At 51.5% G+C, this 121896-nt stretch overlaps 3 protein-coding genes and 1 non-coding gene across 6 annotated transcripts; 2 read left to right on the top strand and 2 right to left on the bottom strand.

Moving 5' to 3' along the window:
* Positions 1-18903: 18903 nt before the first annotated feature.
* RTL10 (retrotransposon Gag like 10) lies at positions 18904-23455 on the top strand. Its single transcript, XM_045459364.1, is given in 5 exon segments — positions 18904-19000; positions 21113-21813; positions 21815-22256; positions 22259-22295; positions 22297-23455. Coding segments are annotated over 4 exon segments (1200 nt in total). The 5' UTR covers positions 18904-19000; positions 21113-21351; the 3' UTR covers positions 22556-23455.
* GNB1L (G protein subunit beta 1 like) lies at positions 18910-87658 on the top strand. 2 transcript variants are annotated; one of them, XM_045459365.1, is made up of 8 exons: positions 18910-19000; positions 46017-46162; positions 46656-46781; positions 52321-52483; positions 56574-56672; positions 61278-61493; positions 77985-79057; positions 80052-87658. In XM_045459365.1, the coding sequence occupies exons 2-7, from the start codon at positions 46038-46040 to the stop codon at positions 78300-78302; spliced, it is 1047 nt and encodes a 348-aa protein (XP_045315321.1). In that variant the 5' UTR covers positions 18910-19000; positions 46017-46037; the 3' UTR covers positions 78303-79057; positions 80052-87658. The 2 variants fall into 2 exon arrangements, with proteins under 2 accessions (XP_045315321.1, XP_045315322.1); XM_045459366.1 differs by lacking the exon at positions 18910-19000 and adding an exon at positions 21475-21571.
* TRNAK-UUU lies at positions 34005-34077 on the bottom strand. The gene has a single exon. It is a non-coding gene; the product is annotated as a tRNA-Lys (tRNA).
* Positions 87659-97403: 9745 nt separating the features above from the next.
* On the bottom strand, positions 97404-106015 carry TBX1 (T-box transcription factor 1). 2 transcript variants are annotated; one of them, XM_045457687.1, is made up of 9 exons: positions 105818-106015; positions 105133-105252; positions 103477-103846; positions 101382-101483; positions 100352-100523; positions 99618-99773; positions 98934-99001; positions 98749-98849; positions 97404-98377 (listed from the first exon to the last, which is right to left on the bottom strand). In XM_045457687.1, the coding sequence occupies exons 2-9, from the start codon at positions 105164-105166 to the stop codon at positions 97893-97895; spliced, it is 1488 nt and encodes a 495-aa protein (XP_045313643.1). In that variant the 5' UTR covers positions 105167-105252; positions 105818-106015; the 3' UTR covers positions 97404-97892. The 2 variants fall into 2 exon arrangements, with proteins under 2 accessions (XP_045313643.1, XP_045313642.1); XM_045457686.1 differs by having other exon boundaries at positions 105133-106015.
* Between the last annotated feature and the right edge of the window lie 15881 nt (positions 106016-121896).

The following is a 121896-nucleotide window of genomic DNA, read 5'->3' as shown; positions in this document are numbered from 1 at the left end:
GGTGAGGATGCTTGCATACGTGGCAACCTCTGGGGCCTAAGCTGGGCCTGGCTCTTAGGGAGCGGCCCTCCAGCCTCAGAGGAAGATGCTCACTCCTGGCCCCAAACGCACAGGCTGTGGACTCCAGCCTTACGTGGGGTCAGTGGCTTTTCCCTCACCTCAGGCCAAGCCGTACTGGCACAGAGGCCAGAATCAGGGACAGGGCAAGGGGTGTAGTCATCCCAACGCAAGACCAGGTGTCTCTCCCCTGGAGCCACCTGCAGGACTGAGCCTTGCCAGCCTTTAGCCTTATGCCACGAGGGACCCCACTGCCTGCCCACCCATGGCCCTGACCCTCAGCTGACAGGCCACCCAGTGTAGGGAGCCACCAGAGGTTGCTCCTGCTGCTGTTCCAGGATCTGCCACAGCCCCAAGCCCTCTTGGTGGGGTCACAAGCACTCTGGGCTGAGAAAGTGGCCCCTACAGTCTTTGGGCTGGAGGCCTGCTTCTATCTCCCCCTTCTCCTTCCCCTCCTCTCCTTCCCCCATCTTCCCTCCCTTGGCCTTCCTCCTCCCCATCCTCATCAGGTTTCCCTTGATGCTAGTGCCAAGCAGCTGCCTTGTAGAGGAAGCTCAGAGTCAGACGACAGGCCTCATGGGGGCAGCACTTTATGCCCCACCCTTGTTTCTTCCTCTGCCACCATCTTAGACCTGGGCTTTCTTGCTGGATGCCAAGTGTTCCTAGGAACTGCCTTAGGTCATCCTGTACCAGGCAGGGGTATCAATAAATAAACAGATACGCCTTGGATGCTGCCCTCCTGGGTCAGGGAGGGGCGGAGGAATGGGACACAGGCTCTGCCCACCCCAGGCCCCTCTGCACACCCAAGCTGAGGGACGTGCTTGACGCTCCATGTGAGCGGCTTCTCTACCGGGCTTTTTCACAGGTGTGGGGGTGGGGGGCTTCCCCCAAAGTTATGCAGACACCAGCTCTGTGCTGCCCACGGCCCAGGCTAGGCATCCCAGCTCCGACTGGGCAGGCTGATGGGGTGGGCAAGCTGCTGGGTGCCCCCTCAAACAGGCTGGTGAAGGAGGGAGCTGCACAGGTAACTTTGGGGAAGACCCAGCCACAAGCTGTGGAGATAACGAGGCTAGTCTCTTAAGATCCTTCAACAGGCAAGAACTGTCAAGATAGATAATTGAGAGAACTGAAAGAGACAGCAGTTCACGCATACAGGCCAGGTCACACCTGTGAGTGTGGAGGGGCTAGTGCCCGTGCTCCCCCCCCCACCCCTCTCTGCTGGAGGACCCACACCCAGCACTCCTTGGGCCTCACCTTAGGCTGAAGGGCCAGCCTCCCGCCCAGCAGCTGTGACTGGTGTCACTACTTCCTGTTTCCAGATCCCACCATGATGGCGAAAGTTCGCCAAAGGCCAAGGACATGCAGCAGACTCCCTGGGCTCCCAAGGGCCACAGACAGCACCCACCATAGGCTAGCAACATGACTGATGTTCAGGGAGCAAGAGTGACAATAGATGTGCCACCCACTGCCAAGTAGCCAGGGTCCACCAGGGGGCCATACTTTCTCCAGTTGATGCTCTGGATCTCTGGGACAGCCCTGGGAGGGAGGACACAGGACTTGGGGACCATTTTACAGATGCTGCTTCTTGCACTTCCCCGCAGAATCCCTCTGAGCAGGTCGGACTCGCCACCCTTTCTTGCCTGTGCCCACTCCTCCCCCATCCACCAGCCCTTGCTGCGCAGCCCAGCCACTGCTAAGCTCTCAGGTTACTGGTCCCTCCACCCGAGGGCTCTGGGAGCCCTGCATGGCCTGGTTCCCGGCCAAGCACCTGTGCCTTCAAGGGCAGTGAAGAGGCCGTTGCGTCAGCCCATGGGGCCCAGCAAAGCATCTTAGAGCTGAGCCCGTCTAATCCCAGCCCCAACGTGGTTTACGGTGCTTGGGTTTCCCTAATCCCGAAATCCAAGCCAGGGTCCCAGCAGCCATCCCAGCGCCATCTGAATGGGCAGCACGAGGACCCCCTCCCATGTGCCTACCGTGTTTGGGGCTGACCTTCTGGGACAGTGCAGAGAGCTGGGCACTCAAGGGTAAAAATCGAACTCTGATAAACTCAGGGAAGCTCAGGAAACAGCCAAGCCCTCTGCTGCCTGGCTGGTCCTGCTCCGGCCTCTTCCCAGGCAGGAAATGCAAAGCCAGCAGCGACAGCAGAAAAGACTGGCAAGGCAGGCCCAGCTCAAGACTGCTGAGGTTCTGGCCTCTAGAGTTTCACAGGACAGTGATCCGGCCTTGCAGTCCCACAAAATTAAGGGCTTTTTTTTTTTCCTAATAAAATCAGGATATCTGGCTTATAACTCATGATCAAATAACACCAAATGCTTGGGAAGAAAGTGGGACCATAAACAAGAGACGGTGTGACCTTGTTACACAGCAGCTGGGTGTCAAGAGCCAAGTGGGCCCAGCTCCCTGCCTTCACCACTGGCCACTTGCCCAGCCAGGGCTCTCAGGCACTGGACACCAGGCACATGGGTGTGAGCACCCCAGCAGAGGGCACCCCATAGTCTCCCTTTTTATAATTTTATTAGTGAGGCATGCAGGCCACGTGTGGTGAGAACAGCTAATGGTGCCTCGTGGTCTTTAGCATCTTTGAGGAATTTTCATACCCATAAATTTCCCAAAGCAGATGTAATTAGCTCCTAAGCTACCAGGGTCAAGATATGGGACAGAATGTGAGGAGATCAAAGTAACGTCCAGATGTGTTTTCTTGGGGCCTCCCACTTGATGAGTGAGACCGATGCCTAGACCCCCCAGAAGTCCCCATGGGGTGCAATGGTGCAGCCAGGACACAGGCATGCTGCCATCCTCCTCATGGAGGCCTCAGCGCCCGGTCCCTGCCGTGGGAGAGAGTGGATAGAAGGCAAGACTTCCGTGCGGCTTCAATGGCTCATTGTTCTGCCCTTGGTGGCTGGAATTGGGCTGGGTGATTATAATAATAAAGTCTTAACAATCAGCCAGTGGTTGGGTTTCCATAGCTTGGGGAGTATTTGATTTTCAAAGTCTTTGGCAGGGGAGATGGTATATAAATGGAGTGTGTTGTTCATGTCGGCCTGTTCTTTGGAAGTCAGGGTCCCATCCAGCACCTTATTTCCCTCAAAAGATGCTTACCTGTCAGCTCCCTAATGCCCAGGCACATCAAGGAGGGAGGCTTACTAGGAGGCCCTGGCACAGTGTGAGTGAGTCCTGCCTTCACCAGCTCAAACAAGCCCGACCCCCATCCCACCCTCGGTGGGGGGGGGGGGTGGCTGCTACTAAGTACAAATGGCGGCAGTGGAGGCACTCAATAAGTTGGGTGGCTCATCTTACTCCTGCCTTGTACCCTCTCCCACAACACACATCTGGCCCTTAAGCCTTTGCCCATGCTGTTCCCCCAGCCCCAAACCAGGCCACCACCCTCTGTCATGGCTAATTTCCCCTCCTTAGTTAAGATTCAGTGCAGAAAGGCTTCCCTAACACCTGGCAAGGGGCCTGCTTAGGGCTCCCATGAAATGCTGTTTCTCTCTCACCCCTAAGAAGCCTCCCTTATTCACATCTTTGTTCCTAGCACAAAGCCTTGCACATAATAGGTGCTCAGAGCATGGCTGTCAAATGAACATTAGCATGAAATATTTATGTTATATTTTCAATATCAAAATTTCCACAATGCCCTGCTCTGTAAGATCTGAGGACATGTGCTTCACACACACTATGCATCCATGGGAAAGAGGTTATGGCTTAGAACCTGACCCAACTTACTTCAGCTTACCTCCTCCTGGTTCTGACATTCCAGGGCTGCAAGAGATAAACAGAACACCAGATTTTCTCCAAGCATTTCATCAGGCACCATGTGCCCACAAAAGCAGGCACAGCAGGATTGGTGCCTATAATATAAATGTAAGGAGGGGCTGGCCTGAGTAGTGACTGGTAAGTTTATATAGGGCTTACTTGCTACAGTTAATAATGATCAACTCTAGACAAAATAGAAAAGATAACTATCTGAAGGCACTAAGCAACAAATAAATAAAAGTGGCAGAAACTAGAGGGAATCCAACCTTTGAAAGGAGAGAAATGCACTGGGTGAGGTCCATATTTATACTGCTTTTCCCTGGAGGGCCTTCTCCAGGGCATAGCATCAGTGACTGAAATATGAGCAGAAAGCCATAACCCTATTGGCTTGATGTTCCAGAGAACAGAGTTTGGATCAGCCAGAGAATCTCGAAATGAGGAAGAAAATCCATAAAAATGTGCATATAAACTCCCCTCAAATCCTCGGTTGAGTCCTGGACTGCATATGTATGAATGAGACTCAAGGGGTCCAGTAGAAAGATAACAGCTGAGCATAGATTTCAGCATTTGCCTACCACAAAGGAGAGAGTGTGTGGATCTCAAGATCTGCCAAGCTACGGAGACTGTGCAAACACCACAGGCTCTCCATAGAAACCTCAGGAAGTCCATGCCTTAGGAGAAAAAAATTATGTTCCAGGATGAAAGGGTTTGTGAAATTAGGACTAAGGGCAGAAGTGCAACAGATCTATCCTAACAAATATAAAACTAAGCTTTCAAAAGTTCAAAATGGAACAAAAACAATGTCAATATGCTTCAGAAGAAAACAATCCAAAGCCCCTACCAACTGCCATTTGTAATGTCCAGAATGCAATAAAAAATTACTAGATGGGCAAGAAACATGAAAATGTGATTCCCAGCCAAGAAAAAAAGCAATCAATTGAAAACAGCCCCAAGATGATTCAGATGTTGAATTAAAACGTAAAACAGTTATTGTAAATATGTTTAAGTACTCAAAGGAAAAAGTGGTCACAATGAATAAATACAGGGGATCTAAGCAGAGATCTCTTGGTAAAGAGAACCAAATGGAAACACTAGAGCTGAAAACTACAACAAATGAAACGCAACTGGATGGACTTTAACTGACCTTAAGAACAGATTGGAGATGACAGAAGAAAGGGTCAATGAGCTTGAAGACAGAGAAAGAATTCTCTGATCAAAAGAATAGAGAGTGACAACAGAAATAATATGGACCAGAGAGACCATATTAGAAAGTCTAATATAATGGTGGCTTAGAAGGAGAAAAGAGAGAGAATGGGGCAGAAAAAAAAATCTGAAGAAGCAATAACCTAAAATGTAATGAATTTTGGATCAACTTACAGATGCAACAATCTCAGCAAATCTCAAGCAGTATAAACATGAAGAAAACACACCAAGGCACATCATGGTCAAACTCTTGAAAATCAAAGATAAAGAGAAAATCTTGAAAGAAGCCAGAGGGATAAGGACACATCACACATCTGACTTTATGTCAGAAAAAAAATGTAGATCAGAAGCAATGGAACAAAATTTATGTGCAGAAAAAAAAAAAGCCAACCCAGAAAATCTATGTGCAGTAAAAATATTCAAAAATGAGGGAGAAATGAAGACATTTAAATGACAGCTGAAATAATTCCTCAGCTGACTCACACTGCAACAAATGCAACAGGAAGTTCTTCAGGATGAAGGGAAATTACACCAGATGGAAGCTTATAATGACAGAAAGCAAAAAAGAGTACCGGATATGGTGAATATGTAGGTAAATCTAAAATGCTATTTTTTTCCTTTTCTTATTTTCTTTAAAAGACACTGATTACTTAAAACAAGGATTGTAACAATGTGCAATTGGGTTTATATGAATGAAAAACATGATAACAGCAAAAAGATGGTTGCAAATGGACTTATACAGTTGCAATTTCTTATACTTAATGTGAAGTGGTACAATATTAACTCTAAGTAGACTACAGTAAATTAAAGATGCATATTGTAAACTCCTAGAGCAACCAGGAAATACAATACAAAGAAGTACAACTAAAAAGCCAATAAGGGTGCCTGGGTGGCTCAGTCTGTTAGGTGTCCAACTCTTGATTTTGGCTCAGGTCATGATATCATGGTTTGTGAAATAGAGCCCCTGCATCGGGTTCCATGCTGAGTGTGGAGCCTGCTTAAGATTCAATTTCTCCCTCCTCCTCTGCCCCTCCCCTATTCATGCACACAGGAACAAGTGCTCTCTCTCTCTCTCTCAAAAATAAAAATAAAAAGCCAATAGAGTAGTTAAAATGAAATACTAAGAAAAACAATAAACTAAAAAGGAGACAGAAAATGAAGAACAGAAAAAAAAAGAAGGAAAGAAAGAAGAGATGGGACAAATAGAGAACAAATAGGAAAATGGTAGGCCTAAAACTCACCAAACCTAATTAATATCAATAATTATATAAATGGAGGGATTAAACTCTCCAAGTAAAAGGCAAGGATTACCATACTTGATATTAAAAAACAAAATCTACCTTTATGTTTTCTTTTTTTTAAATTTTTTTTTTTTCAACGTTTATTTATTTTTGGACAGAGAGAGACAGAGCATGAACGGGGGAGGGGCAGAGAGAGAGGGAGACACAGAATCGGAAACAGGCTCCAGGCTCTGAGCCATCAGTCCAGAGCCCGACGCGGGGCTCGAACTCACGGACCGTGAGATCGTGACCTGGCTGAAGTCGGACGCTTAACCGACTGCGCCACCCAGGCGCCCCGACCTTTATGTTTTCTACAAGAGATATCTGTATGTAGAAAGAAACATCCAGGCTGAGAATAAACAGATGGAAAAGAGATACACAATCCAAAAGTCAAGCATTAGAAAGCTGATGTGGCAATATTAATATCAAACAAGATAGACTGCAAGAGAAGGAATTTCACCAAAGACAGATGTAGTTATTCATAATAATAAAAGACTCAATTCATCAGCAAAGCATAACAATCATAAATATGTATGCAACCTATGCAACCTGTATGCATATGTATGCATAAATATGTATAACAGAATTCAAAATTAAAATGAGAAATGGACAAATCCATAATCATAATTAGAGATTTTAACATCTGTTTCTCAGCAATTGACACCACAACTAGAAATATTTCAGAAGAGTTGAACAACATTATCAACCACTTAAAACTACTTGACATTTATAGAACACATGCTCAATAACTATGGAATAGACAGTCTTTTTTTTTTAATTTTTTTAAATGTTTATTAATTTTTGAGACAGAGAGAGACAGAGCATGAACGGGGGAGGGGCAGAGAGAGAGGAAGACACAGAATCGGAAGCAGGCTCCAGGCTCCAAGCCATCAGCCCAGAGCCTGACGCGGGGCTCGAACTCATGAACCGCGATAGCGTGACCTGAGCTGAAGTCGATGCTCAACCGACTGAGCCACCCAGGCGCCCCATAGACAGTCTTTTTTTAAAGAGAAAGCCACTTTATTGGCTCCTATACTCTAATGGGTAGCTTTATTAAAAATTTTAATAACATTTTAAAGATATAATTTAAATATAATAAATTGCACCCATTTAAAGGGTACAATTTCATATGTTTTGTCATATGTATATACTCAGGAAGCCACCCCAACAATGAAGATATAGAAACTTCCACTCCTCACAAAATATTTCTTTATGCCCCTTTCCACCTTTTCTGTCCCTCTACTTCCTGCTCCAGGCCACCACCGATCAGCTTTCTGTCACTATTGGTTAGTTTGCATTTTCTATTAATGGATTCATACAGTATATATTCCTCTGCTCTGATTTCTCTCACTCAGTTGTGTATCAGCAGCTGGTTCCTTTTTTCTTGGAGACTGTGTTCTGTAGTATAGATGTACCACATTTTGTTCTGTAGTATAGATGTACCACATTTTGTTCATCCATTTACCTATTGGTGGACATTTGGGTCATTTTTGGCTGTTATTAGTGAAGCTGCAATGAATGTTAATGGACAGCTTTTTGTGTGGATATATGTTTTCATATCTCTTGGATATGAATTTAGGAGTGAAATGGCTAGGTCATATGGTAGGTATATGTTTAATATTATAAGAATGCTGGGGCGCCTGGGTGGCTCAGTCATTTGAGTGTCTGACTCTTGATTTTGGCTCAGGTCATGATCCCAGGGTTGTGGGGTCAAGCCCTGCATAGGGCTCCATGCTGAGCATGAGCCTGCTTAAAATTCTCTCTCTCCCTCTGCCTCTCTCCCCTTCACTCTCTCTCTGTCTCTTTCTCCCATTCTCTCAAACAACAACAGCAACAATAAAAACATTATAAGAATGCTAAAGAGTTTTTCTGAAGTGATTGTACCAGATTCCCACCATCATTCTTCACATTTGTTTTATTCTTCACATTCTTTGCAAGCAAACATGGAATTTTCACCAAGTAGACCACACACTGAGACAAAACCACATTTAAAAAATCACAAAAAGATATCTTGAAGATCCCTCAAATATTTAGAAATTAAACAACATACTTTAAGTAATCTGAGGACCAAAGAACTCACAAGAGAAATTGGAAAATATTTTGAACTAATGATAAAAACATAACACATTGGGGTGCCTGCGTGGCTCAGTTGGTTAAGCGGCTGACTTCGGCTCAGGTTATGATCTCACGGTTAGTGAGTTCAAGCCCCGCGTCGGGCTCTGTGCTGACAGCTCAGAGCCTGGAGCCTGTTTCAGATTCTGTGTCTCCCTGTCTCTGACCCTCCCCCGTTCATGCTCGTCTCTCTCTGTCTCAAAAATAAACGTTAAAAAAAAACAACAACACGTTGTTTCTGGGATGCAGCTAATGAAGTCATTAGAGGCAAACGTATAGCTTTAGAATTTGTGTTAAAAAGAAAAAATACTTGTGTAAAAAAGAAAACTACTTGTGTTTAAAAAAATACTTGAGGGGTGCCTGGGTGGCTCAGTTGGTTGAGCATCCGACTTTGGCTCAGGTCATGATCTCACAGTTCGTGAGTTTGAGCCCTACATCAGGCTCTGGGCTGACAACTTAGAGCCTGGAGCCTGCTTCAAATTCTGTGTCTCCCTCTCTCTCTGCTCCTCCCCTGCTCATGCTCTGTCTCTCTCTCCTTCAAAAATAAATAAAAACGTTAAAAAAATTTTTTTTAATAAAAAATAAAAAAATACTTGAATTCATGATCCCTGACTCATGCAACCTCCTAAAGAAAGCAGTAGCAGCAGAAGAGCAAATTCAGATCACAGGAAAGAGGATGGAAATAATAAATATAAAAGTGAAAATCAACATAGAAAACAAATGATAATCAATAAAATAAAATGTTGATTATTTGAAAAAAAAATACCAATACCAGGGATGAGAGAATAAGCATTGTTACAGAGTCTATAGGCATTAAAAATAAGGCAATATTATGAACAAATTTAATTTGCTAAATTGGGCAATTTAAAAATGGACAGATTCCTTAACTTACACAGGAAGAAGTATAAAATATTAAAAGCTCCACATCTATTAAAAGAATTAAATTCTTCATTACAAACTATTCCATACAGAAAACTCCAGGCCCAGAGAGTTTCACTGATGAATTTTGTCAAACATTTAAGGAAGATAATAATAATGCCAACATCACACCAATTATTTCAGCAAATAAAGGAGGAAGAAACACTTCCCATCATTTTATGAGGCCAGTGTTACCCTGATATCAAAACCTGACAAAGACATTCTAAGAAAAGGAAATTACAAATCAGTATCCCTCAAGAACTTAGATGCAAAGGTCCTCAACAAAATATGAGCAAGCTGAACCCAGCAATACATACAAAGAATTCGTTATTGCCAAGTGAGACCTATCCTAGGAATGCAAAGTGGTTTTGCATTCGACACACCATCAATGTAATTTATCCATTAACAGAAAAAAAAAAAAAGAAAAATACTGTGATCATAGCAACAGATGGAGTAAAAGCATTTTACTAAATTCAACACTTGTTTATGAGAAAACAAAACTCTGAAAATTAGGACTGAAAGGAAACACCCTCAACCTGATAAAGAGGCATCTATGAAAAACAGCTGCAGCTGACACCAGACTTGATGGTCAAAGACCAAACATTTTCCTTCTAAGATTAAGAATAGGTTAAGGAGACCTACTCCTACCACTTTTACTGAACTTTTTTACTGAAAGTCCTGGCCACTGCAACAAAGAAAAAAAATCAGAGAGGTATATGTACATATATGTGTGTATGCATATACACATTATATATAGATGTAAATATGCAAGTGTCATATACGTAAAAAAGAAGCACAATTGTTTTTATTTGTAGATGACAGGGTCACATACATAGAAAATCCTAAGGAAATTATAAAACTACTAGAACTAATAAGTGAATTTAGCAAGAGCTCAAGATAACATGTCAATTTCAGTTTTTGCATACTAGCAAAGAAAAACTAGACATTGAAAAAATGTTAAAGTACTATTTACAATAGCATGAAAAGCCATAAAATGCTTAGGGATAAATTTAAGAAAATATATGCAAAACTGTGCACTGAAAACTGTAACAATTCCTGAAAGAAATTAATGAAGACGTAAACAAGCAAAGAGATATAATATGTTCGTGAATTTGAAACTTCATATCGTTAAGAAGTTCCCTATCTCCAAATTTACTTACAGATTCAACACAATCCTAATAAAAAATCTCATTAGAAATTGAGAAGCTGATTTTTCACAGAAATTGACAAGTTGATTCTAAAACTTGCATGGAAGTCTTAAAAGAACTACAATAGTTAAAATAGTTTTGCAAACGGAACAAATAACTGGAGGACTTAACTATCTGATTTCAAGTCTTACTCTAAAGCTAATACAATAAGCAAGAGAGTGTGTTTCTTGCCTAAGGACAAAGATCAGCAGAACAGAGTAGAGGGTCCAGAAGTAGAACCACACAAATGTAGTAATTGGAAAAGTGCCAAGGTAATGTAGTTGGGAAGAGGATAGTTTTGTTTTGTTTTGTTTTGTTTAACAAATGGTGCTAGAAAATGGAATGCCCATATGGATAAAAATGAATTTCAACTTGTAACTCACATCATACACAAAAATTGATTCAAAATACCCACAGATTCACATGTAAAAGCTAAAAGAATAGAACTTCCAGAAGTACACATAGGAAGAAACTTCATGATGTTAGGGTAGCTAAGTTTTTAGGGTACAAAAAGCACTAGCTGCCAAGATGGGAAATTTCTGCTTTTCAAAGGATACCTTTAAGAAAATGAATAGGCAAGTGACAGACTGAGAAAACATATATATAATACACATATCTGACAAACATTTTTAAATTCAGAATGCATGAAAAACTCTTATAAATTAATAGAAAATGACAAGCAACCACATAAAAGCATGGACATCATTAGTTATCAGAGAAATCAAAACCACAATGAAATACCACTCCATTCCTGCCAGAATGATTACAATTAAAAAGACTGACAATACCACATGTTGATGAGGATGTGGAGCAATTGAAATTGTCACGCATTGCTAGAGGAAGTGAAAAGTTCCAGATATTTGTCGGGGGCGGGGGGCGCCTGCGTGACTCAGTCAGTTGAGTGTCCAACTTTGGCTCAGGATGTGATCTCACGGTTCATGAGTTTGAGCCTCATGAGCAGCGTGGAACCTGTTTCGGATTCTCTGTCTCCCTCTCTCTGCCCCTCCCCAACTCACACTTGCTCTCTCTCTCTCTCAAAAATAAATAAACATTTAAAAAAAATTTTAAAAATGTTTCAGATACTTTGGAAAACTTTTGACAGCTTCTTATAAAGTCCACTCCTAGATATCACCCCCAAATGAAATGAAACCCTATGTCCACAAAAAGAACTTATTCAAGAATGCTCATGCTTTATTCATGATAGCTCCAAACTAAAAACCATGTGAATGTCCATTAACATGAGAATGATTGAACAAATTGCATAGTCCTGCAATAGCATGCCATACAGCAATAAAAAAATGTGAGACACATGCAACCATAACATAGATGAATCTTGCAAATACTAGGTCAGACACAGAGTCCATGCTATAGGATTCCATGTGTAAGAAGTTCCAGAATGGGGGGGGGGAGGGTGCCTGGGTGGCTCATTTAAGCATTAAACTTTTGATCTCAACTCAGGTCTTGATCCTAGGGTCATGAGTTTGAGGCCCATGTTGGGCTCCACTCTGGGAATGAAACCTACTTAAAAAACAAACAAACAAACAAACAAACAAACAAAACAACAACCAAAAAAACCTTCCAGAACAGGCAAAATAAAGCTAAGCAGTAGAAGTCAGAACAATGTCTATGAGGAATGGAAGCACTTTCTGGGTAACAGAATGTTCTATAGCTTAATTGTGTGTGGTGGTAGCTTACTGTGCAAAATTTGTGTGACTATGCTTTTCAAATCTGTATATTTTATTGAAGTAAATCTTACCTCAATTTAAAAAGAAAGAGAAAGAGGGGCACCTGGGTAGCTCAGTTGGTTGAACATCTGACTTCAGCTCAGGTCGTGATCTCACAGTTCTTGATTTCTTTTAAAAAAATTTTTTTTTCAACGTTTATTTATTTTTGGGACAGAGAGAGACAGAGCATGAACGGGGGAGGGGCAGAGAGACAGAGGGAGACACAGAATCGGAAACAGGCTCCAGGCTCTGAGCCATCAGCCCAGAGCCCGACGCGGGGCTCGAACTCACGGACCGCGAGATCGTGACCTGGCTGAAGTCGGACACTTAACCGACTGCGCCACCCAGGCGCCCCTCACAGTTCTTGATTTCTAGCCCCACACCAGACTTTGCATTGATAGTGCAGTGCCTGCTTCTTCTGTCTCCCTCTCTCTCTGCACCCCTCCTTCCCCTGTCAAAAATAAATAAACATTAAAAAGAGAGAGAGGGAGGGAGGCAGGGAGGGAGAGAGAGAGAGAGAGAGGAGAGGGAATGTAAAGAAATGGATAGGGGCACCTGGGTGGCTTAGTTGGTTAAGCATTCAACTGTTTGTTTCAGCTCAGGTCATGATCTCATGGTTTCGGATTTTGGCGCCCTGTCAGGTTCTGCCCTGACAGTGTGGAGCTTGCTTGGGATTCTCTCTCTCTACCTCTCTCTCAGCCCCTCTCCCACTCATGCTGTCTCTCTCTCTCAAATAAATAAACTTTAAAGAAAAAAAAAAAGAAATTGACAAAGACAACAATGGGTTCCAAAAGCTTGTTTTAGTTCAGGCTGCTCTAAGAGAATACCATAGACTGGGTGGTTTATAAACCACAGAAATTAATTTCTCACAGTTCTGGATGGGAAATCCAAGATCAAAGCACTAGCAGATTTGATGTCTGGTGAGGACCCACTTTCTTGTTTATAGACAGCTGACTTCCCCCTGGACCCTCAAATGGCAGAAGGAGTGAGGGAGCTGTGTAGGGCCTTTTTTATAAGGGCATTAATCTCATTCATGGGGGCTCCAAAAGCCACATCTCCTAATACCATCACTTTGGGGGTTAGGATTTCAACATGTGAATCTTAGGAGGACACAAATATTCAGTCCATAACAATGAAGCACAAGGAACCCCAGGGACACCAGGCTCAGGTGCCCAGCTGCCTGGCTAAGTTGGAAGGGTCTCTGAGGCATCTGTGCTAATCACTTAGGGCACAGCCCTACCAACAGGACAGGAAAGAGACCCTTCTCTGGAAAGTGGGACCTTTGAGAAGGCACCAAAGGATTCAGCTCTATATTTTTAGGGAAAATGTTGGTAGAATGAAATGAGAAAGGTGATGGCTGAATAGAGAGACACTGGCATTCCTGTTTCTGGGCTCACACATCTATCAGCAGGCTCTAGGTAAAGGCCCCTGATGAAGGTCCAGGTGCCAGGAGCACAGATAGGCTTCAGAGGCTGACAGTCCTCAGGCAGCTGGCATCACCTTTCTCAGGTAGCTGGTCCCTGCTTCCTTGTTGCCTTCCTGGTCTGGGGATGCAGTGCCAACATCAACCCTCAACACTTTACAGCCAAAGTCCTTGTTCCAATGCCCCTTGCCTGACCACTGCTTTGGGGCTTCCTAATTCAAACATTCACATCCAGCACCCAACACAAGGGGGTGCATTTCCAAAGAGGGGCTGCTAGTTGGATAGGGACTTCAAGTGTACCATCCCTCAAGTAAGTCTTGGCCTTCATGAAGCCTAGCTTCCCCATCTGTGAAATGGACTGACTCCTGCCTCATCATCCAATGAAACCTTGAATTGACATGTTGCCCACTTGGTGGATTCAGCAAAGTTAGCTCGCCTCATTGTGTGGGTGAAAAGGCAGCAATTGGTCCTGTTAAGAACCCAGCCCACAGAGAAGTTAAAGTCATTAATATATGTGTGTGTATATATATATATTTTTTTTTCAAGATCAATGTAGTATATTGTATCAATAGAAAGAAAGAAAGAAACATGGTCATCTCAATTGATATAGGACAAGCATTTGACAAAACTCAATACTTTTCCATGATATAACATTTAATAAAACTAGGAATAGAAGGACACTTCCTCAACATGATAAAGCCATATGCAAAAAACCCACAGCCAACATCACACTCAATGGTCAAAACAGAAAGCTTTTCCTCTAAGATCAGGAACAAGGCAAGGATGCCTGTTGTATTCAACTTGTATTCAACTTAGTGCTAGAAGTCCTAACCAGAGCAATAAGGCAGGACAGAGAAATAAAGGAATTCAAATTGTAAAGGAAGAATTGAAATTATTTCTGTTCACAGATGACATGATCTTCTATTTAGAAAACTCTAAAGATTCCACAAAAACACTGCTAGACTTAATAAATGCACTCTCAAAGTTGCAGGATACAAAATCAATACACAAAAATAGGCTGTATCTCTATACACTGACCACAAACAATCTGAAGAGGAAATTAAGAAAACAATCCTACTTACAGTAACATCAAGCAGAATAAAATATAAGAGAATAAATTTAACCAAAGAAGCAAAAGACCTGCACACTAAAACCTACAAAACATCACTGGAAGACATTATAGAAGACCTAAATAAGTGGAAAGACATCCCACACTTACAGACTGGAAGATTTAATATTACTGAAATATCTATAGTATACAAAGTGATATAGAGACTAAATGCAATCTCTATCAAAATCTCAAGTGTCTTTTTTTCTAGAAATAGAAAAACTGATCCTCAAAATACAAATTTTTGGAATCTCAAGATCCCCAATAACCAAAATAATGTTGGGAAAAAAAGAATGAAATTGGAGGATTCACACTTCCTGATTTAAAAACTTGTCACGAAGCTACAGTAGTCAAGACTGACATAAAGAGGGGCGCCTGGGTGGCTCAGTTGTTTGGGCTTTGGGCTTTGGCTCAGGTCATGATCTTAAGGTTCGTGAGTTCAAGCCCCACCTTGGGCTTTGTGCTGACAGCTCAGAGCCTGGAGTCTGATTCAGAATCTGTGTTTCTGTCTCTCTCTGCCCCTCTCCCGTTCTCTCTCTCTCTCAAAAATAAATAAGCATTAAAAAATTAAAAAAAAAAAAAAAGAGTTGGACACTTAACTGACTGATCCAGGTGTCTCTCAATTCCATTTTGGGGCACCTGGGTGGCTCAGTCGGTTAAGCGTCCGACTTTGGCTCAGGTCATGATCTCATAATCTGTGAGTTGGAGCCCCGCATCAAGGCTCTGTGCTGACAGTGCAGAGCCTGGAGCCTGCTTCAGTTTCTGTGTGTGTCTCTCTCTCTCTGCCCCTCCCCTGCTCGTGCTCTGTCTCTCTCTCTCAAAAATAAATAAATATTAAAAAAAATTTTTTAACATTTGTTTATTTTTGAGAGACAGAATCTGAAGCAGGCTCCCGGCTCAGCCCAACGTGGGGCTTGAACTCACGAACCGCAAGATCATGTCCTGAGCCAAAGTCTGGCGCTTAACTGACTGAGGCACCTAGGCGCTCCTAAAAAAAATTTTTTTTAAGACTGACATAAAGACAAACATAGACATCAATGGAATAAAATAGAGATCCCAGAAATAAACTATTGCTTATGTTATCAGTTGATTTTTGACAAGAGTTACAAGACTATTCAATGGGAAAAGGACAGTCTTTTCAACAAATGGTACTGGGAAAACTGGATATGCACATGCAAACAGAAGAAGATGGACTTTTATCTTGTATCAATTTATATATAAAATAACTCAAATGGATCAAAGATGTAAGCATAAGGGATAAAACTATGAAACTCTTAGGAAAAAACAGGCAGAAATTTCCACAACATTGTATTTGGCAATGATTTATATATGACACCAAAAGAAAAAGAGAAAAAAATGGGTAATTTGACTTTATCAAAATTTAAAAATTTTGTGTCTCAAAGGAAACCAAGAGAGTGAAAAGATAAACCACAGAATGGGAGAAATATTCACAAATCATATATCTTATAAGGGATTAATATATAAAATATGTAAAGAACACCTACAACTCAACAACAACAAAACAAAAAACCCAACAGGCAAAGGACTTGAACAGACATTTATCCTAAGAAGAGCTACAAATGGTCAATAACCAAATGAAAAGATGCTGGGAGTCACTAGTCACTAAAATTAAAACCATGTGATACCACTTCATACCCATTAGGATGGCTATTTTTGAACAACAACAAACAAACAAACCCAGAAAAGAATAAGTGTTTGTGAGGATGTGGAAAAATTGGAAAACTTGTGCATTGCTGGTAGGAACATAAGATAATGCAGATGCTCTGGAAAAGTTTGGCAGTTTCTTAAAAAAGTTAAACATAGGATTACCATGATTCAGCCATTCCACTCCTAGATATATAGCTAAAGAACTGAAAGCAGGACTCTAATAGATACTTGTACACCCATGTTAATAGCAGTATTAGTCACAAAAGCCTAGACTGAAGCAACCCAAGTGGCCATCAACAGTTGAATGGATAAACAAAATGTGATGTGTACATATTATTGAATATTACTGAGCCTTAAAAAGGAACAAAAATTCTGACAGGTCCTACAACATGAAGGTCTTAAACATTCTAAATGAAATGATAATGTATGGTTCCACTTATGAGGTACCTAGAATAAGCAAATTAACATAGACAAAGTGGAATAGAGGTTACCAGAGGCTGGGGCAGGGGTAGTGGTGGGGAGCTAGTGTTTAATGGGTACAGTTTCTGTTTGGGGTGATGCAAAAGTTGGGGTGGTGGTGAAGGTTGCACACAGCGTGAATATACTTAATGCCACCAAATTGTACATCTAGAAATGGTTTTAAAAGGGTAAATTTTATGACATGTATATTTTATTACAATTTAAAAAATATATACATAGAACATGGCCTGAATAAAAAAAAGCAATTGGAACCAAAAAAAAGTGGTTTCTGATGGCCTGGCCCAGTTGGATTAGTTTTTGACACGAGCATACTGCCTGCTCTCTGCTGACCAGCCTGGAGTTGGCCTGAGCTGCCTAGTGCCTGAGGTAAGCCAAATTGTCAGGAACTCCCCCTCTCCTTTGAGGCAGGAAGTTTAAATTATCAGGTCAATTAGGAAAGATACAACCGAAAAATACAAGTTTCATTCACACTTCAAGGAGGCGTTTCCTGGCTGGGTGCCACTTTTATTATTTTTGGCCGAGGTGGCTGGAAGCCCCACAGACCCAAGTAAAGGTACAATGTGATCTTTGATTCGCGTTTCAAAGATCAAAGAGAGTGAGTTTGGGTGTAAATGCAGATAACATTTCAGAGATAGTTTCATGAAAGGAGTCACTAGACCAGGGCAGAAAGGGAGCTGGTCTCTTAGGCATGTGTTCGCCTTGAGAAACATCTCTTTCCAGGGGATTCGGCTGCTGATGGCTCCAATAACTCCTGGCCTGCATCCAGGTCCTTGGCTCACAGGGCATTAGGTATCCGAGGGGCAGATACCCTCTCCCACTTCTTGTCTAGGCACCGTAAGCACTGGAAGAGGAAGCGTGGGGGTGGTGCACATGAGGAGCACCCAACCTCATGCTCTGCTCACTTTCCCAAAGTCTCTGGGTGCTGAATGAGCATGCCACTCCTGGGGAGCAAACTTGGCCTTGGCAGCCTGCCCTCATTGTCCTCTCAGTCTAGCCTCCACCCGGGTAGGGCAGCACAAACACACCCCCTAGAAAACCTACAGGCCCCGGTTTACCAGCCTCTAGGCACCCAGGTGGGGCGTCCTCACGGCCAGCCCAGCCTTGCCCTCTGGCTCCCCGCACAGAACGTAGGCAGAACCAGGCCCCACTTTCAAGCATGGGGCGCTGGGTGGTGAGAGACACTTTCCACCAAAGCGCCGAAGGCCCTCTATGGCCAAACCCTCCCTGGTGGGCTCTGCTCCCAGCAACCCTCCAGATGTTCGGTAGCGCCCCAGGGCCCAGCTGATTTGAGGGCAGTGGCAACGGCTCCAACATCCCTGGGAGAGCCAGTTGGGTGCCCCGTCCCTCCCTCCTGCTATCCATTCCTCAGCCCCAGTGCGTTTCGCGCGGGCCCGCTGAACACCGCCGGCCCTGGCCACCCCACGCCTGCCCGCGCAGCCGGGTCTGCTCCAAGCACTTGGCGCGGCGTCGCGGGGCTGAGCGCTCTCCCATCACCCCCCGCGCCTCACCGCCGCGCTGGCAGGGCCTGAGAGCGCCTGCGCAGCTATGGGCCTCAAGGCTCACAGCGCAGGCGCAGCCCTACAGGGAGACTAGTGTGGGACGCGCCCGGTACCGGCGCGGGGACGTATGGGGCGGCCACGCGCACGCTGGGGGCGTGGCTGCGCAAAGTGGTTAGGCTTGGAACTTAGCCCCTGCTGGAGCGGGTGTCGCAGACTTTGGACGGAGGGTCAGTGGGGCGGCGGGAACCCGAGTGCCCGGCGGGGGCCCCGCCCCTCCGTCCTTCCCAACTTCCTGTCAGCGGAGAGGCGCTCGGAGCCCTCGGACTGGGTCCCTGTTGCCCTTCGGAAAGGCGGGCCTCAGTTTCTCGGTCCGCGCCATGGGCGGGGGAGAGCCTGGAGTCATTTTCTGGTGGTTCCAGCTGTGTTCGAAGGTGTCCCCCGCGCCCTTTCTCACCTCACGGCGGCCGATCTTGTTCTGCGCTTTCTAGGTGGCACTTGGGAGTCTCGCCCTGGGAGGGAGACGGGTCCGTAGTCTCCGGTCGCAGATCCGTGGACCCTCTTCGCAGACGCCTCGTGGAGCCTCAGGTCGGTCGGCTTCTTTTTGCAATGGGACTTGTGAGCTCATATCCCCGCGGTTTCCTGCATGGCGTTTAAGAAGGGGGTGGTGCAGTGGTCTGCCCTCCACTTGCTGCGAAGCTTTGGGCAAGTTGTTCTACCCCCCGGGGTCCCTGGTCTCCTAGGAGCCGAGAACGCTCCAGCGTTGTAGGTGCTGGCTTTTGGCTTTGCAGAGGCAAATGCGTGTGCGTCCCGGTACCTGTTCCTTGAGTAAAGCGCTGTGCAGTCCAGAAGGGCCCAAATTCCTCAGTGTTAGGGTGGGGAGAGAAGGAAGAGGGGTCAACAAACTAATAGCTGTGGGAGGGCTAAGGTTCTCAAAAGTGTTAAGAGACCCAAGCTTAAGAAGGTTCACGGCCAAGCAGGGCTGGCTGGTTGGCGCAGGGGAGCCTTCACCCTGATGCTACAGGGGTACACAGACATGCTGATGAGCAGGCAGGGGACAGCTAGGGTTCTGACCGGGGGTAGGAGTTTGGGACTATGAGGAAGCCAGGGCAGAGACTTGGGTAGTGCACTGTGTATTGGGCATGGGATGTGGTTTTTGTGCGCAGCCTGGCACTTAACCTTAGATTGGTGGCAGGAGCTTGGAGTGTGGTTCGTGGTCACTGGCGTTCATCGTCATTGGTTTTCAGAGCTTGATGAGGAACTGGACTGGAGTCCCGAGTGGATTGCATTTGTGTGCTGCCACTTGAGCCACTGCTGCTGGCAGGCTCTGTTATATTGTTTTTCTCTGTTAGGATGGGAAGGCTTTCAGGTGGAAGAATCATCCCCCAGAGTGGGGGCCATACCTGAGAGGTTCCTGCATGCTTAGGTGGCAGAAGTAGGTGCTGGTGGCCCTAGCAGCTTCAGATGCTGCAGGCCACCCTGGGAGGTGCTCAGCAGAAAGATCAGCAGAGCTGTGTCTCCCTGGAGGAACTCACTCTGATGGGGGCAGGGGTAGATAAACACATAGGCAACTGTGCACAAAGGTGTGTGCAGACCGTGGTGCCCCTGGATGTGAGCAGATGGAACATTGGGATATGTGTGGAGGGGTTGCAGAGTGTGTTCTGTGGCAGCTGTGAGTGGACCTCCCTTTGCAGAGATACTTGGGAAGTGGCCACTGTCAGGTTAGGCAGTGGGAGAGCCCTGAGAGAGGGCTGTTGGCATTGGAAGGGAACTGTACTTGGTGATGGTTGCAGCCTCCTTTCCCACTTCGGGGCTCTTTGGACTGCTCAGGGTTGATGACCACTGCCCTCCAGGCCCTTTACTGGAGTGACTTTGAGGTGGTGAAAGAAGACACAGCGAGTGAGATTAAACTTGAGGGATTGGATCCTGTGCTGTTGACAAGGATGAGGACAGGGAGGTGGTGTTCAGGATGAGGGTGGTGTTGTCAGCACGCTGGACTCTGAGTGGTGAGGTAAGTCTGGAAAGCATGGGTGGAGAGGCTGGTGGGCACCAGAGAATAGTGGGACCCCAGGCTTCTGTCTGGCATGCAGGTAGCCCCTTCCAAGCTCCTAGTGCTTTGATGTAAAAGAATCTTGTGACCTGGTCTGCTTACTTAACGCTCACAGTGTTTGGGGTGACTGGGGGCTCCTTCTCAGTGGATTGAAACGTAGTTCATAACCAGCATGGTGATGTGTGGTGGTTAATCATATGGTCTTTAGAGCCAGGTTCACCTGCCTCGGTCACTTACTGATTGGTGAGTGGCTTCACTCACCACTTTGCCTCTGGTACGATAAGAGTATCAGCCTCATCAAGGGGTCAGTGTTTGCCATAGATAGAGCACTCAGTTAAAGGTTGCTTTTGTTGTTCTTCTGAAAATCCCTGACAGCCAGCCAGGCTGTCCAAGGAAGCCCAGGGGCTTCTGATCTGGCCCCTTTTCCTTCTCCTGGGACTGATAGCATCTGCCATCACACCTTGCCCATGAAACATCACAGGTGGCATTTGCCCACCTTCTCAGGCCTCTCAGGCCTGCCTCTTGGGCCCTCCTTCCAGTCACAGCTCCTAGTGGGGTACCTGGGGTTTGCCTGCGTATTGCCTCCTTTTGCTGCACGGTGGAGATGGTTGGGCCTAGTTCCCGCTCTTCCCCACCTTGTTTTTGGACAGGATTGCCTTGGATGGTGGCCTGCATCTGACTGTCCCATCAGCTCTTCTCAGCTCTCCTGAGGCCACAGCTGTCAGCTCCTCTGACCCTCAGCACTTGTCTGGAACATCTGGGTTTGCCAGACACCTCTTCAGCCCATCTCTGTCCTGCTGTGTCCTGCCCACCCTCCCCACTGCACCATCTCTTCCTTTCTTCCCCCTTCCTCTTCTAGTTGGTGTGGCAGCTCCCCTCTGCTCCCAGCATGCCCTGTTGCTGGCGCCATAGGCACGGCCCTTGCAATCCCATCCCAGCAGCAGCCAGTTATGCCAACACACACCCTTGGCAGCAGATGGACCAGGTCTCTCTTGGGGTCACATATGCCCCTCTAGTGAATCCCTGGATTGAGCGGCCCTGCTGTGGGGACCCCGTATGCGTGCATACGACCATGGAGCAGAAGAGCACAGCCAGCAGTGCTCCTGGTGGTAAGCCCACAGAAAGGGGACCCCTGGCTCTGTGCATGCCCAGCCCATGGCCCCTCAGCGTGGACTTCTACTAGGTGCCAAGCTTGGACCCAGGCACCTTTGATGACTCCCCATGGCTTGTGGACCGATTTTGGGCTCAGTTGGGTGATTACATGTCGTTTTGCTTTGAGAACTGTCAGGACAACCTCAGTCACATCTGTGAGATCCTTGGGCACCCGACCGGCCAAGCCCGGGCATGAGCACCCCCCCCACCTCGTCGGGGACCTGCCCCTTCCTGACGATTATGAGCCCTTCTGCCAGGATCTCGAGGATGTCATTCAAGACCTGAACAGTTTTGCTGAGTACCATGCTGCAGCGCCTTGCCCCCTGGCCCCTGCCTCAAGCCAGTCACCAGTGGCCCCGCAGCTGCCTGTGGTGAGGCAGTACTTAGCTAGGTATTCGGAGGTCCTGGCATTCAACGTGGGTGCTGTCCCAGTTGCTGTGGCCACCTTTGCTGTTTATACTTCCAACTCTACATCCAGAAATGGTCTCCCTGAGTAGCAGCTGGCCAAGGAGAGCAGCCTTGGGTCTGTGGAGTCCCTCACCTTGTCTAGTTCCGCATGCAGGGCTGATGCTGATCCTGTGAGGCCAGCCTCATCCCAGCCAGGGTAGGCGGTCCCCACACCTGTCCCTGCACTTTCAGGATCTCTAGCCCGCCTACCCAGAAACCAGATCCAGTTCTGCCAGGGTCCAGAAACCCAGAAGACAAAGGAGGAAGTTTCTAAGACAGAGGGAGACCAGAAGGCATCCTTAAGTACCCCTCAGCAGGTTGCAGACACCCCAGAGACCCCAAGAGAGCTAGCAGTTTCTCTTGCTCCCTACCCCACAGCCCTGGATTCTGAACACAGTCCAGGCAGATTCAGTAGTGCCCCTTGTGATGAAGTGGCCTGCGTAGCTGAAAAGCCCCACAGTGCCCCAGCAGGACAGAGTGGCATTGCCAGATGACTGTAGCCATAGTGTGCCAGGTATTGCCTTATCCACTTGCTTTATTGCTGGGCCACTTGTTTTATTGCTTTATTGGAGGTGCACCTGTTTGGGCTCTGCCCTGTATGAACACAGACAGCCCCCTTGTCCTCACCACCCCACATCCTCTTATAGCAGAATATTGGGCTCTACCATGTGCTCCTCATTCTCTGACTTCTCCAGTCACCCAGAGGCTGCCTCCCTGTGCATTGCCAGCTGCATTGCCATTAGTTGGACAGAGTTCCATACAGCAGTCCCCATTCAGATATCTGTATGTCTTCATAACCACCCCCTCCCCAGATCCCTCATTCAGTGTTGGCTAGACTGGACTGGGTCTGCCATGCCAGCCCTGTTTAGATCTGTCCCTGGATGGTATCTGTACTTAGGCCCCCTTCCCCATCTTGGCTCTCTGTGACCTTTGTCCTCTGGGCTAGAATTTAAGGAAGGCTGCATGGAGGAAGTGGCCACTTTGATCATTTAGTACTAGTGGGATGGCAGAGAAAGATGCTTCCCTTTGGGTATACCAGCAGCCTGGGACAGCTAGGGAGATGGGATACAAGCCTCCTTGCCAGTCTTAACTAAGTTCCAAGCATTTCCCCCTTCTGTATATTAACATTGTAGTTAACACCCGGTGTTTTCAGAAGTTGGCATGAATTTCTGTGTCTCAGTGCCTTTGCCCATTGTTGCCTTCCCACTTTCTGCTATTCAGCATTCCCTGCCTCCCTGCCCACTGTTGGGCATTGCTGACTCAACACTTAAACCATAACACTATAAATGACTTGTATCTTTGGGTAGATTGTGAGCCTCTAGGGCAGGAGCTCCATCCTAATCAGCTTTGTGTCCCTGGTACACAACTGGTGCTCATTAAACATGTTAAATCCATGGCTGATCCTGTGGTGTGGTGGTAGCTGATGAGCAGAGCCCTTATTTTGTTGGCAGAAGCACTGTTGTCTTCTGTTGAGAACAGGCTAGGCCCTAGCCATGAGCACTCTAGGTTCAGTGTTGCAGGTTTCTGGTGGGTGGGGCTTTGAAAATCGAAGGATCTGGTTGAAGGAAGGAGTTGGGATGAATAGGTGGGAATGGGAGTCTTGGCAGGTGGAATGTGGCCTTGAAAACTGACTTCCTAGAGCTGGAGTGAAGGAGCAGGAAGCAGACCAGAGCTGTGAGGCCAAGGGGCCAGAGGATTGGAATGAAGAAAGATCCGTTCTGCACAGGATGGGTTTTCTAATAATGAGAACTGAGCTCAGAAGCTCCCTCAAGCCAAGTTTAACACAGGATGGGTACAGTGCACCTACTCTGATGAACAATTAGGCAAGAGTGTCAAGCCCCTTTAGTTTTACAGCTGGAAACAACACTTTTCCAGGAAAGTGGGAAGAACAAATAAAGTGGAAGCATGAACTGCTACTAAAACTATTTTAGAGAAAAAACAGTAGTAAGCAAACATCTGGTAAAAATTTTTAAGTAAAATAGACACCATTGGGATTATTTAGTAATTATCACTTTAAAAGTCTCTGGGTTCACATGGTTTTAAGCGTGAGCTATTTTAAGGCACAGTTGGCTTGTAAATAAAACAGTTGAAAATCTTAGAAATAGGTGGGAAGCTGATACAACCTGAAAAGCAAACAAGCAAGCTCACAGAAGAAATGACTGTGCAGCCTGGTTCTGATCAAGTGTGGGAAATCCCTGCACATTGTAGCCCAGCCCCGGTTACACTGCTGCCCCTCTACTATTGCTCATGTCTGGACCCTCCTTTTGTAGACCCAGGTCAGACTGCTTCCCACTCCCTGGCCTGCCAATGGGTCTGATATTGTTGGCGATATTGTTTGAGCTGGTAAGATGCCTCTGACAGTAGAACCTGGAGTTGCTCTCTGGGATGATGGCCGAGTCACTTAGTTGACACTCGCACTATTGCTGGCATCTGTGCAGGCCACCTTTCTCATCTACATTTAGTGGACCTGAAATGAATCTCGTCAGCTCAAGATTGCCATTTTCCTTTGGCCCCTCTGGCCCTGTGGACCTTTTCTCCCTTGGGCCCCAGACAGCTTCTGCAAGCTTGGTTTATAGTCTGGCATACCTCTACTGAGGGCCACCTCTCCCAAGGCAGGCCCAAGAGGATGTGTGGAGAGCCTAGGTGACCTATGTTTTAATTTGGAAAATGTCTCCTGTTGTGGTTGAGCCCTTGCCACAAAGGAAAAGAAAGGAGGTCAGGGTCTCAGTGGCAATGGCCACGTGAGGGTGGGATCAGGAGAGGGTGGGAGGGCTCTGGCCTGGCCTTGTAGATAGGCAGTGCATATGGTATTGCAAAGTGATAGTTTCACTGCCAGCCAATGCTGTGCCGTCTTTGGCCATATGCAGTGACCTAGCTCCTTTCCCATTCTGAGCGGGGAGAAGGAGAAGGCCATGCCATGCATGATGAGAGGAGGATCCTTGGGCCATTCGCCACTCCTGGCTCTCACACGGGAGATGGAGGAAGGTGCTCCTGGGTGCAGGACAGTCTGAAAGTGTTTGCTGGATATGCTCAGGGTCCAGCTGATGTGCTTGGGTCTACCTACCAGATCATCAGGTCTGTCCTTTACTTGCCTTGGAAATACCTGGGGATTTTATTTCCTAAAGATAGGATATTTGTGAGCTCTGTGGAAGGGTTTTTAACATACATGTCTCCAAGGAAAACTTTAACACCAGAAGTATTAAGGATAAGGTCCTATGAGATACAGAACTTTTTATAAAGCTGCAGCAATGAAGTTACTTGAAATTTGGTGTGGATGGACAAACAGAGAAGAATAGAGAACTTTGAAATAAAGCCAAATAAATGCAGGAATTTAGTTCATGCTTAAGGGTATTGTTTCAAATTAATGGGGCTGAAATGGATTATTCACTAAAAGGAGTTGGAACAACTGGTTAGCCATCTGGAAAATGGTAAAACTGGATACCCACCTCACTCTGCCAGGCTCTACTCCAGATGGACTAAAGATTTCAGTATTTGAAAAATCATAAAAGTACTACAGGGAAGTATGGTGATTTTTTTTTTCTGCCTGTGATCCAGGACTTTAAAAGTTCTAGATATCCAGAATTGTTGAAGACATGGAGAAATAGGCTTTTTCTTGTTGGTGAGAATATCAAATACTACAATACTACAATTCACCCACATAACGTTTCTAAGCGTGCAGACCCTGATCACTTGCCTACACGCAGATGGCTGTTGTTTATTCCTTGGTGTAGGGCTTCAGAGCATGGACTTGAGCTCCACTTGCAAACTCATGGTCCTTGCTGTCACCTGACCTCATAGGGTAGTGGGAGGATTGAGATAAAACCCACGCAGTGGTCTGAGTCCTGTTGACTGCCTAGTGGGCAGTCACTGCATTAACAGCAGAACTGCAAACAGCCCCATGGTCCTATAGTGAGGAACAAGGTAAATAGAGCTGTTGTCCTGTCATAACAATCAGGATGGGCCAGATTGTGCTGCAGTAAAAACCTCCCACATCTCACCACTTACCTGTCACAGATCAGCTGGGGTGCCCTCTGCCTGTTACAAAGGAACCGTGTTGATAGGAGCTCACTGGACACATTTTTCCAAAACCACCAAGGCAAGGGAAAGACCACAGCGAACCACAAGTGATACTTGTCCCTCCTTTTCCATTCCCATGCCCAAAGGAAGCTGCCAAACCACACCTAAGTTCGAGGGATAAGCAGCTAATCCCCCCGTGAGGTGGGGCCGTCAGCATGGAGAAGATGAACAGGACGCTCAGTGGTGCAGCCATCACCGAAGTAGGGCCAGCCTTTGTCAATACCCACGGGAAGATGCCTGTTTACTAAGGCTGCATGGCTTAAACTACAGAATGTATTCCTCACGGTTCTGGAGGCTGGAAGCCCAAGATCAAGGTGTTGGCAGGGTTGTTTCTCCTGAGGTCTGTCCCCTTGACTTATGATGGCCATCTTATCCCTGTGTCCTCAAATGGTTGTCCGTCTGTGCTCTAACTCCATCTTATAAGGACACTAGTCATATGGGATTAGAGGCCACCCATGTGACCTCATTTAACCTTAATTACGTCTTTGAAGACCCTGTCTCCTAATAGAGTCACCCTCTGAGGTAGTGGTGGTCAGAACTTCAGTGTGAATTTGGGGGTGGGGGGAGGGGGAAGCACTATTTGCCCATAACAATGGCCAAGATGGATTTCTTGTTTTTCATTTTTGCTATTGCAGACAGTGTTGTGGTGAACACCCTTTGAGCATCGCTGAGTGCTGAGGTGCAGAGCCCCTCCAGGCCACAGCAGCAGGATATGCCCAGTAACGTCTGGGAACTTTTTCTTCTTCTTTCAGAAATCTTTGTGTATCTGAAGGTACAGAGACATTACCCTATACTTCCCAGTTTTAATGTTTTACCTTTTACATCGACTCTTGAGTTAGCTTGTAACTAATGGCGTGGCTCTGCTGTGGCCATGAGATGGCCAGTGATGAGCAGGGCTCCTCTGCCCACCTGTGCTGGACATGTAATCTGATGTGTGGAGCTTCTGAGTTTGGGGGCTTGTGTTTTCCACAGTGTGACCTATTCTGCCCTAACCAGTAGAGGATCCCATCTTACCTTTTCCCACGGGCACGGACCTGCCAGCATCAGGTTCAGGATGCCGTGCTGGCCCAATGTGTCCAAGGTTCCATCTTTCTCATACATACCTGGCTCTCTGGTCCAGTCTGTCCCCCACCAATTATCTAGTTTTATAGTGAGTCTTCATTATTTGGTAGAGAAACATTCCCACTACCTCCCCACCCTGTTCTTTAAATTGTCTTGTCTAATTTTAAAAACACATATTATCGTAAACACAGAGGTGGTGTGTTCCTTGCTTGGCTCCAGCAGTGGTCATTTCTTAAGCCGGGGGCGTCATGTTGGTGGACTGCCTGGCTAAGCATGCTGTCCTGGACGGCGGGAGTCTTGAGCTCACTTTCTCTTCGGGCTGTGCTTTCCTCATTTATAGATGGGTGACATGATCTCTGTTACAAGGGTGTTGACAGCCTGGGAAGAGCCCCTGGCCTGCAGGGTGCCCTTGGCAGCCCATTCCTTCTCTCCTGGCCTCAGGGGTGCACAGCCAGGGTTGGGGCCTGTGTGTGATGGGTGCTCATCCACTTGCCAGGTGGGGCCACCATACAGTGGAGAGGAGTATCCCGGGCTGCTCTCCCTCTATGTGCCTGAGCAACAGGGGGCCTGGGCTGACAGTGAGCCCACACTCTGCCACACAGGTGGCGAAGTGCAGGTGCTGTGTGGTCAGCGCAGGGATGCCTCCTGGCCACTGGGAGTGCCACATCTCAAGCCCCATGAAGTCCTGAGTACACAGTGTTGTTCACCTTGACACTTTTGCACCATAGCCAAGGTTTTCTGAAGGCCACGAGTAGGGAGGTGGGCAGCCTGTGAGGGCCTACAGGGTAGGGGAAGCCAGGAAGCATGGAGTTGGCCAGGTATCCAATCCAGGGTGCTGTCCCCTGGGAGATGGCAGCCTTTCCACCACCAAGACCCTATGTTCCTCCCCTGAAAATCAGAGTGCAAATGGGAGCCATGCATAGTGGTGGCCAGGAGGATAGCCCAGGGCCAGCACAGCTCTGCCCCTGTGCTTCCACCCTGCTCTAGGTGTCCACTTCACAATGCCCACTGTGGCCTCCTGGTCCCTGTCATTGTGTCCTGCATCCCATCCCTCTCTGGCCCGCACAAGATGCTGAACTTTGGCAAGTCTCATTTTGCTACCTGTGTAATGGAGAGAATTTCTGCCTCACATGAGCTTAGAGGCAGCAGGCCCCTCAGGACTGCATTCACTGTCCCTGGTCCTTCCCTGTCCTTCCCTTCCCTGTGAATGTGTGCACGTAGACACGTGTATGTGCACAGAACCCTACAGCCCATTCTGAGCATGCGGTGCATCTGTAGGCATGTTATTTGCACATCTGTGAGTTGGGGGGGGGCGGGCAACCTGTCATAGGAGCCTCTGTCATAGGAGCAAACACATGGATCCCTGTCAGAAAATGCATTACCACCATTGTGTTTAGGGACCCCCTCTTCAAGTGGAATCAGGTTCGGAGGAGCTGCCTGGGCATAAGCCCATGGGGGTTGGCCCCCATTCCATGCCTAAGGATGAGCGTTGTCTGGGTGCTGTTGTCAGCCCTGGGCAGCTTGCTGCTGCGGACCAGATCTCTTGGTGGAAGTGGGCCCCAGAGGCTGGCACTGGTGCATGGGAATGGTCACACTTACTGTAAAACAACAAGCTTTTCCGTGTGTTCACCACGGACAAAAATGCTGCTGGCCTTTCGTTGGCTGAGTTCCCACCCCTGCCTGTAAGTTCGTGGGGGCAGGCTGGCTGAAAATGCTTCCGAGTGGGACTTCCTTCCTGCTATCTTGCCAAGCTCCCTGGACTTGCTCCTGGGGGTGACAGGCATCCTCAGCTGCAGCTTGAGGTGCCTGTTTATGGAGCAGCCTTGCCTGCCCAGCCTGCCTGCCCTGCAGCCCCGCAGCCACCCTCCCTGGCGTTTCCTTTCGGTCCAGCAAGATTGGCCTGTCTCTCGGTCCCAAGGAGAAGTGTAACTGCTGGCCTCAGTGGCCTGGCCTCAGGAAGCCTCTGCTGGCCTTGGGGCACACTGGTCGTTCACACCTCATATACTGCAGCTGCTAGTCTGTTAGATATCACTGTGCCTTTGTCCATAAAGCTCACTCCTGCTGCCCCAGCCAGCCCAGCCTGGCCCTGCCAGTGTGGGAGCACTGGCAGAGCACCCAGCAGGGACTTGGCTGTGCTGTGGCAGGGGAGAACATGCACGCTGGTGGGAGGGTCATGCTCACCTCTACCTGGTCACCCATCATACCACGTGGGCCTTGACCCCAGCAGAGGAGCCAGGTCCCACGGGATGTGGCTGTAACTTGGCTTCTGTTGCCTTCTCCTCCAAACACGGTGGGGCCCTTCCAGAAGGGGTGCCTGCGGACCTGGGGGGAGGGGAGTGGTGAATGTCCAGACACAGTGTGGGACACTGCTGTGGTTGACTGCAGGCAAGGAGCTCCCATGGGACCTGGCACACTCCTGCTTGAGGGGGTAAATCTTCCCCCTCCGAGGAGCCAGGAATGCCTGAGCTCTGTGGGAGCAGAAGGTTTCCAGTTATGGAGCAAGTGACTTGCTGCTTTTGGACAGAACGAGAAGCTTCAGGCAAAGGATGGAGGTGGGTCAGTGTATCTCCCCGGGCCTTCAGGAGTGCAGCACCCTTGACTCTACCACAGAAGCCTGTTTCTACAGCTGTCCCCCAGATCTTGTTTGTGGACTTTCTGGTCCATGGGGAGATGTCCTGGCTGTACTTGAAGCTCAGAGGGGGTTCCTGGCCCCAGGGCTTGGCTGTTTTACCTGTGCATTCAAGAAAAAAGCCAGCACAGGACCCTGCCGGGCCTCAGGCCACCACCACCTCCTGCTCCTGGGAGATGGCTATGCCAGAGGCAAGCAGGCCTGGGACTGGCTTTTGGTCCCCTAGGGGAAGGGCTGCTGGAGGGCATGCCTTACACCCCCCTACCCCCACACCATACACACAGTGTTCCCTCAGTCGCCTGGGGAGGTGGAGATGGCCATGTTTGCGGTGTGCACTTGCTGCCCAGGGAGAAGGAGGGTGCAGGGATGGTGCCTGGCTCCCACCTCCCCCTGGACTCCGAGGCCAGGGCTATTCGTGGCTGTGTCCTCCCTCCCCTCAACCCTCCCTCCTAGGCAGGGCTGGCCGCACTGCGTCCCCGGAACCCCTCCCCAGGATCTGCATCTTTGAAGCCACGGATACTGACAGAGGATTCAATGAATCCAAGGTCACCAGTCGGGCGTTGACAGATGCCCGGCCACGATACTATTTCTGATTTAATAACCGAATGGGAGGCTGGCCCTTGGTAATAATTAGGGCTAATTACTGAGGAGGTGTTGACAGACGGGCTGAGAGGAAACAAACTACCTTTATCCCCAGGCTTAGAGTCAGATTACCAGCCCGGTGCTATCTGCCCCTCAGAAAGTAGATGCTTCAATCACTCACCGAGGCTTCAAAGGGGAAAGGGCCCTGACAATGCATAGGGTTTGGAAAGAAGCTATGAAGTGCGCCTTTGACTCCGAATAGCCAAACGGAGCCCCATTCCAGAAATGGTTTCTTTGTGAAGTTTGAGTTACCCCAGCAAACCTGCTTCCCTGGCTCGGGGCCGGGGAAGGTTGCTGTGGGCGCAGGCTGGGTTGGTGCCGGGGCTGGCCCAACCCACCCAGGTCCCTTCTAGGCTGGGCCTGTGCCTGGCAGCCCATGGGGCCCAAGCAGGGAGGTGCAGCATGCTTTCTTTGGCCCAGGGAGTGTGTCCAGTTCTTTGTGGCCATGAGCTGTATGTAATGGGATAGAGATCTTACTATCCCAGCAGAATTGCTGCTTCCCTTGTCCCCTCTGGACATGCTTTCCTAAAGCTGACATGGGCAGGTCTGGGCTCTCTGGAAGGGACTGTGCCCTTGGCCTTCTTTATGGCAGGATCACCCCTCTGGGGCCTGGGCATCATTCAGTGGGCTGCCCCCACCCCTGGCTTGAGTGGTGAGCCAATGCCGTGGAGAGATATTGACCCCCAGGAGACTCAGCAATAGGGTGACCACTTGCAAAGGGGTTATCCTAAGTTGTAGGCTGGCTTCTGATGCCCTTATGTGGACCTGCTGACTCCCCTGGGACTCCCTGCATTTCAAAGACTGTGGATGGCAGTGGTCAGAACCCCACTTCCCTGGTATGAGGCAGCAGCCCTGGGAAGTTTCCCAGTGACCTGGCCTAGACTGCCCAGGTCACTGTGTCTGTGATGTGGCTTCGAGGGGCCAGTTCTGGGATTCTTGCTATAGTCTGTCCTGATCAGGAAGGTGGGAGGGTGACAAGGCAGCACTCAGGATGGGCCTGTCCAGAGAGCATCTTTCTGGTTCCAGGTGTAGCCTGGGAAGTATAAAGTGAGTGGGTCTCTGTTCCTGCAGCCTGAAGGACCAGCCAATTCAGAAGCTTCCCACTAGGATGGCTGTATACTTCAAGGAGAGAATGAGTTGGTCAGCCTGGTGGAGAGCTGTCTTCTTTCCCTGGCATGCTACTCTGCTTCTAGAAGTAACTATGGTGCTGCTGCTGCTGCTGCTGATGGTAACAGTCATCGGCTAATTTCCTTAACTGAATACTGCTTACCTTATATTAGGGACACTAAATGAATTTAAATCTATTAGGGCACCATAATAAGATGGCGTATTATTTTAAATGGGCTAAACACTTAAAAATTGGCATTAAATCTGTTTAGAGTCACCTGAGTAGAATTAGATAGAAATTGGCTATAAGCCAGAAAAGTCTAAGCAGGAAATGGTTTTCATAGCATGTTAGTGGTAAATCAAATCAATTGTAGCTCAAGAAAAAACAGCACAATATTGTCAAATATATTATATTAAAAAAAAAACAACATTCCAGAAAATGGCCAAGAGCAGTGACCTAGTGCATGCTTGAGCCCTGTTCTCGTCTTATTAACATCTTACATTATTAGCATGGTACATTTGTCACAGTAATGACCCAATATTGGTACATCATTGTGGACTTAAGTCCCAATTTATTCAGATATTTTGAGTTTTTACCTAATGTCCTGTTTCTGTTCCAGGATCCTATCCAGGACAGTACATTACATTTAGTTGTCATGTGTCCTTAGTCTCCTCTGGCCTGTGACAGTTTCTTAGACTTTCCTTATTTTTATTATTGCCTTGACAATTTTGTGGGGTACCAGCTGGGTCTTTTGTAGAGTGTTCCTCAGCTAGGATATGTCATGTGTTTTTCTCACAGTTAGACGGGTTGTGGGTTTCTGGGAGCCAGACCTCAAAGGTAAAGTGCCGTCTCATCACATATTAATGGTACATGTTGTCAAAATGACATCACTGTTGATGTTGACCTTGGTCACCTGGCCGAGGTAGTGGTTGTCAGGTTTCCTTTCTGTTAAAGTTATTCTTTTCTCTCCCTTTGCAGACTGTCCTCTTAGGACGGCAGTCAGTATGTGCAGTCCCTGCGTCAGGGGTGGGAATTCTGTTCCACATCCTTGAGGGCGGAATATCCATACAAATTATTTGGAATTTTCCTGCATGCAAGATTTGTCTGCTCTCTCCTGTTTGTCTATTTCTTCAGTCCTTTTATTATATCAGATTGAACTCCTAAGTATCTGTTATTAATATGATCATTATTATGAAATGTACTTACAGTGAGTCGTAACACCTGCGCACACCAGCACGTCCACAATCCTGACATGGAAACTGATCCATTACCTCAGAACTTTCCTCCTGCTCCCCCTCGGTAGTCAGCCTGTCTCCCCACCCCTGGCCCCTAGCCACTGCCCATCTGTGCTCTCTACCTTGTTGGGCCTTTTCTGGAATGCCATATAACTAGGCTCATGCCATATGTAACCTTTCACTCACCATAATTCTCTGGAGAGCCATCCGTTTAGTTGTGTTTTTCAATAGTTTGTTCCTTATTATTGCTCAAGAGTATTTTGTTCACCCATGGTTGGACCTCTGGGGCAGTATGAACAGAGCTGCTATAAACATTCATGTGCAGGCTTTTCTTTGCACATAAGTTTTCATTTCTGTAGAGTAAACACCTAGGGGTAGGATTGCCAGGAATATGATACACATATATTTTATTTTGTAAGAAACTACCTAACTGTTTTCCAGAATGCTGGTACCACTTTACATCCTTACAAACAATATATGAGAATTCTATTCCACATTCCTGTCAGCACTTGGTTTTGTCAGATTTTCTTCTTTATTGTAGCCATTTTAGTAGTTTGTGGCCCTAAGTTCCATTTCATCTAAGTTGTTGAGTTTTTGTGCATTGAGTTGTTAATAGCATTTCCTTACTGCCCTTTTAATGTTGCTGGTGTGTCGGTGTCTCGAGTGATAATCCTTCTTTCATGAGGATAGTTTGTTTCTTTCCCCCTTTTTTGTGGTTGTCAGTCTAGATAGAGATTTATCAATTTTATGAATCTTTTTTAAAGAACCAATCTCAGGGCACCTGGGTGGCTCAGTCGGTTGAGCATCTGACCCTTGATTTCAGCTCAAGTCATGATCCCAGGGTTGTGGGATTGAGCCCTGAGTTGGACTTCGTACTGAGCATTGGAGCCTACTTAAGATTCTCTCTCCAGAGGGAATGAGCCCCTCTCCCCCACTCATGTGCTCTCTCTGTCTCTCTAAAATAAAATTAAATAAATAAAGAGCCAATCTCTGATTTTGTCGATTTTTCTCTGTTGCTTTACTATTCTCTGTTGTATTCGTTTCTGCTCTATCCTTATTATTTTCTTCCTTTGGTTTGCTTTGGGGCTTATTTTGAGCCTTTTTTTCTAGTTTCTTAAGGTGCACACTGGGTCATTGATTTGAGACCTTTCTTTCTTTCTAATGTGGGCGTTTTTATAAAGTGATCTCTACACCCAGCATGGGGCTTGAACTCATGACCCTGAGGTCAAAAGTCTCATGCTCTACCAACTGAGCCATCCAGGCACCCCATATGTAGACATTTAATGCTATAAATTTTCCTCCATGCCTCACTTTAGCTGCATCCTACAAATTTTGATTATTTTGGTTTTCATTTTTATTGCATGTAAAATACTTTCTAATTTCTCTTGACTACTTCTTGGACCAATTGGTTATTTAAAAGTGTATTATTCATTTTCCAAATATGTGGAGATTTTCCATTTACCTTTCCACTATTGATTTCCAGCTTAATTCCATAACGTTAGAGAATATATTTTGTATGCTTTTGTTTCTTCTTCATTTTTTAAGGTTTTGTTTTATGATCTGGGATATGGTCTATCTTGATGAATATTGCATGTGCATTTGTGAAGAATGTGTTTTTCTGTTAGATAGAGTGTTCTCTTAATGTCAACTAGGTCATGTAGGTAGATAGTATTAGTCAGGGTTCTGTATGACTTTTTGGCCACTTACTCAGCTAATTACTAAGGACGTGTTTAAGTCTCCAGCTATAATTACATATTTGTTTATTTCTGCTTTCAGTTGCATCAGTTTTTCCTTCATGCATTTTGAAATTCTGTCATTAACTGAGTACATATTTAGCACTCTTAATATCTTCTTGATGAATTGATACCTTTTATTTTTATGTATCCTTATCCCTGATGATATTCCTTTCTCTGAGGTCTACTTTCCATGATATTAATATATTTTATCCAACCAACTTTCTCTTATTGTACATATAGTAATTCACTTTCATCTTTTTACTTTTAATCTGTGTTTTTATATTTAAGGTGGGTTTCTGCCAGATAACTTATAGTTGGATCTTTTTTTAAATAGCTTATCATTGTTGGATCTTATAATTAACACGTTGAGAGCATTTTTATTTATTATAATCATTGATATGATTCTATTTTGGTCTACCGTTTTGTTATTTTCTCTTTTTCCTCTAGTTTTTTGGTTCCCCTCTCCCTGTTTCCTGTTTCCTTATGAATTATTTAAATATTTTCAAATACTCTTGTTTAAATTTTTCTATTGGCTTTGGCTGTATCTCTTTGTATTATATACTATGTTTTTAATGGTTGCTCTGGAGATTGCAGCGTACATTCTCAACCTTTCACAGTCTTCTTAGAGTTAATTTTTTTTTTTTCATTTCAAGTAAAATATCAAAGCCTTACAATCATATAGGTCCTCTTACTCTCCTGCCTTCATGTGATAGCTGTCATACTGAAAACCCCACCAGACAGTGTTATTTTAGTAATATACATGTTCACTTAAGGGGTGAAATTTTGCTTTTATATTTACCCAGATATTTACTGTTTGTCTTCCTCTGCCTTCTTGAAGGCCCATATTTCTTTCTGGTTCTCATTATTTTTGAGCTGTAGAACCTCATTTAGTATTTCTTTTAGGCTATATCTGCTGGTGAGAAATTCTCTTTGTTTTCCTTCATCTGAGAATATTTTTGCCTTCATTCCCAAAAGAGAATTTACTGGATATGGAGGGTTTTTTTTTTTTTTTCCTTTTAATACTTTAAAGACACCCCACCGTTTCCTGGCTTCTGTGGTTACTGATGAGAAATCCACACTAATTCAGATTATTATTTCCCTATGTATGTGTCATCAATGTTGAGTTATTTTTCTTTATTATTTTCAACAGTTTAATTATGATGTGTTTGAATGTAGTTTTTATCCTGCTTATGGTTCATTGAGTCCTTAGATCTATAAATTTTTGTCTTTTCTCAAATTTGTAAAATTTCAGGCAGTGATTTATTCAAGTAATTTTCCTGCTCCATTTCTTTCTCTTCTTCTCAGACTTCAGTGACACAAATGTCAGACCTTTTACAGTTATTTCACAAGTCACTGAGGCTCTAATCATTTATTTCAATCGTTTTCTTTTCTGTCTTCATATTGGATAATTTCTGTTAATCAATCTTCATGTTCATTGGCTCTTTCCTTTGTCATCTCCCATTCCATATTGAATTTTTTTGTTTCAGATTATTGTATTATTTGGTTTTGACATTTCCTTTAAAAAAAACTACCCTTTTAAAAATGTTTATTTAGGGGCGCCTGGGTGGCGCAGTCGGTTAAGCGTCCGACTTCAGCCAGGTCACGATCTCGCGGTCCATGAGTTCGAGCCCCGCATCGGGCTCTGGGCTGATGGCTCAGAGCCTGGAGCCTGTTTCCGATTCTGTGTCTCCCTCTCTCTCTGCCCCTCCCCCGTTCATGCTCTGTCTCTCTCTGTCCCAAAAATAAATAAACGTTAAAAAAAAAAAAAATTAAAAAAAAAAAAAATGTTTATTTATTAATTTAAGAGAGGGAGAGAGCGTGCATGCAAGCCAGGGGAGGGGCAGAGAGAGAGGAGAGAGAGAATCCCAAGCAGGCTCTGCTCTGTCAGTGTGGAGCCCAGCACAGGGATCAGTCCCACACACCGTGAGATCATGACCTGAGCTGAAATCAAGAGCTGGACGCTTAACTGACTGAGCCACCCAGGTGCCCTAAAAAAATTGGCCCTAAAAAAATTCTATTTCTCTGTTGAGAACTTTACTTCTGTTCATTTCAAGTGTGTTTACCTTTGCTGTATGGAACATAATCCTAAAAGTTGCTTTAGAATCCTTAATGATACTCCCAACATCTGAATCGTCTCAGGGTAGGCATCTATAAGTTGTCTTTTCCCATGAGAACTGGTCTCATTTCCTAGTTCCTGGTATGTTGAATAATTTTGTATCGTATCCTAGACATGTCCTGGTTGAGTATTACTTTGGGCCCTCTGGAGAATGTTGAGTTTTATATTAGCAGGCAGTCAATCCAGTTAGAATTGCCACACAATTCTGTCTTGCCCTTTGTGGGCTATGGTTTTAATCTCTTTTCAATTTTCAAACCTTTTGAGGTGTTCCTTTGGGTCCGTCCCAGGCTTATGAATCTCAGCAGTGAGCCTGGGACTTTTGTGGGTTCATTCACAGAATTGAGAGACCTTTTTCTTTAGCTCTTTCCTCTCTGCAATTCTCCCTCCCTCCCCTGCCCCCCACTCACACTCCATCCTGCAGGATTCTCTCTCTGGCCAAAAGGACAGAAGTTTCTCTCAGAGTCATTTCTCCCACACAGTTCTATGTCTGGGGCCCATTCTTGGGGCAGTGCTGAGAGAGAAAACAAACCATCAGGGATTTCCTCTCACATTCTTTAAACTCTTTGTAAAGTTGTTAGTCTAAGTTTTAGCCACTGCTGCATGGCAGCTATGCAAGCTGGGCCTATCCTCAAGGCAGTGCCTCAAGACATAATAATAAAAACAGAAAACTCATCCCCATACAGGTCACTTCTCCAGAGTTTTGCCTCCAAAGTCTGTCTGCTATTGTTCACTTTTCAAAATTTTTAGGTAATTGCTCCTCATATTTTGTCTGGAGTTTTTATAGTTGCGGTCAGCCAGAGAGAGAAAGGCTATAGTGAGCTTATGCATCCTGGACAGAATCTGTCAAAGTAGTTTCAATTTACATTTCTGCATGAGTGATGTTAAGCATCTTTTTATATGTTTAAGGGCCATTTTCATTTCTTGTGTATGTGAATTCATGTCTTTTGCCTATTTGGTCTTTGGACTTTACTTAATTTTGAAGATTTCTATGTATTTTATCTTACTTTATTTTTTGAGAGAGCAAGGGAGGGTCATAGGGAGAGAGAATCTGAAGCAGGCTCTACACCTAGCATGGAGCTCGACTCGGCTTGATCTCATGACCTTGAAATCATCACCTGAGCTGAAATCAAGAGTTCGACACTTACCCAACTGAGCCCTCAGGTGCCCCAAAGATTTCTGTATATTTTAGAAATATTAGAATTTTATCTCTTTTGACATGGAAAACATTTTAAGTTTATTAGGTATTTTATCTTCTAAGTTGGTATTATGAATGGACTTTTCTTTAACAGGTTACTGTTTGGGCATAAGGAAGCTATTGAGTTCTCTTTGTGAGTTTTTTTCCTGCTACCATACTAAAGTTTTTTTTTTTGTTTTTTTTTTAATGTTTGACTCTATTTTATGTTTGATTATCTAAGGTTCTCATGTATATCATCATGTTATCAGGAAAATAATTTAATGTTTTCTTTTCTAAGTCATATGCCTTTAATTGATTTTTCTTATTTAATTGCATTGGTTTAAACCTCCAGTGCAGTGTTGAATAGTAGTATAGATGTTGGGTATTCTGATCTTAGAGGAAATACCTCCAGTATTCCTTCATAAAGTAATGTCTGTAGAACTAAGGAGGGGATTTTGTGTGTGTGTGTGTGTGTGTGTGTGTGTGTGTGTGTGTGTGTATTTTAGTCATTTTTAGTCAGTTTCTATTTGATTAGGTGTTTTAGTAAAAAATGGGTATTGAGGGGTGCCTGGGCGGCTCAGTTGGTTGGGCGGCCGACTTTGGCTCAGGTCGTGATCTCGTGGTCCTTGAGTTCGAGCCCCGTGTCGGGCTCTGTGCTGACAGCTCAGAGCCTGGAGCCTGTTTCAGATTCTGTGTCTCCCTCTCTCTGACCCTCCCCCGTTCATGCTCTGTCTCTCTCTGTCTCAAAAATAAAAATAAATGTTAAAAAAAAATTTTTAAAAATGGGTATTGAATACTGTCAAAGGCTTTTTTTTCGCATCTATGGAGATAATTATATGATTTTTCTCACTGATTTATTAATATGTTGTATGACATTAATGGATTTTCTAATTGAGCTAACCTTGCATTTCAAGGATAAATTCCACTTGGTCATCATGTATTATTTCTTTAATTTGATGTTATATTTTGTTTGCTAATATTTTACTATTTTTGCATGATATTCCTAAGTTATACTGGTCTCTACTTTCCCTCTGGTCAAAGCTTTAAATATATCTCATGAATTCTGGTTTACAGTGTTTTTCATTGTCATTTTTAAAATTTGTGGATTAAGTACTTCCCCTTTTACCTAAAATCTATTGTTTAATAAATGTTTAAAAAAATTTTTATGTTTATTCATTTTTGAAAGACAGAGAGAGACAGAGCACAAGCAGGGGAGGGGTGGAGAGAGAGGGGGACACAGAATCAGAAGCAGGCTTCAGGCTCTGAGCTGTCAGCACAGAGCCCGACACGAGGCTCGAACTCACGAACTGCGAGATCATGACCTGAGCCAAAGTCAGATGCTCAACCGACTGAGCCACCCAGGCGCCCCACGTTTAATAAATGGTTTTAAATTTTTAGTTGGGAGGACACTTTAGTTTTTATTTTGTTAATTTCTAGTTTGTGCTGTGGTTATAGTATATGTTTATAATATTTCTTTTTAATGGAAATTACTGGTATTTTCTTTGTGACCCAATAGACAATTTTTACACATGTTCATGTGCACTTAAGAAGAAGATGTAGTCTCTGTTAGCAGAGTGTAAAGTTCCATATGGATCCATAATATTTACCTCATGGAGTCTTCTATCTCCTTACTTAGTATCATCCACTTGATAATGACTTGTACTGAGAGTAGTAGTATATCATGTTTTCCAATTATTGATGAGTTTTTTCTGTGACTCTTTACATTTCCTGTAGTTTCTGTTTTATAAAGGTAGTGTTTCTGTTGTTTAGCGCATAGATATTCACAGCTATCATATATTCATTGTGAATTGCAGCTTTCAGTATTGGAAAGTATCTGGGTTTGTCAATTCTAATGCTTTTCAGCTAAAATTCAACTTTGTTGACATCTGTATTTCAACTCCTGCTTTTTTTAGTTTCTTTTGCCTGAAATACCTTTGTCCATCTCTAATTTTAGCCTTTTAGAATCACTTTAACTTTTGCTTATTAACTTTATAATCTGAGTATGGTTTTTCATCAGATATATGTGTCATGAATATTTTCTCCCTGTCTATAGCCTCATTTTTTACACCCTTAATGTCTCTTGATGAGAATTAGGATTTTGAGTTTCATCCATGTGAGACTGGAGTTTATACAGTTTCAATTTTGTGGAATAGTCTATTGTATGAATATATCAATTCTATCCTGTTCTGCAGTTGAGGGCCATTTGAGTTGTTTCTAGTTTTTATTAGCATGCATAATATTGCTATGAACATTCTTCTACAAATCTCTCCTTGTACACATGTGAGAATTTCTTTAGTGTGTTTATCTAAGAAAGGGGACTGTTGCATCATAACGTGTGCAAACTAATCCCAGATTGTTTTCCAAAGTGATTCTTTCAGTTTATGCTGCCGGTAGCATGGTAAAGGTTTCTAGTTGTCCCACATTGTAGTCCACATTTGACAGATTGTTTAATTTTTTGCTAATCTGCTAGGAGTGTAATTCTATCACACTGGTTTTGACAAGCATTTCCAAGATTAGGTTAAACATCTCTTTCATATGTTTATTAGCCATTTATGTTTCTTATGAAATATCTATTCAAATTCTTTTGCTTATTTTCCTTTTTGCTGTTTGCTTTCTTCTTGATCTATGTGTTCCTTATTCTGGTTATGAGTCCAGGGCAGATTTATCTTCCTTCCCCTCATCTAGAGTGCTTTTATAATTGTAAACCTACAGAAGAGCTGCAAGTGTAGCAGAGTAAATACTTGCATACTCTTCACTTGTGTTCACCACTTGTTAACATGTTGCCACATTTGAAAACAATGTGCAGACATCATGATGTTTCACCCTTGCAACACCATTGCCTGAGAATAAGGACATTCTTCTCCATAAAATACCACTGTCCTGCTGCCCAAGAAAATTAACAATAATTCCATATTATCTGTAGCCCATATTCGCATTTTCCCATTTGTCACCAAAATGTCCTTGATAGCCCCCACCTTTTTTGATCTAGAGTCTAATCAAGGTTCACCTGTTAGATTTGGTCACGATGCCTCTAGTCTCTCAATTTAGAACACTCACCCTGCTTTTTGCTCTTGTTTTTTCTCTTGATCTTGACCTTTATGATAAGTCTGAGCTAGTTATCTTGCCCAGTATCCCATAATCTAGATGTATCTGATTGTTTTCTGCAGGTTGTTGGCACAGATGTACAGGGATGGTGCCGTGTCTTCTGGCATCACCTCAGGAGATAAGTGATGCTGGTTTGTTTACAATTGGCGGTGCCAGCTTCGATCTCATGGTGAAGGTGGTGACAGCCAGATGTCTCCATTGTTAAGGAACATTCTCCTTCTGTGATCAGTAAATAATCTGTAGTGTAATACCTTGGCACAATGTAGATCTCCTGTTTCCCAACAACCTTTCACCTGCCTGTATCTTTTTTCAAATCTGAGTGGTGATTTTATGCTCTCAACTTGGAATTTTAGCTCCCTCTTTTTATTTCTTTAAGAGCATTAAATATCCCTGTTTTATATGCCTGAATGCTTTGTGCACTAGAGGTCTAGTTCTGCCTCTTGTTGTTTCTCATGGCTCTCACTCATGGTGCAATTTTTCCTTTTTTGTTTCTATGAGTTTTAATTACTTGCATTTCATAGGGCTTTGTCTATGAATTCATTCAGGCCGGTGTTGAAGGTGGGCTCCTTCTGAGAGACATTTACAGACTGAAGTTTTGAGGACCTCCCAAGGTGGTGTAAATTAGGACTAAACCCTGGGAGCTGGCATTATTCTGGCAACTCTGGTTGTAGGTTTACTTCTGGTTCAGTCTAACACTGAGAATTTAGCCTTGTGGGGGGTCTCATCTTTATGGAGATACTCCTATGAGATTGCCCACTTTGGGAGAGCCCTAGCATTGTCTTTCATCGATTCAGAGGCCTTGCTTGAGAACCAGAATTCTGGGTCACTAATGTAGCAAATGCCCTCAGGGCAGGCACCAACTGGGGGCTCCGCAGACCTCACTAGGTTTAATTCCACTGAAGTGTTGGGCCTGTGAAGGTTCTAAACTTTTTCTGTTGTTGTTGTTGTTGTTTGTTTTTACCAGCTTAGTGATGTACTGAAGATTTTGGTTTTTTATTTTATTAGCATTTTTAGTTGTTTTGTGGGCATCTATCCTGCCAGGTAGTAGTGCTTCCCTAGTCTGTGCTGGTTATGGAATTCTTAGTGCCTCTTGGGGCTGCTGGAGCTGTTCTAGGCACACGTGTGGGAGGACTTGGGGTCCTCTTTGAGGCACTCCCAACATCCTGTGTAGCCTGTCCTTATACTCCCAAGCAGGCAGGACCCGGTTGGCGGGGACAGGCAAGAGCAGTGCATGGGTATCTATCTCTGGGTGGTGGCTCCCCTGCTTGGGCTCACTTCATGCTGTTTTTGATTCCAAGCTTCTTCTGGGACCAGTGGCTCTGGGGCAGTAAAAGGAAAGGATTCTGTGACTGAGTGGGACCTGTTTGCAGGTTAGGCTGTGGGGCACACAGAGGTAGGGACCCGTGGTCTTTGGGTACCAGCTTCTCCCCTGGCCCTGCCTCTTCTGTGTTTGCCAGTCACTGGTTGGTTGTGTGTTCTACTGCGCACACCCCCCCAGGAGGGGCGTCCTTGGGTCCCTGTGGCTGCTGCACCTGCCCAAGGTACACATGGCTTTGTGGGACGGTAAGTTCCAAATGTAGCCCTGATGCCTTTCCACATGGGACACTGCTCCCGCCCCTGCCCTTGCTGCTGTCCACACCAGGAAGGAGGGTCTGGGGCCCCTCTCTGTGTGGATGACCCTATGTAAGCCCTGCCAGACTGCTGCTTCTAAGATGGGATGCAGGGGGGCGCTGTCATCCTCCATCCATGGGCCAAGGGCCTGAGGGGCTTTCAGGGGGGTGGGGGAGTGGGGGGTTCATAACATCAGTTGGAAAGGCTGTCAGAGTTGCGCAAATTGTGTCAGATTGTCTTTCTTTTTAATTTTGAAAAGAATGTGTCTCTCTTTGACATCTCGAGGAGCAGGCAGAATCCGAAGTTGTGCTCAGTGGATTAAGTTTCATGTTCCTTTGCCCTCTGGGAGGAAAAGACAAGTGACAGAACAGGGAAACGAAGCAGCAGCGGGCGGCTGGTATCACGCACTGGTGTTGCACAAGGGGCTGTGGCCTCCGCTCCGGGCGGCCCAGTGCCAGGGAAGATAGGATAACGCGATTATTCTCAATTAGATTAATAAAGAATAATTAGATGTCATAAATCAAGTAATCATAGGATATTGTCATGGGAAAAATATGTAGCTAGAATTAATTAGTTTTCAAATAAAGCATTTATTTTAATTGCTTGAAATGATGGAGCCCTTAATTGCCGATGCATCATTTTGGCCTGAACATTTTGGTTGTTGTAACAACGTGACGGGTTTGTTCCCTGCAGTTCTGGGGAAACAATAGAGGAGAACTTGATTTCATCACCTCAGACTGAGCCTTGTGCTGGTGAGGTTCTGGAAACTCCCATCAGGCCTCAGGCAGGTGGCAAGTGTGGGCTGGGCTTCGGCTGGCACTGCCCAAGGCCCCCGTGCTGTCTATGAGTGTGTGTGTGAGTATGTGCATGCATGTGCATGCGTGTGTATGTACATGTGAGTGGATGTGAATGTGTGTGCCTCCTGTGCATGTACGCAAGCACGCACTTGAACATGGTGTGTGTGCAAGTCGGGACTGTACCGTGGGAACCTGCACAGAAGTGGCCTGGAGGACTCCAAGGCCTGGACTGTGGGGTGGAATGCTCCCCACTCCCTAGCACCTAGGGACCAGGGCTTTTCTGGTGGGTTGATGTGCATTAGCAGGGTTCTCCATTCTTGGGTTTTTCCAAATCTGAGATCCTGGAGCTGATCAGCTATTCTTGCAGAGCAGGCATAGCACAGACAGTCAGTAGCTTCTGAGGATCCAATAGCTGCTCCTCGGAACTTGTCCCAAGCCCACCTGCTTGAGGGTAGCCTAGCAGGGTTTGTAGCCCCAGCCCAGAAGCATCTCCAGGCAGCTTACCTGTCCCACAGCAGAGCAGGGGCCATGGGTTGTGGAGCAGTGTGGGGTCAGGTTCTTCTGCCCACAGGAGGTTGTCCTTATGTTTGAGAAGAGTCATTTGGTTTTCAGCCAAAGGTGAGAGGGGCTTTTAGAGTGAAAACCCTAAAAAAGAAAGAAGGAAAGAAACAAACAAACAAACAAACAAACAAACAAGGATTTGGCTATTTGTAAGGCACATTCCGAGGGACCCCTTCCTTCTCTTTGAAACCCCTCGATGAAGGCAGGATGGAGCTGTAGAGTGGCTTCCTGGGGTCTCTCACCATTAAGGGTAAGCATCTGCCCCTTCTTGGCCCTGGCCCTGTAGTCTCTGCTGTGGGTCATTAGGATCTCAGCCCCCAGCCCTACTTCCAGCCCTCACATGGGCCAGGCCTCAGCCAGCCTGGTGCTGGCAATGGCCTCCTGCCGGGTCTGTGCAGCCTTTCCCAGGTTCCTATGGTCTCCAGAGGCTCGGGTCACTGACCGCCTTGTGCTGCCTTGGTGACTTGGAGCCCCCTGGTTTGCAAGTCCCCAGCTGCCTTGACGGTGGCATTTCTTAGGTGTTTTGAACCTTTTGCTTAATCAAGCTACTCCTGGCTCTATTCTGACGGGAGAGAGAGAACGAAAGGGTCTGGGATGGTTTCAAGGAGGGGGGGTACACAGGGCTTCGCTGTTAAGGGTGTGGATGAAGCAGTGCCTGGACTGATCTGCTGGAGAAACCCATGCCTCTCTTGCCTCTGCTCCTGCGCATTTGCCTGTCCTCAGCCTGCAGCCCTCTCCTGCATGGGCCTCCTCCGTCCTTGGCCTAGAACCCTCTCTAACCTCTGGCATAGGCCAGAGCCCCCTCCTGGAGGAATGCTGTCTTCTCTGCTCTTGTCCTTTTCCCTGCCCCAATTCCTCTGGTGGCTGTGGCTGTGGCTGTGGCTGCTGCAGTGGTCGGGTGGCCTCCTCCCTGATGGGCAGGTTGGGAAGTGTCTCAGAGCCCAGCAGGAGAGGCCCTCCTGATGAAGTTACTACAGTTCCCCAGCGGTCTGCTCCTGGACTTTCCCTTTCAACCTTCAGCCTGGCCTGGGACCTGCCCCTTGGTCATTGGGGCAGGTCACTTCTGGTCCAGCAACCACCCCTGTACCATCACTGGGGCAGGCTCAGGCGGGGACACAGGGAGGCTTCTTCTTTCAGGTGGGTGGGCCCCAGCAGGCTTTAAACATAGGACCAGTGATTTGAGGAAGGGTCACTCATCTGTGATATCAGTCCTCCAGGGGAGTGGCAAGGTGACTCAGTCTCTTGCCCCTTGCCCACACACCAGTGCCCAAACCACTCTGCCCCTTTGTGGCAGCATGCCACTTCAGGCCTGGGTCTGAGTGGCCTGGGGCAGCTCACCAGATCAGTCTCTGCCCTAGTTTCACCAACAGTAAATGGGGTGCTGCCTTCTCGAAGGGTGGTTGTGCAGGCCTTCAGGACCCAGCAGGTGGTATATTTTAGCACACGTGAGGGAGAGGGCCCTCTCCATCTTTGGATCCTGCTTGCCCAGGGACCCCACACACCTCTTGTCTGTCCATTGGTTCATCCCTTCAGTATACACTTGCTGAGCAGCTGCTATGTTCTTGGCCAGGCCTGTGGTCTGGGGGGAGCAGACCAGCGTGGCCCCTGTTCTTGCTGCGGGGCCTAGGTGGGCAACATGTCCCGGCATGTCTTTGCCCCGTTGCAGGGAGGAGAGGAGATGGGCCTCGTGAGGGAGGAGGGAGACTGAATTTGCAGGATTCAGCTAGGTCCAGAGATGAGACTGGGTGTGTGGAGAGCCCAAGTGAGGAGGAGTCTTCCCTGACTAGAGCAGTGCTGCTGCAGCCAGTGGGGTCCAGGGAGCCAGAGGTTACAGCCGGTGGGTGGACAGGGAGGCCTGGAGGCCAGTGGCTGGCTCTACGCAGGACACTGAGGGTAAGAGTGGCCTCAGAAGGGTGTGGGTGCCATGGTGCCCACCCAGAGACAGTATAGGTTGGGGCCACGGTGATGCCATTTGAGTGTAGAGGCCAATAGGCAGGATGGAAGACAGGCTGAAGGAGGTGGGCAGCATCCAGGGGGGCTCCTACTGACTACCTTCCTTAAGGATGACAGGTGTGTCACTTACACCCTCCCTTGGTCCCCAGGTAACTGCACCTCCTCCCAGTATGGCAGCCTCGCCGCTCCCACCGCCAGACCCGCGGTTTGTCCTCCGAGGTACCCAGTCGGCAGTACACGCGCTGCATTTCTTCGGAGGAGCCGAAGAGCAGGGGCAGCCGCTCCTCCTCTCAGGGTGAGTAGCTGCGGTCCCAACCTAACCCCAGGGGTTAGCCCAGGGTGAATTCAGAAGGTGGTGGGCTAGCAACGAGCCCGGTGCTCAGTTGGGGGTCCTAATGAAGGGCTCAGGCTGCCCATCACTCGGGCAGACTGCCCTTTCAGAGCCCACTCGACAAGCTGTCCCTTGGGCCCGCCCCCCTCGGAGGAGGTAGGAACATGCCCTCTCTGTTATAGACACCATCCAGTTTACAGTGTCGATGGAGCTCCCCCATTCCTCTCCAGAGAAGTAGGCTCTGCCTGAGGGACTCTCTGCCCACCATCCTTGGAAAAGGAGCACTGTGCCATTTTTACCCTTAGTTCACATGTACAGCCATCACCTAAACGAAAACCCAACAACGGAACGTCTGGTCCACCAGCTGGGTGGTTTCCAGGCCAGCCCTACAGAGCATGCTGGGAATGTCCTCCACTGACGCCTCTTCCTGAGTCTGTGCTTGCACTTGTCAGAACAGATCCCTGAGTGGGCTGGTGCACATCTGGAGCCTGCAGACACGGAGGGCGGTTGCTACCCTGGACGGCCATCGGGGCCAGTGTGTAACCTGGCTGCATTCATTGCCCCAAGGGCACCAGCTCCTCAGGTGGGTCTTGGTGGCGGTGAGTGCAGTCCCAAAGGAGTTAAGCTGTGGCTTTCACCAGGGGCCAAGAGCTTGCCAGTGGAGGCTCTTGGGGTTTCCCCCAGCTGCCAGGCAGCCCCTCCCAGTGCGGAGCAGTGTGACCTCTGCCCTTGGTCTGCCCTGAGACTGTAGGTGGGCTGGGTGCCCATCACTGCAGCGTCTGTGACCACTGCGCTATTCAAGCAGGTGCCCACTGAGATGATGAACACAGAAAGCAGCTCTGTCTACAGCCCCACACCTCCCTGGCCTGAGCAGGCCTCTCCAGGGGCAAGAGCTGAGGGCTCAATGGCTGAGCCCAAGGCATCTCCTTAGAGGAGCTTCAGCTTCCCTTCCCCAGGGCTCTGGTGTCACAGCGGCTGCTTTGATGGGTGGCCACCTTCCCACGAGGTGGCTAGGACTGGTCACCAGGGTGGTGCAAAGCCTAAACCTAATGCCTACCCACTGACTGGGGCTGTGCTCCAAACCCTGAGTGTGGCCACCCCTAGGGGCACTGACAGTGCCACACAGGCACCCAGGTCCATGGCATTTGGGCTGACCAGTGCAGGGTGAGATGGGATGGCGAGAGCGAGGTGGGGTCTGGCACTCCTGGTAGAAGAAACTGCGTGTGCCAAAGCCACTGCAGGCCCAGCCTGTGCATGTCATGGGGGATGTGAGGGATGGAGGCCGGGCAGCAGAGCCCAGAGGGGCTGTGTTCTGGCACTGCCACCACAGCTTTGTGGAGGTACCAGCTTGGGGACTCCAGGTGAGAGGTGGGCCAAGAGGCAGCAGGAAGGGGCAGGTGGGTAAGAGAATGAGTTTATGTCTATCAAGTTTAAGTGAAACTTTCCTGAATGCCCTCCAGGGCAGGTCTGTGTTCCTTCTCTAGATTTGGAGCCCAGACATCTGGGTACCATGGTTCCCAGTCCCCAGAGGAGGAGGCCTGTCAGGCTCCCACCCATCTTCAAAGCATTTTTGTGCCAGACATGCCGTTCCCACCACCCTGAAGGTGGCTTGCAGGTGCCTGACAGACTGGAGGTATCCGGAAGGGCAGTGGCCCCGGATGTATGTGCTTGCAGGGCCGTTGCGGCGCCTTGCCCCCTCCCTGGCCAAGCTGGCCCCCATCTCCAGTTGGTAGGGAAGGCCCTCCATACAGTTGAGGTCTTTCCCTGATCCTCAGAATAGATGTTGCGTCCAAATACCCCACTTGCACTGGAAGTTCCTATTTGTAAACATTCCTCTTGAGTTTTTAGCTGAGGCCTTAGACCCTTTGGGGTCTCCTGCTCCTCCAGGGCCCAGATACCTTGGGCTGTTCTCAGGGAACTCCTGGCCCTGAGTTCTGCTCCCTGAGCTGGCCTGATGCTGTGTGGGGAATAAATGTTGATGGTACCTCCCCTTCCAACCTGGATGGCACAGCGGTGGTCCTGCTCTGGGCAGGGGGCCCATGGGTCAGGAGGTCCACAGCACAGACTGTGCAGGTACTTGGAATGCCCAGGTGCATTTACGTTGCACTAGAGGCCGTGCACCCAGCTGTGTTTGGAGCCAAGTCTCTCTAAAGTGGCCCTTGAGAAAGGAAGGTACACTTTCATGTCAAGGGGAGGCCAGAGGACAGAAAGCTGGGAGCCAGGCTGAGAGTTAGGTGCCGCCTGCGTGCCTGAGAGCACACCTGTGCCAGTGACAGCCACCTGGGTGGATTTGTTTCCTCCCTTTTTCATTGCGAATTGTGCATACTTAGAGAAAAGTGCACATAACATGTTTACAGACCGTTGTGTTATTACAGAGTGGACACCTGGGTAACCACTCCAGTCAGGAAACAGAACACTGCCGGACATGATGTCTGCCCCGCTCCTGGCCTCGGGAGGCAGCCCCTTGCACCTTATTCTCACTGTATCATCTGAATGTGCATTTCCAAAATGCATGGAGTCGTCATGTCTAATTTTTTCTCTACTTAAAAAAATGGAGCCATACAGAACAGCTTCCTCTGTATATGACTTCTTCTATTCAGCTTTTACGTTGTGAGATCCACCATCATGCTACACAGTGCATTGTGTGGGTTTTTTCCTGTGTGGTATTCCACTGGATGTGGATTGTTTACCATTCTACTGTCAGTAGAGATCTCGGTTGTCCACTTGGGGCTGAGAATGACACTTAGGAAGTCTCCTATCTGGGGTGCCTGGGTGGCAGTTAAGCATCCAACTCTTGAACTCAGCTTAGGTCTTGATCTCAGGGTTGTGTGAGCACAAGCCCCTCATTGGGCTCCATGCTGGGCATGGAGCCTACTTAAAAAAAAAAAAGAAAAGAAAAGAGAAGAAAAAAAATCTTAAAAAGAAAGAGTCCCATCTGGGTCTCCTGGTGCCAGGTGTGCCGTGTCTGCAGGTGGGACCCTATACCCAGAGGTGGGCCGTCCGGGCCACAGGGTGTGCACATGTTGGGCTGCTCAGAAGGTGGCAGGCTGTCCCCAGTGCAGTAGGTGATCCCACCCTTCCACTGCCCCCTGGGGCCTGGGAGCTTCTGGTGTGGCCTCATTTGCATTTTCCTGACCACTTAATGAGCCAGCCCTCTTCTGCGTTCGTTAGCCACTGGGACAAAGTCTTCCTTAAATGCACATTTCTTTATTGGATTGATTACCTTTTTCTTACTGAGAGTTCTTTTTATATTCTGGATATGGTTGATATTTTTATATCACCAGTTACTTCTCCACATGGTGGCTTACAGTTTGCACTCACTTAATGGTGTCTTTAATGAGCAGAAGTTAGCCATTGAAATGGAATCAAATCTGCCATCTTTCCCTTATGGCTGGAGCTTCACTCTTGTTTCTTTTTGCCCACACTTCATTTGGAATTGCCTGTCGGTATGGATGAGCATTTTTTGTTTCCATCTGGATACCTGGTGGTCTTGTCCTCCCTGCCCTTATTTCCCCTCCAAGTTCAGTGACATGGGCAGTTGAGGAAGTAGGTAGTGGGGAGTGGCTTCCAGGCAGGGATGTTGGAGTGGCATGCCCAGTGGCCAGAGAACCAGGGTGATGGGGGCGAGGTCTCAGAGTGGCTGGGGAGGTTGGGAGACTGGCTGCATCATGCAAGCAAGCTTGTTGGGGGAGCATGGCAGTAAATATCTTGAGGAAAAATGGGAGGCAGATTTTTCATGGGTCAGAGAAGGAGGAGGTGGGGAGGAAGAAGCCTCAGGGCATCAGCATGAACTTGTGGCATTTTGAAAATATATACACAAAGACAGATACAGAAATTCTTGTGTGTGTATGTTTGCATGTGTGAGTGTGCGTGTTTGTGTGTGTGAGGTATGTTTGCACGTGTGAGTATGTGTGGTATGTTTGCATGTGTGTGTGTGTGGTATGCTTGCATGTGTGACTGTGTGTGTGGTATGTTTGTGTGTGTGTGTATGTGTGTGTGTCTGTGAGGTATGTTTGCGTGTGCGAGTCTGTGTGTGTGTGGTACATTTGTGAGTCTTTGGGTGGGTGTGAGGTATGTTTGTGTGTGTGAGTGTGTGTGTGAGGTATGTTTGCATGTGTGTGTGTGTGTGAGGTATGTTTGCGTGTGTGAGTCTGTGTGAGTCTGAGTGTGTGTGAGGTGTGTGTGTGTGTGCGTGAGGTATGTTTGCGTGTGTGTGTGTATGTGGTATGTTTGCATATGTGAGTCTGTGTGTGAGGTATGTTTGCGTGTGTGTGTGTGTGTGTGTGCACGTGAGGTATTTGCATGTGTGTGGTATGTTTGCATGTGTGAATCTGTGTATGTGTGTGTGAGGTATGTTTGCATGTATGAGTCTGTGTGAGATATGTTTGCATGTGTGAGTGTGTGTGAGGTATGTTTGCGTGTGTGAGTCTGTGTGTATGTGAGGTATGTTTGCATGTGTGAGTGTGTGTATGAGGTATTTCACATGTGTGAGTGTGTGTATGAGGTATTTTGCATGTGTGAGTGTGTATATGACGTATTTGCATGTGTGAGGTACGTGTGTGAAATATGTTCGCCTGTGTGAGTCTGTGTGTGGGGGGAGGTGTTTGCGTGTGTGAGTGAGCTGTGTGTGTGTGTATTTCCTGGCTCTGTCTGCTGAGAGGGCCTGGTGGCGGCAGCACCTCACAACAGTGAACAACACCAGCATCCAGATCTTGGTTTGCAAATATCTCTCTGCACTGAAAGGAATGAGGGTCCCTTGGAGAAATGATACTAGGTCTGGAATATCTTGCTGATGGACACGTGTCAGAAGGACTCTGAGCCAGCTTGAAGGGGGTCCCATTGGCCGATCTGGGATGGTTTAGCACAAAAATAAATAATGAGAAGTGTAGATGACAACCCACTGAGTAACACAGGAATGTGTCAGTCCAGAGCAATGGGGAGGCAAAAGTCCGTTCTTCCTGTGGGATGGCACCTTGTAATTGTAGAAGGTGGTGGGCTTGGGAGTCACCCACCAGTGGCTGTGAAGGCCTCAAGGCCAGGTGGGCAGCCCTGCTGTGTGCCAAGGCTGAGCCGTTTGAGGGTTAGGATACAGACTGACAACTAGAGTCCTGTGTCTTTGTAAAGGTGTTTTTCCTTTAACTTTTCAGTATCGAGTCGACACGCTTCTCCAACATCCCGCAGGTCGGCTCCTGGGTGCCCTTCCCCTTGGTCACATTGTGTCATACATTTGTCATGGTCTGCAGTTTGTCTTGGGACCCTGACACCCTGGCTGTTTTCTAAATGTGTACACACCGAAGTCTGCTCTTTGTGGACTCGTCCTGTGGGCTTGACGATGCCCACAATCACGTAGGGCCACCCCAGGGCCACACAGGGCGGTCAGCACGCTGCAGGGCCTCTGTGCACCCCCTGTAGGTGGTACCCCAAGTCCTCCACATGCCATCATGCTCCCCCCCCGCCACACACACAGAGAACGCCCCACCAGGGGAATCGTACAGAAGGTGGCCTTTAAGCTCTGGCTCCCCTCACTTAGCAGATGTTCCTACAGGTGGTTGCATGCGCCCCAGTTTGTCCCTGTCTGTTGCTGAGTGGAATTCTGTGGTGTGGATGCGCCACTGGTTTCTCAGTCTCCTGTTGAAGGGTTGTTTCTGGTTTCGCTCGGGCAGTTATGAACAGAGCTTCTGTAAACATTTGTGTATGGGCTTTTATGTGAATATAGGTTTTAAATTCACTTGGGAGAATTCGTGAGGGTGGGATTGCTGGGTTGTCAAAGTTCATTCACAAACAGAAGGAAGAGGGTGAACTCATGCTTTGGCAGCACAGGGAGTGGCAGAAAGGGCGCGGGAGGCTGGGCTTGGGGCAGGGGCCATGAGGTTCCCTGGGCCTGGGTTCATAGTGCACCCCTGGGATGACCCATGAATGTGTGAGGCATCAGGCATCTTGGATGCAAAGCCCTTCCTTGGCTGCAGTTACCCAGCCAGATAATTGAGGCCTTCTAGGTCCCTCTCTGGAAAGTGTCCCCTGCCTGCCTTTGGCATCAGGCTGGCCCTGGCATGCTCGTCCAGGTGGGACACCCAGTCTGCTCACCTGGGAGGCTCACGTTCTATCTCCTCTTGGTCTGGCAGTCAGGGCCGGGACCTGAAGCTGTGCCTATGGGACCTGGCGGAGGGCAGAAACGCTGTCGTGGACTCCATGCGCCTGGAGAGCATGGGCTTCTGCAGGAGCACCGTCCTGGCCAGGGGTCAGAGGCACTGGATGCTGGCCATGCCGGGGAGAGGCAGTGACGAGGTGAGCACCAGCCCATGTGGTGCCCCTGGCTCCACAAGCTGCTGGCACTTGGTTTCCCTAAACACATATGCTCATCCTAAGCACCTGTTACAGGAACCCTGTGCCCACCACAGAACCCCACAGAGTGGTGGGTCTAGGTCTGTCTGCTGGATCACAGCTCCAGGGGCCTTGACCTGGCCTCCTGTGAGGTGTCCAGTGGTGAGAGTCAGGAAGGGAGGCCCCAGCACCCAGTACCGTATGGCACGGGATGGGCGAATGTCAGGGGAGAGACTGCTCAGACAGGTCCTCAGAGGACTTAGGAGGAGACACACATGGGGGGATGTCCCAGGCAGGCCAGCAGGAGGTGGTGGGAGAGAAACTGAGGCCTTATGGAAGTCTGGGCGTCGGAGCCAGGGCAGCAGGGGAGGGCGGCCTTCTGGGGAGCTGAACTGGGTCCTGGCATGAGAGACCTCAGTCAGATGTGGGATGCTGGGGGCAAAGGCTGGTACCAGGTCAGTAAGCTCAGTATAGAGGGCACAGGTGAGCAGAGGAACTCAGGGAATGGGGCTTCGGGTGGGCGTGATGGAGCCTCGGAAGTCACCATCATATGGGGCTCCGTCCAGAACAGCTAGCAGTAGTTGGTGACAGGGAGCTGGGCAGGCTAGACAGCATGTCCACACCCCCAGAGGCAGAAGAGGCAGAGCCCACCATGGGAAGCAATGCCCAGGACATAGGAACAGATGGTGGGACGCAAGGGTGGGAGGGTAAGGTGGAAGATGTGGGTATGGGTGGAGGTGCCAGCTTTTGGGGAGCTGAAAGGAAATTGAAGAAAAAACCCAGAAGCAGCAACCAGACAGGCCTGGTGAGTGTCGGGGCATGGCTGCTCAAGGGCCGGGCCGAGTGTAGGGGGTCAGGGGCTCTGAGTATGGGCAGGGAGGGCTGGGGTGTGCACATGTACAAGGGGAGGGAGCCTCCTGGCTCCTTGTCCCCTGCTGGCCCCAAGAGGCAGTGCAGCAGGCAGCGCTGCGCAGGGACCCGAGGCCGCGTGCACACAGTGAGGTTTGGCCCCCACCCAAGAAGACTCGTTTGTCTTAAAGCAGATTCAGTTCATAAATAATGAGATAGGAACAGGCATTGCGTTTAAATCACCAATTAGGAGCTACATACACTTTTCTTGCCAATTTGCCAAAAACCTGTTAAAAGTTTTATTAATGTGAAAAGAGAGGGCTGTGCTTCCTCCCGGACAGCCGAGGCCAGGCAGCGCCAAGCCTTGCTCATGTGCTGCGCACTTCAGAACCCAGCCCGGGCTGAGCCAGCCCTTCCTGCTCAGGTTGGGGGTGCCCTAGGCTGTCCTCCACTTCTCAGCCACCCCAAGTCTTCCTGGCTGCTTGTCCCTCTCCCGGGCCTGGCCCCCGAGACCCCGCATCTCCTTGATGCTGTTTTTGTTTTTGTTTTTAAGTTTTATTTATTTTTGACAGAGAGACACAGCATGAGCGGGGGAGGGGCAGAGAGCAGGAGACACAGAATCTGAAGCAGGCTCCAGGCTCTGAGCTGTCAGCACAGATCCTGATGCGGGGCTTGAACTCACAGACCGTGAGATCATGACCTGAGCCGAAGTCGGACGCTCAACCGACTGAGCCACCCAGGCACCCCAGCTTGATGCTGTTTTTAACTGACTTGCTGGTTCTCCATTTGTCATTGCAGGAGGCATCTATGTTTTTCAGGAACAGCCAATTTGGGGACCTCGTATATTCTGGGAAAATGGTTGTTTTCCATGTTCCCACGTGGAATCTGCCTGGACTGAATCTGTCTGGAAAAGCATCATTGGCCTATGCCCAGACAATGCCTGGGGAGGACGTGCTCCCACCCCGCTTGGCCGTCTGGGTGGCCACACTTGCCCAAACCAAACATTTTACCTTCTGGAAATAAAAGTTGCAGTTGAGTGCCAGATGGAAAGCACACCGGTGTCTGTAGGAGGCTCTGGGCACAGGCATCCAGGCTTTTGCCAGAGCCCAGAGCTCCACTTCATAATCACGGAGGCCCCTGGGCCTGCCCTGGTCCTCAGGTCCTGGGCTCCTTGCTCCCCTGCACCTGGGATGTGGCTGTGGGTTCTGCCACTCATACTTCCTTCCACAGCACCTAGCTCAGGCTTCAGGGCTATCCTGGTTTTCTCCCTTTCCTCTTAGAGCAGGCTTGCTGGGTGACTCACCGCTACCTGATCCCCTTATCTTCATGCCCCTCCACTCTGCCACCAGAGGAGTCTTCCTGGACCCACAAATTGGGATAGGCCATCCCTCACTGTACCTGTGGGCCCTTATGCCAGGCCGTCTAGAGTGCAGGCCTGTGCAGGCTGTGCGTCTGGTGACTTCTGCTTCCTCCATTTATTTTGAGAGAGAGAGAGAGAGCTGGGGAGGTGCAGACAGAGACGGGGAGAGAGAGAATCCCAAGCAGACCCTGAACTGTCTGTGCAGAGCCTAACACAGAGCTTGAACCTACAAACTGTGAGATCATGCCCTGAGCTGAAATCCAGAGTTGGACCATTTAACTGGCTGAGCCACCCAGGCACCCCGTGCAACTTCTTTCTTGTATTTGTTTCCATTTTGCTAGAGCTTCTCCTTGAGCATCTTTGCTGTTCCAGGGGTCTCCTTCTAGCATCCTCTTATTTCACGACAGTAATAACCTCTCACATCACTTAGAGTCTTTTGTGTCTCTTTTGTGGGCAGTGAGGGCTACAGTGGCTGGCATGGCCACCGATCCTGCAGGCGCAACACTGATCCTGCAGAGGGTGGGGGAACCTGTATGTTAGGATACAGTGTGGGCCTCTGGCGAGAGCCCTGCCCAAAAGGTACCCACAGCCTCAGCCTGTGGGGGTGGCGCCCCCACATGGGCCTACAGCTGAGAGGATCAGGCTGTACCACTAGCTTTCTGCCCTGCCTGCGGTGTCCCCTTGCATGGACCCAGCATGCATGTAGCAGATCTGGAATTCATACTCGTGACTTAATCCCAGACCCTGGGCTCATTCTCCCTTGTGGCTTAGTGAAGCAGCCCAGCCCAGACCCATACACCTCCAGTTCACTAGGCATCAGAGAGCAGGCCAGCTGTCCCTTCAACGCCCCTAACCCCTCTGCACCTCAGATTCTTCATCTGCAAACCGGAGGATATCCTCTTGTTGACAAGGGATTATGTGTGACTCCGTGATGACTGCACATTGTTGTGACATTATCTGTACAGTGGAGCCTCCCCACCATGGAGTGGTGGACCTGCGTTGCACAGAATCCCCTCCACTTCCAAGCACCACAGGAGGGGGCGTCCTTGTCCCTGTGTGGTGGATGAGGGAGGTGAGACACTAGGGATGTAGATGGCTGGGGACCCAATTCTGGTCTGTGGTACTCCAGCACCCAAGCCTGCTCCTTGTGGCTGCAGCTGTCCCCTCCAGATGGTGTGGGGCAGAGTCTGGCCCATGTCAGGTCAATGGTGAGCCAGGGCCTGAGTATGACCTGGCTATGTGGACCAAAAAGGCACACCTTCCAGCCCAGGCGCAGGAGGGCCTGGTGACACAAAACACCACTGTGATGCCCAGTATAGAGGTGAAGCGTGCTGGGAACGGCCAGGCTCCAAATAGAGTTCCCACTGGTGCACACCATGTTCATTTCCTAGGCTTACTGGTAGTCTCCACATGTTCCCTACACAGGGAACTTCTGTAAACCGTTTGATGCTCCTGTGATGGTTCAGAGTTGTTCACATGAAAACCCACACCAGGAAAGAGAAGGAAGCAGAGATCAGGCGAATGGGCAAACTGAGTCAGTGCCGAGCAAGCCTCCCACTCAGTGAAAAGGTAAAATCGGGAGAGGCCGGAGGCGGCTGCCAGGTGGTGATGCTGGTTAGAGGGACATGCCGGTCACTCAGAAATGACGCGTGAGTTTTGCAACACCCGGCAGTGCCCAAGCCCACGAGCCTGTGCAGCCTAATTAGGAGGCTCGGCTCCCAGGTTCCTACGGGGAGCAGACAGAAACTCACAGCAGTCTTGGCTAATCGCCTTAAAAGTCTCTTGTTTGTATAGCACAGGCTCGACTTGGCGCCGGCCCAAATCAACTTGTTTTCTTACTGTCAGGTTCAGATTCTGGAGATGCCATCCAAGACGTCAGTGTGCACCCTGAAGCCGGAGGCAGATGCCAAGCCGGGCATGCCCATGTGCCTGGAGCTGTGGCAGGTAAGGCCCAGCGCACGCCAACCACGCCCTGCCAGCCACGCCTTCCGGGCCGTGAATCATGCCCCATTCAGGATTTGGTTTATCGTCAAACCAAAGGACAATTAGCCCCCTGGGAATACATGTACACACTGCCTTCCGCAGCCTCGGTATCCCAGCCAGCTCCTGTTGTCCTCCTGCCGCTGCTGCTACTCGTGCAAACTGCCCAGGACAGGCCTAGCTTGTGCTGTCCTCCACAGGGTGCCCCCCTGCCCATGCGGTGAGGAGGGACAGCTGGGTCAGCTAAGCTCCGCCCCTCTCTGCACACCAGTCCGCAGCCCTGCAACCGTGCACGGGGTTAGGAGGGAAGTGCTGGCTAACCCTGCAAGCCTGCCTGGCCCCTGCTCTGCTTGGGATTACTTTGTGTTACTTCTTTGCCTCATAGAGGCAAGAGTGGGCTTAACACGTTGTCTTTGCCTGCAGCCACACTTGGCGTTTCTGATTGTCTAAGCCATTTCCTTGTTTCTTGACTATTCTGATTAGAGAGAGTCCGGAGGCATCTCCTGGGGCTGGCAGCCTATGCCTGGGGCCGGGGAGTGGGTCGCAAGCCTGAGTGCTGGTTTTGTCTTGAGCTCCAAGCCTGAGGCCTGGGAGGATTCCTCCTGGGGCCACCCACTTACCTCTACCAGAGGCCTCATTTCTTCTCAAGGCACAGCCTCCTCTCCCCCACAGGGGTCAGTAGTGGCTCAAAGTGTGTGTTTCTGCTCCTCACGGCTGCTAGTGTTTGGGGCAGCAAAGCAAATGGTCTGGTGTGCTCACTTGGAAAGAACCCAGGCAGTATCTTGGCCATGGTAGAAACCGTGGTGAATAGGTCATTGACCAGTGCTTGCCTGGGAGTGCAGTTTATAGGTACTTTCCCAGCTCTGTTCAGTTCAGCAGCACCTTCTGAGAAGCCACCCTGAGCCTGCCTGAGATCAGGAGGAGGTGATTTCCTGCCTCGTGCCTCACTGCTCATTTGAACTTTTCATAAGATGGGGTTGGGCAGTTTGGAGGTGTCTGTGGGACCAACAGGACCCGGGGGGGCCAGGCACCCCAGAGACCCTGCCTCAAGCTTTTTGACCCTCCAGGGACCTGCTCTTTCTTGCCATTGGTTTCCCCTTGCAATTTCTTATCTGAGAACATTCCAGTTGGAATTTGTTTCCAGTTGGAAATCTCTGACAAGCTGATCCTGTGGTGTCCTGCTGCTGCTGTATCTCTCAGAAAGAAGCCCACGGGGAGCTGAGTTTGTGGGGGCTCCAAGAGGCCTGCCTGAATGACAGAGCTCCTGGCACCAGCTGGTATATGGCGGGGAACACCCCGAGGCCGTGACGCCTTGGGCCCTGGCGTGGTGCTCACAGGTCCTAGGGAGGACATCCCGGCTGCATCCGTTCATATTCCGCGCCCTGGAAGCACTGCCATTGTGTAATCATGTAAAAATTCCAGCAGAAAAATGTGTAGAAATGGGATGTACAAACTTGTTAAGGTAATTAATATAGTTGACAGAAGGACAAATCGAGTTTTTGTTAGTTGATACAGATCCAACGCAGGACATTCTGTTTAAAAAAAAAAAAAAAAAAAAAGTCAACACTAATTTGAAAGGTCCTTTTTTTTCCCTCTCCAAACCTGAAGGCCCAGGTTGTAATTTATTAATCTGAGTGTGGCAGAATGGCCTGACGTATTTTTCACTGAAACATTCAGATGTATTCTTGTTTTGCTTTTTAAAGCTGTTGACTTGCATTGTTAGGATGATCATCATACAAAAGATCAGGAATATCCATCACAGTAGCTCTAAGAGGCTCCCGACCCCTGGGCCTAGGGATCCCTCCAGTGAGCTGGGAGCTTCCCACAGGACTGGTCCCAGGAGGTACTGTAGGCATGGCCTGCCCAGCCCACTGGAGTCCCACCCAGTCAGCACAGGATAGGACAGGACACAAAGCAAGTCCTTTTAGAAACTTCAGGTCCTCATCCTGTGGAGAGCAACCTGTCACCAAAGGCCGGAGGGCATGAGACCACTGTCCTGCCTGTGGTGTCTGTTCCTGGGGGCCACAGGGGCCCTGCAGCACAGGTGGGGGGTGGCAGCCATCAGGGCTGGAGCTCAGCATTTGGTCACCCTTGGCAACAACAAGGTGAGTCGCTGCAGGTCAGTCTGGCTTCTGATCTGGACCCCCTGTGGTACCTTGATAGGTGGGTGAGTAGCATGCTGCCCCTGAACTAGCTGGGATGCTCAGAACCCAGAAACCACAGGCATCATGTGGACTTGAGCTACAGAGACAGACCAAAGCCAATGTGTTGGCACTGGGAGGAGCCCCAGATGAGGGAAGAATGTACCCAGGGGATCAGAGGGTGGCAGATCCCTGGGGGAGGAGCAGACTGGGCTGAAGCAGGGTGGATGGAAAGCAGGCAACAAGACAGATCACTGCCCTGAGGGGAACAGACCCAAGTGGGCCCCAGGTAAGTTCCTCAGACCTGGCCTGTGGGGTGGGGTCCAGCAGATCTGGTCTAGGAGGTTGGCATGAGTTCCTGGTTGGCATGCAGAGCATTGGGCTGTTCTCACCTGGCTGTCACCCTTCCTTGAGTCCAGATATATATGGCTGCTCATGAGGGGAGGCCCTGCCTGGGGAGGTACAGCTACCTGAAAGGAGGATGCCAGAGCAGAGGGCCTGACCGCTTCTTAAAGTAGTCTGTCCATCCTTGGAGAAAAGTGGTGTAAACAATTTTATACCTCACAAATAAGTTCCAATCAGTTGACTTGAAAGATAACAAAATGGAGCTTTTCTCCATTTTAAAACTACAGGGAAAGTACACCAACACTGTCATGGCTTTGCACGGGAGGTTAGACGGAACGAGTGACCACGCTTAGCTGCTCCCAGCCTTGGCCCCTGCATGGCAGGCATCACCAGATGCTGTGCACACACAGGGTTCATGGTCACAGGGCCCATATCCTGACTGCTTGCCCAGTCGGGCCTGCCAGGAGGCAGTCACCATGCAAGAGGCCCCAGGGAGGAGCACGGGCTGCCCCAGGCTAAGTGAAACTAGGAAGCCTTTCTGTTTTTGTTTGTATGAACATGTATTATCATCAGAAAAAATGTATAAGCCATTTCCGAGGAAATGTAGGAGGTGTCCTCCAGACTAGCTCCGGCCTGGGAGGATTCACTGTGCTGTGTGCAAGTCTTAGTGGCTGTGTCAGACTCCCCCTGGCTCCCATCACTAACCAGGGCCCCAGTGACATACAGCACACCCTGAAGCCTCAGTTTCCCCTTCTGATACACGGAGAAAGCCTTGTTTCCGTGTGTTGAGGTTGTAGTATCCACTCGTTAGACACAAGTCCTCGTGTCTTCTGGCTAACCCCAGTTACCTTACTTAGCTGCACAAGCCTGTCCTTTCTGAGCATCCTAAATGTGGAGAGGCACTCTGTGTGGTGCGTACAGCATCCAGGCCCAGAGCCCCTCTGGGCAGATAGAAGCACCCGTGCAGCTCAGTAACAAGGAGCTCCAGCAGGTGGACAAGGAGGGCCTCCATGGCCTTGTCGGCCCATGACCAGTGAGGCCCAGGCACTCTGCTCACCACCAGCCTTGAGACCTGCAGTAGACCATCCTGGAGGTTGCAGGTGATGCAGGAGGCAGCCTCTCTCTGACCAGCCCCTAAGGCCCTGTCCTCACCACTGACCATCCAGGGGCTGGGGCCAAGCCCAGTCAGAGTTCCCTAAGGCTCAGTTGAGCTCCTGGCCCTTGGAAAATTCACTGGGGAGGGGATGTGCTCAGTTATTTCTGACACTTGAGTGACACCAACCCCAGGCAGCTTAGCAGGAAATGCAGAGATGAGTGAAGAGCAAAAGGCATCGGCTGGCGTGTGCTTTGTCCCAGGAGCAACCTGGGCGCCTGTGCTGGAGACTGGGCACCAAGCATGGGGCTGCCGCCTCAGTGCTGGGGTGACATGGAGTCCCGCGGTGCCCCCCTGGAGTTGTTGCCGAGGCTAGATAAACGAGGCGTCTGCCCAGGGTGCGGAGCCCTCTGACCCGCGTCCTCATTCATCACAATAGCTCAGGGCCGGCAGAGCTCGGCTCACACCAGTCAGCGCCCTGGCGACTCACCAGGCCTGGGGGGTGGGGGGCTACCGCGGCGACGTTGACAAAGCACAGAAAGTTCATTTTTCATTGAGATGGAGCTCACGATTTCCTTTGGCTGGCAGTTCTAGACAGGTGACCGCCTCACGAAGGGGTGGCCACAAGTCTCAGCCTGCAGAAAGGAGACATGAAGAAGCGGCAGCACCGGGGCTGGCGAGCAGTGGTGTGGCAGTGTGAGGCGGGGCCGTGCTGGGCTATCCCAGGCTCTGTCCCCCCCACCTCCCCCAGGGTGAGTCCTCGGGGTGCCCCAGCACCGGCCCGTGCCAGCTTTGTGCCGATGGTGCCGGCCATCAGGGTGGCATGCAGAACCTCCGAACTGTTACTGCCGGTGTGGGGAACACGGGAAACAGCTCCCCGGCTGGGCCACCCCCAAGGCCCAGTGGGGGAGCTCACCCATCTCTGGAGCCCCTTCTCCCCCAAAACATACCAGGACCTTTTGGGAGCTGACTGCTGTGCTGTCCCCGCAGGCCGAGTCCAGTCCCCGCCCACTCCTCCTGGCCGGCTATGAGGACGGATCAGTGGCCCTGTGGGACGTCTCTGAGCGGAAGGTGTGCAGCCGTGTCGCCTGCCACACAGAGCCCGTCATGGGCTTTGACTTTGACTCCCAAAAGGCCAGGGGCGTCTCGGGCTCTGCGGAGAAGGCGCTGGCTGTCTGGAGCCTGGATGAGCAGCAGGCCCTGCAGGTCAGTGCGCCAGACCCGAAGTGTCATTTATCCTGCTTTGCACTAACAGTCTGATAGGCTGAAACAATATTTAGGCATGAAGAGGAGTTGTTGCAGATCCCTGGCTAATTAATCACTGCGAGGCGGGGTGCAGGCCAGCCTGTCCGCGGGGCCGGCGCAGGAAGAAGGGGGCGTGGGCGTTTGTGAACCGTTCACATGGTTTGGGTTTCTCTCAGACCTTGGGTTAACAGCAGTCACGTCTTGTCCATCTAGAGAAAAGGCATGTAGAGTCCAGGAGTAGGCAAGCCCATTTGCAAAAACTCAGAGGAATTCGGTCAGTAAGGAACTGATTAATCAACAAAAACCGACCCAGTGTGGAGAAATCCACGGAGTCACGCCCCCGGGGCAGTCTGTAAGCCAACCCCAGGGAAGCCATTCCTCACGGCCAGAGGCCACAGCCAGGAAGGGGTGTGAGGCCTCAAGGCGGAGCGAGGCGGTGCTGAAAACCTTCCCATAATGTCTCACTGGACTTTCCCTTCCCACATGACTCGTGGAGCACCGGGAGACCAGGTCTGGGCCTGTGGCTGGTGCTCAGCATGTGGTGGCCCAGCCTGCACGCTCAGCCCTGTTTGGAACCTGGGGGGTAGAATGGGGGGGAAGGCGGGCGGGAAGCCTCACACTAGGGCAGGTCCTGGGGGGCTGCGAGTGGAAGCTGCATGGAAGGGCAGTGACGTAAACCCAGGTCTGGTGGGGGAACAGAGCCCTGCATGGGAGATGTGTGGGGCTCAGGGAGACTGCCAGCAGAAGCAGCAGCAGGCTTGGCTCCTGGCCTCACCTGGGTGCTATCACTAGAGTACTAGAGATCATGTTTGTCCTCTTCTGCAGTAACTTGGTGGAGACAGGAGGCCGAGGATGAAGGCATTCCTTAGGGCCCCTCTCCAGATGGGAGAGCCTTGTCCACAGCCTGGCAAGCCTGCCTCACCTCACACTTGCCCAGCCCAGGCCCCCACAGCCAGAGGAGGAGGCCCTGGGCAGTGGCCAACGAGCCCCTGAGGCACATGAGTTGGGGCAGAGGGGTGGGCCCCTGAGGAAAATCAGGGCACAACACTGCAGTGCCTAGCAGGTATCATGGGTCCTGGGTGCAACCCAGGGGTGGGACATGGCCACCAGATCATCCCAAAGGCAGGACAGAGTGAGGACAGCAGGGGCAGGGGTTTCACATGATGGGTGAGAAGTCCTGAGGGAAAGGGAAACTGAGAACGAGCGAGGTGAGAGGGTGCTAGAGAGAATGGTAATGGCCATTCTCCATAATAGAGAGACCCGAGGATGGAACACTGAAGTCAAGCAGAGTGGGACCTGGGAGGGGCCTTTCATGTCCAAGCTGGAGTTGGAACTGGCATCCTAAAAAGAGTGGTCCCATCAGAGAACAGAGGTGAAAATCAGAGCTAGGAGCAGCAGGGCTGAAACTGTACATGCTGTCCTGGTATCTCTCCAGGTGGGACCTGAGCAGGGACCTGAGGATGGGGAACAGCCAGCCAGAGCCCAGAGAGAGGGGAAAGAGGGGGTCACATGTCACATTTGGGGACAGGGCACACATTCATGCTTCCTTGGCATTACTCCTGTCCAGCAGACCGGCTTGTGTCAGCACATGGCTGACTTGTTGTAAAGCCAGCTACCCATCTGTCCTCTGTCCTTATGTTGTCTCAGAGAGTCCACGGAGGCCCTGCAGGAAGCAGGGTTAGACAAGCCTCCAAATGGGGCCCGAGCTGGCTGTCAAGGACCAAGTTTCTCATGCCTCCATCCTGGTAGGAGGGTCCCAAGGCATTGAAATTGTGGACTTGGGTGGGGATGGGAATGAATGTCTTCATGATGGCTTCATGATGACTGTCATCTTTTTTTTTTTTTTTTAAAGTTTGAGAGCGAGAGGAGCGTGTGAGTGCACGGAGGGCAGAGAGAGATAGAAAGAGAGAGAGAATCCCAAGTAGGCTCCACACTGTCAACACAGAGTCCAACTCAGGGCTCAAATTCATGAACCGTGAGATTATCACCTGAGCCAAAATCCAGAGTTAGTTAACCGACTGAGACACTCAGGCACCCCGGCTGTCATCTTTAAGAATGGGGCAGAGCCACTTTGGTGTTGGGTCTTCATGTCCTCAACAGTGGAGGTCACCTTGCTGGGTGTCAAGCCCAGCCAGGTGGGCAGTGGAGTTCTCCCTCATACCCTTCTCTCTGCCTCTCGAGCCTGGTGGGGACCAGGCAGTGCCCCCACCTTCCCACTGTGGGGTCCAGTGCTCCATCCTGTTGTGGCTTGAACTTCATGAGCCTTGACCTTGCAAAGAGCTGAAGACTCAAGTGGCTTCCCTGAGAACCCCGCCCCAAGCCCCTGGACCTCTGGAAGGGTCCCCTTCTGCTGACCTGGCTCAGATCTGCCTGGTTTCTGCTGGCTTTTTCGGGAAACAGCTGCTGGAACTTAAGACTTAAATTTATGGTGCATGTTCCAGTCCAGAGATGAACTTTTATTATACTGATGAATTGAAAAGTTGAAGCACAGGGGATTATTAATGAATTTGAAAGTTAAAGCAGAAGGGGAGCCATGCATTGTGGAATGGACGTGGTAGTTACATGATGGTGTTACGCCAGGCTAGGGGGGCTCACTCAGTAGTACACATCAAAGGAGGAGGACAGTGCTTCTCCTGCTTAGCACAGTCACTAAAAACGGCTGCCTCACCCAGAAACAACTGCACATCAGTTTCAGAGTTGGCCCCAGAGGCCCTGGAAATTTCAGGTTGTGACGCACAGGCCTCTGAGGAAGAAGTATCAGGGACCAGCACCCACAGGCATCCACAGGCATTCTCGCCCCAGGGCCCTCGGCACACCGTGCTGGCCCTGCGATGTGGCCGCCCGCCCTAGTCCTTGAGCCACGTGGGCACAGATGTGCCTCACCTCACAGCCTGCTGTTGGACTCTCTAATGAGCCCAAATCAATCTCTCCCGGGCGGGCGCTGGGAGCAAAGACGCAGATGAGGTTTCCCGCAGCAGAGCGTGGGTAATGGGAACCAGATGGCGGCTTTGCTGCGTGCGCATTCCTGGCACCTGAGGTCATGTGCTATGAGAGCCACTAGTGGCCACGGATCCTTCCCAGAGGGTCCTCATCCAGGATGGGTGCGGCCAGGGGCCACAGCAGTGACCAAGGGCCTTCATCCACTCTCATCCGGACACTATGGCCTCAGGAGCATGTGGTGACACTGGGCCACTCGCCTGCCTTCCAGAGGTGGCTTTCCCTCCAGCCTCCAGGGGATTGGGCCTTGGCTGTCGTCAGATACAGGTGGTGTGCAGACCTGCTCCTTCCTCCCACACTTGGGCAGGGCCCATGGCCTTGAAGCAGGGACTGATTTACAGCCAGCAGTATTTTTAGGCCTTTAAGTAATATTAAGCGCCCCCCCCCCCAACCCCAGGCAGCCTGGGCCAGGAATCAGACCAACCACACTTTCCCCGCATTGCACCGGCAGCTGGTTGGCCAGGCATCCTCCCGTCCTGTTGTGTGGCCATTGCCCTCTTTCTCCCTGACCTTCTTCTCCTCAAAAGTATCAACAGCAGGTCATGTGGGACAGGTAGGAAGGAGACTGGAGGGCCCCGAGACCAAGAAAATTGTGGACACAACCCAACCCACCATATGCATCTCAGGAACATAGCAGAACCAACAAAGCTCTGGCCACCATCACCACAAACAGTCCCTGTTGGGCCGCCCTCCTCCTCTTCCTCCTCCTCCTCTGGAATACAAGCCTGGGACAGGGACTGGCCTCATTTGGTTTAGGTCCCCATCAAAGCTTTTGCAGTTGTTTCTCTTCATTCCTGCCAGGGGAGCCTGCCTTGTGCTTCTGCCTCAGGGCCAGAGTCACTCCTGCCCCCGTGGGCAGCACTGGGTGTCTTAGCCCCTTCTATGTGGCGACACTGGCATGGAAGGTGTTCTCTGCCCTGCACCCAGCTTCCAATGTGTAAGAACCCCAGTTCAGGGGCCTCTCTGGAAACTCACATTCCTCTTCCATTTGTCCTGGGCTCTCAGTGTTCATCAGCAGAGAGCAAACTTGAAAGCAGCCCTTATCTCTCTGTGAAATACTCCCCCTGTTAACAAATTCACATGAAGATGGACTATGAAGGAGGAAATCTGGAAGCAGGGCCCCAGGTGGGTTCCAGGGAGTCCATGGCTCTGAGCCCAGGAATCCCCTGGCTAACCACTGGCTTAAGACAAAGTCCACAGAAGAGCAAAGTATGAGGGACAGTGATGGTCATCAGTCCTCATTCCCAGCCACCCTGTCTGGTCCGTGAGAATGGAGAGAGGTTCAGGCAGATGCACACCCTCACGTGCGGGCACACATAGCATTTGCCTTCTCACACCTGCACAGAGGCTTCAGCTCCCACAGTCCTCCAGTGCAGGCCAGGCTTGGCAATTGCGGTCCGTGAACTGTAGAACCAGGCACTGGACAGAGCCCTGGAAGAGCAGGAGGGGTCCCTTGACCAGGAGATGCGGGGTGGGCATGGAGGTCCCGGACAGGTCACTGCAGAGCTGCCCATGTGCTGATGGCACTGGCTAGGAACCCAGGACATCCCAAGTAGAGGCTGGGACTGTGGCAAGGATCCTGGCCATGCCATGGGTTGGATGGCACACCCCATTTGCTGTGGGATTTTAGCAGGTTCCTGTCATATCAGATCCTCATTCTACTCCTAGCGGGGAAAGAATCTGGATTGTGAATGGATGTTGAGCTGTCAGACTCATGGCTTTTCTTCTCAAGTCAGTTAATTTTATATATTGCATGTTTTTGGTTTTTATAATATTAAAACAACTATATAGTGCTAAAATAACCCACTACATAGCATGACCATTTCCGCACTGTGGTGCTGGGCCAGAGTTGTTCAGGACCATCTGTCTGTCTCTCAGTAGACTAAGTTTCACCCCCTCTCTTGTTACCCCACTCTGCTTATGGTGTCGGGGTATCAGGAGCCCTAGAGTCTGGAGCCAGGCGTCCCCTCCTCTCCTGATCTCTGGATAAGTTGGCAGGAGGTCAGCTTTGTGAGTGGCCATGGGTCACTCTTGGCCTGTCCCACTGGGGCAGGCATTTTCTTTGCAAGGAAGGCTTGATTTTCTTCTTGAACTAATTTGTCTATGAGCATAAAAACCTCCAAGGTATTTTCATACTGCCTTTTTTATTTGTAACGATTGTTTAGATTTCTGCTATATTTACAAAACTGTTCCATTTTTATCCTTTATCAATCTTATCTTTGTTGATCTTTACTTGTTTTCCTTTTAATTCTTTTTAATTTTTTTAAGTGTTTATTTTTGAGAGAGGCAGAGCATGAGCAGGGGAGGGGCAGAGAGAGAGGGAGACACAGAATCTGAAACAGGCTTCAGGCTCTGTGCTGACTGCAGAGAGCCCGATGCGGGGCTCAAACTCACCAACAATGAGATCATGACCTGAGCTGAAGTCGGATGGTTAACCGACTGAGCCTTCCAGGCACTCCTCTTTGTTGATCTTTAAAAGTCTTTTTTCTGTTTCATTTCTGCTCTGATCTTTCCCTTTTTTCATCCGGTGTTCTCTGAGCTTGGTCTGTTTCTCTGACTTGAACTGGATATGGAGCCCACTCATTCTCTGCCATCCATTCCCCACAGCAGCTGAAGTCTGTCTGTGACCCTCTAGCTGTGTCCCATGTTGGGAGATGTCACCATCTTCATCAGTGCTCACTTTTGGGTGGACCCGATGTTTATTTGTTCTCTGACTGCTGAGCTGATCAGATTTATGTTTCCAAATGTTTGATATTTCCCCCTAGTTATTTTTTTATTTTTCAATTCCTAACTTAATGCTGTGTGTTCAGAGAATAAGGTCTGAATGATATCAGCTCTTTGAAATGTGGAGGCTGGTCCAGTTGACATAAGTATTCCACATGTGAGAAGGAAGTGCCTCTCGTTGCTAGACACACAGCTGTACCTGCACACACTGAGGCAGTCCTGGCACCCGGGACTGGGCGCCTCTGGAAGCGGCAGGGAGACCCTCATGCTGAGGCACATCTCCTTAATTTTTCCTGCATCCTAGACATTTTTGCTTCTGCATTTTGAAGCTGGCTTAGGAACATACAGATTTAGAGTGGTCATCTTCCTAGGGAAATGAAGCTTTATACTTTAGTGACCTCATTATCTCTGAAAAGGATTTTTGCCTAAAAGCCTATTTTGCCAACTATTAATATGGTTCATACCAGATTTCTTCTGACTTTACTACTTCTTTTTATAGCTTTGAAACTTTTTTAAATTATTTTTTAAACAATTATTTTTGAAAGAGAGCGTGTGTGAGCGGGGGATGGGCAGAGAGAGACGGGGACAGAGGATCTGAAGTAGGCTCTGCACTGAGAGCAGAGAGCCCGATGCAGGGCTTGAACTCACACACTGTGGGATCATGGCCTGAGCCAAAGTCGGATGTTCCACTAACTGAGCCACCCAGGTGCCCCTGTAGATTTTTTTTTTTTTTTTAATCTTTTGCCTTCAACTTTTCTTCAGATGTAGGTATCTCTCTCACAGAGCTGGTTTTGCACATGGAATGCATTTCATCGCTGCTGTTTCATAACCGTAAATGTTATCCAGGCAGTCTCACTCCTCAGGCACTTCTTCCAGAAGCTGATACAGTCACCTGTTAGGGAACATTTACTGGGAGCTTCTGAGTGTGTGAATCTGCACACTGATGGTGCCCACAGTTCTAGGTGCTTCTGTGGGTTTGTACTGGCCCTTCACTGGGTTATGGGGAAGCCAGCTCCCAGCCAGCTCACCAGCCTTTGTGGGTCTTGTCCCACAAATTTTGATTTCTGTATCTTCATTTTTATGCAGTTCAAAATTCTTTCTTTCTTTTCTTTTCTTTTCTTTCTTTTTTTTTTTTTTTTTGGTTCCTTTATTTATTTTGAGAGGGAGAGAGAGCGCATGCGCAAGTTGGGGAGAAACAGAAGGGGTGAGAGAAACCTAAGCAGGCTCTGCGCTGTCAGCATGGAGTCCAACGTGCAGCTCTAACCCACAGATTTCAAGATCATGACCTGAGCCGAAATCAAGAGTCAGACACTCAACTGACTGAGCCACCCAGGTGCCCCTATTCAGTTCAAAATACTTTCTATTTTCTCTTGTGATTTCTTCTTTGATCCAGTTATTCCTTAGAAGTAAATTATTTAATTTGCCAATATTTGTTGATTTTGTAGATATCTTTAATCTAGCTTAATTCTGCTGTCAGTGAAGGAACTTGCATGATGTCAACATTTCGATATTTATTGAGGCTTGTGTTTGGCCCAGCACATGCTACATCTTGGTGAACGCGTGTGTTCTGCAGTTGGTGGGTGGAGTGTTCCGTCAGCGTGACCTCGGTCAAGGTAGTTGGTAGCATGTAAGTCTTCCATATCCCTACTGATCTTTTTGTCCGGTTTTCTGCTAGTTACTGAGCAAGGTCTTTGAATCATTGAGTGTGGCTGTGAATGTGCCTATTTCTCTGTTTGGTTCTGTCTGTTTTACTTCATGAATTTTGAAGCGCTGTCATTACACACATTTACTGTGGTTCCCACATCCTGCTGATTGGTCATCATGAAATATCCTTCTGTAGCTCTTGTCACGTCTTTTTTTGTCGTTGTTTAATTGAAGCATAGTTGACACACAATGAATGTTACGTTAGTTTCAGGTGTCTTGAGGTCGGCTTGGTCTGATGCTAATAAAGTGGCATTAATTTTCTCCTGTTTCCTCTTTTCAAGGCACATTTCCCACATCTCCCTTATTTTCAACCAATGTCCATCTCTTTATATTTAAAAAGCATCTTTCTTAGTCTTGCTTTTTAATCCTTTCTGACAATCTCTGCCTTCTAATTGGAGCACTTAGTCTGTTTGCACTTAATATAATTATTGATGTGTCCAGCATTAAGGCTGCTGTCTTGATACTTGTTTTCCACTCGTCACTTCTGTTTTGACCCTCTTTTACCCCTTTCCTGCCTTCTTGTGTGTTAATCAAGCATTCATATTTCAGTTTTCCATTTTATTTCCTCACTTGGTTTCTTTGCTATAGCTTTTGCCATTTTCTTCTGAGGCCCTTGCAGGCCCACAGTATGCATCATTGACATTCCCAACCTTGCTTAATGTTGCCACACTCCCCCTATGTGCGTCATAACCCCATGCTAGGATACCAGTTACCACCTTCCCACCCTTTCTCCTGCCGCTGTTATACATTTTACTTCTATACACCGTCTAAACTCCACTTTACAGTGTTATTGGTTTTGTGCTAAATCATCAGTTTTTATTTATTAGAACTTAGAGGAAATAAAAATAGTATAGGGGCACCCTAGTGGCTCAGTTGGTTAAGCGTCTGACTTGATTTCGGCTCAGGTCGTGATCTCACGGTTCATGAGTTCGAGCCCTGCATCTGGGTCTGCACTGACTGTGTGGAGCCTGCTTGGGATTCTGTCTGTCTGTCTGTCTCTCTCTCTCTGTCTCTTTGTTCCTCCCCCAGTCACCCACTCTCTCTCTCTCTCAAAATAAATAAACTTAAAAAAAAAAAGCATAGTGCAGTTGACCCTTGAACAAGAGGTTTTAACTGTGCAGGTCCATTTATATGCAGATTTTTTAATAAATACAGTGTAGTTCTATAAATGTGTTTTCTTTTCCTTGTGATTTTATTAATATTTTCTCTTCTCTAGCTTACTTTATTGTAAGAGTATGTAGTATATAATACACATAATGTCTATTTCACCCTCTTTTTTAAAAAAGAATTCTGGGGGCGCCTGGGTGGCTCAGTCGGTTAAGTGTCCGACTTCGGCTCAGGTCATGATATCACGGTTCCGTGAGTTTAAGCCCCACATCGGGCTCTATGCTGACAGCTCAGAGCCTAGAGCCTGCTTCAGATTCTGTGTCTCCCTCTTTCTCTGGTCTTCCCCTGCTTACCCTCTGTCTCACTTTCAAAAGTAAATAAATATTAAAAATAAATAAATTAATTTAAATAAGTAAGTAAGTAAGTAAGTAAGTAAGTAAATAAAATAAAAAGAATTCTGCCTATAGGACCTAGGGATGATGCTTTTGTTTTTCTTCTTGCACTTTAAAGCTGTTGTACAGGGACACTTGGGTGGCTCAGTCAGTTAAGAATCCAGCTCTTGATCTCAGCTCAGGTGTTGATCTCAGGACCATGAGTTTAAGCCCCGTGCTGGGCTCCATGCTGGGTGTGAAGTCCACTTAAAAAATAAAATTTAATTTAATTTATTAATTTTAAGAAGGTGTTCTGTTGTCATCTGGTGTTCATAGTTTCTGATGAGAATTCATCATATCTTATCATTATTCCCAGATGCACCACGTGTCTCACTCCACGGCAGCTTTCAAGATTTTTTTCATCTGTAGTTTTCAGAGTTTGACCATGTAGGGGCTTTCATAAGTTCGACAGTTGGACAGTTGGATATCACTCCATAGGCTCCTGAAGCTCTGTTGAGTTTTCTTCATTCACTCTTCTCTCTTCGGGTTGAATAATGTTGATTGATTTGTCCTCTGCTTTACTGACTAATTTTTAATGATTTGCAGTCTGCTGTTAAACCTATTCTACAAATTTTACATTTCAACGATTGAGATTCTCAGTTCTACATTTTCTATTATAGTTCTTCTTTATTTTATTTTTTTTTTTTTCAACGTTTATTTATTTTTGGGACAGAGAGAGACAGAGCATGAACGGGGGAGGGGCAGAGAGAGAGGGAGACACAGAATCGGAAACAGGCTCCAGGCTCTGAGCCATCAGCCCAGAGCCCGACGCAGGGCTCGAACTCATGGACCGCGAGATCGTGACCTGGCTGAAGTCGGACGTTTAACTGACTGCGCCACCCAGTCGCCCCTAAAAAAATTTTTTTTAATGTTTATTTATTTCTGAGAGAGAGACAGAGCATGAGTGGGGAAAGGGCAGAGAGAGAGGGAGACACAGAATCAGAAGCAGGCTCCAGGCTCTGAGCTGTCAGCACAAAGCCCAACACGGAGCTTGAACTCACAAACTGAGATCATGACCTGAGCCAAAGATAGTCGCTCAACCGACTGAGCCACCCAGGTTCCCCAAAAAAAGGCTTTTTTTTAGAACAGTTTTAGGTTCACAGCAAAATTGAGAGGAAGGTATAGACACATCCCATATGCCCCTTGTCCCCCCACATATGTATAGCCTCTCCTCTGTTATCCACAGCCCACCAGAGCAGGAGAGCTATTATAACTGGTGGACCCACATGAGGGGTGCCTGGGTGGCTCAGTTGGTTGAGCATCCGACTTTGGCTCATGTCATGATCTCACGGTTCGTGGGTTCAAGCCCCACATCAGACTCTGTGCTGACAAGCTTAGAGCCTAGAGCCTACTTGGAATTCTGTGTCTCCCTCTCTCTCTGCCCCTCTCCTGCTTGCGTGCGCTCTCTCTCTCTTTCGCTCTCAGAAATAGATAAATGGTAAAAAAAAATTTTTTTTAAAGATTAAAAAAAAGTAAATAACTGGTGGACCCACATTGACATGTTATCACCCAGAGTCCACAGTTCACATAAGTTCACTCTTGGTGGTGTGCATTCTGTGGGTTTGGATGAGTGTATAATGACATGTGTCCACCATTATAGTATCACACACAGTATTTTCACTGCCCTGAAAATCCTCTGTGCTCTGCCCGTTCATTCTTCCTCCCTCACTAACCCCTGACAACTACTGATTTTTTTTATTGTCTCTTTGATTTTGTCTTTTCCAGAACATCATGGCGGGGTCAGATTGGCTTATTTCACTGAGTAATACGCATTTAAGATTCTTTTTATGGTTTGATAGCTCCATGTCTTTTTATGGTTTGATAGCTCATATTTTTTAATGTTTATTTTTGATAGAGAGAGAGAGACAGAGTGTGAGCCAGGGAGGACAGAGAGAAGGAGACGCAGAATCTGAGGTAGGCTCCAGGCTCTGAGCTGTCAGCACAGAGCACAACGTGGGGCTCGAACCTAGAGACTGTGAGATCATGATCTGAGCCGAAGTCAGACACTTAACCGACTGAGCCACCCAGGCGCCCCAATAGCTCATTTCTTTTTAATGTTGTTGTTTTTTTTTTTTTTTTGAGAGACAGAGAATGAGTGGGGGAGGGGCAGACAGAAAGAGAGAGAGAGGGAGGGAGACACAGAATCTGAAGCAGGCTCCAGATTCTGAGCTGTTAGCACAGAGCCCAACACGGGGCTCAAACTCATGAACTGCAAGATCATGACCTGAGCTGAAGTCAGACACTTAACTGACTGAGCCACCCAGGTACCCCACTCATTTCTTCTTAGCACTCCATTGTCTGGAGGCACCACCATTTATTTATCTGTTCACCTATTAAAGGACATGTTGGTTGCTTCCCAGTTTTAGCAATTATGAATAAAGCTGCTATAAACACCCATGTGCAGTTTTCTGTATGGATATAAATTTTCAGCTTCTTTGGGTAAATACCAAAGTGTCCAATTTCTAGATCATGTGGCAAGATTGTGTGTAGTTTTGTAAGATACCACCAAGCTGTCTTCCAAAGTGGCTGTAGAGTTTTGCATTCCCACCAGCAGTGGATGAGAGTTCCTGTTGCTCCACATCCTTGTCAGCATTTGGTGTTGTCAGTGTTCTGGATTTTGGCCATTCTAACAAATGTGTAGTGAGTATCTCACTGATGTTGGTTTTTTAAATTTTTATTATTGAAGTATAATTGACATACAATGTTAACCTAGTCGTTGTTCTGATTTGCATTTCCCTGAGAATGTATGACAGAAGCACTTTTCTTATGCTTATTTGCCATGTGTATGTCTTCTTTGGTGAAGTGTCTGTTAAGGTGTTTGACCCATTTTTTAATCAGGTTGTTTGTTTTCTTAGTGTTGAGTCTTAAGAGTTCGTTGTATATTTTAGATAACAGTCCTTTATCAGATACATCTTTTGCAAATATCTTCTCCCATTCTGTGGTTTGTCTTTTCATTCTCTTGCCATTGTCTTTCACAGAGCAGAAAAATTTTAATTTTAGTGAAGTTCAGCTTCTCAATTCTTTCTTTCATGGATCGTACCTTTGGTGTTGCATCTAAAATGTCATTGCCAAACCCAAGATCATCTAGGTTTTTCTCCTGTTATCTTTTAGGATGTTTATAGTCTTGTGTTTCATATTCAGAGCTGTGATCCATTTTAAGTTATTTTTTGTGAATTAGGGATGTAAGGTGTTCGTCTATATTCATATTTTTGTACATGGATGTCCAGTTGTTCCAGCACTGCTTGTTAAAAAGACTGTCTTTTCCTTCATTATGTTTCCTTTGCTCCTTTGTCAAAGACAAGTTGACTCTATGTGGGTCTATTTGTGGACTCTCTATTCTGTTCCCTTAATCTGTCTCTTTCATCAATAACCACACTATCTTGACTACTGTAGCTTTAGAGTAAGTCCTGAAGTCAGGTAACGTTAAGTCTCCAACTTTGTTCGTCTCCTTTAAAATATTGTTGGTTGTTCTGGGTTGGTTCTTTTTTATAATCTGCATTTCCTTTTTTTCTCTCTCTCTCTCTCTTTCTTTCTTTCTTTCTTTCTTTGAGAGAGAGAGTGTAAGCAGAGGAGAGGGGAGAGAGAGAGGGAGAGAGAGAGAAAGGATCTTAAGCATGCCACATTCAGTGTGGAGCTGATACACAGCTCGATCCACAACCCTGGGACCATGACCTGGGTTGAAATCAAGATTCAGACGCTCAACCTACTGAGCCACCCAGGCACCCCATATAATCTCCCATTTTCTGCTAATAATTCCTGTCTATTCACTCATCAAGACAATTATTTTTAGTAATTATTTGAATGCATTTTCTTTCATTTTTTAAAAAACATTTAAACAGCTGCTTTAAAGTCTTTGATATGTCTAATATCTGTGTCATTCTGGGTCAGTTTCTATTTAGTGTTTTTTTTTCCAGTTGACCATGAGTCATATATTCCTGCTTCTTTGCATGTCTAATAATTTTTTGTTTGCATGCTAGACATTGTAATACAGTCTAGTCTTTTGCGCTGAAGAGTGTTTACTTTTGTTATTGCTGGCAATTCAGTTACTGGCTGTTGACCTTGAACTTATGTAGGTTTGGCATTATGCTCTGTCAGGGCAGATATGTGGAAAGCCCAAGGTCCTTCCCAGGCTCCTCCGAAGTGGTGGAACTCACCTTCCAAACTCTGCCTCCCCTTCAGACCATGTAGAGCTCTGTCTCTAGCATTGTTACAGTAGGTCCAGGGTAGGCCTTACCCAAAGGTATGTTCCTCATTCCTGAAGACCATTGTGTCATCTCAGTTGGTCTTGGGATGTCAGGCAGTGTTTGCACTGTGGCTGGATGCACTGGAGATCACTGTTGAATCTCTTATAACTATTCTATTTAACCCTGCTGCAGCCACTGTCTGGTAAACCTCATGTGCTGTCCTGAGCTTGTACAGCCCAGCCTTCCACACAAGGATGGATAGGGAAACCAGACATGGCCTTCCATCCCTCCCCCAGTTCCCTCCATGCTGCTGGCTCACCCCACAGATTTAGCTGCTCTAGCTGCCCCACTCTGTGATCTCTGCCTCCTCAGCTTCATGTGCACAGAGGTGCACCACGTAGATTTCATGGCTGGGACATTTCCCTGGGCAGATTGCTGCTAGGGTTTTTGAGAGGCCCACCTCATCAGCTGCCCTTCCCCACCTATTGTCCACTGCCTGGACACAGTTGCTTGGTATATTTTGTCCAGTTCGATAGTTGTTTATAGCATGAGGACTGGTCTGGTACCAGTTATTACTCCATCAAAGCCACATTCCTATTGTTCTTGCTTCATAAATGATATGCCTATTTATCTCTTAAAGAGATAGTCATAGCTCTTCATTGTGAATTGTACCCTTTATCATTGATAAGTATGGTATATAGTCTGTCTTCATGCTTTTGGCTCTGAATTCAACCTTTCCTATTACTGACACTGTACCCCTGTTTCTCTTGTGTGCACTCTCCTGGTATATCTTTGCCAGTCATTCTTTTGGTGTCTCTCTTACACATAGCACAGATTTGGATTTAACTTTGGAATCCAGTTATAAATCTGTTGAGTATATTTGTATGGAGAAATACAAGGGCAAGTTCTAGGAAATCATGGCACCTAGTGTCAAGGGTGGGGAAGGAAGTAATGTTGTTTTTGTCATTACTTACAGTGGGTTGTCAGATAATCTCTCAAGTATGAGGTTGACTATTTTATCTTAGGCCCCAAATGACAAAAGATGAACAAATCAATGAATTTAACAAAAATTCCATCTCTCTCAGTATCCTCCCATATTTCAGTTAGTTGCATAACCAGTTCTATAGCCATAATCCACATATTGTTTTAGACCTAATCCCACTGGTAAGTAGATTCCATACTCTCTGCCAGATCATCTGTTAAAGTTCTCTGGTTATCTCTTATGAGACTAGAGTTAATCTTCCAGTCCTTCAAGAAGAGCTTATGGGAACATATTCTTTGAGTCCTTACATGTTCAAAAATGCTTGTCTATTGTTTTTATACTTGAACAGCAGTTTGGCTAGATATAAAATTCTTGGACCGTGCCTACCCTCACAGCCTTCTCTGTCTATTGCCACAGATGTGGCCATGGAACATTCTGAGGACAGCCTAAACCTTACCTCACAGTCAACTTGATCTTTTTGCCTGACCACCAAAGGGCTTTTATTTTTCCCCCCTCAGTCTGGTGATTTTCCTAAGGCATATCTTAACATTGACCATCCTGAAGCCTGTCTTTGGATTTGGATTGTAAGACTTCAATTTCTAGAAATTAGAATTGATTTTCTAAATCATTGAGTGTTAGAGCACCTCCACCTGTCTTCTACATCTGCTGTTTTCTCTCCAGTCTGTTGTAACTCTTTGTTTCTCTTTCATTTTGCTCACTTTGTATCTTTCCTGCTCTTCCTATCTAGTTCCAGTCTCCTTCTGCTGTTCCCATTCCCCTTCATTTCTTTGAGTTCTTTCTTCCACTTCTTTCCTGTGCTCTGTCAGTTCAGTTTTCCTCCCTCTGTGTTTGCTACTTTGGGTTCTTCTTTTATAGAGGTGATTGCTTCATGAAGTTTTGTTTTGTTAAATTATGGCAAAAATGCTTGGTGGCAATATTTGTTTGCTTCCAAGGAATATTACCATTTGTATGTATGTATGTATGTATGTATGTATGTATGTATGTATTTTGAGAGATAGAGAGCAAGTGGGGAGGGGCAGAGAGAGAGAGAGACAGAATCCCAAGCAGGCTCCATGCTGTCAGCACAGAGCCCAACACAGGGCTGGAACTCACAAACTGTGAGATCATGACCTGAGCTGAAACCAAGAGTTGGACATTCAACCTACTGAGCCACCCAAGTGCCCCTACCATTTGTTTTTAAATGTTTCTTTCCTCCTTTTCCCTAGTTTTATCTTTGCAGAGATGAGGAATTCTTAACCAAGACTGCTATGGCCCCATTAGGAAGTGAATTAGGAGAAAAGGGTGTGCTGGTGAGACGGCAAACTTCAGGGCAGCAAAAGCTTGTGGTGCACAGGGCTAGACCAATCATGGGATCAGTAGAAGAAAGTGGCCATTGTGCATTGTCACAATGATGGCAGAGTGCCTTTGTCATTTAGTGTGTGGGGACAGAGATGCCAGATTGCCTTGCCATGCATGAGATAGTGCTGTATAACCACAAGTGGTCCTGTGACCACAAAGGCAGCTCTGGATCCCTACCTGTTGCAGGAGGCATGTGTCGAGGAGGGGTCATCACACAGCACTGACTGTGGGAGCGCTCAGCCCCCAGAGAGTGGTTGGCTTCCAATGGCTCAACACAGATAGAATGTGTCTGTGCAACTCCTTGTTTTGTTTTGCCTGCCCCCTTCTCAGAACCAGGCTAGGGACTAAGGTTTCAGCTATGGCCAGTGTGGCAGGCTCTGCAGGTGCTCCTGTGACCTGCACCTTCCTGTTGTCCCCCACTCCTCCTACCTGCACCCACTGGCTCCCCTTCTTGGTGGCTCTTCAACCCCTCTTGCTGAAGATGGAGTTTGTTTCTTGTACTCCTCTTGCTTTGGGGTCGGTGTGAGGTTTCCCTAGAAGGGAGAAATGCAGACTTTATTCTTCTATCAAGCAGGAAATGCCTCTTGCATTTCATTAGAGTGCAGTGTATTTCTGTGATGAAGGACTCCAGGACCCAGCCCACTGAGGTCTTTCCTGAGGGCCTGATAGAAAGGGAAGCAGAGTAGCTCTGTGGGGCCTCAAGGGCTCTCTGAGGGAAGGGGCTGAAGTCTCCTCTCATAACCCAAGGGTTCAGCCAAGGGCAGTGGTCAGGCTGCTCCTCTCAGGAGGTCTGCGCCTAGCTCCTGGGAGGTAGGGGGTAAGTTTATAGGAACATGCAATCATCTTGGCAGCCTGCATTTCCCTCCTTGTTCCAGCTGCCAGACCGGGGATGTCCACAGGTGGGAGCCCCTGTGACAAGTCTAAAGCCACTTCATGGTTCTCTCTGCTGCTCTTGATCTTGTAGGTATGCAAAACTCATGAACTCACCAATCCTGGGATTGCTGATGTCAAGATCCGGCCAGACCGCAAGATCCTGGCCACTGCAGGCTGGGACCATCGTGTCCGTGTGTTTCACTGGCGGACAATGAAGCCACTGGCTGTACTGTCCTTCCACAGTGCTACTGTCCACTGTGTGGCCTTCGCTGCCAATGGCTTGCTTGCTGCAGGGTCCGGGGATCAGCGCATCAGCATCTGGTCACTCTACCCGATTAGCAGTGACTCATCCACTCCCTTGTCAGGACATGTGGAGGACACGGAGGTGGGAGCCCATGCCTTGGCCTGACCCAGGCATGTAGTAACCGTGCATCAGGACCCTTGAGGACAACCAGTCACAGTTATCTTCCTCCAGTTACGAGAGGTGTCCAGTCCTTGGAGTCCTCATTTTCTTCACAAGGCTTGGGTTTCCTTTTTTTTTTTTTTTTTAAATGTCTTTATTTTTGAGAGAGAGAGAGAGAGAGAGAGAGGGAGACACAGAATCCGAAGCAGGCCCCAGGCTCTGAGCTGCCAGCACAGAACCCGACACAGGGCTTGAACCCACGAACCGTGAGATCATAACTTGAGCCTAAGTCAGACACTCAACCGACTGAGCCACCCAAACGCCCCGGCTTATGTTTCCTTTTGTGAAATACAGCCTCTGTCTGACAGTGACTGCAGTTTACAAAGAGTAACCGGGCCAGACACCTGGGCATCTGTGGTCCAGGTGAGAGGCCAACCTGGGGATACTATTTTATAATAAACTTCCAGTTGCAAACCTGCAGGTTCAAAGTACAAATTCTCCAAGGTGACACCCTGCTTCCCCCTTAGAGTTAGCTCTGAGAGCCATCCTCAGACTTTCCAATGGGCAGGACAGTTGACCCCTGTCCAATGGGGGGTACCGAATGTGGTCCCCAGGTCCTGCTGACTCCATGTGGCTCCTTATACCCAAGGATGGCCAGGAGCTTCTGATGCACAGGGCTGAAGCCAGAACCAGTAGAAAGAAGTGACCAGACCCTTCAAGAGAACACGGCAGAAGCAGGGTGGCCACGGCTGATGGCAAAGGTAACTCTGGGCAGAGAGAGCTCATGGTTCAGGGCCAGGCCAAACGCAGGACCCATGGGAGGATGTGCCACCCCAAAGAGGGGAAGACCAAGGATGGCAAGGGCGGCTTCAGGGTGAAAAGCATAGCAGAATTAAGTATGGTTGACACAGCCATCAATGACACAGTCCCAGCCAGTGCCGTGTACTCAGGGCAACTGGGAATTAGCAACCAAAGTAGGCAGTGCACCCAGTCTCCTTCCATGCATGGCTGGGCCCAGCCGTCAAAGCTGGGCTATTGATTGGGAAGGAAGTTGGCCCTGGAAATTGGGATGGAGGTTGTGGGCAGGTAGGAAAGCTGGGGACCTCAAACCCCTTTGTTGCACTGGCTGTTTTGCCAGAAAAGCCCCCTTTGGTCCCTGCCTGAAGAGGTCAGTCCTTCTTTACCTAAAGGACCTGGAAGGGCTTCCCCTGGGTCAGGGTCCATGTGGGATACTCAGGACCAGCTCCCCCACCTCACAGCTTGCCTTATAACTAAACTCAGGCCCCAGGAGGCCCCAAAGGGTGAGGTACAAAGTGTGGCCCGTGATGAAGTGGCAGTGCTCCAGAAGACCCTCATGCAGACAGAAATCTGGAGAACACGTGTGGGATCCAGGTGGCAGGAATATGAGACGCATGAGGCCAAACCCATTGAAACAGGGCCACTAACAGAGGGTCTAGACTCACTGCAGCCTGAGGAGTTAGAAAGGACCCCAGGGTTTGGTTGCTTGGTTAAAACATGGACCACAAGGCAGGTTTGCTAAGTGCAGTTGAAATGCCAGAACAACCTCCGTGTACTGCAGAGGGAATGACCTGAGGGTTCAGGGGGATTGGGGTGCTCTAGGGCACTTACCACTGAGACCTGCTCACCCTCCACAAGACGGGCTGGAGCATGTGCCTTTCCCCATGTCTTGGAGGAATACATCCACAAGGGGAGCCCAGTGTCCTTGAAGAGCTCTGTGGTCTCTCTTCTCTGCAGGTCAGTTGGAGCCACTGCCACAGAGCAAGGATCTCTAAATGCAGTGGAGTCCGTGGATCTCAGAGTGGCAAGGCCTAGTGGTGGCACTTCATGACCCAAGACATGGTAGGTGTGGTTGTGTGGTGGGCAGCGGACCACTGCAGCCACCAGCAGCCAGACTCACAGAGGTGCAGGTGTGGGCTGGTGGCCTTGGGGCCCTGGAAGTGGAGCTGATGGGAAGCCTACTCAAATCTGGCTTGGTCTGCTTGAGCGGAAGCGTTCTGGATCTAGCAGACAGATGTCTGACCCAGGCCACCAAAACAGAGGCACAGCCCCTCCATCACAGACCCAGGCCTTGTGAGGAAAGATCGCACTGCACTGCTGACCACGTATACTTCGGATCTTCTGCCCAGCCTCCCCAGTGACCTACGGCTACTCCCGAGGGGACGGCACACTGTTGGAGCTCACTGACAGCCCTGCCTGGGGACTGGCGTACCCACATGGGCCCTGTTGGACAGAGGTGCTGGAGAGTGTCCTCCGGCACCTTTGGGAGGGACCACACTGGCCCCGGAGTGTCCTGTGGCCAGGCTACCAGATGTTAGGGGACCCATCTAGAGGGATTTCCACAGCATGAATGTCCGAAGGAGAGGCTCTGTTTAGGCTGCAGGCACTTGAACCTCACCAGACATGAGGGGAACTGCCGAGTGAGCCACATTCGGGGTGCTCCTCACAGGGAGGCTGTCAGGTCAGAGACCATGGAGGGTGGCTGAGCCACAGCCCTGCCATGACTCCCATATACCAAGGACGTTCTAGAACAGCAGCCGTGGGCTGCTCAGTGCTGCTGCTCACCTTCCTTCTCTTTCTCTCTGCAAGAGGCACCCATCTGCTGACATGACCACAGGCAGTGGGACACTGGGTTGTGGGTGGTCATTCTGAAAAATGAACCTTTGCTAATCCTGCCCACGGCCAGGCAGCCACGGGCTGATGCTAAACAGCAAAGGATTGTTGGATGAGTCTCGGAACGCACCTAGCCTCCTTGCTAAAGCAAAGGTGTGAACGCACAGAGTGGTGTCAACATCCCACCCTCACCAGCACTTTTGGGAATGGGCTGCGCTGCAGGCAGTTGCCGGGAGGGAGGGGCATGCCTGTACAGCAGGGGAAGGGAGAGGCGAGCCCCTTCAGTTACTCTGCATGCCCTTCAGGCAGCCCTGCCAGAACCCACTGCCATGGCTGGGAAGCCTGTGTGGGGGTACCGTCCACCCTGCCTCAGCTCTGGCCCTGAGGCATCAGGCCTGGAGCTGGTACAACCTCAAGAGGCTGTGAACCCAATGGCCAAGGAAATGGTGTCCCCGCCCCTTGTATATGCCTGTGTCATCAGTTCATCAGGAATCTTGGGGACTCTGTCTCTTGGCAGAATCACCATATTTACAAAAACAGCCATGGAGGTGTGTGTTCCAGACAAAGGGACAGGGTAGTGCAAGTCAGCATGAGGTTTATTAAAGCCAGAGATACTTCCAGAATGTCTGAGGTGCTCTGTGTGTGTTGACTGCCTGTGTCTTGCCTCTGGAGATGGTAGAGAGGAGGTGTTGGCAGACGCAGACCCGGCGTCCATACCTGGCCCTCACCTTCCTGTTAAAGGCACCAGCAGAGGTGCATAGAGGATCACAGGCAACTGACCGTGCACTGGGCTCTGGGCTGTCCCACCGGGGTCACATGCTGGTGAGCAGTGTCCGGGGACGTCTTGTGGCCAAATCTCTACTTATGGGGGCCAAATTGGGCTGTGACAGCCCTGCAGGACCTGTGTGTCTCATGGGGTCTTGTGGATAGGCAAGCATGTTCTGAGGCCAGCCAGGCTTTATGGATGTTATAGGGAAAGACTGGTGGCCAGGACTTTTGTCCATTCAGCTGAGCCACCTGGAACCGCAATGGCACCAACTGTATTAGAAACGCTGGTGTCTGAACCAGCGTGGCTCTCCTCTCGGCCCACCATGTGGCCCGAGGTTTTGTACAACAGGATCTGAGGACGTTAGCAAATCACCACAGACCTGACCAGTCTCAGACTCCCCGCAGCATCATCAAAAACAGGGGCCCCACTCTGACGCCCAGCCTGAAGAAGATGCTTCATGTTTGCAAAGTCCCAGATAGTCCTTGTCATGTCCCTCCTCAGACCTGACCTGGTGTCGGTGGCTGGCTGCGCCACGGGACCCAGGTGTGCAGGAGCACTGCTGTCTTCCAACAGCTGTGCAGCCCCCTTGCTGGAAGCACTTAAGCTGATCTCCCTGACCATCCCAGGGTGGGCTGCAGAGTGGGCACAGCGGCGTCCCTGCAGCTCTCCCGCAATGACAGGCAGGTACTCGATGAGGAGGAGCCTCTGTGTAGATCCACGGTTGTGCTTTACCAGAAGGATGTGTGCATTCTCATGGCCAGTCCCTTTGCTGTTAACTTAGGGACCTTAATGTTCTGGGAGTGGCGGCTTTTGCTTTGCATGGATGATCATAGCAGCTTTATTCATAACAGCCCTAAACTAGAAACACCCCAAATGTATTGACAGATGAAGGGACAGAGAAGCAAACTATGGTGCATCACTACGTGCAGTCCTGCCAGCCATGAAGAGGAGCCTGGATGGACCCTGAGGAACTGGGCTTGGGTGGAAACTACAGTCTGCCAAGGTCCAGCCCATTCCCAGATCTCCCTCAGGCTGTGCAGGATGTCTGCATGAGGCACCCTGGGGTAACACCTCAAAACTGATCTGGGCATGGCCTCGGGCAGAGGCCCATAGGAGGTCTCTCACACCCCGTGACAGTTTTCTCCACTTTCCATTTTACCACAGTACAAAAGGCCTGCTTTTCCTTAAAGATGTTTCCACATGCCTCGTGTTGGCCAATAAAACCTGTCCTTGGAAGTCCAGTTACCAATGGTGTTCCTCAACCTATTAAACAGACAAAAGAATGAGAGCAGGGCTTGGGCTGGGCCTCCTGGCCTTCACCTCAGGCCATGTGGGAAGCCCTACTCCCTTCCGGTCACCTGCCTGCAGGCCAGTAGCAACCACATTTGCTGACAGGCCATGTCTGCGTGTCCACATGGTACCTTGGGGGCCAGGCCATGCCTGTGTTCCTTCATGTAAGTTGCTTTCATCAAGACCCTTCCCAGCCCACCAGCACCTCCGCACACCCAGCCACGTCTGTCTGTGGCATCTGGGTGGCTCTTCGAAATCATCCCTGTGATTTTCTCCCCATTTCCAAAGTGCCTTTCCTAGCCGAGCAACATTTTTCAGGACTTCCACTTAAGCACTGTTTCATTCAGAGGTCACTTTGATTTAGCACAGTCCACAGTGGCCCAACTGGTGCTTCTTCATCACCGACATCGATGTTATCATCCAGAAAGATGAGGAAGGCCATGGCGCGGGTGCCCAGGGGACAGGAAATGCAGCCAGGCAGAGACCTGTGGTTCCCCAAGGGAATGTAACTAGACAAGCATCACTCATCATGTGTCCTCAGTCACCCTCACCCTCAGGAAGACCTTTTCCAGCCCAACCTAGCCACTGAGAGGGGCTCACTAGTGTCTCAAAGAAGTCTTCGTTAATACTCTCTTAGTGGAGAAGCTGCACACAATCAGAGAAAACTCATTTGGGAGAAGCTATAGACGTTTCTTGTGTGCAGCTCTGGTCAGTGTGTCCTTTTTTTTTTTTTTTTTTTTTTTAAGTTTTATTTATTTATTTTGAGAGAGACAGAGACGGCGCAAGTGGGAGAGAGGGAGAGAGAGAAAATCCCAAGCAGGCTCCGCAGCACTATCCGCACAGAGCCCAGCGCGGGGCTCGAGCTCATGAAACCGTGAGATCATGACCTGAGCCAAAACCAAGAGTCGGACGCTTAACCAGGCACCCCTCTGCTCAGTGTGTTCTGTTGTCCTGTCCTTGGCACAGCTTCCATGGGTCAGGAGTGCGGGCACAGGATAGCCGGGGCCGCTGGTGGGAACCTCACAGACTGTAGTTAGGTATCAGTGGGACCGGGTCCTCTTCCAGCCCTCCTGGTTATTAGCAGAATCCACAAGTTTGTGCTAGATGCCTGATGCCCAAGGCCTGAGGCTCCTTCACAGCCAGCAGGCGTGGCCTTGGGGTATTCTGTGCTGTGACTTTCATGGGCCCAGGGTGTGATCTGAATGTTCTTTTGGGGAGTCCAAGCATCCCCTTGCCACCACCTCCAGGGCAGAGGGTGCCTCTGGAAGGCTGGGACTGCAGCAGGTCCCACCTCAAGGCCACCTGCCCTGAAAGGCAAAGCAGCTGTGCCATTCTGGCCAGCCAGCTCGGGCAAGTGGGTGGCCCGGTATGTGCATCTGAACCTGCCTCAGGAACCTTCTGCAGATCCCCCTCCAGACCTCTGGTAACCCTGTAAGAGGGGTTCACAGCCATTCCCACCCAGCAGGTGGGCAGCGCTTACCCAGCATCCACCACAGGCCAGGTCCCTCTCGGACAAGCAGGAAGCTCACGGCAGACCTGGCAAGGACCACGGTCAGTCGTTGAGAATTCATCATCTTTTCCTGCGCTCCCTGAGTTTCATAGATGGGGTAACGTCGAACAGCCATGTGCTTTGGAAGTACGCAAACCAGCCTCCACGTCTGGTGGGGGGCAGTGAGCCCCAGAGAGCTGGACAAGGCACACAGACACAGGATTACCCGAGGAAGGGCTTGCTGTGGCGCAGTGTCCAGGGAGACCTCGCTGCACTCGCTCGGCAGTCTGGCTTTGTGCTGACGTGCAGTGCGTGTCTTTACACTCCCGAGTGACTGATGTTCAATCAGGTGTTACCCACCTGTGTCTGTGCCAAGAAGCCACAGAACACCCTCTGCACAAAAGGACTATTTGCACAAAGGAAAAAACATTCCTTCAGGGGGTTCTTTAGAAACGCTTGATACTCAACTAGCTATAACTTCATGGGAAAGCCTGGTGTCAAAGACGAGCTGGCACAGACGAACACCTTAAAGCTGAGTGTGCCGTGCACCTGTGCTCCAGCGCAGGCGAACCGCTGCTCCCCACCACGCCCCACAGCTCCAGCAGCGCAGCCGCCCCATGTCCAGCCCACTCCCCTCTCCTACAGCATCACTGCCCCCCAGTTTCACACGCGCCCTGCCTAGACTCAGCTTCCCCAGGCCAAGCTCACCAGCTTGTCTGGCACCTCCCTTAGGAGCCAGGCAGGAAGGAAGCACCTGGGCTGGACAGAGCTGAACAAGATCCCGGGAGCCAGGAGGCTGCTATTGAGTGGGGCAGACATACACCCAGCCCACCCGGAAACATGCCCACCACGTATAGGATTGTCAGTTCTACAAAGGAAGTTCCGAAACCACGCTGAGGAAATCCATGCAGGAAAACATCTGAGTGGGAGACAGAGCCACAAACCATAGGAAGTAGGGTGTACCTGTATTGTGTGCTAAACTGAAACAGGTGCTCATGGCCTTTAAATGAAATGTTTTAAATGAAATATCCCTGCCAAAGGGGGAGTGCCTAGAGCCATTCCATGTGCACACCTGACACCCGACTTGGGCTCTCGGATCTTGGAGCAGGGTCAGGAAAGTACACCTTGTGTGTCATTGACAGACACCCTTGGGCAACAGCGTCTGGGACCTTGGCCCCACAAAGCCAAAAGTATTCATGTTTGCTGGCCGCCAAACATTCTTTAAAGAATAGCTGCTTCTGTGGCACAGGGCAGACGTGGGGAATCCTGCTACGGCCACAAGGCCCGGATGTGGTCAGAGGTGCCAAGAGCAGCACGAGAGGCCAAGGGGGGTTCCCACACAGGTCTGGGATGCATCAGGCATCAAGCAGACAGTCAACAGTCATCTGTTCAAACTGGTGAGATTGTGATAGGCCAAGAATTCTCACTGACACGAAAACAAGAAAAGTTAACGTGAAGTAGACCAGAAGAATATTGTAACAGTTAAGTAGGCCAAGTGTGTCTGAACACTGCTATGGTCTGAATGTCTGTGTCCCCCTCCAAGTTCCTAGGCTGAAACCAACCCTCCAGGTGATGGCAGCAGGAGGTGCTTAGGTCACAGGTGGAGCCTTTGTGAATGGGATTAGTGCCCAGAGAGCTCCCCCTGCCCTTCTGCCACTCAAGGACACAGGAAGTGGTCTCTTGCCACACACTGGATCTGCCTTGATTGTGGACTTCTGGCCTCTAGAACTGTGAGAAATGAATTTCTGTTGTTTATAAGCCATAGCAGCCTGAACGGACTGAGACAAAATGTTATATTTTTATTGTTTTTTAAGATGTGGAATGTTAAGGGGCGCCTGGGTGACTCAGTCAGTTGACTGTCCAACTTTGGCTCAGGTCATTTTCTCACAGTTCGTGGGTTTGAGCCCCCATCAGGCTATGTGCTAACAGCGCAGGGCCTGGAGCCTGCTTCGGATTCTGTGTCTCCCTCTGTCTCTGCCCCTCCCCAACTTGGCGTGTGCACTCTCTCTCAAAATTAAATAAACATTAAAAAAAAAAATGTGCCATTAATAAACCAGCCCAAACTCAGCAGTGTCCAGCAGTCATCTGTACTCATGGAATCCAGGGGCCAGGAATTTGGGAAGGGCTCAGCAGGGCAGTAGAGACCAGAGAGGACTGGGCACAGAGGACACTGTCGATGTGAACGCTTCTGCATGGCCTCTCAGCCTGGCAGTCTCAGGGGAGCCAGGCTTCTTACATGGGGCCTCCAAGAGCTTATCCAGCAGACCAGCAAGGAGCCTTCTTTGCCCAGCCCTGGTATTCGAAAAGGGACACAAGACCCCACCTCATGAGGGAAGAAAGCCAAAATGTCTTCATCCTTTACAAAATGAGGCTTGTCCTTGTTTCTCTTTGGGTAGCAAGAAAGAGTGAGCACAGACAACTGAGACCCGAGGACTAGGGGGAAGGAGCCCAGGACAGGACCTGGGCCCCCTACCATCACCAGGTGGGAGCACCGAGCCATGCATAGGGAGCACCCCTCACTCCACCCTGCAGGGTGTGATGAACTGCTCATGAAGAAGGTTACCCATCCCAAAACACCAGGCTAGATCTCCAAATAAATGGACAGCAGATCTGGACCTCCCGTCCACATGAAACCAAAGAATCCTTCATCTCAGGGAGAGAAGCTAAGGGTCAGAAGCTGAAAATAAATATGAAGGGCGGGGCTGTCATTAAGAGTTCCTCAACCTGTGGAGAAGTTTTGTTACAGGGTAGGCCAGACTCAGTGACAGCACTGGGCCTTCCTGTGGCGCCTAGCCTGGAGCCAAACAGCCCGCCGACCCAGTGGGTAGTCTGAGCCCTGGGGTTGCTGAGAACACACCTAAGGAAGAATAAGAAACAATCCAAAGAGAAACTAAACATAGTTCAGTGCTTTTAGCACAAGCTTTTGTGAATCTCATATGGTGTGTGTATCTTTCGTAAGATGTTAAGACATTTTCAGATCTATATGTTAGGCTTGTCACTTTTGTTAAATATTTACAAGTGTTTTTGATGCATTTGCAACCAATGTATAAATGTCGGGGAAATTTTATTCTGTTATATCTGTATACCTGACATGTTTTAATATATCACCCAAGTTAGGGTGTACTATAGTGAGAATTCTTTATTATACAACATACAGTTTATAAATCTTGAGAATTTATCAAACCATTGATATTTTTTTCTATTTTGGAAATCTCAAACAAAGGCCACGATGAAGGAAACACAGCAAACCCCAGGGAGCCAGCACCCGGCTTCAACGTTAAACTGAGACCTTGCTGGTGGCCACTGGGCCTGTAGTGTCGAAGCAGGCACTTGGCACCTCTTGGAGCCAGGGCTCCCAGGATCTGAGGTGAGCTCTGGACACCTGGAGTTTGCAGCTGCTCATGTAGAACTTAGGAGTGACCTCCTAATCTCCTGATCCCATCAGATGGGAGTGGACAAAGTTCTGCATGAAACACATGACCTTCTCCTTGTAGACGAGACAGACATTGGGTATCTGATGTGCAGACGGGTGGGGGGATTCTTGGGATTCTGCCCAAGTCCGCAGCCATGGGGGCGAAGCTCACAGCAGCACACGCATTTCCTACCCATAACACGCGAACTCAACGTCCCCCTTCCCTCATTGGAGAAGTAAAAGAACGAGATTAGATTTGCTAATCAGGAAGAACAAATCCTACAGCCATTCCCCACACACCGCTCAGCTCACTTATAGGGGGAAAGAGGGAGGAGAGTGGAGAGGGGGTGAGAGGGGAAAGAACAAACTCCAGAATGGGCTCAAAACGGAAGAAAGGGGCAAGGAAGGGACAGCAGGTTCTCATGTCAGAGGAGAACTTACATTCAGTAACATTCACTCTCTGTTGAAGATGGTTGTGTTGAACTGTAACACAAGTTCCACTCCCTCCCCGCCTCAGTAATACCCTCCTGCCCCTTTGCTGGCCCCCACCACAGCCCTGGCACCCATGGGTCTGCTCTCTCACCCTGTAGCCTCGCCTCTTTCAGAATGAGTATAGACGGAATCCTACAGTGTGGTGCCTCCCTTCTGGTCACCCGCAATTCTGTGTTTGGGGTCTAATGGCTGTCCCCCCAAGAAACGGTTCCTTTCTCCCAGAGTGACCCTCACGCCTGGGGGACCGGGCTCCTGAGCATGGCAGGCAACTGGACTTACCCCTGAGGTGGTCTGTCTTTGTGGAGCCTGTCCTGAGCCCCTCAGCCCTGCCCCATAGAGTCGACTGTCCACCCCCATCCCCCCCAGAGGACCTGGCCAGCATGGTGGCCTCCATCTGTCCCTCCCCGTGGGAACATGGGAGCTCTTAGAGCAGAAACTGTATCTCAACATATGCTGTGTGGCACCCACTTTGACATGTGGAAGTGTGAACATGTGACTCCGCTCCCCACCTCACATCACACTATTGCCTCCCCTGAAAGAGAGAGGGCTGGTGGTGCTGGGCTCTCCCAGAGCTAAATGGCCTTGCCCACCCTCCTGAAGACTTGGGGTCCCTAACTGAAGCTATGGACCCCCACAAACAAAATGAGACAATGTCCCTGTGAGAGAGACACAAGAGATAGCTGGACTGGCCAGGGCACAGGCACTTGGGAGAGGCATCTCCCGGGGCTGTCAACCCCACACCCGGGGCTGTCACCAGCTCCCCCAGGGTGCAGGACCCACCGCTCAGGTTGGGGGATGAACTGCCTGCCTCATGGGTGAGTCTGGGTCCCTGGGCACCAGTGAGCCTTATGGAGAGAGCCTGGGGTGGACTCGGCCTGGGGAGGTAGCACCAAAAGAGTGGCTCCCAGTAGGAGGGGTGCTCACTCGTCTGACTGCCGTCCAGTTAATTGCCAGGCAGGATGTGGGGCTCAAACTACTTGGGGCTATGGCTGTTAGCTGGTCCAGACTCTGTGACATCTGGGCCCAATCATTCTGTGTTGGGGCCTTCCTGTGCACCACAGGGTGCTGAACAGCATGCCTGGCATCCACCCACCCAGTATGGCCATCAAAAGTGTCTCCAGACATTGCTGAATGCCCCTGCAGGATGAAATTTCCACATTAAAAACCACTTTAGAGACAGGTTAGGACTTGGTCAATCCAAGGTGAACAGAGTGGCTTTTGTAGATTATGGATATTCCAGGGTTTCTTTAATTGTTAAACACATATAAATATACATTAAAAAATATAAATTTGGGACACCTGTAGGTTAAGTGTCCGACTTCAGCTCAAGTCATGATCTCATGGTTCATGGGTTCAAGCCCCTCGTGGGGCTCTGTACTGACAGCTCGGAGCCTGGAGCCTGCTTCAGATCCTGTGTCTCCCTCTCTCTGCCCTTCCCCTTCTCATGCTCTTTCTCTCTGTCTCTCAAAAATAAACAGTAAAAAAAAAATTTTTGTTTAAATATAAATATGCCATTTTAACCATTTCATGTGTACAGTTCAGTGACATTAAGTATATTCACGTTGTGCAGCCACCCCACCATCCACCTCCAGAAGTTTGTCATCTGCCCAAACTGCAGCTCTCTCCCCATCAGACACTAACTCCTCATTCTCTCCTCCCCCAGCCCCTTGCACCCCCGCCCCCCCCCACACACACACACCAATACTTTCTGTTTCCATAGATCTGACTCACGGACCTCATTTATGTGGGTTCATACAGTATTTGTCCTTTTGTGTCTGGTTTATTTCACTGAGCATAATGTCCTCAAGGTTCGTTTGCTTTGTAGTACAGGTCACTATTTCCTTCCTTTTTATGACCCAATAATGTCCCACTGTATGGCCATCCCACATGTTTATCCATTTATCAGTCCATCATTTATCCATTGATTAGTTGATGACATTATGTTTGCTTCCACCTCTTGGCTACTGTGACTGATTCTGCTGTGGACATGGGTGTACAAGTACCTGCGTAAGCCCCTGCTTCACTTCTTTGGGACACAGACCCAGAGTGGGAATGCCAGGTCCTATGGTAGTTCTCAGTTTAACTTTTTGAGGGATCTCCATCCTGTTTTCTCCAGAGGCTGCAGCATTTTACATTCCCACCAGCAGTAGACAAGGGTTCCAATTTCTCCACATCTTTACCAACCCTTATTATTTTCTCTGTGTGTGTGTGTGTGTGTCCTTATGGGCACAAAGTGGTCTCTCTCTGTGGTTTAATCCAAATTTTTAATTCATCATAAATTATTTCCCAGGTGTATGTGTAATAGGATCTCTGTCTTCTGGAAACTTAAATCTCACTGGGATGAGACACCTGCATGGGAAGTAGCTGGAAACTGGAGGGAAACCCAGTGGCAGTGTGCAGGGGGTGGGGGGTGGGGGAGCAGGGGGCAGTCTTTGAGGAGCCAAATGGCCTCATCAGCACACAGCAGGCACCTCAGCCCCCTCGTGTGTCCTGGTCCACACAGGACTGAAACCAGTCCTCTTCCTGGTGGAGTCCTCTCCCGCCAGCAGCTCACCTGTTCAAGGAACAGGACTGGTAAGTGGCAGGGAAATGACAGAGGCAAGTGAAGAGGCCAGCGGCAGCTGCGGCTCTGGGGACAGTCCCACAATAGCTTCTGGGAGTCCAGGTCTCCAGAAGAGGGTGCCTGTTGACTGTTGCCTTGGGCCCTGCCTCTAACGGACCCTCCTGGCTGTCCACCCAAAGGGGAGGAGGGCTTGATCATCGGTGCCGAGAGGGTGAGACATGACCAAAAACACCAAGGACTACAAGGGCCCGCTATAGAAGCCTCCATGGGGCGCTGGGGAAAATGAGGCCCACTGCCCCTCACTGCCCAGCAGAGCTGCCCAGTCCTTCTCAGTGGAGATGACAGCAGGCACGCTTGGGGTCCAGTGGCCTCTCTTCAGCTCCGCCTATGGGGATGGTGACTTTGCCTCAAAAGCCCAGAGTGCCTGCTCCCTCACAGAGCCAGGCTGCTGGGTGACAGGTGTGTGGGGAATGTGTGTATATGAGTGTCCACCTCCGCGATCAGCTGGCAGCTGGCAGCTCCCTGCAGCCCACTCCCCACCTTAGCCAAGATGCCCTCGGGCCAGGTGTATAGCCTGACAGCTCCTGGTCTCTGCAGTTCTGTGCCCTGTAGTTTCTTCCAGGAGAAGGGCCAAGCTGGCCAGCGGCATCTTAATTAAACTGCTTGTTTTTCTCAGTCCTTTTAAGACTTTACTTACCGTTATCAAAAGACGGATTCTTTGCATGGAAGTTGCTGCTTCCTTATTTTGTTGCTGCCTGTCACCACACACACGCGCTCCTGGTCCCCACTGCCACGTTGGAAGAGCTGACCTACTAGTGCCCTTTGTAGATGAATGGCAGAGGACACACTGCAGCCAGCCTTTCTGCAGCTCTGAGCCCCACCTGCAGACCATGCAGGAGCCGGCCAGGCCGGGCAGCCTTAGCAGACACAGGGAAGGGCCTGTGTCCCAGCCAGTGACTCAAGCCTACCTTACCATGAGGGAGGACTCGGAGAGGGCAGCCCTGCAGTGAAGAGCCTACCGTGTCCTCCAGCGCATGTACTGCCCGACGGGAAAAGATCCAAGCTGCAGCCACATGCAGCCAAACAGCCGTGGGGAGCCCACGAGCTATGGCCTCTTCCTTAACTTGGCCTCCATCAGCCCTGGCTGCCATTACCACCTTCACTGTGTGATGAGGTCACAAAAGAAGCCATCCTGTGGAAGAATCTAGAAAACATGTTCTGAGATGAAAGGTAGATTCAGAGATGGGGACACAGATGGAGTGAGGAGGAAGTTAAGAAGACAGGTGTGTGCAGGGGTGGGCGCGGGGGCATCCATCCTGGAAGGCCAGGGCCACTGTGGGAAGGGCTCGGAGACTGGAGCCCCAGGAGCCCAGTCTCCCAGGGTGGGGCTTTGCTGTCTTCCCAGTGACCTGAGATGCAGTACCCAGAGCTGCTCCAGGCCCTGGCCCCGAAAGTCACAAGTATGTGGCTGAAAGAATGTCCCTCAAGTCCAGGCCCCCAGCAACTGTAAGGCCCACCAGAAGTTCTTCTGATCAGACTGTGACCCCCTTAGACTGAAAACTTCAGCATCTCTGAAGTCAGGACGTGTTTCAGTCTAAGGCGGTCACGGTGTGATCGGAAGGCCTTCTCCTTGGCGGTGTGAGCAAGAGTGGTGGGCCTAGACCCTCACGTGTCCCCAGCACAGGTCTCTGCAGCAAGAGCTGGGCCGGCCTTCTCTGTGAGCGGAGGGGGAGGACACGGGTGGCAGCCGCTGGAAGCGGAGGATTAAGTACTTACTTTATGCAATTGAAAGCTGATAGATAAAGGATGTCAGCAATGCCATTCCTCTTTATAATTAAGAAGATAACTTAATTACTGCTATTAAAACCTAAGCTTCTCCCCCATGTGGGCTGCTTTTCATAAAATACCTTTGGTTCTGCTCTTCCCCACACACAGACCTGGCAGCAGTTAAACAGCGGCGCCGAGACTCCAAAGGTTCATCTTGTGAACCCATCTGGTTTGAAGTAGTACGACAAGCAGGGAAGGGAATTGAATCAAAGGCAAGATTTGTGTGTTTTTTTCAATACAGAAAATGTGTGGGGTAGACCAGGAAACAGTCCCATCCTCCGCTCCCAGGGCCGGGTGCCACCACCGGCTGTGGGGCCATGTCCCCTGGCCTGCTCCCCGGCTGTGCCCATGTCACAATACAGAGGTGGCCTTGGGGGTGAGGGAGGTTGATAGGGAGGCATATGGGAATCGGGTTTGTGCAGAGGCATCAGATGTGCCCAAATAGATGCCCGGTCCTGCCCCCCAGCACCTGTGAAACTGCACAGCCTCACTGGAACCCACAGGGAGGAGGAGAGGACGGTCCCCACTGCTCACATGGACCTCCACCATTCATACCACTCCCACAGGGCAAGGGTCAGCACCCCAGCAGTAAGGGGAAACTGAGGCACAGAGGCTGCAGAACCTGGGAGGTGTGCTCTCCCTTACACCCAGCTCCAGGTTGGGCCACTGGAATCATTCCTTTGGCCCAGGAAGAAGCTCCTTGGGCCCCTGCCCTCCCTCTGTCTGCCTGCACATGGCTCCCCTGGCTCTGCCGGCGCTGCCCCTGGCAGCTGTGGCCCCGTAGAATTCTCTAGTGCTCAGGCGCTTTGATCTGCAGCACACCTGGAGATCAGTGCCTCACATTCACCCAACTGTCACCACACAGGTCCCACACACTCTTCGGACGTCCCCCAGCCAGAGGGAAGGGGTGGCTGAAGCCCCACAACCAGGCTTCCTCTGCCTCTGCAACTCCAGGCTTGAAGTGCCGCCGAACACACTCCCCTCATCCATGCCACAACCTCAGTGTTCTGCCTCCACACCCCAAATGCTTCCCTGTGTAACCAGCCCCTTCAGGTTATTTGTCATCAGAGACCTGTGTCCACATCTGCCTATGCCCTATGACTCACCCGACACGCTTGTTTGGGCACTTTCTTTTTGTCCCCATAAAGGCATGTGATGTTGGCCAGCTTTACTTAGTGGTAGTACTGGGGGAGGGTCCCATTCCAGAACATCCCTGCACCAGCCATGAGCCTGTGGATAAGACCCCAGGGGCTGTGGGGTTGTTAGAGTGCTTGTGAGGAGGTGGCAACCACAGGGCTTGCCAGGGTGCCTGACACTTGGTAAGTCCTGTAAAAATGCTAGTCGTTTGTATTGGGGTATCCCACACACATTTCCAGCCTTCCTAGGAATCTGGAAGGTTTATGTCAAAGACAGAGGCTCCAGCGCTGGAGGAAAGCAGGACAGCAGGTCCTACCTATGGCTCTGGTCTGGTCTTCCTCCTCTATTTTTTATTTTATTTTATTTTATTTTATTTTATTTTATTTTATTTTATTTTATCTTATTTTTATTTTATCTATTTATTATAGGCTGAGAGAGAGAGAAGTGGGGAAAAGAAGGGCAGAGGGAGGGGGAAAGAGAGAGACAGAGAGACAGAGAGAGAGAATCCCAAGCAGGCTCTACATTCAGAGCAGAGCCCAATGCAGACCATGACCTGAGCTGAAATCAAGAGTCGGACGTCCAACCAACTGAGCCACCCAGCGCCCCTGGTCTTTCTCCTCTAAAAACAGTGAGCTGGGCTGCTGGGGGTGTCATCCCACCACACCCCAGGGTCTTTGGGTCCCCTAGACCCCTTATGTGGGACCCAAAGGAGTGCAGAAGCCAGTGGACAGGCCCCACCCCTCCTCTACTTAGTCAAGAGTTCACCTGTTTCATCCATTGCACATCCATTGTTTTTTGAGGGTTGAGGAGTCTGGGGTCCCTGGACCAGATTTCTGAGGTCCCTTCTAATCCAAGTTCTTCTCATCCTGAGTTGGCAGCTGGATACCTGGAGACAAGTGAAGGGAGCAGAACGGAACCTCTGGGCCAATTGGTGAACCTAGAGGAAGACACTGAGGCACGAGCCCATGAGGAAGCAGATCAGATGGGACCCGAGACCCACACAGTGCAGCACAGCAGCTCATGGAAGGGGCAGGCCAGGTGTGCTCACAGAGGAGCCCAAAGCGAGGGACACAGAAGCTGCCAGGACAGTAGCTTCACAGGGAAGTCAGGGACTGTCTGGGGTAGCTGCCCATGGGAGTGTCAGCCCCACACGGCAGTCAGAGGTGACAACATTGGCAGCGCTCACCAGGCACTTGTTCCAGGAATGAGTGACCAAGAGGGGCTCTGAAATGCGCAGCCCCCAGCAGAAGCTGGGTGACCCGAGCCACCCTTCCCTCACCCTCTCCCCAGGATGGAAGATGGGTGACGGCCACCTACTGAGGTGTTGCATGGCCTACACACTGTAGGACCGCCTGGAGGAACAGCCCTCCCCCCCCCCCACCCCCCGCGCAGTGCTGGACATCACAGCACCCATCATCCTAAAACAACCGAGTGCCCTTCACAGGAGACTGGACACTGGTGAGCAGTAAGAACTGACAGGTGGGCAGCAGTGTGGGCCAGCCCTGCCACACCAGGGAGCACCCGGCACCCTGCTGCATGATCCCATTTATGAGAAGTTCTTAAGGCAGGCAAACTCATCTATGGGGGCAGAGGGCAGAAAACCTTGCCTGTGGGGGGCTATTCCCCAGCGCAGGGCAGCCCTCATCTGCAGCATCCAGCGAGCTGACCTGCAGCACATGTGCTGTCCAGCACTCGGAATGCAGCCAGTGAGGAACCAAATGTTTAATCTTATTCTATTTTTGTTCATTAACATGTAAGTGGCCCACTATGGCTAGCAGCCACCGTGTCGGACAGCAGTGCAGCTTTCCGTCTTGAGTAGGTGATGATCATGGGAGGGGGTCCACATGCAGGAGGCTGGCCGGCTGCACCAGAGGCCCATATGCTCAGCTTCAACCTCTCATCTGCAGGCCGCACCATCATTGGTTCAGAGGGAAGCTTCTTCTCATTTTAGCTTTAAATGAAACCAAAGTGGAGATCTCTCCAACTGTGGTTCTCACCCCCTGCCCCTCACCATGGCCTGAGTGTTTGAAAGTGTGCAGAGAGACCAGCTCTGCCGGGCATAGCCCATCACTCCTGCAGGCCTCCCAGGACAAGAAGGGATGCAGGGCACATTTGTGGCACTAACATGAAACAGGCTACATGAGTGGGGAGCCCAGTGGTGCATGCAGCTCACCCAGAGGGAGGTCCGCAGCAGGTGACAGCAGGGCGTCCATCAGGGATGGGCGTCCAGAGCTGCCCTTAGGAGTCCCTGAAGCTGCATCCACAGAGCCCATTCAATCATATGCTGCGTCTTCACACCCTGGCACTAGATGACCTTTGAAGCTTTGGGGGACCCTGGCTCCAGAGCTCATTCCTCAGCAGCCTTGGTTACCCTTTGTAGACCTGCCTCATGGAAACACTTTCTACCGTCCAATTGCTCAGACTTCAGTCACTTCATATCATCAGATGGGTGAACACATCCTGGAAGAAACCATCCAGTCTAGGACGGACACTGGGAAATGCCTGGCTGTGCTGGGGAGAGGTGGCACCAGGTTGCAGCAATTGCCACAAACATACTGAGACTGACACAGAAGGGGGATAGAACCTCAGCCACTTGCATTTCCCGTCCATCATGTGTCCAAGTTAGCAGCCTTGACGTTGACCGGTTGTCAGCTTTTCCTGCCTGGACTCAGGAAGGGAGGGATCAAAGGGTTCCTCTGGCCCCATCCCTGGTGTTGAGTTAATGGGGAGAGGTCCGTCACCACCTGGCCTGGGGAAAATGCTTCACAGACAGGTTTCAAGATGACTCATGACCACTGTCATTGTACCCCCTGTCCAGGTCACTCCGTGGGGACATTCACAGGGAACAAAGTCAATAAACAGGGGAAAACGCAGGCCTGGGCTAGGTCCAGCCAGGGGAAATGCTAGAACAGCAGAACTGCCTGTTTTTGTCTTTCTGCTATCAGAGTCAGAGCTTCTCCCCTTCCCAGCCCCCAACTGGCAGTGTCCTGTCGTGATGGTTATTTCCAGCTTCCGTGGAAAAGCACCCAGTACAGGCATTGGTCCTGAAAACAGGCGAGGAGTGCCTGCCTAAATCCTAGAGGAGCGACGACTGCATGCCAGAGTTAAGTAAAAAGACCCTATGTACACCTGGGACTGGGGCGGAGCCCCGGTACTTTCAGCCTGGGGGCTGGTGGAATGAAGCTGCGAGGTGGCAGTGGGGGCGGGGAACTGGCTGGCAGAGCCGGGAGGAGACCCTGGGAGCGAACCCGGTTGGGGCCACAGCAGAGGGGGCGGGGAGAGGACGGAGAGGGGCGTGGCCGAGAAGAGGCTCTGGAAACCAGCCGGGAGAAAGCGCTCGAAGGGCACTGTAGGGACACAGTGGGGACTGTGGGGACTGGAACATCGGCCCGTGGGGACTGCAGCTGGGGAGACCCCGAAGTCCCTGTATCGACCGGACTCACTCCCCCCGACATCCCCGTGCGATCTAACTGGACGCAAATAAATGGACACGCAGGCAGCTTCCAAAAGAGGCGAAACCTTTATCAAGTCGGCGCCGGCGCGGTATCTACAGTATCTACAAATATCTACACGTATCTACACCGCCTGCAGACGGGCTCTCGGATCGTCTACACTGCAACTGCCGGCCGGGCCGGGGAGTTGGGGGGGGGGCGACACGGTCTCGCGGAGAACAATAAATATCACTTCCTTCCGCCGCTGACCGGGCGCTTTGGCACTGGCGGGCGCGGACCCCGTGGCCCTCGGGGCTGGGGGGGGACCCGCGGTGGCTCCCGGGACTGGGGAACCATATACTTCGACAGCTGTCAGGGCTGGAAGGTGGAGGACCCCGATGGCTTCGAGGCTGGGGAAGGGGAGACCCGCACTGGCCCCCGGGGCTTGGGGGAACGTGTTCTTGGAAGGCCCTTGGGGCTGGGTGGACTGGAACCCCGACGGCCCTCAGGGCTGTGCGGGGACCCCGGGCGGGGAGCGGCCAGCGGGCGCCCGCATTATCTGGGGCAGTAGTCGTAGGAGCCGGGCGGCGCGGCCCCGGCCGACGAGTACATGTTGGCGGCGGCGGCGGCGGCCGCGGCCGCGGCGGCAGCGGCGGCGGCTGGGCTCACGGCGGGGTGGTGGTGGTGTGGGTGCGCGTGCGTGTGCGGGTGGTAGCCGTGGCCGCGCAGGCCCGGCAGCGGGTAGGGCGCCGGCCGGCTCTTGGGCCCGAGGTAATGGTCGTAGGCGGCGGCCGGGTACTTATACGGGTGGTGGTGCAGCGGCTCCGACGCGCCTGGCGCCTCCAGGCGCAGCTCCGGGTGCGGAGGGCTGGGCCGGCCTCCGGGTGCACCGGGCAGCGGGACGAGACCGCCAGCGCCACCGGCCCCGGGCAGCGCTGGGCTCAGCACCCGTGCCAGCAGCTGAGGCGGGTGCGCCGGGTCCCCGAGCACGGCCGGTCCACCCGCGTCGCGCTCGAATTCTCGCCGAGCCTCGGCCGCCTCTGCGGGGAGGGCCGAGGGGTAAGCGCGGCGGGTCGGGACGGCAGAGGAGACCCGCGAGCGCTCCAACGGTCCTGGCGGGAAGGGGGCACAAGCCCGCGCTCGGACCCTCCCGGCCCCTTCTCGCCGAACCTGCCGGAGACCCGGGGCCTCCCCAGGGGCCCGCGCCCCTCCGCGGGCGGCAGGCGGGGCGGGCGGGGCGCAGCCGTCGGGCCGGGCGGGCGAGTGCGCGCTTGCCCGCCGCCACCGCCGTTGTGCAACCGGCGCGAAGGCCGCGAGCGCCCCTGGGGCGCAGGCGAGGCCAGCCTCGGCCGCCTGCCCGGGGCGGAGCGCGCGCAGGGCTGCGGCCCCAATTCCACGACCCGGGCCCTACCTTTCTCTGACCCGTTGGGCTGTGTGGGGGAGGCCACCGGGTTCCGCGAGCGAGCGAAGGCGCTCATAAGCGGCAGCGCGCCGGGCCGGTGGTTTCGGGGCCTGCGGGAGGGAGAAGGGCAGCGGGTCAGGGGGGCACTCCGCCAGTCTCCTGAACTGTAGCCATCACTTCTACAGGACACTCACCAGTCCTCCGGGTCGCAGTCTCGAAAGCCTTTGGCGAAAGGGTTGCTGGCTATCTTGAGCTGCGTGATCTGAGGAGGGGGGGTTGGGGAGTGGGCATTGAGCAAGTGGCCGGAGCCCCTGCGCTGGGGCCTGGAGCACCAGGGTAGCCTAATGTTAGAAGAGGCTCCCCCAATAAGAGCCCTTTTACTCTTCCGGGACAATAACCCTCCCACATTTACTCTCCCTTGCTGAGAGTTGTGCCTTTCTGCTGCCAAAGGGGGAGCTTCCTTTCTCGCTAAGGATCCCCTTTGCGGCCCCAAGTGATTGGGATGGAGACCCAGGGCCCCTGCCTGGGATGGGAATGTAGTCACCTCCACCGCCCACCCTGCAGTGGGGGGTGGGAGGGGATGCCCTAGGAATTTGGGTAAACCGTGGATCAGGCCCCTGATGGGGAGTTTCCGGAATGGTTTGGAAAACAAACTTTCAGGCCGCACTGACAGTTGCCGCTGGAAAGGTCAACCTGATAGGAGTCTGGGCTGGCCTGCAGCAGAGGGGAGGAGGCTGCTTGAGGCCTTTGAGGGTGGGACTCCATCGGCCGTTGTGTTCCACCAGGACCCGCAATCTTTGAGTCCAAACCTCTTTCCCTCAGGCAGCAATTGCAAATTGCAACCCAGAAGTATTGAATTTGCATCCCCAGGGTCTCACCCGATGGTTCTGGTAAGCAGTGACCGCAGTGAAGCGAGTCTCCTCAAACACAAAGGTCTTAAAGTTCTCCTCAGCATATTTCTCACTATCTTTGCGTGGGTCCACATAGACAACATGGAAGCGGGGCTGGTATCTGTGCATGGAGTTGAGAATAATCTGGAAGACAAGGTGGCAAGTTTGGAACTAGGAAATGGGAGAAGGTCCAGATAAGCAGTGAACTTCCCAGAGAACTTGGACGAAACCCTTAATTCCTGAAATGAGGTTCAGCCATGGGGCTCAAGTGGAGACTGCAGTCAACTGGGGACCACCAGGAAACATACCCCAAATGGCAAAAGATCAGAGTTTGGATTCTCTTCCCATAGGTCCTTCAGAACTACTTCAGGCCTACACCGGGCAGTGGTAGGCGGCTGCAGGCCAGAGCTCAGCCCAGCAGGAAAGCGGCATCAGCCGCCTGGATCCTACAAAGCCTCCTGTGGCTACCCCCACACACCATCCTTTCCAGTTAAAAAAAAAAAAAAAAAGACTCCAGCAAAAGATCAGGAATAGAGCGAGGGAAATAAGGTGACAGCCTCTCCCAGGCCTGAGAGCCACCAGGCCCTGAGCCCCTGACCGGAGGGGCCCCCTCTCCTCAGCCTGGCCCTCATTCACAGCCCAAGCTCGGCCTCTGGCTCTGGTCAACAGGGACTCCAGAGGGCCTGCCCAGGGTAGCCTGGGGAGGTGGGAGGATTGCTCACATGGCCGTTGTCGTCCAGCAGGTTGTTGGTCAGCTTGAGCTTGTCGAAGGACACAATTTGCTTCATCCACTGTGCACCCTTGGCAGGCGAGTCAGGGTGGTAGTGTACACGGCCTGGTGTGGCAGGGTCTGCTTTCCCGGCTACTAGCCAGGAGGAGCTGTGGAAGGCATACCTGGGGCAACACCAGAACAGGGGTCATGCCACATAGGGTGAACAGAGAGGGCCTTGCCCAGTGAACCCCCAAAGTGCCTCTCATGAGTTTTCCTATCATCGGTGAACTCAAGCCTTCGGCTACCACACAGACTGGGAGCTTTTCCAAGGGGAATTGTGAAGAAAACAAAACTCCCCCCCCCCCCCCAGTCCCAATACACAAGACAGCAGGAAGCCGGGCACCAAGGGAGGAGGCTGGGCTCCGGGCGCCACAATTCGCTGCACGCGGGTCTGCCTGCTCCGGGCCTCCCCACCGCCGCCTCCGGTGTCGCCTGCGCGGCGGGAGCCCGGATTTGGCTGCGCCGGCGGCCTCAGGCGCAGGGCGGACCACGCTCTCTTTATTAATTGCTGTTAATTGTCCAGGCAGCTGAGGCCCGCCCAGCATAATCTCTCCCGGCCACCCCACCTTTCCTGCTCGGCTCCGGGGCCCAGCGTTCCTGGGGGATGGGGGAAGGGGACAAGGTGCCCACGCTCACCTCGTGGGAGAAGGAGACATGAAGAAAAGGCAGGGGCTGTGTGCGAGGGGCCTGCCTGCCTCAGGCAAGCTGGCCCAGGGGCGTGGGAGCTGTCTCGGGCCTAGAGCTGGTGGAGGGGCCCAGCCTGTGTGACTCCTGAGGGGAGTACCGCTGGGGGTGGGCTGTGTGGGTCTGGGGTCTGACCGGGTTGGGGAGGGAGCAGGTCATGGGGGACAGTGGGGCTGGCGGCGCAGGTGCCTGGGACTCCCGGGCACTAATGTCCTTGTGGGCTGCCCTCCGAGGCATCACCAAGCAGGGACCAGCCACTTCCCAGGGCACCCTCCCTGATCCTGCTGGGCGCTCACCGGTAGCGCTTGTCGTCCACTGGAACGAAGTCCATGAGGAGCATGTAGTCGGCCATGGGGTCCATGCCGAAGAGCTTCACTTGAAATGTGGGGAACATGCGCCTGGGGGCGGCGAGGCCTCCGGTCACCTCAGGTGGGGGAGGGCAGGGCTGCCCCACCTTGACCAACCCAGGACAGGCGGCTTCCTGCCGGCGGCTGCATTCATCGGCCTGGCCCCTCCAACTCCTCTCCTCTCAGTCAGCTACTCTAACCCAACTAGGCCCCTGCCCAGCCAAGGGCAAGTGGAAGGGCAGAGTAGCCCTCTGCTCCCTTTTTCAAAACCCCAAAATGGCTCACTAAACACTACAGCTAAGCCTCCACCCCCCAACATTGGTCTATGGCGTCTGCCACATTTGCCTGCATAGTACCAGCCTAGGATTTGCTAATTCTCAGCTGTCCAGTCCAAAGCTAGCCTCAGCCAGCAGCACCAGATCAGTAAGACTCCCAAGATGCGGTTCCAGACATTCTCAGCCCTCCACAGAGCTTCCCCCAGCTCCATCTAAGCAACCGATGTAAACTCCCGGCTCGAACAAAATGAAACCGGGGCACTCTTATGTGGTTCCCAAGAGTCCCAGTTGCCCTTTCGGCTGGGTCTATGGGGCTGCTCCCCAATCCTTCCAGTGAGGCTGAGGCCTAAGAGCCCACAGACCCAATTTTTAGGCTCTGTCTCCAGCCCATTGCTGGAGTCCCCCCATCTTCCTCAGGGATACAAGTCCCCTCCACCACCACCACCACTGTTGCCCCCCGGACGGGATGCAGCTACTCTGGGAGAACTTGGCTTATGCTCTCATGTCCCCTAACTCTCCCCTCCCCCAGACTCCGACTCTGTGACCCATCCAGGCTCTTAAAAGGACATTCTGCAGCTCCTGGATGGGCCGCCAGCGTGGGCCGGCCCTGTCCTGAGAGCACAGCAGTGCCAACCACTGAGGCCCTGGAGGACAGCATGAGGCTTAGCTCCCACCTGCCCTTCCTACGGCTTTGCCTCATAGGCAACTCCCTGCAGGCAGTGGGCAAAACACAGATGCCATGGAGCCAGCCCTCCTGGTCAGACCTGCCACCCCCACTTTTGCAGGCTGGTGGGTGCTGCAGAATGCTGACTTCTGGGCTGAAGCCTGGCCACTGCCAACACCCTTGCTGCACTGGACTGGGCCAGAGGCTGGGGCACCGTCCTCAGGGGACAGTAAGGAGAGCCTGGAGAAGACCTACAGAGCTGAAGCTGAGCACAGGCCCCAGGATCCCCAGGGAGGACAGCCGCGGCAGGGAAACAGAAACCGCGAGAAGGCTCTGCAAACAGGCCTTGAGTTCCCCTTGGCTGTGTGGACGCAGAGCTGGTGTCTCCGTGTGTACATTAGACACAGCCCGGCACCCTCCTTTGTCTGCTGGTCAAATCGGTTGCATCGCAAAACTTGTTCCCCTTCTCTCTGGGCCCTTAAAACAAATACAGGCCAATTGGAAGGCAGCAGCCCCAGCAGCAACGCCAGGCCCCACAATCACCCGAAATTTAGGCCGGAGAAAACTGGGTAGCAACCTTCACGGAAGAGAGCAACTGTTTTTAAGGGTCTTAACTTTCTCCAAAAAATTTCCAGACAATTGTCTAGCTACCCCTCTTTACCTAACCCGTATAGAGTGAACTGGGTAACTAAAGACGTGAATTTCCTTTGAGGTGGGATCCACTGGGAGCTGGCTGGCTGGCAAGGCCGCTCAGGGGTGGCTGCCTAACCCCTAGCCCCGTGTGTTCCGAGCCGGCCCAGGCTTCCGGCCGCGGGTGCCTTGGGGCTGCGGAAGGGGCAAGCCGGTCCGCCCGGCTTCTCTCCACCAGACTTCCAAGGCTGCCCGCGCCGTCCCCTCCGGCCCGGCTCGGCGCGCCAGGCGGCTGTCGCCGGAGCCGGGACCGCAGAGAGCGAAGAGCCGGCTCGCGCCTAGAGGGGCCCGCAGGTGGCGGGGCCGCGCCCCCACCCCGCTTCTCGACTCCACTCGTGTGGATCGGACCGAGACGCGCTGCCCGAGACCCGCGCCACGTGGGGAGGGTCGCGGACAGGGAGGGGGGCACCCTGACCTGCCGGCCTTGGTGACGATCATCTCGGTGCCCAGCTGATTGAACTCGTCCCACAGCGCCTTCATCTCCAGCTGCACGCTCACGCTGGCCACCTTCGCGTTCTTCTTCACCGGCGCCTTGGCGGCGGCCGCGCAGCTGGCCCCGGGGCCCTCGGGCTCGGCGGCGGCGCTGGTGGCGGCCCCGGCGGCCGGCGCGAACGGGTAGGCGTGCGGCGGCGGGCCCGGGGCGCCGGGGGCGGCGGCGGCGGCGCAAGGGTCGTAGCGCGGCGGCGGCGGGGGCTCGCGTGGGCCGTACGGGTCGGCGCCCGGCGACGCGGCGCCCGGGAAGCCCCCCGCGGCCCCCAGGCTGCTCAGGCTGCTGGCCGTGAAGGCTGCAACGTCGCAGAAGTGCGAGAGCTGCGTGAGCCACGGGCTGGACACGGCGGAGATCATGACCCGCGGGCCGCTGCCGCCGCCGCCCCCGCCGCCGAGGTGAGCGCTGCCCCGCGCCCCGGGCCGAGTGGCGGGCGCTGCGCTGCGCCCCGGGCCGCGCCGCCCTACACCGCGGGCCGGCCCCGAGGAGGCGCCCCGCCCCGCCCCGCCCCGCGCCCCCCCACCCTCAAGCGCCGAGACAATGGCCTCCCTCCCCTCCCCCGTCCCTCGCCCCTCCCCCGCTCCTTCCCCCCTCCCCGGCCCCCAGCCCGCCCGCCGCGGCTCGCTCGGCCCGGGCCCCCCGACCGCCCGGACCGGCTCCCTAGAGCGCCGGGCCGCCCGCCGCCCCTCGCTCTGCCGCCCTCCCGCGTTGCATTTCTCCTTTCTCTCTCCAGGCTCATTTTCCAATTTGTTATTTCTTTACCTTTGTCTTCCTCCTTGAAATTTTCCCTCCTAATCCTCTTTCCTTCTTCCACTATCTCTTTCGTTTCTCTTTATTTCTGTGTTATTTTCTGCCTTTCTTTTTCCAGTTTTGTCCCTCTCCTTTCTTTCCACTTCATTTTTCATCACTTCGTTTTTCTTCCCAGTCTGCCTTTGCCTCTTCTTTTTCTAGGTCTTTTCCTGTTATTCAGGGTTTTTTCCTCTTTTTTTAAAACAAAATAAAAACTGGAGGTTTTCTATAGCTTTTCCCTTTTTTGATGCCTTTATTTTTCGTCTTAAATTTCCCTTTACTTTATTCTTTTTCGTTCTCGGTCTCTTTATTTCTTTTTCATCTTTCTCACTTTTCCTACCTTCCTTTCGGGTTTTTGTGTTTTCTCTCTTCTCAATTTCTTTTCCTCCCGGCTGCCCTCACCACTTTCTGTCTCTCGTTTTCCTGGGTTCCCAGACTCCATGGCACTCTCCTCTCCTGCCAACTTCCCTCCCACCTCTCCCAGCTTGCCGCCACCTTTGCCCCCTTTCTCTGGTCCTTCTCTCTCCTGTCCTTCCTGGCTTCCACTAGTCCTATTCTGGGCCCGTGTCTAGCTCCTTGTGGGTCTCTGCAGCCGGGTTCCCAGGCTGGAGGTGCACAGGCTTTGGGCAGGATGCCTGCCCTTCCTCTCTGCTCCAGAGTCACTGGAAGCCTGGAGCCCACCCCACCAGAGCTTCCTCTACCCACTCTGTGCCAGGGCCCTGCCAAAACTCTTTGCTAGGGCCCCACAGCAGCTGTGGCAGGGGTCTTGCCGGCAGACACAGCGGGGAAGCTCACCTTCCATATCCCTGGTGACCGTGCTGAAGTGCATCCCGGCCGGGGATCCCAGCAGCCGGCGAAGCTTCGCCTGGTCGGAGGACCGGGGACCCAGGCGAGCTGTGCGCTCTACGGCCTCTGCTGCAACCAGAGAGGCGATGCTGAACGCGCTGGCCCGGGGAGACAGCGGGCTCCGCGCGTCCATAGGCGCCCGGCGGCCTGGCCGGCGCCGCCTCCGACTGCGTGCACCCAGCCGCACCGAGGCCGGCCCAGCCCACGGGACCCGGGGGCGGGGGCCTGCGGTGCCACTCAGCCTCCAGCCCTGGGCCCAAGGGATTATGGCGTCACGGCCCCCCACTCCGGGCCGGTGGCAGCGGAGGGGCCCAGATGGGTGGAGCGCCCTGGGAGTGTGGGGCCCTTCTGCTTTTCAAGCTCCCTGCCCCTGGCCTCTGCTCCCAGGGACCTCTGTGACCAGCGCCCTTCGAACATCCCGCTGTTCCCACCGAGGCGGAGGTTCCCTCTGTTCAGCGAAGCCACTGAAGCCACCGTCGGCTTCTACAGCCCCTGAACGGAGGCAGCTACGCCGGGAGCGCCCAGCCTCAACCTATGTCCCTGAGGCACCGATGGATCACCGTGGGGCCGCCTGGCTTGGCCTTGCCCCTGCCCTCGGCCCCTCCCGCCTCCTCCTCCCTGGCTGCCCCTGCACCTGGGTGAGGAGAGGGCAGTTCGGGCTCCGGCACTGGCCACAGGCGGACAACACCAGAGCTGTGGCGTCGTCTGTTCCTCAGCGCGGCGGAACAGGACCCAGCCCAGCAAATGCCCCCCAACCCCCTTCAGTCGGCTCACTGTCGTGCCTGGGGACCCCAAGCAGAGGCACGCCGCCCAGGCCGCGCAGCCCGGGAGCCCGAGCGTCACGCGCACCCGCGCGCACCGCCCGCCTCTGGCCAGGACGCTTATACATCCGGAGGGTGGGCAGTGCCCGCTCCTCCGACCTCCCCGCGCACCGACCAGGCGCAGGGAGGGCCGGGGGCGGGGCCTGGACTGGCCCAGGGAGCCGAGGACACGTCGGAGGAGTTCAGGCCGCTGGGTCGTATTGTATGCTGCCCCTGCCACCCACCCTGCATTCAGCCTGCCCACCTGGTTAGGCCCTCCTGCCTTGGTGCCCATCCAGGCCGAGCAGAGTGAGGCAAGACCCACCCTGAGGCCTCAAGGTCTCTAGGCTCAGGGATCCGGGACACTAAGGCCTAACTTGGTTTGTACCTCCCCCACCTACTGCCACTGAGGTCTTCTCTGACCAGTTCAGGGCATCCATGCCTTTTCTGCCCAGGGTCTTCCTAGCAGAGCATCATATCTCCCAGCTTCCCAGGAGCCTCTCTGGCCCTTCGCCGAGGCTCTGGCTCTCAGGGCCTCTGTTTCCAAGGCTTCTCCGCCTGCAACCATGTTGTGGGCCTTCGCCTGCGCTTGCCTGGGATAAGGGTAGGAGGCAGGCAGCCTCTCCCAGGGTTTTTACAATCCCAGGGACTCAGACCCCAGGCTGAAGAGGGAGCTGTCTGGAAAGTGGGGAAGGCTCAGGAACTGAGGACCGGGAGTAAGCTCCAGTAGAAAGGGACTGGCTCCTGGGCCTGAGGTCCAGGAAAGATTGGGAGGCAGTGTGTGCAGCAGGTGAGCATGCGGGTATATGACTGGGGTGTGGTATGTGTGATTTCATGTACAGTGAGCCCCCCTACTTGCGCTTCCAGCTGAGGCTGTAGTTGTGGAGTGTGGAGAGAAAGGGAAGTTATTGCTAGAGCATGCCCTCAGCCCTGAATGACCAGCTGTTTGGGGCTGTGACAGTGACACCAACCTGTGGGACCCAGGGGCAGGTTCCAGGGAGGAGTGAAATGTGGAACCAGCTGGGTTTAAGGTCCCTCTCCCTCTCCCCTGAGCAGGGCAGCCCCCTGCCTCCAGGACCTAGGAGAAGCTGCTTCTGATAGGAGAGCCCAGCTAGGAAGGGACATTGGTAAGGGCTGGTCATGGCAGTGTTGCAGGAGGCGTGCCCACTGCTGGCAGTCCATACCCAGAAAGGCATGCAGGACAGTATCACCAGGGGTACCTCATGTTGGCAGTCGGCATCCAGAGAGGCCCTGGGCCCTACAGGCTGCATGTGGGGCCCATGTGGGGAGTCTGGGTGGGGTTCCTGCCTGCTGTTGTGCACTATCTGGGATGCATGCTGCCCCAGCATGTGGTGATGCCGGTGGTTGTGTCCTGTGCACCTGGGGAGGCTTCCGCGCATATCTGGGCACACACCTGAGGGCAGTAGCCAGATGTGGAGTCCGAGGGTGACACCAATATTAAGAAGGGAGAAGTGAAAGCGAAAAAATCTGGGGCTTCCTGGATGGGCCTCCCGGGCACTGTCCCGAGGCCCTTGGCCCTCCGTGTCTGCCAGTTCCTGATCCTCCCAGCCCCTTATTAACCCCTTCCTGCTGGAACTGAGAGCTGCTGGGTCTGGCTGGGTGGGCAAAAGTGCCAGAGTTGGGGACTCTGGGGTGGGCAAACCCTGGTTGGGGAAAAGGGCTCTGGGAAGAGGTGAGGGAGCCTCATTTAGGCCTGCTCTGTCTTCGCGGGGTCGACCCCTCTCCACCCGTTGGCGATACTCACCCGAGAAACTGCAGAGCCGGAGACCCCGCTGTTCAACGCCGGGGCCCTCCTGGAGCCCTCGACTGAAGGGGCCCGAAGCGCTCGAAGCGCGAGGCCGCCGGAGCCTCCAACCCAGGGCAGAGTCTCTGCGTCCACCGCCCACCCGGGCTGCGCTTCTCGGAACCTCCCTCCGTTCTTCCTGGGGCACCGCACCGCCCTCTCGCTCTTCACTCCGCCGCCCCGCAACCCGCCCGCGCCCTCACCCTGGCCGCCGCCGTCGACCCAGCCCCGGACTCGCCCGCAGCCCGGAGGGAGCGCGCCCGTCCGCCGGCCGGCGTCCCGCACAGCCCATCGCGCACGCCGCGCCGCCGCCCGCGGGAAGCCTTCCTCCCTCACCTGGCCCGGCCGCGGCTCCCTTCCGCCTCGCTCCCCCTGCCGGCCGCGCCTCCATTACCGCGAGGTAGGAGTCCTGGCCGGCCAGGAGGGCAGAACGGCTGGGGTCGAGAGCCGCCCGGGTCCGCCTTCTCAGGCCGCAGGCTGCCCCCTCTGCCTGGGACACAGAGAAGACAAGGGCTGCGTTTTGTGGCTGGCTGCGAAGTCAGGGTGACTATGAGACCATCTGACAGGCCCTATAACCGAGGCTGGGTGTTGACAGGCTGCAGTTGGGTATGGGGTGGACACCTGAAGTCCTGCGGAGGGCAGGATGTTGGATGGGCTGGAGGAGAGCGAGACCGAGGCACCCCTCCGCACCAGCACAGCTGTAGACTTTGCTTCCCCCTGGGCCAGACATGGGGTCCCACATGGGTGCTTGGCTGTGCCCCCCAGCACTACCCTAGGATGCTCAGCTACCACCCCCTCCCTACCCAGCATCTTTGGAGTTTTGCCTGAAGCAAGTCCTGTTTTGGAGGTATTCTCCCCAGTGTGCTGGAGGTGGCCCCTGGAGAGTATTGTCTAGCCGGCTGCCTGCCTGGCTCCTCCCGGGAGTGCATGTGGCTCCCCGCGGGGAGCTGTCACCACAGGCACCCTCACCCTCTTTTGGCAGGACCCCACTTCTCATCTTCTGTCCATTGTAAAGGCACATCTATAGCACTGCGACCATGCTACCGCTGCTCATAATTCACTCAGAACTTCTCCACTCACAATCCTGGAAGGACCTGTGCACTCTTGTGCATCTCTGGCAGAGGCAAAGCGCATAGATCCTTGCACTCCAGTGCTCCCAAAGAAAGACAAGGGGCACACCACCGCCTCCCCCAGCGCGGTCTCCCGCCATCTGGGGCAAATGCACACACTGATGGATCCGTGCAGGTGCCCACAGGACACGAGTGCATGGCGCATTGGAGACACCCTCCTCCAGGAACCGGAGTTTGGATCCGGGCAGAACCAGGCTGTGCCTCCCAGGGCTCAGACTGAGAACAGCCCAGCTTTACTTGATCCCATTAATTCGTTTCAGAATTGATCAGGCGGGAACTACCTCGAGCGAGCGTATGCTTAGACTTGGCCTCAGACTCTCAAAGAAAAGTCCTGCATCAGGAGCACCCTGCACCTGGCCTTTCTGCCACAGTCCAGGACGAGCCTTCAGCCTCCGGAGCCGGGCGGCAGCAGGGGCGGGAGGGAGGCAACCTTCGCTGGAGCCGGGAGAGAGGCAGCACGCTGGGCGGCTCTGTCCTCCTTTTCCAGCTCTGTCCCCACGTCTCGCTCCAGCCCACCACAGGAGCCTCATGAGAAGAACCTTGGCCCTTCGGGGGCGCCCCATCATTCCTCCATCCAGTGAAGGTGCTTTGCTCCCGATGCTGCAAACGTGGATTTCAGGGAGGCACCGGCATGGACGAGCAGGGACTCCAAGCTCTGGAGGCTGATGGGTGGCACTGCCATGCTCACATTGTCGGCAGAGTGGCTGTGCAGTGGCCTCCTTACCCTGTTGCCCAGCCACGGAACAGGGAGAAGAACCTCCAGCTCCCTGCAGTGGAGGATCAGGCTCAGTCCACCCCAGGGTCTGTATCAAAGCCGGTTTTCACAATCAGCAGGTGCCCCACGTGGGGCACTGCTTGCCTGAGCACCATCCGACCACATACCTTGGGTTTACAGACCCTCCAGGTGGTGGGCTGGGACTGGGGGGTGGTCTTCAGGGGCTTATGGTGTGGCCTCGGGCTGGGGCCAGAACAGGGGCAAGAGGAGTTTCCTGCCCTGGCCCTGCAGTGCACACATCTGGTCTCCTGTGACACCATCCCACAAAGTTGGAGGAGGCAAGTCCCTCTCTCCAGCTTGAGGACTCAATGTACACAGAAGAGCAGTGGCTCCGTTGGCCTCTAACTGCTCCCTGGCCCTTCCTTCTTCATGCTCCTCCACCAGAACCAGAAGTCTCCGTGAGCCCATCACTAGGCTTCCTCCTTGGTGCTGGGCTCTTGCCCTAACCTCTGGTGGGCGGGGATGTGTGTCTGTGCCCAGCCCTGAGTTCTGTTGGGTGTGGCAGGCAGCAGGCAGAAGTCCTGCCTATGGGCCCCAGGCTCACCGTGGGGTTCACATGAGGGGGACTAAGGGCTCGGAGGAGATGCCCAAGAGAGCCTGGCCAGGCAGATCCGATGGAGTTCTTGGCAAAGGTCCAGGAGTTAGAAACAGCCTGGTGTGTGCGCTCTGGTGGCTTAGAGAGGACATGGGCTGGGGGGTGAGGTGAGGCATGGCCAGGGTAGAGGCTGGCCCTCTCACACCTCCTGTGACATCCCCTAGGACTCAGTTTGGGCCCCAGTACCACCTGCCTCATGGTCCCAGAGGAGGGCTTGCTCCATCTCTGGAGTGCTGGTGCCTGGACCCTGGGGACTGGGGACTGCAGGATGAGCAAATAGGGGAACTGAGACTTAATGGGTAGATACCAGAGGGGATAGCAGCAATGGGAAGAAAAGGTAGGACAGAGAGACACACACCCCTGTGACACCAGGCACCTCAGAGCTGGGAGGGGGTGGGCCAGGGCCTGTACGGCCGTGCACAGCTGGGTTGCAGCCTCCATCTGCCCAGGGCATAGCTTCACCCCCTCACTGTGGGTGCTGTCTTCCAGGAGGGAACGAGTGGGGACCTGGTGAGAGGGATAGCCAGGCCGGATGGGGCTGTCAGCTAGGCCTGGGTGACAGCACCCCCTGCCCCCCACCGGGCACCAGGGCCTCCTGCAGACTGGAAGTTCCCACAACTCCAGAACAAACAAACAAACAGACAGATGCAGAGCCGGACCCTAGGCTCCTCTCCGATTTCTGGGCCTGTTGATTTAGCTGCCCACTTGGCGGGAGGACCCAGCCACATGGAGAGCTGGCTGTCCATCTCTCTGTCCATCTACTGGTCACACTAGCCCCTCCACCCCAGGTGCTGTCAGGCAGAGGTAGAACTCGGAAACACAGGTGATCTAGATTTAGACTGACAGGACTGAGAAAACCAGCCCCACCAGCACCCCTTCCTTGCCCTCTTTGGCCAGGGCAGGAGGACCTACACTATCCAGGGAAAAGGACAGGCCCTAAAGGCTCCTGGGGTGTATTGGCTGAAGGAGAGTGGCTAGAAGATGGACAGCCCCTCAGGTTCCTCTGGCCAGCAGGGGACCCAGGTGGGGTACCAGCATCCCCATGTCATGTACTCACATGGCATTGACTCCACCACACATGCACACACACACACACACACACACACACACACACTTGTGAGCATGAAGGTACATGTATGCACACACCACACACATATGTGAACACACCCACAGATGTACACACACGCGCATTACACACACAAGCATGGACCTACATGTACATGTGCATACACTGGACACAAACAAACACACCTATGAGCATGGGCGCGCACACACACATACTGCTTACACACGATGTGAGCCGGGACACACACATGCATGCACTGTTCATATACACAGACACCAATACAGGCTAGAGTGCACATACCAGCACTTGCAGAACACATACCCAGTCACACATGGATGTGCAAGTGTATCCTTCAGAGTGGCCACTGTGGCAAGTCTTCGGTGTCCTTGACACTCATTTCACTAATTCAGGTGGACTTTAGATTTAATTGACTTGGATGAGGTCCGTGGGGAGCTGCAGGCACCACATGATGAAGGAAGAATACAATGTTGTGGTCCACTCATGTTGGGAAATTTCCTGCAGGTGACACGCCAAGATGATACTCCGGGGCGGGGAGGTCTAATGGCCAGGATGATGTCCTGGATGTTGGGTACAGGAAGAGTCTCTCAACAGGGTCACCCAACAGGGATCCTTCTGGATGGAATCACCTGGGAGGTCAGTCTGCATGCTCAGGCCCCAGCCCTGAATCAGGCTTGGTGGCTAAAATGAGCCCTGGGAGGCTGTGAAAAGTAAGAAACTGGGGACAGGGCCAGAAGCAATGAAGAATGACCACTAAGCCAGTTACACCAGTGCCATTGTTAATAGGTGAAAATGAGGGTATGCTCCCTTATGGTCTTTGGATATGTTACGTCTCCCCTTACAGATACTTAGAACATTTAAAATAATGGAATATATCCAACTTGGAATTTTTGTTAAATGCTTAAGTTAGCAATTAAATTTAAGTTGTCCACGTATTCACAGTGACAGCAAAGTGGGACCATTTGGAGAAGCTCTGTGTCAAAATCTGATCCAAGTGCAGTGGAGAATTAGCTCTGCACCTGTGCCCCTCTTCATCCACTCTGCTCCCTGGCTGAGCCCCCAGGGCTGCTGGATTGTCCCCATTAACCCAGGATGACATAAGCCTGAGGCAGCCATAGCCTCAGCACCCATTGCCCTCAGCAGGCCCACCTTGGTTTTTTCTGCCCACCAACCTGGGGCTGAAGGCAGGAGGCAGGTGGACTGTCCAGCATCAGGCAGTGGCAGGGATGCTGCTGTCACAGCAGAATTAGTGTGAAGGCGCAGTGGCCTATGGGCAAGGCTCTAGAGTTGGGGCCCCTCTGCCGAGGGCTAGCACCCAACAGGCAGATGGGAGACTAAGGGCCTGGAGAGACCTGGGGAGTAGCCAGATTTCCTTGGTGCATGCCCCTCCCCAGTGGATCTTCCAGCCCTGTCTGGTCTCCTGCCTTTCTGCAGAAGGCTGTGTGTGCTGGGGAGAAGCCGCTGGGAAAAAGGCAGGGATAACATTTTGGAGAATTGACTCCTTTAGGCAGGGCTCACTGTCCTCTCGGCTCTTCAGAGAGGCCCTTCTGCCTTGACACAGAGCAAGGCAGAACTAGGGACGACTCAGTCATCATGAGCTGGGGCCAGGTGTGATCCTCACTCTGCAGTGTTCTGTGTCTGGGACACACCTTGGCCTCAGCAAGCTTCAGTGTTTTTGTCCGAGAAATGGGGAGAATTCTCAAGGCCCCACAGGGTGGACAAGGGCAGCCATGTCAGCTCTTTCACGTAGTTTCTCAGTTGATATCATCATCGCAGCTGCCCTAGCCTCCTTGGGCCATCCCTCAATCTCAACCGGTCGCCCAGGACTGGGTAGGGCAGCTGTCGCCTTTGTGATTCTGTGGGGCTGCCAGGCCTGGCCTGGGAATCAGTGGCCCATTGGGGAGTGGTCCTGGCTGTGTTCCCAAGAAGCCCAGTTGCAAACATTCTACCCAGCTTCCACACCTGGCTCAGGTACCTAGACTCAACCTCAGTTTCCCCGTGTTCATGAGCATGGCTCCGCCCCACCCCAGCCAGACAAATCCCTTCCCTCCTCCAAGACTGCTGAACCAGGTTGGAATTTCTCAAAAGCAAACAAACAGGCGAGCTCAGAGTTGCGGTTTTCAGAGCTCAGATTCCTCCTGTCTGTCTGAGCCAGCGTCAAGCCCGGCCAGCCGCCCCCGGCAGGCTGGACTGGGCCCACAGCTGAGCCCCCCAGGTCTCCGGCTGTTGGACCAGCGTGGACGTGCCAGGCTCAGAGCTGACCTGAAGCACTGTGCTGCCCCACCTCCCCCCTATCCCGAGACCCCGCAAGCATGGCAGGAGGGTGCAGCCTGCGCCAAGCAGAAAGGACACCTGGCCTGGTGGGGCATGGTTGGACGTGAACAACAATCTGCTGTGGGGACAGCGGCTGGTGACAGTGTCCTGCTGAGGTGCGGCAGGCAGAGCTGTTGGAGCAGGGCTAGTGAGGACTGGAGGAGTTGAGGACTCAGAGGATCAATGTAGTGGGGTGTGACCTAGGCAGCGGGCAGAGCGGGTGGTGATGTCGAGGCGCAGAGGCAGGGCCATGGTGGCCCTGTGGGAACGCGGGGGTGGAGAGGCGGCCGAGGGTGGGAAGGCACCTCAAGGGGCAGAAGGGGCTAGGAGGGAGGGCTGGGACAAGGGGAGGGGCCGAGGGGGCTCTCGCCAGGTGGTCTTAATCTCCTCAGTGAAATAGGAGTCCTGGGGGTGGGCGGGGGAGGTGGGAGCCTGAGACAGCTGCGGGGAGGGGACAGCCTGACAGCCCTGAGGCCCCCCAGACTGGGAGCCCCTGCCTGCCAGGCCTGCTCCCTGAGTCAGTGCTGGGTCCCTGGGCTGAGACTTGGAGCCGGTTCTTCTACCCACCCCTCCCCCCTGGCCTCTTCTGCCTTCATGGCCCAGGGGGTCTGGCCTGTGTCTATGAATGTGTGTAGAGAGTGGCCTGGCCTTCCTTGCTGTCTCTGTAGCCTCCGGTGACAGGGTGGAGCAGGGGCTGGGTCACTTTCGCCTCAACTGAAGCCCCCCAAGTTGGATCCCCACTAACCCACTAAGCTGTCAATGGCCCTGAGGTTATGCCAGTTGGGGGCAGGGAGGAGGAAGTAGGGGCCTCTGGTCAGGCCTGCACCCTCAATTTCCCCAGGCCAGCCCTCCACAGAGACCAGAAGGATAGCAGGGAGGGCCTGGGTGGGTTTTCTCTTTTATCCACCAAGGAGCCTCCCAGAGATGGGGAAATTGGGCCACTAGGCAGTGGAGACAGGAGGTGACGTGGACCATGTGGAAGCACCGGCTACCCCATCCCGCTAAGTGGGTGCTTGGCACCAGCTGTGCTGGGTGGACAGGCAGACAGATGTGAGCTTTTACCAGTGCCCCAAGCCAACCCAGCCCCTCCTTCCAGCGTGTTTGCCAGGATCTAATGCGCACAGGCAGCCCGGTGCTGGGCAGGGTGTGGGCAGCCCTAGGCTGTCTCAGGCCTCCCTGGGAATGGCCAGGCCTTGGGGCAGATATGAGTGTCTGAGGTGCCCACTGGAGAAACCAAGATGGCCCTCTGACAGAGGCAATGTGAAGTAGGAGCTCCTAGGGCTTCCCAGGCCTGGCTCTCTTCCGATTCTATGGCAGGCGCCTCTCTGAATTGCACTCCAAGTCATTTGTTGGTGGTGTCACTGTTCCCTTCCAGGCCGGAATTGGAGGGCCAGGAAGGGAATCAGGAGGCCAGTCTGGCCCATGTGTGCGTAGCAGCAGTGAGCATCAAGGCAGGCCCAAGCCATTTTGATAGGTGACCTCAGATGTCTGCAATTAGGTGGCACATGAGTGGGGCTAAGCCATCCCTCGTGAGCTGGACCAGGGCTGACACCTGGAGAGTCAGCCCACACTGGTGGGGGAAAGTGGGACTGGTCCCTGAGCTTTTCTCTCCCCAGAGTCCTTTCAATGTAGCACCCAGAAAGTTCCCTCACAGTGTCTCAGGTGTCACTTTTCCAGCAAGCTCCTCCCCCGAATCTCCAACAAGATGACTATTCATCAATTTAGAGGGAATTTTAGCAGATTCTTTCCTAACATCTACTAAGACCAGCCATAGGTCTACTGCAGGGCACAGTACCTTTCAGTGTGAGAAGATGGAATGTGGCAATACCCTTTGGACGTCTGCAGGGCTGTCCCTGGGCAAAGGAAGCAGCCCAAGTCTCAGGGGAGAAAGTTCTGGAAGGAGTTTTATTGTTCCCAGATGAAGAAGAGCTATGAGATTGTCTGGAGTGCCTGGGAGGCAAGCAAAGGAGGTGGCCTCCTTTGGCCACAGGGAAGGGAGGGGGACAGTGGGGGTGGCACAGGCCGCAGGGAGACACTAAGCCTGAATCTAAAGGGCATTTTCCTGACTCCAGCTTTGGGCTTCTGGCCTTGCTTTCTGGGATGAGGCCCCTTTGGACACTCAGTCCACTGAGTCTGTTCTCTGCGTGTCATCTGCTCTGGGAGCAAGGGGTGATGACCTGTGGCCTGCATGCTGAGGACTTTGGAGCTCACTTTCCTTGTCCACAGGCCCAATGGGAGCCTGCCCTCCTTTCTAGCCCAGGACTGGGCCTGTGAGGATAACCATGCTATGGATCAGGGGATAAAAGCAGAGGCCTGAGGCTGAAAGACATACCCCAACTCAGCCCGTGGGGGCCTCAGGGGCTGTGATTGTTGGGTGCCTAGCATTGTGTCAGTAAATTATACTTGTTATGTACACACTTCACGAAACAGCAGTGGCCATGGCGTAGGTGCTGAGGACACTGCCCTAGAGTTTGGTCATTGCTCTCTTGGTACATGTCACCTCCTTCCTTCTACATATGCTGTCTCTTTTAATGTGACCCCGAGTGTCCCTGGCTCTGATCTTGAGGCTAGACATCTCCAAAGAGGTGCCCAGGCCCTTCCAGACCTCCTGGCAGTACCCTCACCCCACCCCACCAGTTAGTCTGTGGTCTGGACCTAGTCTCAGAGCAGCTCGTCACCATATGACAGCCAGCATCAAGCATCTTGGATTTCTGACAAAGGGACCCCCCACCTGGTGGCAGCTGACACCTGAGCCCACCCCACCCAATGGCAAGGGGCAGGGGTGAGTGACCTGGCTGGAGACAGCTGCTATGGGAACAGTCAGAAAATCCCAATGTCACACACCCTGGTTCCAGAGGGGATACTGAGGCACAGAGCAAGGCAAGGCCTCTGGCATCTGTGAGGGTCCTTGCCCATCCAGGGGTCCTGCCACAATCCACCCGCCCTTGGTGCCCTGTCCACCTCTGCTGTCCACCCGCCCGCCCAGACAGAAAATGGCCATTTCCTCCGGCCCCTGCCCCAGGGAGCGACACGGAGCTGGCAAAACAAACAGGCCGTTCCTCCTGTGGCCGCCGGCTGGTGATGGATGGCCAGAGGGGCTGGCCTCGCTGATGGACGACCGCCCATCATGTGTGGGCCGGAGGCGGGGGCCCAGTGAAGCCTTGGACACAGGCACAGACACACACTCATGAGCCGTGGTGCTGGCCTTACCCTACCTTGAGACATTCCTGGGCCAGAGCCCCAGTGGATGGAGACCAGGCATACTATTTCTCCCAGCCTCAGTCTCTCCATGAATGTAGCGGGTATCATAGTCTAGGTACCCATCATGGGTAGGGGGCGAGCCAACATACCTGATGGTAGGGTCCTCCATAGCCCCTAGGAGGCTCCCACCTATCTCTCAGAGGGCAAGTAACCCTTCCTCAGCCTGTACTCTAGACCTGGCCAGGCCAGGGTCCTTTGAAACCTTTATCAGCACCTTTATGTGCCTGCTCAGTTGGACTCACAGGGCCTCCACAGCCTAAGTCCCCCAGCAAAGCCTGAACAGGCTGTGCAGGGGATGGTGCCTAGTTGAGGTTGGGTCCCTGAGCTCGGGGCAGGGTCAGGCAGGCACACCAGGAGCGGCTGAGGCATGAACAAAGGCTGGGCAGTGCGATTCCAGGTCTCAGAGGTCTGACAGGGTCTGGATCCACTGCACTGACCCAGAAGGCCCTGGGGTCTCTGCCCCAGTTATCCCTGCCCCAACCCCCATTAGCAGTCCCTCTATCTGTTGGGGCAGGGATTACCACCTTGTACAGATGGGTGAACCAAGGCTTGGGGGAGTTCTGCCTGGAGGGAACATAGGCCTGGGCTGGGGTGGGCCCCACTGGGCACTCTTGAGCCCTGCAGCACCCAGCTGATGGCGACTCCCACCAGGCAGGGTCGGATGTGCTGATGGTGTTCATGGGTCCCACAGAGGCCATGGCTGACAAGCCTGTAGCCCTGGCAGGCTCAGAGACCTTCTGGCCCTAACTGCTGGCCACCTGCAGGGCCTGAGGAATGCCCAGCTACCCAGCCTGAGGCCTATAGCAGCACAGGCCACCCAGCTGGTGACAGGCTGGAGAGGAAGGGGCAGCTGTGGCCAGGCCTCTGACCCCCGCCCCGCAACTGCCCGGCCCTACCGGGATCACGTCTGGCTAAGAGGAAGCTTCTGAGACCCCCACTTCCTGAACCTCAGAGCAGGCTGGGCTGGGGCCGCCCACTTCCCTCCAGAGCCCCCAGCCCTGCCCTCAGCTCCTCCAACCCAGTCCTGCAGTTCCACAGCCCCCAGCTACGTGTTTCCGGGGCAGAGGGCAGAGGGGGTGGCCAGGAGACTTGCCCTGATCTAGGGTCAGCAGGGACAGGAAGCCCCACTGAATGTGGTGTGAAGACCTGGTGGGTAAGGGGCCTGGCTAGAACGTGAGGGCTGGGCCAAGGAGGGACCTCTCCGGGAGATGAGGCTGCCCATGGAGCAGGGTGATAACATCTGCCATAGGACCCTTTGGATGCAGGCTAGCCCACTGGTTCAACCCTGCGAATGTCAGATGGATGCACCTCTGCCATGGCCAGGGGGATGCCCTGGTTCAGCCATCAGCTTCTAGAGCTGGGCTGGGGATGGTTGAGGTCATGGTCGCCCACTGATATGGACTGTGGGAGCAGTTGGTGATGTCAGAACTGGAGTGTCTTAAGGAGGGTCTACAGGAGGGGATCTAGGGCCCAGGTGGAGGCTCTCAGGCCCTCAGGTCTGGTGAGTTTGGACTGTGCCTGCCAGGCTGGTCAGGCTGAGATGACCCAGCCCCTCCATGCTGCTGGGGGCAGGAAGTCTGGGTCTGGCCTGAGCTGGCAGAATCAGGGCAGGACCAAGGCCCACACAGAGCAGGAAGTGGCTCTGGACTCCAGCAGGGATGGGGTGGCCTCTGAGAGGCCATTTCCTCCCTGGGAACATCCTGCCCAGGCAGCAGCAGGGAAGAGGGCTCAAGTCCGGGCAGGCAGGAAGGGCCTGGGGCTCAGCGTCCCCTCAGGCAGGGCCCTGGGAGGTCCCAGAAGGGAATGACCTCATGGATGTCTGAGTCTCAGGAACTAAAAGGCCAGCTGGGCCTCCCACAACCCCCACCTGGAGCTCCTGGGCCTCCACCTTGGGCTGGGTTCCTGGAGTTTCTAGTAGCCAGCCTTATTCTGCTATGGCCAGAAGCTCAGACCCCTCTGTCTAACCTCGGTTTCCCATATGAGCCATGGCCAGAACCCATGTCTCCCAGCCTGCATGCAGCTATGAACAGAGGGCCAGGAGCTGAAGGAGAGGCCCCATAGGCAGCAACCTGTGCCTCAGAGCTCAATCCAAGCCATCAGGCTAGGCCTGGGCAGATGGCCCAGCCCCAGCTGCCCCTGCTCCAGGCCCTGGGAGGGGGTCAGAGGCCCAACACCCCCCACCCAACCATGTCCTAAATATAACCGGAGCAGGCGCCTGGCCGGGAATAGAGACCTCTGTCAGCCCTCAGCAGGTGCCAGTGGGAGGAAGGTCAGCGTGATTGGCAGGGGTGCTGGCCGGGCAGGCAGCCAGATGTGGGTCATGTGAATGTCCGGTGGCAAGGCTCAAGGGTGGGGCAGCATGTCCTCACAGGACAGCTGGGTGCCCAGCCCGCCCTGTTCAGGTTAACCCTGGACCCTGCCCTCACCCTCACCCCATTTCTGAGACTGCTGCCAGGCCCCCAGAAGGGTCAGACCTGCCTGGCACTGTCCATGTGGCTGAGCCCTTAGCACAGTCTCATCCTGCCACTCTGACCCTCACAGCCCCTGAGTCCCCAGCCTGCAGCCCCACATGGTGACTAAACATCCATCTGGCCACGTGGGGTCACTGAGTGGATGCTCTGAATGCTGTCTGGCACTGTCCAACATCCCTCTGTCCCTCACCCTTGCAGGGTTCTTCTGTCCCCTCCACCCTTAGCCTGTTCCTGCCCTGTATGCTCATCCTTGTGCTATCCCCAGACCCTCTATCCAGGCTGTTCTGAGCTGACCGCTAGCCTGGCTGATGTTGCTTAACCCCAGGTCCTCCAGAATCGCCCTCAGGACCTTACCTCCTGTCCTGGCATCAAGCTGTTCCTGACCTGAGAGTCGGGTGAGGCCCCTTGAGCCCCACATCACTGGGGTCAGGGCCCCAAAGAAGGCAGGTAGGGCTCAGCTGCCCTCTCTGCCCCCTCAGGCAGCATCCTGGGCTCCAGGCTAGGTCCAGCCCTGGCCTCTCTCCTGATCCCAGCGCTGCATCCCCCTCTGCTGGGCAAGTCCTGGACACCCGTCAGCTGCCCTTGGACATGGCTCTCACCAGCCAGCATGCTCTACTATTTCCTTTAAAGCAAGGCCTTCTTTCCCACTCCTTCCTGTTGAGAGGAGACTGTCCAGTTAAGAATCTGCAAATATACTGAAAAATGCCAAGCAGCCTGAGAGATGGATGCTTGCTAGTTTTCCAATGTGGACATCCCAGTTACTTGAATACAAATCAACAGTTTTTCCCTTGTGTGACTAAAGTCATGGGCAAGGGAAGTGGGGCAGGAGCGGTAGATGCTGGGGTGGTGAGGCCTGTCCGAGGCACTGAAGGGCTCCAGTGGTCTGGCCTGAGCCTCAGAAGTGGCATGGAAGGGCAGGGCAGATTGAGGCAAGAGTGGAGGCTGATGAGTTCAAGACACCCAGGTGCCCCTGGACCTCACTGGGGGTATTTGTTGATTGACCAAATGAGTATTTATCCAGCACCTACAATGTGCCTGGCACTGTGCTCACCACATGGCACAGCACCATTGCAGAGGTCAGAATCCTGGAGCCTGGGGCTCTAGGAGGGAGTCTTGGGTCCAGGGACTCTTGTCTGAAAAGGACCTGGGGAAACTGGCCATATGGTCCATCCTGTGCTTCCCCACCAGAGCCCCCCCTGGACTGTAGTCTTCGTGCCCTACTCACGTGCCCCAGTGATGAGAGTTTCACACCCCAGGAGCAGCCAGGACAGTGAGCTTTGTAGTTCTTGCTTTGCAGGTTGTTGAATAGAAAGCCTCTCCCGGCGGGGGGGGGGGGGGGGGGGGGGGGGGGGGGGCTGGGTCACTTAGTAGGTTGAGCATCTGACTTCAGCTCAGGTCATGATCTCGTGGGTTCATGTGTTCAAGCCCTGCCTTGGGCTCTGGGCTGACAGCTCAAAGCCTGGAGCCTGCTTCTGAATCTGTGTCTCCCTCTCTATCTCTGCCCCTCCCCTGCACGCTCTCTCTCTCTCTCTCAAAAATTAAACGTTAAAAAAAATTTTTTTTAAAGAAAAAAAGAAAGCCTCTCCTGGGGAGAGGGGGGAGAGTGCAGGGCCAGCACAGGGGGGTGCCTGGTGTGGTAGGAGTTGGGTGGTGATGTAGGAGGGAGCAGACTGGGGAGGCTGAGTGCTGGCTGGAGAGTGTGGAGTATTATCTACACCCCCTGTCCCACTACCCCTCCCGGCCTGACCCTCAGGTCCCTAGAAGGCAGGTCTCACTTCCATGGCCTTACTTGCACTGGACATGGTAGAGGCTGCAGTGTGGGCTTGTTTGTTCTTCATCTAGTTTTTCTGGTTTGGAGCCTGGATGCCCAAGCAGGGTTAGGGGCCTGAGAATGGATGGGGGTGAGGGGTGGGAGCGGAGTAAGGGGCCCGGCCCTGGCAGAGGTGTGGCTGAGGAAGGGGATCAGGACTGAGTGTGAGGCCATCCTTGGACCCACCTTGCTGTCACCTTCCTGTCCATACCTGCCTTCACCTGCAGACAAGTGGGTGAGCTCCACCCTGAGCCATGGGTGTCACCCACATGGGCTTCTGGAGGAGGTCTGGTCTTGAACCCATCTGCCACCTACTGGCCCAGTTGCAGGCTAGGGAGGGGACCTACTGTGCAGCCTCAATGAGGTTTTTGCCATCAGAGGGTCAGGAGCAGGTTCCCAGTAACCACCTGGCTTTTGTTTCTGGCCCCATCAGCCTTCCTTGGAGAGGCCTCAGTAATGCATTCTGTGTGTGGGGACAGTGGGGACGGTGGGCAGTGGCTTAAGGCCCCAGAGTGTGGAGCTCTTAGGGGAGGCACCTCCCACCCACATAGCATCTATCTACCTTTGGTTTAAACCTAGGTTCCTCTGCTTCCTGCGTGTGGGGCCCTGGGTGTCTCTATACCTCTAGAGGGGACTGCTAGGGTCTTCCTCCTTTCTCCTGCCTCCTGGC

The sequence above is a fragment of the Leopardus geoffroyi genome, chromosome D3 (genome assembly GCF_018350155.1).
Source record: "Leopardus geoffroyi isolate Oge1 chromosome D3, O.geoffroyi_Oge1_pat1.0, whole genome shotgun sequence".
NCBI lineage: Eukaryota > Metazoa > Chordata > Mammalia > Carnivora > Felidae > Leopardus > Leopardus geoffroyi.
This window is presented reverse-complemented; position numbering and strand designations above follow the sequence as displayed.

Excerpts from the sequence above, each read along its gene's own strand:
- GNB1L (XM_045459365.1), top strand. The coding sequence starts at position 46,038 with ATGGCAGCCTCGCCGCTCCCACCGCCAGACCCGCGGTTTGTCCTCCGA. Across the intron at positions 46,163-46,655 it reads CAGCCGCTCCTCCTCTCAGG|ATCCCTGAGTGGGCTGGTGC; the intron begins GTGAGTAGCTGC and ends TTGTCAGAACAG. Across the intron at positions 56,673-61,277 it reads TGTGCCTGGAGCTGTGGCAG|GCCGAGTCCAGTCCCCGCCC; the intron begins GTAAGGCCCAGC and ends CTGTCCCCGCAG.
- TBX1 (XM_045457686.1), bottom strand. The coding sequence starts at position 105,316 with ATGGACGCGCGGAGCCCGCTGTCTCCCCGGGCCAGCGCGTTCAGCATC. Across the intron at positions 99,002-99,617 it reads CTGCTTACCAGAACCATCGG|ATCACGCAGCTCAAGATAGC; the intron begins GTGAGACCCTGG and ends CCCCCTCCTCAG. Across the intron at positions 98,378-98,748 it reads GCCCAACGGGTCAGAGAAAG|AGGCGGCCGAGGCTCGGCGA; the intron begins GTAGGGCCCGGG and ends CCCTCCCCGCAG.